The sequence below is a fragment of the Pogoniulus pusillus genome, chromosome 1 (genome assembly GCF_015220805.1).
Source record: "Pogoniulus pusillus isolate bPogPus1 chromosome 1, bPogPus1.pri, whole genome shotgun sequence".
Lineage (NCBI taxonomy): Eukaryota > Metazoa > Chordata > Aves > Piciformes > Lybiidae > Pogoniulus > Pogoniulus pusillus.
The window spans coordinates 54,218,987-54,355,056 of NC_087264.1; the positions used below are offsets into that span (position 1 = coordinate 54,218,987).

Consider the following 136,070-nt stretch of genomic DNA (forward strand, 5'->3'; position numbering starts at 1 on the left):
TGCAGAACCACAGAACCTCAGAACTGCAGAATCACAGAACCTCAGAACTGCAGAACCACAGAACCTCAGAACTGCAGAATCACAGAACCTCAGAATTGTAGAATCGCAGAACCTCAGAATTATAGAATTGCAGAATCATGGAATCACAGAACCTCAGAATGGCGGAATCACAGAACCTCAGAATGGCAGAATCACAGGATCACAGAACCACAGAATCATAGAATGGTTTGGGTTGGAAGGAACGGTAAAGATCATGTAGTTCCAACCCCCTACCATAGGCAGGGATACCTCTTACTAGGTAAAGTTGCTCAAGGTCCTGTGCAGCCTGCCTGTGAACACTGCCAGTCTTAGAGCCTCCACAACTTCTCTGGACAACCTGTTGCAGTGCCTCACCACTCTCATGGGGAAGAATTTCTTCCTAATATCTGATCTAAATCCAGCTTCTTCCAGTCTGAAGCCCCCCCCCCCCCCCCCCCATCCTGTCACTCCATGCCTTTGTAAAAAGTCTTTCTCCAGCATTCCGGTAGCCCACTCCAAGGAAGAGGAAGGCTTCAGTAAGATGTTCCCTGAGGCTTCTTTTCTCTGGGCTGAACAACTCCAACTCTTTCAGCCTTTCTTCATAGGAGAGGTGCTCCAGCCCTTTGATTGTCTTCACAGCCATTCTCTGGATCTGCTCCAACAACTCCATGTCCTTCTTGTATTGGGGGTTCTAGAGCTAGCCACAGTACTCCAGGTGGGACCTCAAGAGAATAGAGCAGAGGAGGAGAATCCCCTCCCTTGACCTGCTGCCCACAGTTCTTTTGATGCATCCCAGAATTCACAGAAGACAAGCCCAAGGAGAAAAGAGGAACTTGGAGGTCATTAGTCCAGGGACACCAAGACCAGATCAACACCAGCTGCACAAAAGCCAGCCACAGCTGTAGTCCACCACAGAGGGCTTTGCCCAGTACAGTGTGGATTTCAGCGGGCCATCTGCACTGTCAGAACCAACATCTTGGGCCATTAGCCCCCTCCATTCCTTTAATCTGACACCCATAGCTACACAACCTACAGAAAGCTCGAGCTGCAAGTGGCACACAGAGACCATAGTCTTCCTCAAGCCACTCTGGCGTCACTCCTTAGCATGACAATGAGTCATGATAGAATGCAGGCTCAGCAAAATCTGCCTTGGCAGAAGGATGCCAGGAAAACACCTCTGTGCCTTCAGAAAGCTGAGTAAGATCCCAACCTTCACTGCAGCAGCATTTCCTCTGCCCTTGTTGTACTCTTAGATGTGGTCTGCTTGACTTTCCTTTTTTATGAAGTAGGGTTTGATCATGCTTGATCTAGAGTGAGTCCTGCCTTCTTGTCTCTGCCCCCAAACTGCAATACCAGGTGAAATTTGATAGCAAATATGCTTTAAAATGAGAAATGTAGTTCCCTTTCTTACTGCAACTGGTCTTACCTCATCCAAAGTGTTCAAATGAAAGCTCAAAGAGAGGCCTTGTCCTCATAGAACTGATCACTGAGGCAAAATCTGTTCCCACGTGGCTTTGAAACTCTGCAGATAGGAAAGGAACTTCCTAGGGAGCTTGGTGATCTCAATATTGATGGACAGGGCTGTGGAAATCTTCCTGCAGGGTTCACTTTTTTCCAGACTTCTCCTGCAAGAGTGTTTCTGGCACAGTGTTGGAGCCTGCCCAGCCTCAGTTTTGGGATACTGGGTGATGCTTTGGGGACAAGAGCACCTGAGGGGTCTCAATATCTTCTCGAAGGGGATGTGGAAGCACAGGGTGCCTCAGTGGGAAGACAAGAATTGTTGGTTCCTTAAGGCAGAACAGTGAGGTCCCATCACCATGACAGTGCAGGGCCACAAAATGTGAATTAGGGCTGTGGCAAGACTGCTTCATGGTACATCTCCCACTGGAGAGAGATCCTCACACAGATCCCATCTATGTAGTCATGGCCTTAGGTAGGGAGAAATACAGACCCATCTCTATTCCATTTATCTCTGCACCCACACTGCCCAGGGAGGTGTTTGAATCGCCAAAGACACAGAGATGTGGTGCTGAGGGATGTGGTTTAGCACTAGGCTTGGCAGAGGGTGGTTGGATTTGATGATCTTTAAGGTCTTTTTCAACCAACACAATTCTATGATTCTATGCTTAGGGTGAGCATTAGGAAAGTAACTACCAGCAGAAATGGGCACAGCATCAAACTCATGGATAGGTAGATCTTGACCTCCTGTAGCCTAAAAAGGAGTGTAAGCTAGCAGAAAAGGAACTCAGTGGGAAAAGAAACAGGGGAACTCCTCTCTTCCTCCCTCCAGAAAAGAAACAGCTCCTTACCTGTCATGGAAGGTAGCAGAGGCCTTTTGCAGGCCCCATTTGTGCACAGGGTCGTGGCTCACGTGAAGGCCAGCCAACGAAAAAAAAAACCAAACCAATATTTCTATCTGCCTGCACGGTGACAGCCGTTATTTCAACAGACATAGAGCCTCTGAGAAGATTTCTCCCCCAGGGGGGTAAAAGGCTTTGGTTCCCATCACCTGATGAACATCTGTTGGGGGCTGACCCCTGGGTGGTTCTATAAGGTTGTTTTGGTAAGAATTATCCAGTTGTATGAATTGATTATAACTTTGTACCAATCTGTAAAATTAATGTAAGTCCGCCTGAACACACCTCTTTTGAACACTATAAAAATGCTGCATTTGCCTTAATTGAGCACTTCCCTGCTCTCCTCCTGAATGACACCCTGCCTGCACACGCATCGCTCGGCATTCGCACTGCAGCATTAAAACTGCGGCCAGCTCGGGACGGCACAGCAGCGCCCGACCCTCGCCAGCCTCGAAAGCCAGCGATCAGCTCGGCCCGGACCTGCAGGAGGCTCGGACAACGCGCCCTAAATTCACAAATACTTTAAGACTCTTCTCTGAACTGCATTTGGACAGTGAGTAACTTATAAACTTTATTTAGAGACTGAATAATTTCTCAAGACTCCAATGAACTTCTCTTAAAATCACAGACTCTCTTTATTTTAGCCATTCTGTATTTTAATTTGCAACCGCGAACCAAGAACTTACGTGGGATAGCTATAAATAAGTTTGGGGAAGGGATTTCTAGTGTTTAGTAATAAATCATTTAAACTTTTTTATAAATTGGCCTCGCATGTTACTCCCCAAAATTCCCCTAAACTCCGTTCCTCAACATTACCAAACAATTAAACATTTCAACAGCCAGGACAAGGCATCAGGCTTTGAGTTTTGCTAGGAGGAACCTCCAGAGACCTGTGCTGAGAAATACCTGTGCTCAGACATGGAAAACTGGAGACAAGAGTCTTCTGGAAGCTCCTTGTCATAGATCTTAGAGCTAGTGTCCCTGACTTGTATCCAATGCAAGAGATCTAATCACAGCAACAAGCACTTGTCCTGGCCATAAGGGCAAACACAATGTCAGTGATATGTCCAGAAGGATGGAGATGTGGAATCACAGAACCATAGGATCACAGAATGGTTTGGCTTGGAAAGGACCTTAAAGGTCATCTAGCTCCAATCTCCATGTCATGGGCAGGGACACCTTCCTTTAGACCAGGTTGCTTAAGGCCCTGTCCAATCTAGCTTTGGACCCTTCCAAGGAGGGGACAAGAGATGAGGGTCACTAGAAGGCAAAAAGAGCTTGCCAATATGAGATGAATTTGCTGGGAATGCCCACTCAGGAGGCATCACCATAGCTTATAGAGTCATAGACTCATAGAATGGTCTGGGTTGGGAGTGACCTCCAAAGGGCATCTAGTCCAGTCTCCCCCTGCAGTCAGCAGGGACAGCCACCACTACAGCAGGTTGCCAAGAGCCCTGTTGAGCCTCACATTGAGCTTCTCTGGAGACAGCCAGAACTACAATGTTCTGAGCATCCACCTTGGCACCATCATCCTGCAGATGCCTCTATGGTCCTTCCAGCAGTCTGCAAGCCCTAGGTACTGTTGACAAACTTCCCTCCTGGCCTCTCACTGGCTCCCTTCCCACCTTCCCATCCCAGCTCCATGCGATGTGAGGAGCTAGTCTGTTTTCTCAAGACTGGTTTCCCATTTTCTTCCGTGGTGCTGTCTTCTGTCACATGCCCAGATACATGCCAGGACTGCAGGGAAAGGTGAAGTCAGGTTTTGTAGAGGGGGCTCCGTTCCTTTCTTGCTAGCAGTGAAACACATAGTGTCTCCATGCCTGGACTTCCTCCACTGCTGCAGCTGGAGCCATCTGGGTGAGTGTGGATGCAGTGCCCAGGTAAAACAACCCTGGATGGGGATGAAGAGGCCCTAGAAGCCTGCAGGAACAGGCTCAAAACCCCCAGTGCACCTCTGAGGTGCCGGATGACAGATACATTGAAGAAATCTATGTCAGCTCCTTGGGGCCAGAAGCCTCCTCCTTCCTCCACTGGGCAGCCAGCCGGCTCAGCATGGAGTTTTCTCTCCCACTTCCTAGGGATGTCAGTCAAAGGCAAGCTCTTGGAAGTTCAAGCGTGGCCAAAAGGAAGCAGATTTCAAAACACATCCCTCCTTCCATCCCCGTCCCCCTCCCCCCCACACCTCTTAGGCCTTTTGTTTCCCGTTCCCCCTCCTCCCATCAAAGAAAGCAACAAGAAAAGCCTCTGGAGTCACCAAGCCATGAGCTCTCATTCTTTCAGGAGACTCTCTTCTCTATTAAACAACACAAGGCTCCTTCCTTGCCTCCCCCACCCCAGGGGAGCAGTGGTCTTGGAAAGCTCCAGCCGGTTTCAGATGGTCTTGAGGCAAAATTCCTTAGCTCACAGTTGGAGTGAGATGGTGTTGGGGCAGCTGCCAGGCTCTCCGAGGCTCTTGGAAGAGAAAGGAGATCTGCTGCCTATTGCCCAGGCACAGGACGCCCAGGAGCTTTGCTGTCTTCCTGGGAATGAGGGCCAGGGCACCCTGCTTCACTGCAAGCATCCCCAGGGAAAGAAGGGGCAGGGTCCAGCCAGGAGCTGATGACACCTTCTGTAGTTTGATTTTTTTTTTTTTTTGGACCCTGGATGGGATCACAGAAGCAGGAAGCTTACCCTAAATATGTCAGCTGCCGACAGACCTCTGGGGATGGCCTCCCAGTGACATGGAACAATTTCTCAGGCCACATTTTCCCCTCCATGCCTGTATCTCTGTTCCCCATGGTGACAGCTTTGTGCTGCACTATGAGGCACGTTTTGGACTGTTTGGAGGCTGAAGGGACTGAAGCGAGGCAGAGGAGCTCCTTCGTCCTGCATCCTTTCCCTTGATACATCATGAATGCCTCTGGTGTTGAGCTCTGCAGATGAGCCAAAGAATGTCCTCTGTGGCTGCCAAGTGGGACATTCCTGTCCACACAGCTCAAGATGCTGGCTGGCCTCCCCTCAGCCTGGGGCTGCAGGCTCTAGGTGGCAAGGGGCACACAAGAAACTGCCAGCTTCTCCTTACCCAGAGAAACTCACAGGTTTCCAGTGAGTGTTTAACCTCCTGGGAAAGAGAGAAGGACACTTTCAGGTTTCCAAGGGAAGTTACAAGAGGCTTCTCTGCCCTTCTCCATACCTGGCTCTCGGCCTGGGATGAATTCATGTTCTGCTCTGCCTATCACTGGATGGGCATCGTCTTGCTTGCTGTGCAGCATGGACAGCATCTGCAAAACCTCACAGCCATGCTGCTGAGATAATTGAGCCACTGGATTTTCTGCAGTCACTCTGCAGTGAAGGTCCTCAGCCCTTTTCACGAATCCTTGCAGGCTGAAATCTTTGCAGGAAAGTGCTGGAATTCTGTTGACTTGGGGGAAAATTCCCACAGAAAAGTACTCCAAATCAGATACTACTTTTTCCAGCTATATAGAAACTCTGCTGGAGTTTCAAACATTACTCTTTGGTTTGGTTTATCTTATCTCTATTTGTTCATTTCTATGGTCTTCTCTCTTCCACTTCTTTGTCCATTGCCACAAGCACATGCTGGAGGTACACTTGGAAGTGGCGTGAAAAGGTGGCATGGGTGGCTCTCTGTGAACCTCTTTGCCTTCCCAAAGGGAAGAGATAGGAAAGAAGGGAAAGAGGCTGATGGGCTGGGAAAGGAATTGAACCAGCTGGGATGGAAGGAAAAATGATCCAATGAAATACAGCCACAGAGACACAAACCAATATGTAACCCAACTCCTGGTGGCAATGATGGCACCATAGGCATCATTGATGCTGGAAGCAGGCACTGGGGAAGTCCCAGACTAGAATCAGTGACAAATATGAGCTGGATTCTGGAGCTGGATTTTGAAAGTTATGGATTGGGATCAAAGGTATAAAGGACAGAGTCCTCCAGGGAATGGCCTGCCCAGGGAGGTGGTGGAGTCAGCATCCCTGGGGGTGTTCAAGAAAAGCCTGGATGAGGCACTTAGTGCCATGGTCTGGTTGATTGGCCAGGGCTGAGTGCTAGTTTGGAGTGGATGATCTTGGAGGTCTCTTCCAACCTGGCTGATTCTATGACACTAGCCAGTGAAGAAGAGCCGTGACTCTGGTGATTCCTCATCTTTCTCCTGAAGATGCCATCCATGGATGCAATCCCTTCTTGGCCAGTTGAGGGTCACCTGTCCTGTCTGCTCCTCCCCACAGCTGCCACCTCTGCCTTCCTGTGGCCCATGGTGGGGCGCAAGCTGTGGCAGTGCCCTCGGTCTGCAGAGGAGCAAGCCTAAGGCAGAGCCTTTCTGCAGCCCAGCCCTTGGCAGGAACTCTTCCTATCAGCTTCTCCCTGCTAGAAGCAGCCTCTGGCTGTGCAAACTGACCTGAGCTTCAGAAAGTGCCCTCAGAGCAGAGCCTGAGCTGGGAAGTGACAGCAGCGAGCAGGATTAGTGCTGGTCTATCTCAAAGCAGGACCAAAGGAGCAAACAAACCCAGAAAGGAAGGGAGGCAAACTGGTTTTTTGATATGTGACACATTACCCAGACTGGAAATGGGTGTTTCGCTGAGGCAAAAGCTTTTTGAACTGCCTGAAACAATATCAAAACTCTGAAAAATGACAACCATGTTGGTTCTCAGTTTTAGTTTAGGTCGAAAGGATCCTCGTGGGTGACAACGCCTCCTGCGCAAGCAGCTTTGGGGAGCCGGAGCTCTGCCTCTTTAAGGGGAGGGATGACAAGAGGCTGGCGTGTGGTGGCTGTTGAACATTTCCAAGATGCTTCATATTATGGCAGGGCAGAAGAGTTGACAGTCCCTGCTCAGCTCTGTGGTTAGCTGGCTACAGGCACGCAGTCATTACTTTATATTAATGGGAGATGTGAACAGCATTTCCCTGGTTGTAATTATCCCCCAAGTGGTAGAAACTTCAAAATTACAGCTTTGGAGGCTTCTCTTTCTCTGTAGTTCTTCCTGGGAGTCCCTGCCTGGGTTGGTTCTCAATAAGGAGGTTTTCTAAGGAGTTGGGAGTGTGTGTGCTGGGAATGTATTGATTGATTTATTTGCTTTTGGATGCTTAATGAACTTTGATGTTGCGCAGCCACACTCCTGGCTGCCATGCTGCACGCAGGGCAACAGTGGGGTTGGGCCACCACCTCAGAGAGGGACCACAGTGGGGGTCAGATGGGAGTGAGTGTTGCTGGTTTGTGTTGTAAACCAGAAGTAGAAAGCCCTCTGAAGAGCCCTTCTTTTCACTAGTCAGGAGTAGGGATGTCCTGTGCACCAGTATGGCCAAAGCAGATGGAGACACCTCAGCGTGGAGCTGCCCATGAGCGAACCAGGGCTGGGAACCAACCCACAGCCCCACAGTGAGATCTACCTTCTGGCAAAGGTTGTTCTGAAGCCACCAAAGCCTCCAGTGTCCACTCTAACCAGAACAAAAAGCCAGACAAAGACATCTGATGCAGTGATGAGAGGAATCAGCCCTCCTTTATCTCCACAAAAGACTCTGTGTCATCAGGCTTCACACCATATTTCAGCACTAGCCTCTCCACCGAGCCTGCCAGCAAGGGGCTCTGTGGCTCTACAAGCAGATGTGCTGATGTGTTCAATGCTGCTGAGCCTAAGGCTTGGATGAAAGCCAAGCTGCTCCTCTCGACAGACCAGAGCCAGCAGTGGTGATGACCTCTGGTAACACACAGCTTTCAGCAGCATCTTCACCAGAGCCTTCTCCTCTCTCATCAGAGCCCCTCAGCACACACTGAAATGAGGTGCTGGAAAGCCTAGAAGGCCACCCAAGCTCTGCCAGGCCTTGGGTTCAGGTTGCTGTGGCACACCAATCCTCAGATCAGCAGGAGGTTTCCAAAGGCCTATAGTGATAGTACAAAGAGCAATGGTTTCAAATTAGAAAAGAGAAGATTTAGATTGGATGTTAGGAATAAGTTGTGCACCATGAAGGTGGTGGAACATTGGAATGGGTTGCCAAGCAAAGTTGTTGAGGCCCCATCCCTGGAGATATTCAAGGTGAGACAACCTCATCTTGCTGAGGATGTCCCTGCTGACTGCAGGGGGGTTTGGACTAGACGACCTTTGGAGGTCCCCTCCAACACAAACCTTTCTATGATTCTAGGAAGGAATGATGTTCCCTCTTTAGCCCAACAGACCAATAGCTATTTGCAAGCATACTAAAAGTGAGTGGCCTTCAGCTGGAATCCAGGGTGTGCTTCCATATCCCAGTGAGGCTGCAGTGTCCAAACTTTTTGGATTCTGGAAGTTCAAACCCATATTTTTTTCTTCTTTTACTACCTCCCTTTTTGTTTTGTCTTAGTGCACAGCAGTGGAATTAAGAGTGGAGGGATGGACTTGTTGCTCCTGGTGATGCAGACAAGAGCTGGCCTCTTCTGCAGGAGAAAGAGCCCTCTGCTGGCTGCATTCCATTTGAGGAGTGCTAATGTTTACATGCTGCTGCATCTACTGAAGCAACACATGTGATACCCACATGGATGGCAGCAGCCTCCTCAGCCATCACTGTGGCACACATGTTGTAAGTCAGCAAGACCTCTTGCCTGCTCTCCATGGAGGCTTTCTGCCTCTTCTCCAGCAGTTTGTGCCATACCCTGGGTACTTAGCAGTTTGCCACAGGGCAGAGCCAAGCCAGAAATCCCCCCTGGGGAGCTGTGCTATAAATGTCAACTTAGACCTCTTACACTGCCAAGAGGTCTCCTCAGGCTATCAGAGAGCAATTGCTTCCCTGCTCTGGATTCACAGATTGAATTGGGTTGGAAGGGACCCTCAAAGATCTTGTCCAACTCCCCTGCACTCAGCAGGGACACCTCAGGCTGCCCAGGGTCACATAGAGTCTGATCTTGAATGTATCCAGGGATGACGCCTCAGCTACATCCCTGAGCAGCCTGTTCCAGTGGTTCCCCACTCATTGTGAAGAACTTCCTCCTGATGTCCAACTTAAATCTCCCTTGCTCCAGTTTCAAACCCTTGCCCTCATCCTATCACCCCAAGTCCTTCTAAACAGTCCCCTCCCAAGCCTTCAGATATTGAAATGTAGTTATGAGGTCTCCCTGGAATCCTCTCTTCTCCAGGCTGAACAACACCAACTGTCTCAACCTCTTCTCATCATCTTTGTTGCCTCCTCTGGACCTGCTCCAGGAGGTCCATGTCTCGCTTGTGTTGGGGATCAGAGTGGGAGAGCACTTTGCTGCTGCTGCTTAGAAAGGACTCGGTGTGCCTTGAGCATGATGCTGTGTTCAAGCAAGGACACAACATGCTGCTTTTCCTTGTGGCTATGTCCAGCACCCTGGGTTGGTTACTCAGAGGTGATATTAAAGGTTTGAGTTCTGACACAGCTTAGTAGCTGCTGTTTGATCTTACATTTGCAAAAGGCAGTCTATAAATGATCACAGTATCACAGTATCACAGTATCATTAGGGTTGGAAGAGACCTCACAGATCATCAAGTCCAACCCTTTACCACAGAGCTCAAGGCTAGACCATGGCACCAAGTGCCACGTCCAACCTTGCCTTGAAGTGCCCCAGAGACGGCGACTCCACCACCTCCTCGGGCAGCCCATTCCAGTGTCCAATGACTCTCTCAGTAAAGAACTTTCTCCTCACCTCAAGCCTAAATCTCCCCTGGCACAGCCTGAGGCTGTGTCCTCTTGTTCTGGTACTGGCCACCTGAGAGAAGAGAGCAACCTCCTCCTGGCCACAACCACCCCTCAGGTAGTTGTAGACAGCAATAAGGTCACCCCTGAGCCTCCTCTTCTCCAGGCTAAACAATCCCAGCTCCCTCAGCCTCTCCTCATAGGGCTGTGCTCAAGGCCTCTCACCAGCCTCGTCGCCCTTCTCTGGACACGCTCCAGCATCTCAGCGTCCCTTTTAAACTGGGGAGCCCATAAGAGCGCACCTAAGGGATGGCAAAGGGCTCAGGTCCAGCCAGCATGGGTTTAGGAAGGGCAGATCCTGCCTTTCTAACCTGATCTCCTTCTATGATCAGGTGACTGCTTGGTGGATGTGGGGAGGCCTGTGGATGTGGTCTGTCTGGACTGCAGCAAGGCCTTTGACACTGTCCCCCACAGCAAACTGCTGGCTAAGCTGTCAGCCCATGGCTTGGATGGCAACACTCTGTGCTGGGTTAGGAACTGGCTGGAGGGCCGGACCCAGAGAGTGGTGGTGAATGGTGCCACATCCAGCTGGCAGCTGTCACTAGTGGTGTCCCTCAGGGATCAGTGCTGGGCCCCATCCTCTTTAACATCTTCATAGATGATCTGGATGAGGGCATGGAGTCAGTCATCAGCAAGTTTGCAGATGACACCAAGCTGGGGGCAGATGTGACTGAGTTGGAAGGCAGAAGGGCTCTGCAGCAGGACCTTGACTGCCTGCACAGATGGGCAGAGTCCAATGGGATGGGGTTCAACAGCTCCAAGTGCAGGGTGCTGCACTTTGGCTACAACAACCCCATGCAGAGATACAGGCTGGGGTCGGAGTGGCTGGAGAGCAGCCAGACAGAGAGGGATCTGGGGGTGCTGATTGATACCCGCCTGAACATGAGCCAGCAGTGTGCCCATGTGGCCAAGAGAGCCAGTGGCATCCTGGCCTGCATCAGGAATGGTGTGGTCAGCAGGAGCAGGGAGGTCATTCTGCCCCTGTACTCTGCACTGGTTAGGAGAGCCTCAAGTCAACCTGGATAATTCATTAAGTCCATTTTCATTCCAAGAGGTCTCCTCTCCTTTCACTGCTTGAAAGAGTCCAGTGCAGAGCCACAAAGATGATTGAGTGCAACATCTCTGTTACGAGGAGAGACTGAGAGAGCTGAGGCCCTTGAGCTTGGAGAAGAGGAGCCTAAAAGGTGACCTCACTCATGGTTATAAAGATGTAAAGAGTGAGTGCCAGGATGATGGAGCCAGGCTCTGCTTGGTAGTGCCCAACAACAGGACAAGGGGCAATGGGTGGGAATTGAGGCATTGGAAGTTCTGTGGAAACATGAGAAGGATTTTTTTTTCCCTGTGAGGGTGACAGAACCCTGGAACAGGCTGCCATGGGGGGTTGTGGAGTCTCCCTCTCTGGAGATATTCAAGACCCACCTGGATGTGTTCCTGTGTGATCTGGTATAGGAGATCCTGCTCTGGCAGGGGAGTTGGACTGGGTAAGCTTTCCAGAACCCTTCCAGTCCCTAACATTCTGTGATTCTGTGGTCTCTCCTCTCTACTGGGCTGGGGCCATGAGGTGATGGAGCAACTACTGTAGCTTAGCCCCAGATAAAGGCAGAATGTAGAGAGGTGGAAAAATGAGGAAAGACAAGAAAAGCCATGGAGCAGCTGTTCCTGCTCATGACAGGAAAGCAGCAGAAAGCTGGTGGTGCTCATCAGCAAGGTGGATGCAAGCATCCTTCTAGAGTAGGCAAGAAATACAGTGTCCTCATTCCTTTGTAGTAAACTGAACCCTGGCTTCCTCCCTCTCTCTAATCCAAGCCATGATCCTTCAGGATTATCCTGATATCCACCTCCTCCTTAGCTGCCACGAACTGCACTGGAAATGGAGCTACTAGAAGAATCATAGAATCATTTTGGTTGGAAAAGATTGAGTCCAACCATTCTCTAACTGCTAAGTCTGTCCCTAAACCCTTTGCCTCGGCACCACATCTACACAGCTTTTAAACCTCACCAGGGAGGGTGAGGGTAGCCTGACAACTGTTTGTCCTCATATCCAACCTACACCTCACTTGCTGCAACTTGAGGCTGTTTCCTCTCATCCCACCACTTGTTAGCTGGCAGAAGAGGCTGAGCCCCACCTTGCTCCAACTTCCTTTCAGGGAATTAGAGAGAGTGAAAAGGTCTTCTCTCAGCCTCCTCTTCTCTAGGCTGAACAACCCCAGTCCCCTCAACTGCTCCTCACCAGATCTGTTCTCCAGAGCCTTCACCAGCTCCACTGCCCTTCTGGACGTGCTCCAGGACATCCCTTAGCCAATAGTCTGATCTGTCAGGGGAAGACTGGGTGGTGTAGGGGCAGACTGGGTGCTGTGGGCTCCTTCTCCCAGCACTTGGGCTTTTTTCCACAGCCCTCCTCCCTGACTGGCACATTTAATGAAGATCCATACTGGGACAGTCAGCACTTTAGGTGGTGAAGCCATCAGTTGTCTTCAGCAACGAAAGGGACTCTTTTTTCACCCTTCTACTTGCTGAAGCTTATTGAGCAAGACAGCAAGAGATGAATTATCCCAGCTGGAAAGGTCTGGGCCTGCTCAGTCTTGTAGGGTGGGCAGCACCATTACACCACAAAGATGACTCAGCCATGCAGCATCTTCACTGGCATCCCCCTGATGAGCTGCTGCACAGACTATTATTGCTTCACTGCTAAACAGAGCCTGTCAGTGGCTTGGGGCACTCCACTGAAAAATGGAACGGAGGCAGGAGACAAATAATTCAAACTCTACAGTCTAGAAAGCCAGGGCTCATCCCATCAGCCTCTTTCTATCTGAAAATCAACCAGGTCACCATGGGCAGGGTGGGTGAATCAGTGTCAACAGACTACAGAATCACAGAACCTTAGAGCTTGGAAGTGACCTCCAGAGATCATCCAGTCCAACCCCTCTGCCAAAGCAGGATCCCCTTAGGGTAGTTTACACAGGAATGCATCCAGGCTGGCTTTGAAAGTCTCCAGAGAAGGAGACTCCACAGCTCCCTGGGCAGCCTGCTCCAGGGCTCTGTCACCCTCACTGTAAAGAAATTTTTCCTCATGTTGAAGTGAAACCTTCTCCGTTCCAGTTTGTAGCTGTTGCTCCTTGTCTTATTGCTGTGCACCCCCAAAAAGAGCTTGGCCCCTTCCAGTTGACACCCACCCCTTAGATATTTGTATACATTGATCAGATCTCCTCTCAGCCTTCTCTTCTCCAGACTAAACAGTCCCAGGGCTCTCAGTCTCTCTCCATGGGGGAGATGCTCAAGTTCTCCAGTCATCCTTGTGGCTCTCTGATGGACTCTCTCCAGCAGGTCCCTGTCTCTCTTGAACTGGGGAGCCCAAAATTGGACCCAGGTGGGGTCTCACTAGGGCAGAGTAGAGGGGGAGAAGAACCGCCCTAGCCCTACTGAACGCACTGTGGCTTCTCCAGAAGCAGTGAATCCTCCTAGGAATTGTAGAATGACAGAATGGTTTGGCTTGGAGGGGACCTTAAAGATCATCCAGTTCCAACCCCCCTGCCATGCGCAGGGACACATTCCACCAGCACAGGTTGCTCAAGGTCCTCTCCCACTTGGCCTTGAACACCTCCAAGGAGGGGACATCTACAACCTCCCTGGGCAGCCTATTCCAGTGTCTCAACACCCTCACCATACAGAATTCCTTCCTAATCTCCAGTCTAAACCTCCCTTCTTCCAGCTCAAAGCCAGTCCAGAAAAGCAAGATCCCCTTCTCCAGTACAGAAGGGAGCAGAGAAGTTTTCTGAGTGGAAGCTACATCAGCAGAAGTGACTCAGAAGAGGAATTTGCTCCTCAGGGTTTTCCATGAGGCGTCAGCTGCTCCTGGGTGAAGTGGTGCTTAGCAGGCAGTGTCCCAGTGACTTTTCCCACTGTGGGAACCAAACCCTTTTTAAAACTGTTTTGACTGTAACCAAGGAATTAGGAGAGATGGATGAAGCCAGCCGAAAGTGTGACAATCTCCTAGAGGCACACAGATGGTGAGCAGACCCTGCAAAACTGATTCACTTCTGAGCCATCACTTTCCTATGAAGCACATTTTGGACAGTTTTCAACCTCTCCGAGGACCTGAGGAAACCTGCAGCTTCTCCAAGACAGAGATGAGGGGCAGGAGGTGATGGTGGGGAGCATGATTTTCCCCTTGAAACGCACATCTATGTGGAGTTACTTATTGATTTGCCCTCTGACACCGAGAGGAGCTCATCTCTTGGAGAATGGGGCTCAGCCCCTCAGGAGGTGGGCTCCAAATTCCATCACCAGCCTTAACCAAGAAAAGATTTTGTTGTTGTTGTTACCAGAAACCATAATCTCCCATAGTTCCCAGACTGCTCCAGTGATGTATAGCTTGGTAATTGTCCTGAAAGATAAGGCAAAGCCTCCTCTGTGGCTGCATTTGATATTGGCCTGATGTATGGGATCGCTCAGTGGAGGCTTGTCTAAGAGACAGCCTGGAGTATGCCTCACTGCCTCCTGGCTGGGGAAGCTCTGCTGGTGGCAAGCAGGATCCTGAGGGTTGCAAATTGCTTTCCCACATCTAAAGTCCCTTTCATAGCAGCCTTAGTTGGGTTTTGGCATGAGGAGGAGAACTGAGAAGTTGTTTATAGCTGTTCCAGCATCCCTGAGCCGGGGATGGGAAGGAGCTGCTGAGCGTGGCTCAAAGGGTAGGAGGGAAAAGGGGCATGGAGCAGGGAAAGCCTGCAAGGAAAGGGGGAGAAAAGCTTCTGTGGAGGGAAACCTTTACCTGCAACAATGACAGAAGCCTCTTTTCCTGAGGCAATGACAATGAACAAACCCTCCATGAACTGACTATTGGAACCTGGTTGTGGCAAATCCTACTTAACAGATGGAACCTGATACGGAGACCTTTGGAGATCCCTTCCAACTCAACCCATTCTATGATTCCATGGAGAGCTTCCAGCCTGTGCTGTACAGAAAAGGCGGGGCAGCTTTTCAGATAAGCCTCTGTGAGGCTTCATCGTCCACTCCCCAGAGAGAAATGAGCATCTTGTTGAGAATTTGGGATGAGATAGTCTAAGAGACCAAGATGAGCAGCTACTAGGTGGCACAGCCCTGATGTCCTTCCACTCATCCCACCCAGGCACAGCAAAAGGATGAAACATCTCAATGCCTGGCACACTTTGCAGTTGTTTTGTGCTGAGGAGCTGCAAGCTGATGAATGTTCCTCTGATCATTATTATTTTTACTTGTCTTTCTTTTTTGTTTTTTTTTGGGAAGGCTTTAGAAATGAGCTGGGCTCAGAGTCTGCAAACTTGCTCTTGCTGGTTTCAGTGGAGATGGAGGAGGACTGCAAAGAGCATTGATGTACAAAACAGCTCGTAAAAGGAAATATACAGCTCTTTGTTCTCCCACAGGAGGGCCAGGGAGTTATATGGGTAGAACCCACATGAAGTAAGAAGTTATTGGTAGATACTCTTTTCCAGATACTCAGCTGCTTGTTATGTGGTCAACTTCCCCCTGTTCAGGCTAGCTGAGAGTCTAGTCTCTAGGTCTCCAGATCAGAATGAAGTAAGACATGGACAGAGGTCTGTGGAGAAAGGAGTTTTTATTTGAGGGGACTGCCAAATGCTCCATTTGGACCACTTCTGCTCTGAGATTTTAATCTCAGAGGAACTGGCAAAACAGAAAAGGGCACAGAATCGAGCACATGAATGCGGGTGTGCCCCAAGCCACAGTGTTTGCCATGTGTAGCAGGGAATGTCTAAAGTCTTTCACAGCAGTGGTTTTTGGCACTGAAAAAATGCCTGGCACTACACAGAAAGCAAAATAAAAAGAAGCCAAACTGATGGATTTCCCTATCAGTCTGGGACTAGTCTTGGCCATCAGAAGGAAGTTGGGTTCTGCCGCAGAAAAAGCTTAAATCGTTTCTTCCCCCATGAATTTTTGCCACTACGATATGAGGAGGGATTAGAATGGGACTAGAATGAGGATTGGACAGGGTTGGTGAAATCCTCCTCCACCTTCTGGGGGGTTAGAGCACCTCTGCTAGGAGGACAGGCTCAGGGAGCTGAGGGAGTTGAGTCTGGAAGAGCAGGCTCCAGGGAGATCTAAAAGCAGCCTGCCAGTACCTTCAGGGGGATGCAAGAAAGCTGCAGAGGGACTGTTTGCAAAGGCCTGCAGGGACAGGATGAGAGCAATGGCTTGCAATGAGAGAAGAGCAGACTGAGATTGAATGTCAGGAACAAGTTTTTCTTCACTATGAGGATGGTGGAACACCACCACAGGTTGCCCAGGAGGTGGTTGAGGCCCCATCCCTGGAGATATTCAAGATGAGGCTCAGCAGAGCTCTGGGCAACCTGCTCTGGTGGAGGATGTCCCTGCTGACTGCAGGGGGAGTTGGACTAGATGAGCTTTGAAGGTCCCTTCCAACCATTCTGTGACATTCTGTTCCATTGCCCAGTGTGATTTTTGAGATCATTCTGTTGAGTTCACAAAAGAGCTTTTTAATTTTCTTTTTTAGTGAAACAAAACTTTGTGCTTCACTTCTAGCACTTGTTGGAAGATGAATCAAACCAGCCCTGGCTTTCTGTACTGAGACTTAGGTCAAGCTGGACAACAAAGATGTTACTTTCATAGAATCACAGAATGGTTTGGCTTGGAAATGACCTTAAAGATCATCTTGTTCCAACTCTCCCACTATGGGCATGGACACCTTCTACTAGACCAGGTTGCTCTAGGTCCTCTACAACCTGGCCTTGAACACCTCCAGGGAGGGGGCAGTAATAATAAAAATACAAATTTGAATTTCCTAAGCCAAACCCAAAACTGCTGGGGAGCACACATCAAAGCTGCATGCAGGAAGGAGGGGAAGGAAAGGAGTCTCACACCGAGTTCTCCACGTTGCTAATCACCATGGAGTTGTGGTGCCCCAAAGAAACTTTGGAGTACTTCTATGATGGCACTAAGCAAGTCTGCCTCCCCAGGAGAGCGCTACTGGAGATCCAGCCCCAGATTCGGGACTAAAGAGAGACACCAAGTGGAAGAAAGGCACAGGACCTATTGCAAAAAAGCGTCACTTTGGGGATGGCAAAGCTCTGAAGCAGGCTGCCCGGAGAGGTTGTGGAGTCTCCAGCTCTGGAGTCATTCAAAACCCACCTGGATGCATTCCTGTGTGATTTACTCCAGGTGATCCTGCTCTGGCAGGGAGGTTGGACTGGATGATCTTCAGGCGTCCCTTCCAATGCCTACCATGCTATGACTCTGTAGCCTCAAAGGTTTCATTCCAACATGCTGTTGTTCATTGCAGGTTTAGGTGCAAGAATAGGTGATGCAGGGGTGCATTTGGGCCCCTCACTACGCATGTGGACACTGACATCTGCACCTGGGGAAGAAAGGAAGAAAGAGCAGGGAGGCAAAAGTGGAACAGAGCCTTCTTTCAATGCAAGCTTTAAAAATGGTTCTGTGTAGCAAGGATGCACTTGGACACCTTCAGAATGAAATGGAAGGAAGTAAGGCTCCAAATACTTCTGAGCTCAGGCAAGAATTATTAGTGGCATAGGATCATTGGTTCCACTTGGCTTGCTCCTCTGGGTAACTTAAGCCAGTGTGTCCCCAAGGATCCCTGCACATTAAGGGTTGGAAGTGACCTCTGGAGATCACCCAGTCCAACCCCTGCTAAAGCAGGGGCACCTGCAGCAGCTTGCCCAGGAGCACAATGCCCAGATGGGTTTGGAATCTCTTCAGACTCCATAACGTCTCTGGGCAGCCTGCTCCAGGGCTCCAGCACCCTCACAACAAAGAACTTTCTCTTGATCTTCAGATGGAACCTCCTGGGTTCCAATTTGTGCCCATTGGCCCTTGTCCTGTTGCTGGGCACCAATGACAAGAGCCTGGTCCCATCCTTCTGCCCCCCATTCTTTAGCTCTTGCTGAGCATTGCTCAGATCCCCTCTCAGGCTGCTCTTCTCAAGGCTAGTTCCTTGTTGCCAAAGATGCCTGATACAGGCACAAAGACAGATGTAACAGTGAGTTGAGTCCTGGCTCCACCAAGCCAGTCTTGCTAAGGATGTTTTCAGCCCAGGTACTGAAAACAGCTCAGCAGCACAAGCCAGATCTCCTCATCAGCCTCAGACAAGCTAGCCCATGGCAACATGCATGGTCTCTTCTCAATCCAGAGATGTCTGTAGCCTGCCCGTGCTCTGTGTAAGGCCTTTTGTGATTTGTTTTCATAATGATTTCAAATCAGGGAGAAATTCTGGGAAGCACAGGGTGGTGGCTCTTGATTTCCCATCCAGAAGCTCAGCCAGCCAGCTCTCTGCCAGAGGCATGTGCTCCCATAATTGCAAATGCTCAATGGGTCACAAAACTTTAGTGCCCAGAAGTCCCAAAGGTGGTACCTAAGAAAAATACAGCTCACAGGATGTTAGGGGTTGGAAGAGATCTCTGGACATCTTTCAGTCCCATTCCCCTGCCAGAGCAGGACCATAGATTCTAGCACAGGTCGCACAGGAACACATCCAGACGGCTGGAAAGTCTCCAGAGGAGACTCCACAGCCTCTATTGAAAGCCTGTTCCAGTGCTCTGTGACCCTTACAGCAGGGAAGTTCTTCCTCATGTTGAGGTGGAATTTACTGTGCTGTAGTTTCCATCCCTTGCCTCTTGTCCAATCCCAGGGCACAAGTGAGCAGAGGCAGTCCCTGTCCCTTCCTTCCTGACCCCCAGCCCTCTACTCTTTTATGGCCATTTATTAGATCTCCTCTCAGCCTTCTCCTTTCCAAACTAACCAGCCCCAGGGCTCTCAGCCTTTCCTCACCAGGCAGTGTTCCATTCCCTTCAGCATCCTTGTAGCTCTCTGTTGTACTCTCTAAAGAAGATCCCTGTCCCTCTTGAGCTGGGGTGCCCAGCACAAAGACACATCCCTGTGTGCTGCATTTTCTGGTGTTCACTGAGGAGGGGAATAAACTTTTCTTGTACGAGTTTGTGAGTGCACTCACCTCTAATAGCCAGTATGAGGGACCTCTGCTAGGTTCCAAATTAACCAAGGCTCAGCGGAATTCCTTCGGTTTGTGCAAGTCCAAGTCCTGCTGGAGAATTCAGCACCGCCTGCATTTCCCACTTTCACCAGGAGAGGGCAGCAGGTCACCGGGAAAAGGACTTCAGCTTCTGAACGCTGAGTCGGGCACCGCAAGTTCGCGAACCTGGAGTCAGCAACAGTCCTTAGCCCTGCGCAGAAATCCTTCCCCTTCTGCAGTCGCAGTAGCCTGTGGGCAACACAAAGGCTCTTTAGGAGAAAGAAATCTGCAGACAGCGTAAATCCACTCATCTCTTCCACGTCACACCACAAAGCAACCCTATGCCAGATGAATCTCAGACCCCTTCTTGAAGTTCTTGAAGCTCCTCCGAGATGCTGCCATTGCTGCAATACAATGCTGAGACCCTTCCATCCCTGCTCTGCCTGTATATGAAATGGTAGGAACTTGCTTGCTTGCATCCCATGGTCCCAGGGTGGCTCCTACCCAGCCAGACATGGCTTTACCAGCAGAAGATGAGGGAGCTGGAGCTCCCTCCATCATGAGGAACTACTTACCATGAGTAAGCCACCCATGCAAGCACCTGTTTTTCATTGCAAAGCAGCAGGGCTCTGGGGACAGAGCAGCTTCTTGCAACTGTGAGTAAGACTGTGAACGCTTTTAAATGCTCAGCACAATCAGCTACAGGGCATTAGGATATCCTGTGCCTGAAGGAGACAGGTCTGGTGTAGAAGTGAATCAGGACCCATGGGAGAGTGCTGCAGCCCAGGGAGGATGTGTACAAGCAGGCTGGAGCTCAAGGACTTGAACTCACTTGCAGCTTTGCCTTGTTTATCCACAGAACAGGCCATGACTTGATTGAGTAAAGAGATTAATTCCTCCTAAAAAGAAAGTATTCACTTGACTGGGAGTCTCAAATGAAGATGGCTGAATGAGGAGTCTCTTGGCTGAATAAGGAGTCTCTGACTGCCTTCGACCTCACATGCCAGGTCAAGGTGGGTTTCTCCAGCCTGCTTTGTTTCCTGGGGGTCCTGGTGGATAGAAGGATGACCATGAGCCAGCAATGTGCTCTTGGGGCCAAGAAGGCCAATAGCATCCTAGGGTGTATTAGGAAGGGAGTGGTTAGATTGAGAGAGGTTCTCCTCCCCCTCTACTCTGCCCTTGTGAGGCCACATTTGGAATATTGTGTCCAATAGGAGAACCTCTGGGAACCGCTTGAGAGAGTCCAGCACAGAGCCACAAAGATGCTGCAGACAGTGGAACATCTCCCTGATGAGGCCAGGCTGAGGGAACTGGGGCTTGGAACTTGGAGCAGAGGAGCCTGACGGATGCCCTCATTGCTGCTGCTAAAGATGTTCAGGGCAATGTCAGAGGGACAGGCCTTGCTCAGGGATGTCCAGGACAAGGGGCACTGGGTGCAGGCTGGAGCAGAGGAGATGTCTCTTGAACATAAGGAAGAAGTTCTTTACTATGAGTGTGAGAGACCCCTGGAGCAGCCTGTCCAGACAGGCTGTTGAGTGTCCTTCTCTGGAGACATTCAAAACCTGCTTGGCTGTGTTCCCGTGGACCTACTCTAGATGATCCTGCTCTGGCAGGAGAGGATGATCTTTTGAGGTTCTTTCCAACTGCTAATGTCCTGTGATTCTTAGAAGACTTAGAAGTCCAAACACTTGCTAAGGACCCAGCCCATTGTGTATGCTGTAGATGCTGTTACTTGGCCTTTTTAATTGTGATGGTTTGGGAGTTACCTGCCACTCCACCTCATATGAATTTACCCAGGCTAGACTCAGATGGCTGGAAATTAAGGAATGAAGCTTTCTATTCACAGCTGTGCTAGTTTGAAGCAGGGTAGAATGTTTTAGTGAGAAAAAGTAGATCATAGGCTTTGAAAAGGAAAACAATGGTTATGTCTACTCCCCTCACAGTCTCGCTGAGATGTTTGAGAACAAGAAGGGTAAACATTAGATAACACTTTCGCCATTTTTGTCTGCACTTTCTGGCTGGGCTTGGACTGAGCTGCATCTTCCTAACCTCACCTGCCACTCACCTTTGCTTCTTAACCTCTTGGCTGAACCTCTTTTCTTCCATAGGACTGCGGTAAGGTTGAGAGGGGCAGGGGAAGGTGCAGGGGTGGTTGAGAGCCCCTCCTGGGGACTCAGGCTTCTGGGAGGGGCGTTGTGTTTCTGTGTTACTTTTCCTTGTATATTTCTGTATATAATTGTACATACTGTAAATAGCTGCTTGTATATTGTGCTAGCTGTAAATAAATAGCTTTATTTATATTCCCAGAGTCCGTCTGAGTCTAGTGGGGTGCTTCTAAAGTGTGTGGGGGGCAGGGTACACCCAAACCACCTCAACAGCTTAGCACAATTATACAAGCAGATGTTTACAATACATTACAACTATTTACAGCTATATACAGGAATACACAAGATAAAACTAATACAGAAACACAGCAGCCCTCCCAGAAATCAGAGTGCCCAGCAGGGGCTCCCAACCACCCTTCCACCTTCTTTCCACCCCTCTGCCTTATCCCAGAGTCTGCCTTATGTGCAAGGTGAGCTGGGAGGATCGGCAAGGGGAGTTAGAAGCAGAAAGATTAGTTACACAGATCCAAGCAGAAGAGAAAACAGACACTGACAAAACTGGTGAGAGGCCTGGAGCACAGCCCTGTGAGAAGAGGATGAGGGAGCTGGGGTTGTTTAGACTGGAGGAGGCTCAGGGGGGACCTCTTGCTGTCTACAACCACCAGAAGAGAGGTTGTAGCCAAATGGGGCTTGATCTCTTCTCCCAGGCAACCAGCAACAGAACAAGAGGTCACAGTCTCAAGCTGTGCCAGGGGAAGTTTAGGCTGGATGTTAGGAGGAAGTTGTTGGCAGAGAGAGTGATCGGCATTGGAATGGGCTGCCCAGGGAGGTGGTGGAGTTGCCATCTGTTCCAGTGAGTTCTTCGGGACTAGGGAATGCTCTCAGATATGGGTACCTCTCTCTCTGGGTACAGTTTCAATACTTTTATTATAGCCTAAACACTAAAGCCATCACGATTCCTCTGCCTCACCTGCTACAGACATAGAGAGAAACTATAGTGCTGAATAAGACATGAGGAACAATCCTAAGCAGGTCTTTTGATCAAAGGGCAGGCTATACTCACCCTATCCCCCTGGCCAGCAGAGCTCCTGAGATACATAGACAGCAGAGATGGTTGGCCGCTGGCTCAGGAGGTAGGCATCCCCAGCGGGAGCCACACCAGCATGGTGGTCAGACTGGTGCTGCTCCAACTCGCCTACCCAAGCCTCTGATGTGTTCAGAGTTCTGTGATGTGTCCAGTGCATCCCAGAATTCTCAACTGAGGAGAACCAAACTCCTCCTTTATTTTGGAATCCCATCTTTCCCTCCTGCTCATGCACACACCTGCAAACCCTGCTTCCCCTGGATCTTATCTTTAGTAACCTAGTGACTGTTGGCTTGGTGTAACTTCTGGTCACACACGAACCAACTCCTCCCTCTTACACCATCCCTGGAGGTGTTCGAGAGAAGACTGGATGAGGCACTTACTGCCATGGTCCACTTGATTGGATAGGGCTGGGTAATAGGTTGGACTGGTCTCTTCCAACCCAGCTGATTCTATGTCTTATCGGTGTTTGTGTTCTTGTTTTTATACATCTCAGCGAACCTATGAGTGAAGCAGACATCACCACTGTTTTCACAGCCTATAATCTATTTTCCCCCTTAAAACACTCCAGTTAGCCTCAAACCAGCACATCAGTTCAATGTCTGAGCAGAGCTCAGTTGCAACATCTCTGCAGGTCTGCTCCTCCCCTGTCCCAGTCGCTAGCCCTCAGAAGGGCGCTGGTTCACTTACAAGGCTCTCTGGAAGCTCTCTGCTAAAGCTCCTGCTCTGGGCAAATGCAGTGGCACAGACTTAATGCTTTTCAGCAGGCTCACTGGTTCATGTCAGAGTGGCACCGAGGTGCAGCCCATTAGACACGCAGCCAGTGGTGCAAAGACACCTCTGTGCTGCCCTTGCTAACATCCATCCCATTCTCAAAGCCACTGACACAAATTCATCCAGGCACCAGTGCTGCCGGCCTGACAGGCACGATCCATTTGCGCCCCACCTTGAAATCCCTTCTTGCTTTCAAACCCATTTCCTTTCAGAAGCAGCTTTTGCACTAATCCTCGGGGGGTGTGTGTGTGTGTGTGAATGTGCTCGGAGCCCAGGCTGCCTCCCTTAAAGTAGGACACTTTCTGGAAGAGCCAGAAGCTACACTCTCACTAGAAAAGCAGACTGAGGGGGGGAGCTCATCAATGCTATCAATATTTAAAGGGTGGGTGTCAGGAGGATGGCACCAGGCTTTGTTCAGTGGTGCCCAGAGACAGGGCAAGGGGTAACAGGCACAAAATCGAACATCGCAAGTTCCATCTAAACATGAGGAGGAACTTCTTCAAGGGCGATGGAGCACTGGAGCAGGCTGCCCAAAGTGGCGATGGAATCTCCATCTCTGCAGACATTCAAATCCAACCTAGATGTGTTCCTGTGTGGCCTTCTCTAGGTGGGCGTGCCTTGGCATGGGGCTTGGACTCCATCTCCAGAGGTCCCTTCCAACCCCTGCATTTCTATGATCATGAAAATGCTAAATTCTCTCTGTTGTACCATGCCTCCCTGCCTGTAGGCTGGGGCACCCTGCCAGTGCGCAGAGGAGGGAAACTGAATATGAGAAGAAGAAGACACTATTTCTTCTGCCCCACAGAGCTTCCTGTCTTCATAGGCAACCATTCTGGCTTACAGAATAAGGCTGTGAGCCTGACCTGTGCTAGTTTGAAGCAAGCTGGAATGTTTTGGTAGAAGAACTAGATAACGGGCAGTGAAATGAAAAACAATTGTGTCTACTTCTCTCACAGTCATGCTGAGAACTCTGGGAAGAAGAAAGACTTTTTCTCCATTTTGTTTCTCACTCTTGCTTTTGCCTTAGACCTGGTCACATCTCATTAACCCTGCTCCTACTAACCCTGCTCCTTAACCTCTTGGCTGCACCTCTATTCTTCCTGAGAACTGGGGTAAGGTTGAGAGGGGCCGGGGGAGGTGTTGGGGTGGTTTGAGAGCCCCTCCTGGGGACTCAGGTTTCTGGGAGGGGAGTTGTGCTTTTGTATTGTTTATCCTTTGTATATTTCTGTATATAATTGTATATAACTGTATATATTGTAAATAGCTGCTTGTAAATTCTGCTAGCTGTAAATAAATTGCTTCATCTATATTCCCAGGGTCCGTCTGAGTTAGCTGGGGCAAATACAAAAGTGTGGGGGGGCGGGGTAACCCCCAAACCATCACATTTTTTAATTGGCTTTCCCAACGTGGGGCTAGATATTTCAGTGAGTGGAAATTAGCTCTGGGAATTAAGATGAAGCTAATCAAGCAGCTATTGTACTTGGTGGGGATTGCTGTGTGGCCTGTTTTCTGGTTTTTTGTGTACAATTGGATCAAAGATCAAATTGGTTATTTCTTGCTTCATGTAGTTTTTAAGAAGGCTAAAGTTAAGCTTTCAAACATGTTCTGGAGCTGGGGTGATTTTATTCTTGGTTATGCTGGTTTTAGTGTCACTGAGAATATTACTAGTGATATTACAAGAGTTTTTGTCAATAATGTTACAATCAATCGAGAGTCTGCTTTATCTACTGCTCTCATGAGGGTCATCCAGCCCCAAACTGAAATGCCAAATCCCTGCAAGGATTTCTACTCGAAACAGAGCATGGCAGGGATGCTGGGCATTATACTGGCTCTTGTAGTTTTAAATTTCATATTAATTTTGGCATTATTGGTGAAAAATTCAAAACCAGTTTCTGTAAGAGCTAGGAAAAATTCTGTGTCTCAGAAGCAGTCTCTTTCACAGCAAAACAAGGGAACACAGTTATCAGCTTCCCCCTTGCCAGCCTCTGCCCCTCCTTCTCCGAGTGCTGGGAAGACAGCCAGTGTTCCCGCCAATAACGTAAACAATGATAAGGATAACCAAAACAAGCCGCAGAGTTTAGCAGGAGCCCCAGGAGCACAGGCAAATACCCAAAATCAGAATGTTCCTAGCAACAATCAAAACACCTCAGGGTTGGCAGGCATCCCAGGAGGACAGGCAAATAATCCCACTAATGCTAATGCTAATGCTGGTAACGCTAGCCCAGTCAGTCCAAATCCTAATGACACCAGCTCAGCCAATTTGAACCCCCAGCCAGCAGACCAGAACCAAAATCCTCCTGTTAAAAGCAAGGCAGATTTGAACTCACAAGCTCCAGGTCAGACCCCTAAGGATACAAATGCTCCAGGTCAGACCCCCAGTAATACAAATGCTCCAAGTCAGACCCCTAAGGATTCAAACCCTCCAAGTCAGACTCCTAAAGATTCAAATCCTCCAGCAGACACATCCAAGTCTGTTGCTGCTCAGGCTTTTCTGGCACCTGCTAAGGCAAAAGCTAAGACCAAGAGTGGTTCGCAGGAGGATGTAAGACAGGGGACCTCTGGTGATCAGCAGCAAGAGGAGGAAGAGGAGGCAGTTAGTCTGCGAGACCTTGTAGATGTGCTGAGACAACAATACTCAAGTGAGAGGAGTGCTGTGAGGTTAGCTGCCAGGAGAGAGGATGGTTCCAATGAGTTTAGGAATGCTATGAGGAAGATTGTGTTAGGCCTGGCACCACCAGAACAACAGGAGGAAGAGGAGGAAGATGACATCCAAGGCTCAAAGGATCCACTCAGAGAGGTCAGGGAAGTTAGGAAGGAATACACAAGGGAATCAGGTGAGCCAATCCTAAGCTGGCTAGTGAGATGCCGTGGCATTGGTGCTAATGCTCTGCAGGTAGGAGACAAGTCTGCCAAGCAGCTGGGACCACTCACTAAGGAGAGTGGAGTGGACAAACACCTAGCAAGTCCTCTTGGTAGGGTTAGCTTGTGGACACGCCTTTTGTTGGCTGTGGCTATGAGATATCCTTCCCGGGATGATTTGCCATGGGCTGCCAAGAAGTGGAACACCGTTGAGCAGGGAATTAAGCTTCTGAAGGAGTTTGCTGTGAAGGAAGTGCTTTATGGAGATCATGGCACTCATGAGCCTGACGATATTCCTTTGGGAACAGGTCTCATGAAGAAGCTTATTAAGCTTGCTCCTTCATCCTATGCTAACATCTTGGCCAGTAAGTTCCTAGCAAGGAGTGATAATGGAAGATCTTTCACTGTTGGTGAATTCACTGACCAGCTCAGGCAGATAGAGGATAGCTTGTCACATTCTGGTATAATCTGTGCCATAAAGACTATGACTACAGAGCTTAAAGATGGTTTTCAGGAGAGCATGAAAGAACTGAAGGAGGACCTTAAAACCTCAATTTCCAATCTGGTAAAGGATACCATTCCTGCATCATCTGAATGGGTGCATGTTTCTGCCATCAGGAACAGATGCCCACCTCCTGCAAGGCAATTCCAGCCCAGGAGGAGACAAATTCCACCCAGACAGCAGCAATCACGTGCGTCACTGTGGATACTTCTGCGTGACACATACGGGGAGAACATGAACAAATGGGATGGTAAACCTACTTCAGCTCTTTCAAAGAGGGTCAGGGATCTGCAGAGTGGCAGAAACAGAGGCAATAATGCCAGGAAAGTAGCTGTCACTTCTTCAACTCCTGAGAGCAACTGCAATCATTCCAACAGTTGCAATTCCTCTCACAACAACACCAATCACTGTGTACACCCTACATGCCATGTTCAGCATTAGGGGTGCCCTGCCTCCAGCCAGGAGGAGGAAAGGGATAGTGGAGAGAACCGAATCTATTGGAATGTATTCATTAGGTGGCCTGGCAGTTCAAGAGTTCGGAAATACAGGGCTTTAGTTGACACAGGTGCTCAGTGTACTTTATTGCCATCAAATTGCAAAGGGACAGAGTCCATTTCTATCTTTGGAATCACTGGTGGATCTCAAGAGTTAACTAAGGTACAGGCTGAGATCAGTTTAACTGGTAAAGAGTGGAAGATACATACTATTGTAACTGGTCCTGCTGCGCCTTGCATTTTGGGAATTGACTTTTTGAGACAAGGTTGTTTCAAAGATCCTAAGGGTCACAAATGGGCTTTTGGAATAGCATCTGTAGAGATTGAGGATGATAAATTGAAATTGTCTGTTAGACCTGAACTTTCTGATGAATCTGCAGTTGTGGGACATCATGACATAGAGGACCTGGAAGTGCCAATTGCAACTCAAACTGTTCATCATAGGCAGTACAGAACTAACCGTGACTCTTTGTTGCCCATTCATCAGCTGATTCGTCAACTGGAGAGTCAGGCTGTCATCGAGAAAGCTCATTCACCTTTCAACAGTCCCATCTGGCCTGTGCGCAAACCTACAGGCGACTGGAGACTCACAGTTGACTTTCGTGCCCTCAACGAGGTGACGCCACCCATGAGTGCAGCTGTGCCGGACATGCTGGAACTCCAGTACGAGCTGGAATCGAAGGAGGCTAAATGGTATGCAACCATAGACATTGCTAATGCTTTCTTCTCTATTCCCATAGCAAAGGAGTGCAGGCCTCAGTTTGCATTCACCTGGAGAGGAATCCAGTACCAGTTCAATCGTTTGCCTCAGGGGTGGAAACACAGCTCAAGCATCTGTCACTCAGTCATCCACAATGCACTGGAGAAAGGTAAAGCTCCAGAGCACATCCAGTACATCGACGACATCATTGTGTGGGGCCAAACTGCTAAGGAAGTCTTCGAGAAAGGTAACAAAATCATTGACATTCTGTTACAAGCAGGTTTTGCCATTAAGAGAGACAAGGTCAAAGGACCTGCCAGAGAAATTCAGTTTCTGGGAGTGCGGTGGCAAGATGGTCGCCGTTACATTCCTCAGGATGTGATCAACAAAGTCTCTACCATGGCAGTTCCCACCAGTAAGAAGGACACACTTTCTTTCCTTGGTGTGGTGGGATTTTGGAGACTACACATTCCTGGTTTCAGTCAGATTGTCAAACCTCTGCATGATGTGACTCGTAAGAGAAACAATTTTGAGTGGGGACCTGAACAACAAGCAGCCTTTGATCAAATCAAACGAGAAGTAGTCCATGCAGTGGGCTTAGGACCTGTGAGATCTGGTCCGGACATTAAAAACATTCTGTACACAGCTGCCAGTGACAATGGTCCAACTTGGAGTCTTTGGCAGAGAGCTCCAAATGAGACACGTGGTCGTCCTCTTGGTTTCTGGGGACGTTGTTACAGAGGTTCAGAGACAAATTACACTGCAACTGAGAAAGAGATTCTAGCAGCCTATGAGGGAGTGAAAGCAGCTTCTGAAGTGATTGGAACTGAGTCACAATTGCTTTTAGCTCCTAGACTGCCAGTTCTTAACTGGATGTTCAAAGGCAAAGGTTCATCACCACATCATGCCACAGATGCAACCTGGTCTAAATGGATGGCTTTGATAACCCAACGAGCACGAATGGGTAATCTTGACCGACCTGGTCTAGTGGAGGTGATCACCAACTGGCCGGAAGGCACAGACTGTTCCAAACCTCCAGAGGAGAAAATAACTCGTGCTGAGGAAGCTCCTCCCTATGATGATCTCTCTGATGAGGAAAAGAACTATGCTTTGTTCACAGATGGTTCCTGTCGTCTTGTTGGGAACAAGCGACTATGGAAGTCAGCAGTTTGGAGTCCAACCAGGAGAGTTACCGAAACGAAAGATGGAGAAGGAGAATCCAGTCAGTTCGCTGAGGTAAAAGCTGTTCAACTTGCTCTTGATGTGGCTGAACGTGAAAATTGGCCTATCCTTTACCTCTACACCGACTCGTGGATGGTAGCCAATGCTCTATGGGGTTGGCTGAAGGACTGGAAGAAGAATGGTTGGCAGAGGAAAGGAAAGCCTATTTGGTGTGCTGATCTATGGCAGGACATTGAAGCACGGCTGGAGAGAACTCCAGTGAAGGTGCGGCACGTAGATGCACACATGCCCAAGAGCAGAACCACTGAGGAACATCAACATAACCAGAAGGCAGACCAAGCTGCTAAGATTGCTCAAGTTGACACCAACTCTGAACTTGACATTGACCTTGATTGGAAACACCGAGGTGAGCTGTTCTTAGCTCGGTGGGCCCATGACTCATCTGGACATCAAGGCAGAGATGGAACATACCGATGGGCTCGCGATAGGTCAATTGACTTGTCCATGGACGCTATCACCCAAGTCATCTATGACTGTGACATTTGTGCTGCTATTAAGCAGGCTAAGCGAATCAAGCCCTTATGGTATGGTGAGAGATGGTCAAAGTACAAGTATGGAGAAGCCTGGCAGATTGACTACATCACTTTACCTCGATCTCGTTCTGGCAAGCAGTATGTGTTGACGATGGTAGAAGCCAGCACTGGATGGCTGGAAACCTATCCAGTTCCACATGCTACTGCACGTAACACTATTGTTGGTTTGGAGAGACAAATCTTGTGGAGACATGGAACTCCAGAGAGAATTGAGTCAGACAATGGTACTCATTTCAAGAATAATCTTGTGAAAAACTGGGCCAAAGAGCATGGTATTGAATGGATCTATCACATACCCTACTATGCACCAGCTTCAGGGAAGATTGAACGCTACAATGGTTTGCTGAAAACCACCCTAAAGGCCATGGGGGGTGGAACTCTGAAAAACTGGGACAAACATTTAGCACAAGCTACCTGGTTGGTAAATAGTAGAGGTTCAGTAAACAGAGCAGGACCTGCACAATCAGATTTGGTCCAAACAGTAGACGGTGATAAAGTTCCTGTTGTACGTGAGAAGAATCTGTTAGGGAAAACTGTTTGGGTATTTTCTCCTTCGGGCGAAGGGAAACCTGTCCGAGGGGTGGTTTCTGCTGAAGGTCCTGGTCATACATACTGGGTAATGCAGGAGAATGGTGAAATCCAGTGTATTCCACAGAGAAATTTAACCTTAGCTGAGAGAGTTTAAATTCAAGTTGTTAGGAGTTTTCTGTTCTAGGTAACATCGGCGCCCAACACTGAGAGAATCTACGATAGAATCTACAGTACGTGAGCACGAAACCCAACATCACCTGGGAGTCCCTGTTCTGAGCTTTTGAATCACCTACATCTGATTGAAGTGTGAACTGAACTTGTATATATTATTTTAGTGTAAATATTGGTTTAGGTTAGATTGGATAATTCTCAGCGATACTCTGAGCGAAGTAGACAAGGGGTGGATTGTGCTAGTTTGAAGCAAGCTGGAATGTTTTGGTAGAAGAACTAGATAACGGGCAGTGAAATGAAAAACAATTGTGTCTACTTCTCTCACAGTCATGCTGAGAACTCTGGGAAGAAGAAAGACTTTTTCTCCATTTTGTTTCTCACTCTTGCTTTTGCCTTAGACCTGGTCACATCTCATTAACCCTGCTCCTACTAACCCTGCTCCTTAACCTCTTGGCTGCACCTCTATTCTTCCTGAGAACTGGGGTAAGGTTGAGAGGGGCCGGGGGAGGTGTTGGGGTGGTTTGAGAGCCCCTCCTGGGGACTCAGGTTTCTGGGAGGGGAGTTGTGCTTTTGTATTGTTTATCCTTTGTATATTTCTGTATATAATTGTATATAACTGTATATATTGTAAATAGCTGCTTGTAAATTCTGCTAGCTGTAAATAAATTGCTTCATCTATATTCCCAGGGTCCGTCTGAGTTAGCTGGGGCAAATACAAAAGTGTGGGGGGGCGGGGTAACCCCCAAACCATCACATGACCAGAGGTTTAAATAAAAGACAAAGCCTATCAAAAGTGAGAGAAAGGGAAAGAAAAAGGGCTTTCACAATCCCCTTTGGGAATAGGAGTGGTTTTATTGCCTGAAAAGAGATCATAGAATCATCAAAGTTGGAAAAGACCCCTGGGATCATTAAGCCTAACCATTTACCTCACTCTACAAAGTTCATCCCTAAACCATGTCCCCAAGCACCACATCTAAATGACCTCTAAATGTATCCAGGGGGTGTGTTGCCAACTTCCAGATGTAATCCCCAAGGCAGGTATTCAAGAAATGTGTGGACATGGCACTTTGGGCCATGGTAGTCTTAGGTTGAAGGCTGGACTCAACAATATTAAAGCTGTTTTTCAACTAAAACCATGACTTTAAGCCTGGCTGTAAGTGAGTGTTCAGACACTGCCCATCCCAGTCCTGGTTTGACTGGGATGAAGCCAGGGCCAGCAACGGTGCAGAGGCTGTTAGCAGTTTGAAGTTGAAGCTGAGAAGGGCTCAAGCCAGGGCAGTGGCCCTGAGCTGGCTCAGGTGTATCCCATCCCAGAAACATCATGCTCAGTATAAAAGGGGAAATTGAGAGAGGAGTGCTTCTTCTTTATCCTCCTGCTTCTGCCCATCTCTGGAGGGTTCTGCTCACCATGCTACTCCTGTTTGTTGTGACTGCCACATGTTTCCTGGGTATGGTTTTGTACTGGCGTGACTTTTGCTGTTTCATGAAACACCTGTTTTCATTTCAGCCCATGAGGTCTCCTCTCCTTTTCCTGATCCTCTTTCTCTGCTGCAGAGGGGTTGTGGGGTGATAGAGCGACTGCTGTAGCTTAGCCCTCAGTAATTCTGATGCAAAACTTGTCCTCAGTTTAGACACTAATAACTGCCCCTACAGCTTTTCTGGTATGAGTGGGGAGCTTGAGCAATGTTAGGTCCCTTTGCAAACCGTGAGTAGCCTGGTCTTGCTTTGGCCAGCTGCAGAAACAGGTGGTGAAACCACACCTAGAAAAGCCCCTGTGCAAAAGCAGTTATTTCACTTCCACCTTATCATTCTTGTTCTGCTTCAGTGCTGATCTTTCAACCACCTCTTCCTGGGTGAGCCTATGGGCCAGCTGCAGCTGATGGGCCTGCAGTGACCTACTGGGGGCACTGAGGAAGCTACACAGCCTGCAGCCCCCTCCTGCAGATGACCATGTTGTCCCAGGTGCATGAATTGTAGTATTGTAGAATGGTTTGGGGTTGGAAAGGACCTTAAAGATCACAGACTAGAATCATAGACTGGTCTGGGTAGGAAGTGACCTCTGAAGCTTGACTAATCCAACACCCTCTGCAGTCGGCAGGCACAGTCTCAGCTAGATCAGGTTGCCCAAACTCTTCTTGAGCCTCACCTTGAGTATCTTCAGGGATGAGGCTTCAACCACCTCCATGGGACACCTTCCATCAGACCAGACTACTCAAGGTCCTATCCAACCAGGCTCTGGACACTGCCAGCATTGGATCCTCCACAAGAAGGACTTATGTGACCTGTGCTTACCCATTACAGATGTTCTAAAACTACCTGAAAGGAGGTTGCAGTGAGGTGGGGGTTGGTCTCTTCTCCCTAGTATCAAGTGATAGGACAAGAGGACATGGCTTGAAATTGTCCCAGGGGAGGTTTAGGTTGGAGATGTGGAAAAGTGTCTTTGCTGTAAGAGCAGTCAGGGATTGGAATAGGCTGCCCAGGGAGGTGGTGGAGTCACCATCCCTGGGGGTGTTCAAGAAACCTGTGGTTGTTGCACTTTGGGACATGGTTTAATGACCATGGTGGTGATGGTTGGACTTGATGATCTTAGAGGCCTTTTCCAACCAAAACAGTTCTATGATTCCATAAATAATCCTGCCAACATTGTCTGCTGGATGATGTACAGGTTTGGTGGGAAGGCTGCTGAACAGCACTGCTGCAAGAGAGAATGAAATATGTGTTTAGTCCTGGTGCCAGAAAACAAGAACAGGAGCTGAAGGGAGAAGCTTGAGCTGGATGGGGCTCTGAGCACAAGAACTAAACCCAACTGAATGCAGTGAATAAAAGGTAGCATAGGAAAAGGCATTAGGAAAGTTTACATCAAAGTCTGGTGGCACAGTGAGGAACCACCCTGCAGGCACAGAAAGGTGACTGAGAGGCATCTTGTAAGGAAAGGTCAGATGGCCACTGTACAGCTGTCTCAGTTACAAAGGCCAAATGGGGTTTTGCAGTCCCCAGCAGGGAGGATCAGGGCCTTGAGCTGCATGAACTTGCTGTTCCATCTCCTGGCAGGACAGTGGGAAACACAAAAGGGAAATAAACACAAGAAATAGGTAGAAGGAAGAAATTGTTCATGCTGAGTATAGTGAGAGCCTGATCCAAGTTGCTCAGAGAGGCAGTAGAAGACTCATCCCTGGAACCATTCCAGGTCTGGTTGTTTGAGGCTCTGAGTAGCCTGCTTTAGTTGCAGATGAGGTTGAACTAAAGGATCTTTAAAGGTCCCTTGTGACCCAAACCATTCTATGGCTTGGTTTTAGTGTCTCTGAAATGAGGTTTTCAAGACGACCATGTTATTGCTACCAGAGCCTTGTTGCTATGATTTTTACTCCTGCTCTGCCAGGAGATTAGAGGCAGGGTCTCATCGGGCTCATTATGCCACAAGCCAGGAAGAAAACGCTGGTGCTGTGAGCTTGCTGCCTGCCGCACAAAGCAGGGAAAAGCCAGAGGAAACAATGCAATGACAGTGCTCAGCAGGGCAAACAGCAGCCACAGCACATCAGCACTTGGCCGTCACGGTGCTGTAATCACTGGGGCAAGCCAGAGCTTCACGGGGCTCGGGTGAGGAACAATGCAGCAACCGTGATGATATTTACAGGGTTTACCAGGGCAGCAAAATTGCCCATTGGAAAAAGTCTGAGTAGGTCATCAGGCTTGCTTTCACCTGGCACAGAGCCACAGATGATGGCATGGAGGTGCTGGGTAGGTGATTGAACTTGATGATCTTAGAAGTCTTTTCCAACCTTAATAATTCTGTGATGTTGCAGGAACAGACAAGCTGTCTGCAGCTGTACCTACCTGCTTGATAGGTCACAAAGGGAGATCATCATGTGAGGCAGGTGACCAGCAAACACAGCCGGGCATGGACAAAGACCCTGCAGCAGGACCTGCGGGAGAGGAGTAATGAGAACTGGTTCCAGCTGGAGAGGGCAAGCAGGTGAGAAGGGTGACAGGAGTTTCGCTCTGGTGGGGAGTGGAAAATCATAGCACCATGGAGTGGTTTGGGTTGGAAGAGACCTTTCAAGGCTAGCTAGTCCAATCCCCCTGCAGTCAGGAAGGACATCTGCAACTAGAGCAGGTTGCTCAGAGCCCTGAACAACCTCACCTGAAACCGTGCCCACCTCTATGGGCAACCTGGGACAGGGACTCGCCACCGTCGGTGTAAAACAGGTCATTTGTCTACTCTGCATCTCCCTCTTTTAGTTCAAATCATCACCGCATGTCTTGTCACAACAGGCCCTGCTCTAAAGTCTGATCCCGGCTTTCTTCTTGGCTCCTCGAAGCACTGAAAGGCCACCAGCAGGGCACCCTGCAGCGTCTCCAGGCTGCACAACTCCACCTCTCTCAGCCCGGCCTCACACAGAGGTGTGATTTGCTTCGAGCGGAGCCTAGAACCGGCCCGGGCTGTGAAACGCTCCGGAACACAACACACAGGCCCCATCAAGCCCGGGCGGAGGCGCCGGCTCTCGGCAGCCTCCCACGCCGGGGCCGGGGAAGGAGGGGGGGGGGGAGGTGGTCCGCGGTCCGCCCGCCCCGGGGCCGGCCCAGCGCAGCCGCCGGCTCCGCCCCGCCAGAGCAAGGGCCACAGCGGCGGAGGAAGGAGGGGAGAGGAGCCGAGAGCCGAGCCGAGCAGGTAGGTGCGCTGCAGGGTGGCCCAGGGGCGGCGGTGGGGGCCAGGGCAGGAGCAGCTCCCCCAGGACCCCCCGGTGGCGGCGGTGGGGGCCGGGGCAGGAGCAGCTCCCCCAGGACCCCCCGGTGGCGGCGGTGGGGGCCGGGGCAGGAGCAGCTCCCTCATGGCCCTCCAGGGGCGGCGGTGGGGGCCGGGGCAGGAGCAGCTCCCTCATGGCCCTCCAGTGGCGGCGGTGGGAGCCGGGGCAGGAGCAGCTCCCCCAGGACCCCCCGGTGGCGGCGGTGGGGGCCGGGGCAGGAGCAGCTCCCTCATGGCCCTCCAGGGGCGGCGGTGGGGGCCGGGGCAGGAGCAGCTCCCCCAGGACCCCCCGGTGGCGGCGGTGGGGGCCGGGGCAGGAGCAGCTCCCTCATGGCCCTCCAGGGGCGGCGGTGGGGGCCGGGGCAGGAGCAGCTCCCCCAGGACCCCCTGGTGGCGGCGATGGGGGCCGGGGCAGGAGCAGCTCCCTCATGGCCCTCCAGTGGCGGCGGTGGGGGCCGGGGCAGGAGCAGCTCCTTCATGGCCCTCCAGGGGCGGCGGTGGGGGCCGGGGCAGGAGCAGCTCCTCCGGGAGTCGTCCGGGCTCGCAGTCTGGGATCACCCGGGGTGGGTAAGTGGCTGAAGCCAGCCTCACCCTGCTCGTAGTGTGTGCCCCTTGGGACCGCGTTGGATGAGTGAGGTAGGGCTCGAAGGACTCGTCTGCAGGTGCGGAGCAGCTGGTGTCGGGCAGGAGCGGTGCCCGCGGGCTGCGTGGGCTATTGCTGGAAGGTGCTTTTGGCAAGGCAAGGCCTCATCTGCAAGCTGGCAGAGCTGGGCAGTGCTGCTGTCTGGAGGGGTTGCTGAAGTGGAGATTGGATGCCCCTTCCTAGCATTTTTACCCCGGTTAGGACGGCAGAAATCTGGCGCTGGCCCAGCCTGCTGTGTCTCTTCTTGCTTTCCCCCACAGACACACTTTTTAGGATCCCGGTTCAGAGCCTTTCAGTAGCTGGGTAGGTGTTGGCTGTGAATGGCCTTGCAGAATCACTGAATGTCTGGTTGGTTGGAGCCTTTCAGCAGCTGGGTAGATGTTGGCTGTCTTGCAGTGTGGCTGCTAACAGAATATCTGCAGTTGAAAGAGACCTTCAAGATCAGCTTGTGGACGCAGGCATAAAGGTTTGTTACAGCCTACCTGGGACGCCTTTCTGCTCCAGAGCAGGAAAGCTTTGCTCTGTGAGTGCTTCAGCAGAAAGTGGAGCACTCTGTACAGAGGAGAAAATTGAAAAGGGGATGGAAAACTATACATCCTGGAATCTAAATTTGTTGGCTTCATAAACTGTAAAGCTAGTCCAGGATGAAGTGTTCCTATGTCTTGGGCCAGCTCTGGTGTTTCCATCTTGTGCATGAGATGAGAGCTTGCAACTTGACCGTGCAAGGGAGGGACCGAATGTCCTACTGCAGTGTTGTCAGGTGTGGTGGTGAGCAGAACAGCTCCTGGAGATGTTTAGTGCTGCTGCTGGCAGGAGGGATTTGCAGGGACCTAACCTGTCAGAGCCTCTTTGCTAATGTCCCTGTGCTTCTGTGCAAGGGTGCTGTCTTGGAATCTGCCATCACTGACACATCCTCACCATGGGAGACTTTTCTTTGACCTTGAGCAGCTTGGGCTTGAGAAAAATCCCTGTCAAAGCCTGAGGCTTGAGCCTGCTGCTGTGAAGCTTGCTTGTGGGATGTGGGTAGATTCAGACTGGATGTTAAGAAGTTCTTCACCATGAGGGTGCTGAAACACTGGAACAGGTTGCCAAGGAGGTGGTGAAAGCTTCATCCTTTGAAGTTTTTAGGACCAGTCTGGATGTGGCTCTGAGCAACCTGTTCTAGTGTGAGGTATCCCTGCCAGTGTCAGGGGGATTGGATCTGGATGATCCCCAAGGTCCCTTCCAGCCCTGACAGTTCTATGATTCTGTTCCATGAAACTCATTGAGCAGAGCTTGTGGGTAGGATCCTTCTGGTGGACCACAAGGTTTAACTTGTAGAACCATGGCTCTGAAAATCTGGAGGGAGGAAGTGTCTTGATGGAGTGCTGCTCTGTGCTGATGTCATAGAGGTTCATCTTGACAAACAAGCTATAAAAGTGACAAATTGCTCTGATCTTAGGAAACTTGAGTCACGAACACTGAGTGTCAAGGTATTAATGGGGGAGGAGGGCACTGGCAGTGACCTGTTCTGTGATGTCATTGGGGTGGAGACAGTCATGCTGCTGTCTTGTCACAGGATCTCTTTGCAGTTGCTACTGGTGGTTCTTAATGTTTGTGCTTGTTTTCTGGTCCTTTGGCTGGAGCAAGAACTTCTGTGCCGACAGCTGTGCTTCTGAAGTAATCCACAGGTGCTTGGTCATGTCAGGCTGGCATATGGGTGGAAAGGACCTTTGCCAGCTACTCTGCAAGCCAATGTGTGGGTTTGGAGTGGCCCAGGGAAGTAGACAATTTCTTACTCTTCATGTCTTTCTTTTAACACCTCTCTTCTAGAAGTATCTTGCTTCTCTGGGCCCAAGTTCCTCTTGTCTTGGGCTTCTCTGTCCTTGCCTAGAGCTCCAGAGATGACATCCTTGTCCCTTTTGCTGCAGGGCAGGGGTGGTTGTGTGTAATCTTGCAGCAATCACTCAGTTCCTTACCTGTATGTGACAGAAATAGAGCAAGATGCAAGCTGGGTGCCTAGAGAAAGCTCTCCCTGTGGGAGATCTCTACCCTGCTGCATGGAAGCTCCTCCCTTAAGAGGATTTAGCAGCTTTAATGATGCAGCTCATCTGGACACTCTTCATTCCTGTTATTGTCTCTATTTTAGCTCTTGGGGGACAGGCAGGTGTGACATGACCTACAGCTGTGAGTTGGTGCTGGAGATGCTCTACCAGGGCCTTCCCACAGCTCCATGGAGGCTTCCTACCCTGCTTTATGGAGATTTCCCATTCGTGCTGCCCAAACTTGTCTCTGCCTCAAGTTCCAGGAGGTGCAGGGAGAGGAGTTTTGTGAAATCCTTCACCTGACTAGCTGAGGAAAGGTTTTATTCCTTTCCTTCATCTCTTGGTCCTCATGTCACAGCTGTGAGGCAGCAAGGGACCACTCAGGACTGCACACATTCGCCCAGTAGGTGTTTTAATCGGTGAGGGGCAGGGGCCCTTCCACAGACCTCTGCTAAGTACCAGCCCCAAGGTGTTTTCCCACTCAAACCATGGCTGTGGTTCATGGTGCCTGCCGGCACTGTGCAGCAGAGGCAAAGGTGCTGCCCCAAGGACCTCAGGCTCTGTTACAGGAAAGCCAAGGTGATGCTGGGAGGTGGACCATGCCCCATGCTGTCTGAGGTGCTAAATACTGCTCCACTTTCATATTGCTTCTGGCTTGGCATCCACTTTGCTCCTGGTCTCCTCTTTATTTCTATTCACTGGTGAATGGGAGGTGCCAGCACAGGTCTAGCAGGGCTTGAGGTCTGTCTGGAGGAGCTGGCAACACTTGCCTGTGCCACCAAGGGATGATTGGAGTCTCAGTTCTTGCACTTCTTCCTCAGTTTCCTCTTTGGGAAGACTTATGTGCATCAAAATGAACTTCTTTCTGCCAGGACCTCTGCCCCTTGCTCTATAGTGCCTTCACATCTCTGGAGGGGGAGCACCATATCTGTGTCTCCTCCTTGGAAGCATAGGGTGGATTTGGTTGGAAGAGACCTTTAAGTTCACTGAGTTCAACCATTAACCCAGCACTGCCAGCTCACCACTCAACCATGTCCCTCAGCACCACATCTACACAGATTTTAAATACCTCCAGGGTATACCGCTGCCCTGGACAGCCTGTTCCAGGCCTTGACAACTCTTTTGGGGAAGAAATTGTTCCTCACATCCAACCTAAATATCCCCTGGCACAACTTCAGGCCGTTTCCTTTTGTCCTATTGCTTCTTCCTTGGGAGGAGAAGCTAAGCCCTGCTTTGTCCTACCTTCCTTTCAGGATGTGGTAGGGAATGAGAAGGTCTCCCTTGTCCTTCCCTGACTTCATTTGTCTCTGAACATGCTTCCACGACATCCTGAGATGTGGAGTCCTGCCCTGTGGCTGTCACCTTTGGGCTAAGGAACAGACTCGTTCTTGCACTGCTGCTGGTGTCAGAGGAATGCGGAAGGAGAGCTTTCCCTGGGCAAATGATTAACCACACCTAGGTGAGGGGATGGCTGCCTGAGCCACCTTCTGTAGGAGCTGCAGTCCTCAACCAGACACTTCTGTCTCGTCTAGTGCCTCTGTGCTCTAAAAGAGGGAATGAAATGGAGGCAAGGCTCAAAATTGCACCCTCTGCCTGGCATGGCGAAAGGACTGGTGGGGGAGGCAGAGCCAGCACCGGCAGTTCCTTCAGCCTGTTTGCCAAAAGTTCCGGGAAGCACTGAGGCAGGTGGTGGCTGACTGGAACCCAGACTTGGTGAGGAGGGAAGCACCAGGAGCTGTGTGCTGGAGATGGCTTCGGGCACAGCTGGTGTGTGCTGATGGGTTGAGAGCGAGCTGGTTTGCTGCCTCTGTGGGCAATGCTGCGAAAGGGACTGCCTAGGAGGGGGCAGCCCCAAAAAGGGATAAGCCAGTGTGGCCTGCTGGGGTGGGGAAGGCTGCCAGCACAATACCTCTGTGTGTGTCGTCCTGGCCAGGCTCTTTTCAGTGCTGTTCGGTGGCAGGACACAGACAGCAGGCATAAACTGGAACCCAGGAGGTTCCACTTCAACATGGGAAGCTTCTTTGGTGCAAGCGTGCTGGATGGTGGTTTGAGGGTCACACAGTAAATAGAGAGGAGGGAGGGAAGGAGGCTGAGCTGAGGGCAGGTTTGGTCCTGTGGGAAGAGGCACATGCATGGGCTGTCTGGCTGACTGCTCCAGTTCTTTTTTCTCCTTGATGGAGCTTTGGAATTGGGACAACTCCATTTAAAGGCAAATCAAATCAAAGTGCAGTGCATCTCCTTCATTTCTACCACTTGCTACTGAGGAAAGTGGCCTGGCTGCCTAAGGAGCTCAGGAGCTGGGTAAGGCCAGCTCTCCTGTGCCACCAGGAGTGCTGATGGCATTGAAAGGTGCTGCTGAGCTGCGGCTGTAGCTTCTCTGCTGCAGCTCCTCTGCAGCCAACTGGTAGATGACAAAAGCACTCTTCTCCCCTCTGCTGCAAAATGGTTTCTGGCTTGTAAGCAGCTCGCTCATCGCTCCCAGGATGATGATGATAATCCCATAGCCTTTTGCACTGGAGAGATGCTGATCTGGGAGAAGCTGTGTACATTAGGAGATCCAGCAGCCTGGAGACTTAAAGTTATATAATGCACAGTTCCCCTCACAGGGGGAGTAATTCTGCTTCAGGCAGAGGGAGGTGTCTTGTGTGCAAGCAGAGAATGGCTGCTCACTTGCCCACATCTGGAGTCCAGCACTGCCCTTAGTCCCTTCTGCTGTTGCCAGGGGGGCAGCATGAAAAAGCAGGGAGAGGAGCTGGCTTACAGAGGTTGGGTGGTGGTGGCAAACTGGTAGGAGTAGCTAATGTGCTGTCAGTGCTGTGCTGCTGTTCAGACAGTCCTGGACAGGCTGCAGAGTTGGGGAGAGAGGAACCTTGTGAAGTTCAGTAAGGGCAAGTGTAGAGTTCTGCACCTGGGGAGGAATCACCTCCTGCACCAGCACAGGTGAGAGGTTAACCTGCTGGAAAGCAGCTCTGCAGAGAAGGATCTGGGAGTGCTGGTGGGCAACAAGTTCACCATGAACCAGCGATGTGCTGTTATGGACAAGAAGGCAAATGGGATCCTGGGGTACATGAAGATGAATGTGGCCAGCAAGTTAGAGAGAGATTTTTCTTCCCCTCTACCCTAGTGAAGTCACGTTTGGAGTACTGGATCCAGATCAGGGGAGGGAACTAGACAGAATCCAGTGCAGGAGGCTACAAAGATGCTGAGGGGCCTGGAGCATCTCTGTGAGGAGGAAAGACTGAGAGCCTTGGGGCTATTGAGCCTGGAGAAGAGCAGCCTGAGAGGGAATCTGAGTAATGCTCAGCAACAGCTACAGGGTGAGGGGCAAGAGGATGGAGCCAGACTCTTCTCAGTGGTGCCCAGCAACTGGACAAAGAGCAGCAGGCACAAGCTGGAACCCAGGAAGGTCCATGTGAACTTGAGGAGAAACTTCTTTGTTGTGAGGGTGCTGGAGCCCTGGAGCAGGCTCTCCAGAGAGGTTGTGGAGCTTCCTTGTCTGGAGAGATTCCAAAACCCCCTGGCCATTGTGCTCCTGGGCAAGCTGCTATGGGTGCCCCCGCTTTAGCTGGGGGGGGGTTGGACTGGGTAATCTCCAGCGGTTCCTTCAGTCCCCCACCATGCTGGGATTCTGTTTCTGGGCCCTGGTACCATGCTTCTGGTGTGGTGCAAAGTGAAGCTGGTCCTGTGCCTGCTGAGTGTCAGTGGGGACTGAAGCTGCTAGGGATGATTCAGCCTTGAGTGGCTTTGCTGGAAGGTCCTTAACTTTCTATTGTGCTCTACCCAGTAAACTCTGTCTGCTGTCCCCTTACTCCCATTCTTCTGTGTCTTGTGATCATGGAGCTAGGCTCCCTCTTCATACGGAAGCATGGGTTCAAAACATGAACCCATATATGCCCCATCCCTGGAGGTGTTTAAGGCCAGGCTGGATGTGGCTGTGGGCAGCCTGCTCTAGGGTAGGGTGTCCCTGCCCATGTCAAGTGGGTGGGAACTAGATGATCCTTGCAGTCCCTTCCAACCCTGACTGATTCTATTCTGTGATATTGTGCTGGACATGGACTCGGGAGTCTGCTGACCTGCAACCTCTGCCCAAGCAGGGCCAGGAAGTCTCTTGCAGCATCTGTTTTGGATGCTTGAAGAAGCTGAGTCTTCAAAAGGCAGGCATCAGAGTTCTAATTTTGCTCATCTTTGAAGCCTTCTCTGGGGAGGAAGGGGAAAAAACCCAAACCAGACAAAACACAGCTTCCTGGTTGTATTTTCCCAACAGCCTAAGAAGCTTCTGGGCTCTTCTTTGCATTCAGGTCCCTTTCTAATGCAGGTTTGTGGTGACACTGCCCATAGAATAGCTAAAGAGCCCTTTGAGTTGTGCAGTGGATCTGCTTGTTCCCCAAGGAAGCTCTTTTAATTAGAGGAGACTTCTGCTGGGCACAGCAGTGCCAAACCACTGTGCTGAGCCACATGAAGCAAAGTTCAGCCCCTCTGCTCCCCAGGGATCTGCTGTGCCTTGCTGCTGATAGTGCACGGGAGCCAGAGGGGAAGCTGTGGGGTGCAGTGGAGGTCCCCAGAGGCTGGGCATGAGGGGAAGTGGAGCCCTGTGGGGCAGATCAGCTTTGTAAGTGAGCCCTAATCTCTCCATGAGGCTTCTCCTAAGGGGTGGGAGGTGAAGCCTGATGTGAGGGGACCCAACAGCTCAAAGTTTCCTCTTGCTCCTGCTTCTGGGGGCAGATCTTGTGACTCATGGCTTCCTGGAACGAAACTGAGGTGAGCAAAATGCTGCTGCCGAAACTGTGGAAATTCCTTGCTGTCAAAAGTGGCATGGAAGTGGTTGCTGCTTCAGCAGAAGAGGCTGTCTGAAGGGAGGGCTGTTCTGAGGAGCAGCAAACTTCTTTAATGCCTGAGCCCAAGACCTCAAAGGCTCCTCTGAGCCGATGCTGGTGGGCTTGGAGCCTGGGCGCTTCTGCATTCATGCCCCATCTCTGCTGCAGCTCCCGAGTCTCTCAGAGTGGTTAAGACTTGATACTATAGTAAACCACTAAGTTCTTGCTTTGCAGAGCTGCAGGTAGATGGGAAACCTCTTCCTAGCCCAGCTGTCAGCTGAGACCAGGACCTACCAGCGTGTGTGCAAGTAGATGGCTGAGCACTCAGTGTTGTCCTGGAGAAACCTCAACAGTTGTTCCTTGTTTGCCCAGCAGAGAGACAGCTTCCTCCACAGGGTGGTTGCTGTCAGGAGGAGGAAGAGCAGTGTGTGGGCTGAGCCAGGACAGCAGTTGTGTTCCTGCTGTGATGGCTGATGGTAGCCCCCATGCCCACAGGCTTCATGGAGGGCTTTTGGCATTCTGTGGTGCGTGGCTCTCCTCCTGGCAGAGGAGCAGCTGGGCTGGGTGGCAAGCTGCTGCACTAAGGAGTGAATGCAGAAAGAGCCTTCTATCTCAGCCATGACCTGCTCAGTTAGCAAGGATGAGGCTCCTTGCTGTTATTGGGTGTCATTAGTGAGTTTGACTTGATTAAAAACGATAGAACTGATATGATGTAGGAACAGCCACAGAATTGTTTAGGCTTGAAGAGAACTTTTAAGGTCATTGAGACTGACTGCCAGGTCACCGCTAAACCGTGCCCCACAGCACCACATCTCCAAGGCTGTTAAACCCCTCCGGGGGTGAGGACTCCCCCACTGCCCTGGGCAGCCTCCTTCAGGCCCTGATAATCCTTTTGGGGAAGAATTTTTTTTCCTGATGTCCACCCTAAATGTCCTCCTGGGCAACTCAAAGCCATTTCCTCTCAAGAGCACCACATGGTGGAACAGATGGAAGTAAGAAATAAATATCTCCTGGATAAAAGCTCTTTCAAGAAGGAATGACCTCAAGTTGCCATTGGGTAGGTTTAGACTGGACATTAGGAAGAATTATTTCCCAGCAAGAGAGTGGTCAGGCATTGAAATGGGTTGTCCAGGGAGGTGGTGGAATCACCAACCCTGGATGTGTTGAAAAGTCATTTGGATGAGGTGCTCGGGGCTATGATTTAGGGTACAATTTGCAGAGTAGGGTTCTGGGTCGGGCTTGGTGATCCAGAGGGGCTTTTCCATCCTGAATGTTTGGGTTTTCTTAAATAGGTGTCTCTGGAGTTGTCTTTTCCCCACCATATTCACAGGCTCACAGGATATCAGGGGTTGGAAGGGACCTGAGGAGATCATCGAGTCCAACCCCCTGCCAGAGCAGGACAATGCTATCTAACACAGAGCACAGAGGAACACATCCAGACAGGCCTTGACAGCCTTCACAGAAGGAGACTCCACAACCTCCCTGGGGAGCCTGTTCCAGTGCTCTGAGACCCTTACAATAAAGAAGTTCCCCTTGTGTTGCAGCAGAACCTCCTTTGCTGCAACTTACACCCATTGCTCCTTGTCCTGTCCCAGGGAGCAGTGAGCAGAGCCTGTCCCCCCACTCCTGGCAGCCTTCAGATACTTATAAACATTGATCTAATCCCCTCTCAGCCTTCTCTTCTCCAGACTGAACAATCCCAGGTCCCTCAGCCTCTCCTCATAAGACATGCCTTCCTCCAGTTCCCTCATCATCCTCATAGCCCTCCACTGGGCTCTTCCCAGCAGATCGTTGTTCCTCTTCAACTGAAGAGCCCAAAACTGAACACAGTATCCAAGATGAGGTCTCAGCAGGGCAGAGTAGAGGGGGAGGAGAACCTTCCTTGACCTGCTGGACACACTCCTAATACACCCCAGGATCCCACTGGCCTTCTTGGCCCCGAGGGCACATTGCTGTGCCGTGGATAACTTGTTAGCCATATTCTTCTTGCATTGCTCCACCTAAGAGTCTCCTGAAATGCTTGCACTCTAAGTTTAGGAGACCCTTTCAAGAAGGTGGAAAAAGCCTCTCTTGGTTTGAGTTCAGCTGAACCCCTTTTCCAGACTGCTTCAGGCCCCAAGGAGGCCTCTCCTTTTCCCAAAGCTTTGCTGTCTCTGTTCCCTGCCAAATTCCTGGGGAACTTATCCCATATGTCTGTTCCTCTCGGCTGCCCTGCGTAACCTACGCACGTGGTGCTGGCTTGATGGCTTTCCTGGAGCTTGTTTTGGGTGGTGGTTGGTGGCAGGGAGATGATCCTAACTGCAGGTGGCAGGTCTATAATTGAGGCATGTTCTCACATTGCGCTAATTAAGTTGCTCCAATTAAATCTGCTGGGATTACCTGCCTGGCAATGTGGCAGTCAGCAGGGTGTTGCTGGTCATGGCCTCCAGGACCATCTTCAGCAGAAGGAAAACCAAAAGGTTCTGAGCATCTTTTCCAGCTGGCCAAGCACTTTCTAGAAGCTTCCTTTGTTTTCCAGCTTTGTCTGCTGAGATTGCAGAAGGAAGGAGGTTGGAAGGCACCTCTGGAGTTCATCTAATCCCAACCCCTTGCTAAAGCAGGGTGGCTTAAAGCAGGCTGCACAGGATGGTGATTTCTTGTTTAACCTCCTGAAATGCTGCAGCTGGGCAGGAGACAGCTCTGCTGCAGCTTCTCTGACAGCTTGTGCTGAGTCGCTCTTGCTCCTCACAGTGCTGCCCTTTGCACAGTTGCACAACGCAGCTCTCTCTCCTGCTTTCTTCCTGCTCTTGGAAGAGTTTGGAGTGAGGAGGCTGCAAGAGGAGTTTCCAGAGGAGACTGCTGTGCAGAGGTGGGAGGAAAAAGTGCCAGACAGTGCTGCCGTACATCTTGGAAATGGTACAACAGCCTCTGCCAGGACTTGGCTATTCCAGAGTGCAGGAGCACTGTGAGGAGGAAGGACTGAGAGCTGGGGCTGTTGAGTCTGGAGAAGAGCAGCCTGAGAGGAGATCTGGTCAGTGGTGGAGGTGGAGGGCAAGAGGATGGGGCCAGACTCTTCTCAGTGGTGCCCAGCGACCGGACAAAGAGCAGCAGACGCAAGCTGGAACCCAGGAAGGTCCATGTGAACATGAGGAGAAACTTCTTTGTTGTGAGGGTGCTGGAGCCCTGGAGCAGGCTGTCCAGAGAGGTTGTGGAGTTTCCTTGTCTGGAGACATTCCAGCACCCCCTGACCATTAGGCTCCTGGGCAAGCTGCTGTGGGTGCCCCTGCTTTAGCAGGAAGGTTGGACTTGGATGGTCTCTGGAGGTGCCTTCCAACCCCAACCATGCTGGAATTCTATAGAGCATGAAATTGCTGTTAAACTGCATCCTCAGAGTGACCAGACCAGAGTGTGCTTTGCTCACATTGATGATATTGGAGGGATGATGTGGATTGAGATGGAATTTTTGAGTAATAAAGGGATGGCTCCAAACATCTACACTTTGAACTCTTGTAATTCAGGGGTTTTCTTGCCCTTCTGACCTCTCAAAGTCACCGTTTTGCCTGAGACAGAGTCCCTTCCTCTAAAGCTTTTTATAGCTCTGACTCTTTTCATTGATGCCTCCTGCTATCTGTGGTGTGAAACTCACTCAGGATGTTGTGAAACGTCTGTCCTCAGAATGTCTGTGATGGTGCTCATCTTGCCAGCAGCCAGGCTGGGCTCTGGTGGGGTGTGGTTGTCTCATGTCACCCCAGGGTGGTCTGGTGGGACTTAGCTTCCCCTAGAGCCAGAAGGAGGTGAGCACAGAGGCTGGGTCCAGCCGTAGCCTCTAGTGGCTGTGTCATCACTGTTGTGAAATGGCTCCATGCCACTTAGTCCACTGAGTCTGGAGGCCCCTGTCTGCCTGTAGCAAATAGCTTTGGGTTCCTTCCACGTCCTCCCTCACCTTGTGTGTCTGGGAAGGACCACGAGGTACTTTGAGAACCTTGTGGCAATCCTATACTTGAAGCTGGCAAACCTGCAACAGGATCCTTCAGATTGTAGAGTGGAAGGCTCATGCTTATGAGCAGACCTTGCTGAAGAGGGGTGAGGGTTGCAGCTGCTGGCCTTGGGTCTTCTAGAATCACACCTGGCAATTCCCACATAGCAGGAGGGGCACAGGATCTGTTCAGCAGCCGCAGGCACACAGCTGGTAAGTGGTGAGAGTGCTGCGAGGAGCAGACAGTGCACCTAGCAAACCCAAGGGTCCTGATACCACAAACAGAAGGGGAAAGGTTTCTGTGAAGAGGCCAAGAAACACTTTTCCATACCAGTAGGATGTTGACTTTCTGGTTGTAGTGGGTCTGCAGTGGCCTTCCAGCTCTGCATGATCTGTGGGGCTGAAGGGTTAAAACCTTTGCTTCCTAAGATGAATGCCTTTCTATCAGCAAAGTGTGTGGTGGTAGGATTAAAGTACACCCTGCTGTATGCTTAAACTGGACTGTGCAAAGTCTACTCTGTCTCCTCTATTGTTCCAGAAAGCTGACTTAGTGCTGAAGCTTCACAGTCACAGCACCAAGCCAGAGGTCTCTTCTCTGCTTGCTTTGTAGTGGGATTTGTTTTTTCCCTGTTAATTCCTTTCTGCCACTTAAGATCATGTGGGTGGGACCCTAAGAGAAGAGCTCTTAAGGAGGAGTCTGGTGCCAGGAGATATTTCCATTCTCCAGTGGGCTGGTGTCCCAGCAGCATGGGATTGAAGTGCTGTGGTGAGCTTGGTAGAGTGTTTGAGCTCCTCCAGGGGCTTCTCCTAAGAAGCAGGAGGGAGTTCTTGTCCTCCTACACGCTCCTGGGTATGCTGCCTCCAGCATGTGGCTTCCACAACATCTGGCTTCAGCTGTGGACTGAGCTAGTGGAAAGCCTGCTGTTGCTGGGAATGCTGATAGATAAGCTGGGCTCAGCTTCTTTCCCAAGCTGAGTGCTGGGCTTGTCACTCAGCCCCTTCCATGCATCTGTGGATGAGGAGGGTCTCAAGGCTCTGCAGCCAGAAAGAAAGTGGAGAGAGACAGAGAGAGGGTGTTTTCAAGTCGCTAAGCTGGGGAAGAACTTCCCCCACCTTGAAGTAAAACTCTTCCCTCTGCACCTTGATGATGTCCTTGCTGATTCCTGGAAAGAGCCTATAAGAATAGGAAACCTCATTTCCTACTTGGGGCAGATGCTGTAACTTCTCAGAACCGTGCTGGGCATGGGTGTGCTGGATCTAAACACTTCCTGGGTGTCTGCCCTGGCAGCTGAGAGGATGGAAGGAACTGCAGATGACTTTTGCTTTGAAAGGGAACTTGACAGCAGAATGTCCTCAGCCTTGACCTCTTACATCGGAGGGGAGGAGGAAGAGATGACAATCTGTGGCACTACCTAGCTCCTACCTCAGTCTGGCCATCTCTGGTGCTGCCTCAGAAGACAGAGGAGAGAAAATGATGTTAGGGCTTTCTTCCTGCAGGGACTTTGTTAGATTTTGGGTGCTTTAGCAGGGAGAGAAGGCTGCTGGATCTCAGAAAGGTATCTCCAAACCAAGTGACGTTGGGAGTTTTATTGTGCAACTCTGCAGAGGGGATTTGTTGACCTCCAAGGCGTTGCTTGCACAAGAAAGGAGGCTGTGGAGCTCATCCTGTGTGCTGGGGATTTCCAGGCTGATGAGTTTGAGGGCTTGGTGACATCCTCTGCCTGCTGCAAAAGCTTGCCTAAGAAGCATACTGCTCATTTGTGCTCCTCCAATTTGAGGTGGAGGAGCTTCTTAGGGGCTTTGCTCTGCCGTGTAGGTGGGAGTAGGGCAAGCCAGCGTGGGGACTGCTAGTGGTGGGGTGGGGTGTCCATTGCAGAGGTTCAGATTTCAGCCTGAGGGTTCCCAGAAGAGAAAACAAAGCTGAGCTGCTCTGGGTTGTAGTCAAGTGACAGAGTTGCCCAACCAGTTTTGTGAAACCTTTTGGGTTTTTGGTTTGTCAGTGGTTTGTGTTATTTCTTTTGTTTTCTGCTCTGCATGCTGCTTTTAGTCAGAGTGGAGACCTCTTTCTGGAGCCTACCTGCAGTCTTCATTGCCCAAATAACATTCTAGTAGGTGGAGAAGAGAACCAGGTCCTCTAAACTGTACTTTTTGGCTCTTTCTTCCGTCTGCTATTTCTGGTAAGTTGTGGTTTGGGGTGTTTTTTGTTTGGCTTGGGTTGAGTTTTCTTTTCTAGGGTAAGAGGAAAACCAAAAGACTTCTGGGACAAGTTGTGGGGTTTTTTTTGGGGGGGTTGTGTTTTCTTGGTTTTTCCTTTTTTTTTTGGCAGGGCTCTGTCTTTGCCCTTACAGAATGGAAAGATTTGCTTCAGTCGGAGAAACGGTGTCCTGCAAGCCTTTGCCTGCTGTGCAGCAATGGGGATAGAGACTGAAAATAGCAAAGGGCTCTCTCACTTTGCTCTTTAGAGGGGCTGAAGACCTACTTAAATGTTGGCTTTCAAACCAAAGTGTGAAGTCCAGATGCTCTTAAAAGTCTGCTTGTACCCTTTGCAAATAGGGAGAGAAACAAAACCAGGCACTTGTAAAACCTGGGCTGGACTTTGATGCCAAGCTGGGAGATGGTTTCTTCTCAACAGTCTGATAGTGCTTTTATAGAGATCTTCTGACTTCCCCTCCCAGCATGCTTCTAACATGGGCATTTCCCTTGTGCACTGTATGCAACATGCAATGAAAGGTGCTCTCCATCCTAGGCACTCCTGTAGCTGCTGTCTAGTCTAGGGGCTGCTGCTTGCTCTGTGGTGGTGCTGAGCCCACAAGCCATCTTGGCTAGCTTGAAGGCTGTTGCTGCTACTGAAGATCAGCAATTGTCTCTAGATGGAATAAGCGATAGTCTGTTCCACAGACCTTCTTTCCTTCCCTTCTGTTTCCAACATGTGCTCTAACTTCCCCTGATACCTTCACAGCATCCCATGGTGGGATTAGAAAGGGAATTCTGGATATCATCCAGTCCAACCCCCTGCTAAAGCAGGGACACCCACAGCAGCTTGCCCAGGATCACAATGCCCAGCTGGGTTCTAATAACAAAGAAATTTCTCCTCAATGTTCAGTTTGTGCCTATTGCCCCTTGTCCTGTCACTGGGCACCACTAGAAGGAGCCTGGCCCTGTCCTCTTGCCCCCCACCCTGTAGCTGTTGCTGAGCATTGCTCAGATCCCCTCTCTGGCTGCTCTTCTCCGATCTTAATAGCCACAGAGCTCTCAGCCTTTTCTCCTCACAGAGATGTTTCAGGCCCCTCGGCATCTTTGTAGCCTCCAGCCCTGTCTTTCTTAAACTGGAGACCTCAAAACTGTGCTCCCAAGTGTGCTCTCAGGACAGAGTAGAGTGAGCTGAGAACCTCCCTTGACCTGCTGATGACCATCTTAAAGCACTCTAGGAGACCAATGGCCTTCTTGGCCATGAGGGTACATTGCTGGCTCATGGTAGACTTTCCTTCATAAAGAATCTAGCTGAATTAGTGAGACACATGTAGTGGTGAAGGGCATGGGTTAGCACCAGACATAGTAGAGTTAGATACTGGTTGGACTTGAGGATCTTCAAGGTCTTTTCCAAGAGTAAATCATTCTCTCTCTTAAGTCTGTGCATCCACAAGCTTGTGGCCTGTTCAAAAAGGGTAACCCCAAACTAGGAGCCTGACTCTTTAGGATCCCTCCTCCTCAGTCCCTTTGTTGTAACTTCTGCAGAGGTGCTTTTTGGAAGATCTCCAGGACAAACATCTTGCTGCTGCTTTCGGGGCCAGTACACAGGTGATAGTAGCTCAGTGGAGCTTCAAGACAAGTTCAGTGAATTCATCCCTGAGTCTTTCACTGCTCTGCAGTTATTTGCTTGCTGGAGCCAAGATGCCCTTCCCACTTGTACCAAAAGTCCCAGGCCTTTGACTCTTTAAGGTCAACAAGATGACTTCCTCAAGGTAGTTGTCTTAAGGATGTGTGGCTGGAACTTGCAGCCTCTGCCCTGAGGGCAGTGCTGTACCTGATGAGGAGGAGACTTAGTAACCTTGTCATTGTTCATTAACCTGTGGTGGTGTGTGAAGCTGTCATGTCTCCTCACTGATGATCAGGAGACCTCCCGATTGCCAAGGGTTTGTTCTTCATGTGCATGGATGGAGAAGCATTCGTGGCAGCTGGGTGTTGTGTGGTACAAGGTCTCAGTCCTGCAGAAGAGGCTGTGTTTCCTCAGATTGTGGCTTCCTGGGGTGCCCCTTCCCTGTCTCTCCTGAATGTGGGTGTTCAGCTTGGAGCTGGAAGGAGAAGTGACCATCCAATGTGCAACTTCTGATCCCCAGCTGGTTTCTGTGGGTCCCTCCCTTGGTGTGCAGCTGATCAGCTTCTGGTTTGTGAATTGGGATAACACTGAAAAAAAACCTGCAGTAGCTTTCAGAATGGCCTTGACCTTAAGTAGTGTGCAAATAAATATCTTCATGGGTTCAACATCTTAAAGGGACCACCAGCCTGCTGATCTCCTCCTAGAGGCAGGTGGCAGTTGCTTTGGTCCAAGGGAGCCAGTTGTGTGGCCAGAGCAGGTCAGTGCAGGCTCCTTTCTCCAGGGCTTCTTGGTCAGTCTGTCTACAGATGAGCCTGGCCAACCTTGGGCACTGCTCTGGTGTGAAAAGAAGGCAGGGAAGTGACACCAGAGAGCTTTAGAGACATCCAAAAGTCCAGCTTGGTAGTGAGGTAGGTATGGAGATGCTGGTGCTTGCCTGTTGTATTTAAGGGGACAGAGGACTAGGCACTGGAAAACCAGTTCTGGTGCTGGTCTGACCTGGTAAAAGCCAACAGCAGCACCACTTCTGTAGGTTCTGCCTTTGTTTTGCCTCCCTGAGGGTTGCTAGTAGAGAGCAACTGGTCAAAGTACCTAGAAAGAACCTGCAGCAGCTTCTTTGTCAGCTATCTTTCCCTTTCCTCAGGGAAGCGAGAGCCTTGTGGGGAGATGGCATCTTCCAGGCCACATAGATAACCCCAAGTCATGTTTGAATGTGTTAGGGCTGACTTTCAGGGCTATGGGAGCATGTGTGCTCTCCTCAGGGCACTGCAGGAGCTTTGCACTTGCCTGTAAAGGTCCTGAGACAGTGCTATCACAAGTCATCTCCTCCAGGTTCTTCCTCCTGGTCTGCTTCTCTTCTTCCCTGGAGCAGGCTGCCCAGGGAGATTGTGGAGTTTCCCTCTCTGGGGATAGTCACAACCCACCTGGATGCGTTCCTGTGTGATCTGTTCTTGGCGATCCTGCTCTGGCAGGGGGGGTGGGCTGGATGAGCTTTCAAAGTCCCTTTCAGCCGCTGACATGCTGTGATTCTTTCACCACACTCACAACTGAGCCCCTTCTTTGTGTTGTTGAGTAATTTGGCTGCTGAGGTGCTTCAGCTGCCAAAGCTCACCGGGAAAAAACTCCTAGCAGGAGGGGAGGGCTGAGCTCTTACGGGCAGAGCTGCGTGGTGTGGGCACGTAGAGCAGCAGCCTGAGCCAAGAATCATCAGCTCCATTGAGCACCAGACATGCAGCACTTGCCAGGAGGGGAGGATCCAGCTGGAGAGAGCAGAATGGCAATTAAAAATTAACTGTGTCTTGCTGGCCACTGATGTGGTTAGAATGTTCATGCACCTTGGTGGTAGGGCTGGGAGGCAGAGGTGTTTGTCTGTCCCTGTATCTTTTGTCCTTTGCCACAGTCACCTTTTGGAGGGAGCAGGGCTGGGTACAGGCTGCCCAGGGGAATTGTGGAGTCTTCCTCTCTGGAGATACTCAAAACCTGCCTGGATGTGTTCCTGTGTGGTCTGGTATAGGTGATCCTGCCCTGGTAGGGCTTTTGGACTGGATGAGCTTTGGAGGTCCCTTCCAGCCTCTAACCTTCTGTGGTTCCATGTGAGTATTGCAAGCTCCTGTGAGAAAAATAACCTCAGAGCAGTGACAGGATGTCTCCTGCTGGCTGTGACAAAGCAGGCCTCTGCCTGCCTCTCCTTGGGCACAAGTGGCCTGGATTTTGTGCTCCACATGCCCCTCTTGCTGTCATCACTGCTGCTGCAAGAACAACAGGGCTGAGAGCTGAAGGTGGTGGAAGGGGCAAGAGGCCATCCCATAGGCAAGGGCTAACAAGCACAAACTTGAACATCAGAAGTTCCATCTAAACATGAGGAGGAACTTCTTCAAGGGTGATGGAGCACTGGAGCAGGCTGCCCAGAGAGATTGTGGAGTTTCTATCTCTGTAGACATTCAAAACCCACCTGGGAATGTTCCTGTGTGACCTTCTGTAGATCTGCCTTGGCGTGGGGTTTGGACTTCATCTCCAGAGATGCCTTCCAAACCTTACCATTCTGTGCTGGTGTAGGACATATCCCATTCCTCCTCCATGGGAAACACTGGGGTCTTGGATTCATTGATGCCTTCCTGGAGTTAGTTCTCCAGGTGCTGAGGCTGAAGGTGATCTGAGAAAGACCCAGGACCAATTAACCATGTTGGGATCCAAGTTTTCATGGCAGCAATACCTCCAAGCAGCGAGCTGATGGATGTGCAGAAATCTTTCTGTGTGTCTTTATGGGATGGGAATTGAAAAGCTTCCAGCAGCTGCACAGATGTGCTGGGTAAACAATTCAGATCATGCCATGCTCTGGGATTCCTGCTGTCTCTGAAGAACTTTCGTGCATCCAGCCTCAAACTCTGAGCAGGGCACCTCCACACTATGGGGACAGGCTGCAAGAGCTGGAGCTGTTCAGGCTGGAGAGGAGAAGGCTCTGGGGAGACTTTCTTAGGACTTTTCAGTACCTGAAGGGGGCTACAAGAAAGCTGGGAAGGGACTTTAGGCAAGGGCTTGTAGTGACAGGACAGGAGGGACTGAATTGAAGCTTGAGGAGGGCAGATTTAGACTGCAGATCAGGAAGAAATTCTTTCCAGTGAGGGTTGGGAGGCACTGGCACAGATTGCCCAGGGAGGTTGTGGATGCTCCCTCCCTGGAGGTGTTCAAGGCCAGGTTGGATGAGGCCTCAAGCAAGCTGGGCTAGTGGGATGTGTCCCTGTCAACAGTGGGGGGGTCTTTGGAACCAGATCTTTAAGGCCCCTTCCAACTCAACCCATTCTGTGAATCTGTGAGGTGGAAAATCAGTATTTTTTCAGGTATGTGAAGCCCTGAAGTGTCTTAAAAGCTTAAAGCAAAGCCCTAAATACCTGCTTCACTTGTGGCTTAGAACTGCACTTTCAATTGTTCCATGGCCAGGAGCTACAGAGGAGGTTTGTCTCCCTATGGCAAGAGGAGAGCAGTGCCACAGTTGTATTCAAAGTTGAAGATGGTGTGTTGTTAACAGAGAGCTAGGAGAGCCCTGAAAGCAATCTGCCATCACCTTAGGCATGTCTTTTTCCACACCAGCTCTTCTCAACTTGATTGACTACTTAGCTGTTTTAGATAACGTGTAGAGATCCAAACAGCCTGGAGAATCTCTTCTTTCCTGACTAATCAAAGGAGTGTGGATGGAGTTGGAACCAGATTGCTTGAAGCAAACCAGCAAGTACTGGAGTGACGGAACACTGGAGCAGGTTGTCCAGGGGATTGTGGAGTCTCCCTCTCTGGAGACATTCAAAATCCACATGGATGTGTTCCTGTGTGATCTCTTCTAGGTGATCCTGCTCTGGCAGGGCTTTTGGACTGGATGAGGTTTGGAGGTCCCTTCTAGCCCCTGATGTTCTGTGATACTGGGAGGTGCTCCTCCAGCTTGAAAAGAAGGAGGTTCAGTAAGGTGTATTATTTAAGTCCTGCACTTAGGTCAGGGCAATCCTAGATATCATTCCAGGCTGGGGGATGATGAAATTGAGAGCAGCCTTGCAGAAAAGTCGACCTGGGGGTGCTGGTGGATGAGGAGCAGGACATGAGCCAACGATGGGCACTTGCAGCCCAGAAGGCCAATGGCAGCATCGGCAGAGGTGATTCTCCCAGTCTGCTCTGGTGTACACCTCACCTAGAGTGCTGTGGCCAGCTCTGGAGCCCTGAACACAGAAAGGATGTGGACCTGATCGAGTGGGTCCAGAGGAGGCCACTGAGATGATCAGGGGGCTGGAGCAGCTCTGCTGTGAGGACAGATTGAGGGAGCTGAGGATGCTCAGCCTGCAGAAGAGAAGGCTCTGAGGAGACCTGACAGCAGCCTGCCAGTACCTGAAGAGACTACAAAAAGGCTGCAGAGGGACTGTTTGCTCTTGTCCTATCCCTGCAGGCCTTTGTAATGGTTTGAAATGAGAGCAGAGCAGATTTAGTTCAGATATTAGGAACAAGTTCTGCACCATGGAGGTGGTGGAACACTGCAACGGCTTACCCAGGAAGGTGGTTGAGGCCCCATCCCTGGAGATACTCATGGTCAGGGTCAACAGGTTCCAAGCAACCTGATCTAGTTGAGGATGTCCCTGCTGACTGCAGGGAGTTTAGACTAGTTGAGCTTTGGAGGTCCCTCCCAACCCATACTGTGATCTGAAGGTAAGTGCCTTGTGCAGGAGGCTGTCTAGCTTAGTCCTTGGCTAGGTTGAAGAGCGGAAAAACACTTGTGTCTCCCCCCACTAGACATTCCTCATTGCATAAGGACCTGGCTGCCTCAGTGTCCTGGTTGGACTGCCAGGCTCCACTTTGTGATGCTATTAATGGGAGATGTGTCTGTGGTGAAGCCAGCAGGCAGCTGGTTGGGAAAGCTCATGTCTTAGTTATCCTCTCTGAGTGCAGCCTTAGGTGTGGGTGCCTGCCAGGGCTAGCAGCCCCGGAGAATGTTCCTCCTGTAGAGGAAAGGAGAGGAGTAGGTGGTTTGAAGGGAGCAGCTTTTGTGCTCTCCTTGCTCACATAGCCCTGTTCTAAGATCCCAACCAAGGGCATGGTACCTTTTGGGTTACAGCTGCTGTGTGGCAGCAAGCTGGTGTAGGGCTGTAGTAGAGCTGCTCTAGTATGAGTAAGACTGTTTGGGTGGAGTTGCTGTTGTTAACCATGGGGAGAAATGCTGTTTGTTATTTAGGTTAAGCATGGACCAGGAGCTCTCAGAGGAGCTTTTCCCTGCAAATTTGAGGGACCTGCTTTGAGCTACTGCTGGATTTGAGGGCTGTGGCCATGCAAACCTGGCTGTGCAGTGAGAGCTCCATAGCTGCAAGGACTGCTAGATGGCTGATAGAAAGCCAGCATGGTGTGGCTTGGAAGGGACCTCTGAGGAGCATCTAGTCTTTTTAAAGCAGCCTCACCCACAGCAGCTTGCCCAGGATTGCAATGTGCAGCAACTGTGGTATCTCTCCAGAGAAGGAGGCTCCACACCTCTCTGGGCAGCTCCAGGGCTTCAGCACTCTCATAGAGGGGATTTTTGTGGTCATAGAATCATAGAATGGCTCTGGTTGGAAGGGACTGTAGAAATCTTCTGCTCCAACCTCCCTACCATGGGCAGGGACAACTGCCACTAGCCCAGGCTGCTCAAGGCCTTGTCCAACCTGTCCTTGGAACACCTTCAGGGAGGAGGCATCCACAATGTCTCTGGGCAGTACATTCCCTGAGTCTCGCAACCTTCAACCTGTAGCACAGCTGCCTGAGTGAGGTTGGCTTCCTGTGCTGCTTTCTCACCTCAGCAGCATCTTGAGCCATCAGCCATGGGCTTAGCACAGGCTCTAGCTATGCTATCCCTCGAAGTTAGAGCAGAAGCAAGTTCTTTACTGTGAGGGTGTGGGAAGCTTTCTCCTGCAGCGAAGTATGAAATGTAAACATCAGACCCTGTGATGAGAAGTGTCCTTGGAGCTTTGAGGCTCCCAGGGGCCTAAGCTGGGAACCATGAGCAACCCACGCACAGCTGTCAGGGGGTGGAATCTGCCAGCCCCTGGGGTGGGCACAGCCCAGGGGGCTGACCCTGGCCAGCCCCCCTGGGTGGGACCCTCAAGGTGTTTACTGTAAGCTAACCTATCTCTGCCTTACACTTAACTTGGAGCCAATCTGTACCTTCCACTTGTACCAATCTCAAGCTAAGTTAGTTGTCTACACCCCCTTTGGGGGCTACAAAGGTCGTTGCATCGCCCTAATAGATCGCACTGCTGCGCAGAAGCCACAGAGTTGACTCTCAGTGCCCCGATCTCTTGCCGCACCAGTCTCCGTCCTCCTACATGAGGGTACTGGGACAGGTTGATGCCCCATCCCTGGAGATATTCAAGGTGAGGCTCAACAGGGCTCTGAGCAAGATGACCTATTGGAGGATGTTCTTGCTGACTGCAGAGGGGATTGAACTCAATGACCTTTGGAGATCCCTTCCAACCCAGACCATTCTATGGTTCATTGCCTTAAGCCCTGAAGTCCAGACTGGTAGCTGGAGGATGCCCACTGCTTGGTGGGAAGACCAGCCAGTTATACCAAGGCCCACGTAGCAGTTCAGCTCTCAAGTTAACCTAAATCTTTAATAGGATTAAGCAAAAGCCTTTGATGGAAACAAAAGCTTGTGCTGGGCTCCAGTGACCCCCAGTACACCCAGATTGGCAGCAGGAGCCCTGCTGGCCTCACTGCTGGGGCTTGCTCTTCTCAAGCCAGACTGGTGATGCCAGCCTAGTGTTGTTCTTCCCCTGGCAGCTTGTTCAGTTTTGAGAGAGAAGCTTGGCAGAGCAGGTTTTAAGGATCTTAGAAGTACTCTGGTGCCTATGCAGGAAACAACTGAGCATGGGGGAAGAAGGCCGAGCCCTGAGATGTTGCCTCACTGGTCCTCCTGCTTTACTCAGCTGTGCTGCTTCTCCAGGAGGAGACTTACTCCTGGTCTGTAGGACTTTCTGTGTTGTCAGATGAGTGGGAATTGAAGTAGCTTGCAGTGACAGAACTATTTGCTGCCTGGGTCCTCTGCTGTAAAGAGCTGATGAGGATCCACTGCTGGTAAGATGCCCCATTTGCAGTGCTGAGAGCAATCTTAGTATCACAGAATGATTCTATTCTATGATCTCTTCTGCTTTACACAGGCTTCAGCCATGGTGATTGAGCAGAGTTAACTTGGACTCAGTTCTGGGCTCCCCAGGTTAAGAGAGACAGGCAACTACAGAGTCCAGCAAAGGTTACAAAGATGCTGAGGGGCCTGGAGCAACTCTGTGAGGAGGAAAGGCTGAGAGCCCTGGGGCTGTCAAGCCTGAAAAAGAGCAGCCTGAGAGAGCTGCAATGCTCATCAAGAGCTAGAGGACCTATAAGGAGCAAGAGGATGGGACCAGGCTCTTGTTAGTCTTGCCCAGTGACAGCACAAGGGGCAATGTACACAAACTGGAGCCCAGGAGGTTCCATATGAACATGAGGAGAAAACCGCTTTGTTGTGAGGGTGTTGGAGCCCTGAAGCAAGCTGCCCAGAGAGGTTGTGGAGTCTCTTTCTCTGGAGAGATTCCAAACCCCCCTGGCCATTGTGATCGTGGGCAAGCTGCTGTGGGTGACCCTGCTTTAGCAGCGGGGTTGGACTGAATGATCTTCAGAGGTCACTTCCAACTCTGACCACACTGTGATTCTGTGGAGTACTTTTTGTGGTGAAGATGCCTTTGCTGGATCTCATCTTGTCCCCTCTCTTGTTTTGTAGCCTCTCCATAGATGTATATTTTTGTGACTGGAACCAGCAAGCTAAGCCCAGTCTTACCAGTGCTCCCAGGCTGCCTTGAATTTGCAAGGCGGGCTATGGGGACCAGAACTTGCGAAGATCTTGCCTGTCCTGGTCTCGCAGCAGGATTGATTCTGTTGTGGAGCAGTCTCGTTGCATACAGCCCAAGACACAGGATCACAGGATGTTAGGGTTTGGAAGGCACCTCTGGAGATCTTAGAGTCCAACCCCTTCCAGAGCGGGACCAGAGAATCTAGCACAGGTCACCCAGGAACACATCCAGATAGGGCTGGAAAGGCTCTAGAGAAGAAGACTCCATAACCTCTCTGGGGAGCCTGTTCCAGTGCTCTGTGACCCTTACAGTAAAGAAGTTCTTCCTCATGCCTTCTGCACTCTGTCTCAGGTGCAGAGTCATGTACATGGGAAGCCTGTTCTAGCGCTGCCTTTTCAACCGAGATTGTGGCCTTGCTCTTCAGGGTTCCTTCAGCTGCTTAGGGGCCATGAGGAGAGTGAGATCTGCTGGAAAGCAGCCCAGTGGAGGCGGACCTGGGAGTGCTGGTGGGCACCAAGTTCTGCATGGGACACCAGTGTGCCCTGCTGGCCAAGAAGGCTAATGGCGTCCTGGGGGTCATTAAGAGGAGTGTGGCCAGCAGTCTGGAAAGAAGGCTGAGAGGGGATCTAATCAATGTCTCTAAATACCTGAGGGCTGGGGATCAAGAGTGAGGAGACAGGAACAGCCTCTGCTCACTTGTGCCCTGAGATAGGACAAGGGGCAAAGGATGTAAACTACAGCACAGGAAGTTCCACCTCAACATGAGGAAGAACTTCGCTGTAAGGGTCCCTTCCAACCCCTGACGTCCTGTGTTCCTGTGAGGTATTTCCAGGGGAGGCAGCTGACCTTGGGAGCTCCTCCTTCAGCTAAGTGCCTGCCTTTGCTGGCAGTGGTAGGTGGAGTTGGTGTTTTGGTTGCTGTAGATCCAGAGTCCATATAAACAGTGATGGGCTTAGCCCTGTACTTGTGATTAAATTCCTTCCGTAGCTGCTGGTAGCCCTCTGTCACTCTCCAGGAGATACTGGCAGCAGTGGCTCTTTGTAGTGGTGGTGTTGTCTTGTTCTGCTGCTCTGACAAGGTGTCTTGAGTGGTCTTTGGAGTACCTGCTTGCTTTGTCTCTGATCTGAGACTCTCCAGATGATACAGGGTGAGGATGGTTGCTTTGAAACTGCCTGGAGGACCTGCCGCTAACGTAACTGATTGTCTGCTCTCTCTTTAGGTCCTGAAGGTGAAAGAAGATGGGGTCTGGCTGCCTAAAAGTCACCAAGTATTTCCTCTTCCTCTTAAATCTCCTATTCCTTGTAAGTATCTGCAAAGGGAGGCCTGGACTAAGCTCACCTATGAGAGTGGGGATCCTCTGGATGTCAACCCACTATGTTCATTAAGTAAAGTGGCCAGCGTTTGGGAAGGAAGGGATCCCACGAGCTGAGGGACAAACAGGGCTTCCCAGGTATGTTGAGCAGCTTCACTCCTGCAGTGGAAAGGGAAGCCAAGAGTTATGGGTTCTGGAAGTCCCTTTCTGGAAGGAGAATAATTGTCACTTACTTTCTCTGCCCCATTTGGAGCAGCTGCTGAACTACTCCTGTGCAGCAAAGCTCCAGACTCGCCAAGTAGTGTCAGCGCCCCTTCTAAATAGGCCAGGCAGGCTTCAACGAACAGCTGTGATTGTGTTCAGGTCTCAGCGGCGGCTTTTGGTTTTGAACAAGAGGAATTAGTCTGAGTGCCCTGTTTGGGATGGAGGTGGGAGCTGGGAGCTGGGGGAGGCTGGGGTAGGCAGGCAGTTTGGAGGAGAGGAATGAGGCAGCCCACTGGATGTGGTTTGGTTTCAAGGGTGAGGCTCAGCAACAGCCTTTTGGATCAGAGGTGCATGCATCCAGCAGGCAAACAGTTTGCCTGATGCTGTTACCCTTTGTGCAGCCTCTGAGGGGAAGGAAGGGCCAGGCAGGGAGGAAAGTGCACCATGATAAGGTCTTTCTGGTCCCCGTCCCTGCACACAGCTTTGCTTTTGCTTCCTGCTGCAGCCACACAGGCTTGAACTCGTGGCATGTCTGGGTCTGGTTTCCCTTAGCTTGCTCTGATGCCTCTTTCCTCTCTGCAGTTTGCTTCCACCCTAGGAGCCAAAAGTGCTGGAAGCATCTCTGGGTAAGACTCGCAGGAGGTTTTTTAAGTGTCACAAGGTCTCTCAGAGTATGGTTTGGTCCACTTTAAGGACAGGAAAAATCCAGCTGAACTATAAAATCATTTTGGTTGAAAAAGACCTTTCAGATCATCAAATCCAACCATTCCCTAACTCTTCCAGATCGGGTGCTAACCCATGTCCCTTTGCACCACATCTATGTGCCTTTTAAACGTTCAAGAAATGGGGTCCAGACCTGTGCTACTACTTGTGCAGGACTCCTCTGAAGATGTTAGTACCCAGGCCATCTCCTCTCTGGAAGAGGTGATGCTTTCTGAGTAGTAAGTACATGTCTTAAGTGGGAAGTGAACTGCATTTAAGGCAACAGTTAGTCTTGCTGAAGCCCAGTACCTGGGCACTGTCTGATGCTCCTTCATTCCCCTGAACCCAAGTCCAAATCCAGTAGCTAATGCCTGCAGAGGGGAAGTTCTCTTTGAGATAGGTAGCCTAGAATGGGAGGGAAAGGGGAAGATCACAGCCTGAAATAGTACAGCAGCTTGCTGCACTCTGGCTGTCATTGTGGGATGCCCTCAGTGGTCATTCTGGCATCTCTGTCACACCAACTCCTTTGGTGCAGCAACCAGAACCTCTACCTCTTGGAGAAAGCTGATCCAATGCCCTGAGCTGGGCCTGGAGAGCAGTTTGAAGGTGGGACATGAGGAGGTCTGTGCTGACTGAGCTGTTATAAAGAGCCCTTTGGGTTCTGTAGTCTTGTTGTGCTGCGTTGTGGAGGTGAAGTCTCTGAAGCAGGTATCTTCTGGTGGGGTGCTTGATCCTCTCTAGAGTGAAGCTCTGGAGCAACAGCAGGCTGCTTACATGTGCCAGATGCAGAGGAAGGAGGCGTCTGTTGCTCTCTGTTGTCTCAGGAAGTAGTTGACATGAGAAGCTTTTTCCTTTACGGTTGTTCAAAGGTCTGAATGGGGTGTGGGGGTGTGGAGTGGATTACTGTGCTTATGCTGTGTGGCAGATCAATACTAATCTAGCAGAGAAACTGCTTCTGGTGAGTTGCTGTTGGCTTCCAGCATCCTCCTGTTGAGTCCTGCCAGCAGAGTGCCTGGATAAGTATGATGGAGCTCTGTTTGCTCTGGAGCTTGAGCTCAGCCTCTGTGCTTGCACCCTGTGCAGGCCAGCTCTGGCTGTCCAAAGTGAGCTCTCCAGCCTTGCCTGGAGCTGGTGGATGAGGAGACACTTTAGAGACATGCTAGAAGTTAGTCATTGAGGTAACAATTCTCTACAGCTCAAGGTCCCTGAGAAGGTCCCTTGCTCTAATGGGACCTTGCTGGTGCTTTGTAGTCTTGGAAGTTTACTTTAGGGAAGAGTTTGATCTGCTTTTGATTCAGTGGAACGAGGTTGTTTGGACTTCTTGCCTGCTTGCTGCAAAGATTCCAAAAACCATAAGCTTGGACTATAAGCTTTGTTTCTCTACATGGAGCTTAACAGGTCTCTTCCTTCCTGGGAAGCAGGCATGGGCCACAGCAGGTGGTTCTCACACAGTCACAGAATTGTTTTAGGCTGGAAAAGACCTTTGTTTGGTCCAAACCCAACACTACCAAATCTGCTGCTAAACCATGTCCCTCAGCACCACATCTCCATGGCTTTGAAATCCCTGCAGGGATGGGGACTCCACCACTGCCCTGGGCAGCCTGTTCCAGGACTTGACAGTCCTTCCTTGGAAGAAATTGTTCCTCATTCCCAATGTAAGCCTCCCCTGGCACAACTTGAGGCTATTTCCTCTCATCTTGTCACTTTGGTCTTGGGAGAAGAGACCAACCTTCACCTGCCTCCAACCTGTTTTCAGGAGATTGTAGAGAGCAAGGAGGTCTTCCCTCAGTCTCCTTTTCCTTGGAGAATGGAACTGGACTAAACACTCCCAGCTCCCTCAGCTGCTCCTCACCAGCTCTGTTCTCCAGACCCTTCACAGCTTCATTGCTTTTCTCTGGACACACTGCATCACCTCAGTGTCCTTTTTGGATTGAGGGTTCCAAAACTGAGCTCAGTATTCAAGGTGTGGCCCCATCGGTGCTGAGTGCAGGGGAATGATCCCTGCCCTGGTCCTTTTGGCCACTGTTGTGCTGATCCAGGCCTGGATGCTGGTGCCCTTCCAAGAAGCAACTTTTCCCCAAGCCTGGCACAGTGATAGGGTTGTTGTGACTCAAGTGCAGTGCCCAACACTTGGCCTTGTTGAACCTCTTCCTACTGGCCTTGGCCCATGGATCTGACCTGGTCAGATCTCTTTGTAGAGCCTGTCTGTGCTCAAGCAGATCAGCACTCCCTCCCAGCATGGTGTCATGCAGACATACTGAGGGGGCCTCAATCCCTTTGTCCAGCTCATTAGCAAAGACATTAAAGAGAACTGGGCCCTGGGAAGCACCACTGGTCACCAACTGGATTGAACTCCGTTCCCCACCACTCTGTGAGCCTGGCCAGCCAACCAGCTTCTCACTCAGCAAAGCTTAAAGAGTTAAGAGCCTGCCCTTAAGGGCAGAACAGGTCTGTGAGACAAGTTCTGCAGTCTCTGGAAACTGTTTGGAGTGTGGAACCATCTGTCCTGCTACAGGTCCAGCCAGCATGGGTTTAGGAAGGGCAGATCCTGCCTCTCCAACCTGATCTCCTTCTATGATCAGGTGACTGCTTGGTGGCTGTGGGGAGGCCTGTGGATGTGGTCTATCTGGACTTCAGCAAGGCCTTTGACACTGTCCCCCACAGCAAACTGCTGTCTAAGCTGTCAGCCCGTGGCTTTGATGGCAACACTCTGTGCTGGGTTAGGAACTGGCTGGAGGGACAAGCCCAGAGAGTGGTGGTGAATGGTGCCACATCCAACTGGCAGCTGTCACTAGTGGTGTCCCTCAAGGATCAGTGCTGGGCCCCATCCTCTTTAACATCTTCATAGATGATCTGGATGAGGGCATGGAGTCAGTCATCAGCAAGTTTGCAGATGACACCAAGCTGGGGGCAGATGTGACTGGGTTGGAGGGCAGAAGGGCTCTGCAGCGGGACCTTGACTGCCTGCACAGATGGGCAGAGTCCAATGGGATGGCTTCAGTAGCTCCAAGTGCAGGGTGCAGCACTTTGGCCACAACAACCCCATGCAGAGATACAGGCTGGGGTCAGAGTGGCTGAGAGCAGCCAGACAGAGAGGGATCTGGGGGTGCTGATTGATACCCACCTGAACATGAGCCAGCAGTGTGCCCAGGTGGCCAAGACAGCCAGTGGCATCCTGGCCTGCATCAGCAATGGTGTGGTCAGCAGGAGCAGGGAGGTCATTCTGCCCCTGTACTCTGCACTGGTTAGACCACACCTTGAGTGCTGTGTTCAGTTCTGGGCCCCCCAGTTTAGGAGGGACATTGAGATGCTTGAGCGTGTCCAGAGAAGGGCGACGAGGCTGGTGAGAGGCCTTGAGCACAGCCCTACAAGGAGAGGCTGAGGGAGCTGGGATTGGTTAGCCTGGAGAAGAGGAGGCTCAGGGCAGACCTTATTGCTGTCTACAACTACCTGAGGGGTGGTTGTGGCCAGGAGGAGGTTGCTCTCTTCTGGCCAGCACCAGAACAAGAGGACACAGCCTCAGGCTGCGCCAGGGGAGATTTAGACTCGAGGTGAGGAGAAAGTTCTTCACTGAGAGAGTCATTGGACACTGGAATGGGCTGCCTGGGGAGGTGGTGGAGTCGCCGTCCCTGGAGCTGTTCAAGGCAGGATTGGACGTGGCACTTGGTGCCATGGTCTGGCCTTGAGCTCTGTGGTAAAAGGTTGGACTTGATGATCTGTGAGGTCTCTTCCAACCCTGATGATACTGTGATACTGTAATGCTGCTGTACATGAAGCAGGAGGCTACTGCCCAAAACAAAGTTTAAGAGAAACCTTCCTGCTGGTTCCTCAGCCAGGCTCAGTGTTAACCTCCTGCAGTCTGAGTGCTGAGGCAGGATAGGGTGACTCAAGGAGGTGGTGGAGTCATCATTCCTGGAGGTGTTCAAGAAATGAGTGGACATGGCACTTGGGGACATGGTTTGATGGCCATAGTGGTGTTGGGTTGATGGTTGGACTCGAGTTTTTCGAGGTCTTTTTCCAACCAAAGCAATTCTGAGTCAGCTCCATCACAGCTTAGTTCTTCCACAGCCATCTTCAGCAGGCTCTGTTGTGGGAAACTGCTGGTCCTGCCATGAGGGAGCTGCATCCTTCTGGCTTGGGCGTGGAAAGGGATCTTGTTGAAATCAGGAGTGAAGTCTCCACTCCTGAGGTGGACTAGAAATGTCTCGCCCCCATTTCAGGAGTTTAAAGAGTGGAGCAGAGGAATTCAGCTCAGTGGAAGGCAGATGGGTTTTCTTCTGTGGAGGGTGTGAGTCAAAGCAGTGGCAGAGGCAGCCTGGCTGTGCCTTGTAAGCTACAGAAGATGTGGAGCAGAGATCCAATCTTACTAGGAGCTAAATGTGCTGTTGTTAGGGCACTGGTTTTGCCTTCTGGACGATTTTCTTCCTCTTAGTGTTTTCCACAGCAGCTCCTGGCAAGCACAGGAGCTGTGGAGTAGAGCAAAGATCAGAGTGAGAAGAGGAGAGCTGGAGCACCTCACAAACAGCTTCCCAGGAACTCAGCCCTGGGTTTTGTCAGGCATAGCCAAACTGAGGTGACGCTGCAGGGTCAACGAGCCAAGAGATGTCACATACAGCCTGCTTTGCATCTTTTAAGGCAAAGCTTTTATTAAGCCCCTATTTTACATGCAAAAAGCTGTGCACTCAGCAATTCTGGGCAAGACCAAGCTGCTTTTGTAGGCTCCACAGCTGTTGGGTGTTCCAAGAGGTTGTGTGGACAACAGAGTGCAGTGTGTTGGGACATAAGACAAGGGGGAGTTCTTCTGACTGCCATAGAGTCATAGAAGGATTTGGGTTGGAAGGGACCTTAACAGATCATCTAGTACTAACCCCCTTGCCATGGACAGCTCCCACTAGCCCAAGTTTCTCAAGGCCTCATCTTGAGCACCTCCAGGGAGGAGGCATCCATGACCTCCCTGAGCAACCTGTTCCAGTGTCTCACCATCCTCACTGAAAAGAATTTCTTCCTTATCTCCAGTCTACATCTGCCCTCCTCAAGCTTCAGTCCCTTCTCTCTCATCCTATCACTACAAGCCCTTGTCAGAAGTTCCTCCCGAGCTTCCTTGTAACCCCTTTCAGGTACTGGAAGGCTGCTCTAAGGTTGTCCTGAAGCTACCTTTTCTCCAGGCTGAACAGCCCCATCTCTCTCAGTCTGTCCAGCCCTCTGATCATCTTTGTGGCCTCCTCTGGGACCTGCTGCAGCAGCTCCATGTCCCTCCTATGCTGGGGACACAGTGCTCTGGGTGGGGTGTCACCAGGGCAGCGTGGTGGGGCAGAATGCCCTCCCTTGTCCTGCTGATCACCCTGCTTTTGGTGCAGCCATCTTCACTTTTCTCCCTGCTTTCTACAGCTGAGTCAGTCTTCTTCACAGATGAGACTTTGCTTGGTGACTTTCTAATCCTGTTTCTCACAGCTAACTCTGTGTTGCACCACCTCTGCCAAGCCAGGAAAGCTTGCAAGCAGCTTATTCCAGGCTGTTACTTTATCTTTGCTCAGAAAAGCTTCTTTGTGAATAGCTGCAACACAGAGTAAACTTTGAAAGCATGGATGGAGCCAGTGCCTGTCTGTACAACCCTCTCTGCCAGCTTGCTTCAGGTGGTGCTCTGGAATTTCCCTTCTCTCCCAAATATTCTCCAAGGAGAGCACAGAATCCCAGCCTCTGGTTTGCTTAACATTTCCCTTCATTCTGGCTTGAAATCCTGCTGGCGTAAGACCTCCTGCCTGCAGCTCCTATCTCCTGAAAGCATCTCCTTGTTTCTTTTCAAATCTCACTTAGATCTTTGCACAGCCAGTGGTTTCCAGCCTTTGTCACTTCTAGTTGGCATGAGATTCAGCTTCTTATCAGCCTCTGCAGATTAAGAGGTTCTCAGCACAGTCGCTCTGTTAGGAGTCTAATGGTGCTGCCATGCTCATTGTGAGACCTGGGCTTGACTTACATGAAACACCTCATGGGCTGCTATAAACATGCTGATACCTGGAAGCTAAAAAAAAACCCAGCATGATATTTTTCTTTTGCCTTCTTTTGTTTGTTTCCCTTCAAAATGAGATGGGGAAAAAACAACAACTTGTTTCTTGCCCTCTCACTTGAGTGTCTGGATTCAGCCAGGTCTTCACAGGACCACATTGCTCCGCTAATCCTCGCCCTAGATAAGAGTGTGGTGAGTGAGGCAGAGACTGTGGCTGATGTTTCATAACACTTGGCTTTCTCTTGGTGCTGAGATGTGTTGGTTTGGGGTGTTCCAGCATAAAGTAGTGGGCAGGCCAAAATGCCGAAAGTTTGGCTTTGGAAGGAGCAAAAAGCCTCTTTTTCTCAGGGGAGCCTGTACTGAAAGCGAGCGCTGCTGGGTTTTGGCCTTTGTGGATTGAAGCTATAAGAGAGCCTGAAAAGCTGAAGATTTCCTTCCTGGGAAGGTTCCAGCTGCCAGATATCTAATCCTTTGGCAGCTGGCTCCCAGCCTGGTCCCACAGGGTCAGGGATTTTTGTACACAAAACAAAAAAGCCTTTTAAAATCACATGCTTGGATGTGTTTGTCCTTCCTTAGCTCTTCACAGAAGCAGTGCCCTTACCTTTTGCTTCTGACAACAAGCTTCTAGCAGCAGGGCATCCCTTCCTCAGGCTGTTTTGACCTGTACAACACCATGTCATGCTCCTAAAATCCTGTCTGAAGGGCTGCCAAGCAGAACGTGGGGCTCCTGTGCAGTTGTCTGAGGCACTTTTCCTGGAGTCAGACTAATCCTGTTTACTCTGGGAGAAGTAGCGTGGGGGAGGTGGATGGGAACAGCGGAAGAATGGTTGTGTTTAAGCTGAGGGAATGGTGAGTGCCACCTCTGTTTGTCTGAAAATCAGCTCTCTGTGTTTTGTTCTTGTTCTTTCAGATCCTGGGTGCTGTGATCCTGGGCTTTGGAGTATGGATCCTGGCTGACAAGACCAGTTTCATTGCAGTCCTACGTAAGGCCACCTCCCTCTGTCTTTCTCTCTGCTCAACTGTTTGTGTGGTCCATAGCAATACCTCTGTGTATTCAGGCATGACCTGTGACCCAAGAAGTAAGATGGTGTGTAGCAAGATGAGACCTTAGGGACAGGGTGAAAAGGATCAGCCCTAGAGGCAGGGCATTTCTTCCCGACTTGGGGATTGCATCACTGGAGTCAGACGAGACCAATCCAAATATTTCATCTCAAACGTGGGGCCTAGCATTTCATCCTGTTTCCACTGCATGCTGTGTTTCCACAGCAGCTTCTTTCTCACCATCATGTCTGAAAAGCCCCCAGTGCCTTCATACAGTTCTGCTGTGCAAGTCCTCGGTGCTGCTTCTGCTTTATTCGTGGTGATCTGTTTCAATCTGACTCTTTCAAACACCAAAGTTAGGTTTCTGATTTTATTGCCTCTGCTTGCCTGTTGAAAGCAGCCAGTGTTTGTTCTTCAGCAGCAGAGGATGCATTGCTGAAAGGATGGACAGTGAAAGTTTGTGAAGCCTTTAGTGCTCTGACTTCTAAACCATACTTTATGACATGCTTTAGGAGATTAAATGTGTGGCCATCAGAGGTATTTTGTCAGCACACATGTGAGGGGCCAGCTCCCTCCCCCTTTAAGTCAGCCAAGAGCATCAACAAGAGTTTTAAACTAAAAGAGGGAGATTCAGACTGGATAGATGGAAGAAACCTTTCACAATGAGGATGATGAGACACTAGCCCAGGTTACCCAGAGAGGCTGTAGAAGCCCTGTTGCTGGAACCATTTCAGGTCAGATTGTCTGGGGCTCTGAGCAACCTGCTCAGTTGCAGGTGACTAGATGACCTTGAAAGGTCCATTCCAACAGAAACCATTTGATGATTCTATGACTTGAGCACTACCTTCTGCAACAGCTCCAGAACTGAGCTGGCTTATCAGAGCCAATCCAGCCACAGTGATCCTGCAAGGAGCTTTATCATGATTGGCCTGGGTGAAGGTGGCATCTTCACAAACACCATCCAGACAGACAACTGCTGCCTGATTTGTTTGGTGTGCCACAGCATCTGCCCTGCTGTGCACTGGAAGGACAGAAACACTGTGAGAGAGATTAGATATGAAAGTGAGGACTGGAGCAGAAACAGTTTGAATATGGGTGGCTGAAGAGAAGCTTAGCAGGGCCTGGCTCTTCGCAGCACCCTTCCTGGGTGCCAGCAGCTGTGGAGGAGCAAAGTCCCTGAGCTTGGCTCTGCTGCTTCCTGCTTTACCCAGAAATCACTGCTACCAGAGCATTTAAGGATTTAGCTTCCTTCCTGGAGATTTCCAGCATCAGCTCTTTCTCTGTGGCTTCCTTTCCCATGCCTTGCCCTTCTTTCCCTCTGCTTTAGGTAACCCAGGCTCCGGGGAGGGAGCTCGGCACAGCAGGGCATGGCCACTGCCAAAGGAGCCTCTTGTACTTGCTTGGCCTCCTGCCCAGCCCAGAGGAAAACAGGGAGCTACAGCACTTGCCAGCAGAGCCTCCTCCTGCAAGGCAGTTGCAGATGAGAAGTGCAAGCATGGCTCTGTCCCACTGGCACTTCTCTGAAGGCCTTTTGAGTTGGAAGGAGCTTTCTCCTTCTAATGAGAAGCTGATGAGGCAGCTGCAGAGGTTCTGCAATCTGGGCACTGTAAGATTTTGTATGATGGCGAAGGAGATTCTGGGGAAGGGAGAAGTGTACTCTTGTGAAGGCCACTCGTGTAAGTTTGCTGCTTCAGTAGGTGGTTTGACATAGCAGCACCTAAGCTCACAGTGAGAGACCCAGGGCTGGGGAGGAAGAGGGAGCAGGATTCTGCACAGTGAGAGACCCAGGGCTGGGGAGGAAGAGGGAGCAGGATTCTGCACAGTGAGAGACCCAGGGCTGGGGAGGAAGAGGGACCAGGATTCTGCACAGTAAGAGACCCAGGGCTGGGGAGGAAGAGGGAGCAGGACTCTCCTCACTAGTCTTGGGACTGTGGCTGTGCAAAGAGAAGCAGGATCCTGCACAGTGAATGTGGTAGAGGTGGTGAGGAAGGAGGATCAGGGTTCTCCATGGTCAGTGCTCCAGTGGTGGTGAGGAAGGAGGAGCTTGATCCTGCAAAGCCAGAGTCCCAGGGCTGGGGAGGAGGAAGGAGGAGCAGCCAGGGAGAGGCTGGCCTGCAAATGAATCAAGACTAAAGTACCTTGTGGCAGACAGCTCTGGTTCATGCTTTAATAAGTGATCTTTTCCCTCTGTCCAGCATGTTTTAGGGAGTCTTCTGGTACCTGCTATAAGGCACCAGATTCCAAAAGTGAATGAGGAGAATATCAGTGTGGATTTGGTTACTCCCTCTTAACCTATTTCAGAAGGAGCTCAAGAGGATGCTTTCCTCCTGGGACTTCTGCCCAGGGAACTGGATGGAGCTCCAGGAAGATGACTGTCATTAATTCTGGACATCCAGAATTCTCTTGCACTCTGCAGCCTGCAGGCTTAAGAATCTCTCTTGGAGATAAATGACATTTCTGGCTGCTATTTCTAGACAGAGTATCTCTACACCTTTTGTGCTGTAATACTTGCCCCCTTCCAGTCCTCTAATGCAAGAAACAGGCCTGTGCCTAACCCAAAACTAAGAGCTTCTTTCTTCTATTGCTTGCAGCCCTCAGTGTTGAGGAAAGAGGACTGAGAGCCACCAGCATGGCTGAAATAGTGCTACCAAAACTTGGTTGAACGTAGAAGAGCAGAGCTATTCCAGACACAACAGCAGGGAACAGCTAGGAGGATATGGAAAAAGAGCTAACTGGGGCATGGTCTCTGTTTTGATCCTGGAGCAGTATCTCTTTGCAGGGGCTTTTACAGAGGTGCTGCAAGCCATTCCCTGCTGACTTGTTGAGTAACCTGTCTCATCGTCTCTGCTCAGCTCTTATATCGTGTTTCACTCCATGGAATGTGTGTGTCCTGCTGCTGACTGCAAGTGGATGAGTGGAAACAGAATGTCTGGGACCAGGAATGGTGTGTTAAAACAAGAAGTCAAACCGATAGGCTCGACTGGTGTCTGGGCAACCTGATCCAGCAGAGGATGCACCTGCTTACTGCAGAGGGTATTGGACTAGGTGACCTTTAGAGGGTTCTTCTGATCCAGACCATTCTATGAAAAAGGGGTTTAGGACATGAAAAAGTTTCTCTGAAGATAAGGGAATCAAAGCAGATAAGCAGTAGCTGTGGAGCAGAGCTTACTTTACCTTGCTCTTACTCAGTGCGCATTCAGGAGAGAGTTAAAAATCCAGTAAGCAAAGCTTCATTTCATCTAAACAAAGTTTGTTTGTTCAGAGTAGCCTTGATTGTCCCAGACTTGGAATTAACTCAGACCTGCAGGTTGATTTTGAAAGCCTTCCTTCCTCAGCAGACCCTGCAGAAGCTGCCCCTGGTGCCTCCCTGTTCTGCCTGCTCTCTGTTCAGTCCCTTTGTAGAAGACAGCAAACGGTTGCGAGCAGGTCTGGTGGCAGCCCTCTGAGTGGTGATGGCAGATGCAGTTTTGGTCAGTAGCTGATTTTGTTTCCTCTCCTGGCCCCTGCAGAGATGTCCTCTCCTTCCCTGAAGACTGGTGCCTACATTCTGATCGGTGTTGGGGCTCTTACCATGCTGATGGGGTTCCTGGGCTGTCTTGGAGCCGTCAATGAAATCCGATGTCTCCTGGGTCTGGTGAGACATTTCATGTTGTGCTTTAGACCCAACCTTTAATGCTTCTCCTGCAGAATAGCTGAGGCTCAGGTCTCCTGGGGACAAGACTGCTGCTAGAGCAGCTTAGATCCAGTCCTTAATGTGTACACGTTACATTCTCCAACAGGCTGTGGTAGAGGTTGCTCAGATGTTACTAATGGTGAGCTAATAACTGTGAAATAAGAAAGGATGCCACCAATGCTGTCTGCAAATGGTGGGTTGAGGACTACCAGCAGAGTGAAGATATCCCAGGTCCAGCATCCTAGTTGTCCTTTCACCACCATGAGGATAGTGTCAAGCATTAATGGCACAGGGAGAGAAGAGTCACAGTGTCCTGCTGTGCTACAAAGTTCATCCTCTGCGACAAACGTAAGAGCAGAAAGAGACTCCACTAGGAAAGTCCTCTATGTCAGGACCTCTTCCAAAGCTCCAGGTGTAGGAGATTTCCTGTCTGAGATGAATTAGGTGACACAAGGTCAGCCAGCTGCTTGGCTCTTCCACAGCACATCTGTGCAGGCAGCCAAGTATGGCCACAGTGTGTCCTGGAATGAGGAATGTTTCCTGATCTCGTGGTTAAAAGTAACTTCAGGTGTGCTATGTCCAGCTCTGGACTTCTCAGCACAGCAGAGTCATGGGACCTGTTGGAGCAGTGCCAGAGGAGACCAGAACAATGATCCAAGGGCTGGAAGCTGTGAGACCAGGCTGAGAGAGTTGGGGTTGTTCAGCCTGCAGAAGAGAAGGCTGCTGAAGACCTTCTGGTGTCCTTGGAGTGCTCAAAGGAGCTGATCAGAAAGCTGGAGACTGGCTTTAGATCAGGGCCTCTTGTGACAGGACCAGGGTTGATGGCTTGGACTCAAAAAGGGAGATTCAAACTGGAGAGGAGGGAGGAGTTCACACTGTGGGTGGTGAGACCCTGGCCCAGCTTGCCCAGAGAGGTGGTAGAAACCCCCTCCCTAAAACCATTTTGGGTCAGGTTGGTCGTGGCTCTGAGCAGCCTGCTCTAGTTGCAGATGTCCCTGTTGACTGTAAGGGATTGGACTAGGTGACCTTTGAAGGTCCTTTCCAACCCAAACCACTTGATGATTCTGTCTCGGATTCCTTTACAAGTGGTTTATTGGTGAATCTTAAGTTGGGACTCTGAAAGAAATGAAGTAGCATTCATTGAAATGGAACTGAGCAAAAAGTAACAACAAACCCCAAACTCTGGGTTGTAAAATGGACTTTTCTTGCTGTGGAGGTGTGGAGTAGGCAGAGTCCGATTGATTGAAGCCCAAATGGACTGGGAATTGGGCCTGGAGGTGAGAGAGAGAGTCCCAGTTGGAATGACTTGTGGAAAGGGTGCTTGTAAACCACCTCCCTCTTAAGGTTTTCCTGTTGGCCTGATGGGGGAAGCATTGAACCTCCCTTGTCTGATGTAGACGCTTGTTCTGGAGCCTTTTACTGACAACAAAGCTTGTCTGCAGGACAAGACATTGTGACCTCTCCTGTGCAGAAAATGTTACTCCAACTTGCGCTGTCCAAGGCTGAGAGTGCTCATCTCTTGTTTTTTTTTTCCTTTCCAGTACTTCACCTGCCTGATGATAATACTCATAACTCAGGTTGCTGCTGGACTGGTCATCTACTTCCAGAAAAAAATGGTGAGCGTGTTCTCTGTGACCTTGGTTTGAGGAAACAGGAGAGAGATGGGAATTCTCTCTTCCAGACTCCACTCCACCATTAGCAGGCACAACTAATTGGCTTCTCCTTTGCTCTCTGCCCCAACTGCTGGGCAGTTTGTGGCTGTGTTGCCCACCTCAGCATTGCTGCTGCTTTCTGAAGGGTTCTGAAGCTCTTTGAGATGCAGAGCAAAAAGAAATTCCTGAGAAGCCTGATCCTGCTTGCCTTAGTTCTAGTTTAAATTCCTCAGAGACTCAAATAGAATCATAGAATCAACCAGGTTGGAAGAGACCTCCAAGATTATCCAGTCCAACCTATAATCCAGCCCTAGCCAGTCAACCAGACCATGGCACTAAGTGCCTCATCCAAGCTTTTCTTGAACACCTCCAGGGACGGTGACTCCACCACCTCCCTGGGCAGCCCATTCCAATGCCAATCACTCTCTCTGCCAAAAACTTCCTACTGACATCCAGCCTGTACTTCCCCTGGCACAACATGAGACTGTGTCCCCTTGTTCTGTTGCTGGTTGTCTGGGAGAAGAGACCAACCCCACCTGGCTACAGCCTCCCTTCAGGTAGTTGTAGACAGCAATGAGGTCTACCCTGAGCCTCCTCTTCTGCAGGCTACACACCCTCATCTCCCTCAGCCTCTCCTCATAGGGTTTGTGTTCCAGGCTTAGTAGACCCAATAACAATTTATAGGATGCCTTTCTCTCTTTCCCCCCTGTGGTGGTTTGGCTGTTACCTGCCCCCCCACACTTTAGAAGGTACCTCAGCTAACTCAGATGGACTCTGGGAATGTAAATGAAGCTATTTATTTACAGCTAGCACAATATACAAGCAGCTATTTACAGTATATACAGTTATAGACAGAAATATACAAAGTAAGAATAATACAGAAACACAACTCCCCTCCCAGAAACCTGAGTCCCCAGGAGGGGCTCTCAATCACCCCTGCACCTTCCCCCTGCCCTCTCAACCTTACCCCAGTCCTAAGAAAGAATAGAGGTTCAGCCAAGAGGTTAAGAAGCAAGGTTACCGGCAGTGAGGTTAGGGAGATGCAGCTCAGTCTGAAGCCAAAAGCAGAGTGAAGATGGTGAAAAGTGTTATCTAATGTTTACTTTCTTGTTCCCATACCTCTCAGTGAGACTGTGAGGGAAGGAGACATAACCATTGTTTTCCTTTCATAGCCAGTTATCTACTTTCTCTCACCAAAACATTCTACCCTGCTTCAAACTAGCACAATCCACCCCTGTCTACTTCGCTCAGAGTATCGCTGAGAAGTATCTGATCTAATCTAAACCAATATTTACACTAATGAATATTACAAATTCAGTTCACATTTCATTCCAGCTGTCTCAGCTGTAGGTGATTCAAAAGCTCAGAACAGTTTGTCTCCTCACAGATGAGACGAGAACAGGGACTCCCAGGTGACGTTGGGTTTGTGCTTATGTACTGTAGATTCTCTCGTAGATTCTTTCAGTGTTGGATGCCGATGGTACCTAGAACAGAAAACTCCTAACAACTTGTATTAGACACTCTGAATTTAAACTCTCTCAGCTAAGGTTAGATTTCTCTGTGGCACACACTGGATTTCACCATTCTCCTGCATTACCCAGTATGTATGACTAGGACCTTCAGCAGACACCACCCCTCGGACAGGTTTCCCCTTGCCCAAAGGAGAAAATACCCAAACAGTTTTCCCTAACAGATTCTTTTCACCTACAACAGGAACTTTATCACCATCTACTCTTTGGACCAAGTCTGATTGTGCAGGTCCTGCTCTGTTTACTGAACCTCTACTATTTACCAACCAGGTAGCTTGTGCTAAATGTTTGTCCCAGTTTTTCAGAGTTCCACCCCCCATGGCTTTTAGGGTGGTTTTCAGCAAACCATTGTAGCGCTCAATCTTCCCTGAAGCTGGAGCACAGTAGGGTATGTGGTAGATCCACTCAATGCCGTGCTCTTTGGCCCAGTCTTTCACAAAGTTGTTCTTGAAATGAGTGCCATTGTCTGAATCGATTCTCTCTGGAGTTCCATGTCTCCACAAGATTTGTCTCTCCAAACCAACAATGGTGTTAGGTGCAGTAGCGTGTGGAACTGGATAGGTTTCCAGCCATCCGGTGCTGGCCTCTACCATCGTCAGCACATACTGCTTGCCAGAACGAGATCGAGGTAAAGTGATGTAGTCAATCTGCCAGGCTTCACCGTACTTGTACTTTGACCATCTCTCACCATACCATAAGGGCTTGATTCGCTTAGCCTGCTTAATAGCAGCACAAATGTCACAGTCATGACTTGGGTGATAGTGTCCATGGACAAGTCAATTGACCTATCGCGAGCCCATCGGTATGTTCCATCTCTGCCTTGATGTCCAGATGAGTCATGGGCCCACCGAGCTAAGAACAGCTCACCTCGGTGTTTCCAATCAAGGTCAAGATCAGAGTTGGTATCAACTTGAGAAATCTTAGCAGCTTGGTCTGCCTTCTGGTTATGTCGATGTTCCTCAGTAGCTCTGCTCTTAGGCATGTGTGCGTCTACGTGCCGCGCCTTCACTGGAGTTCTCTCTAGCCGTGCATCAATGTCCTGCCATAGATCAGCACACCAAATAGGCTTTCCTTTCCTCTGCCAACCACGCTTCTTCCAGTCCTTTAGCCAACCCCATAGAGCATTGGCTACCATCCATGAGTAGGTGTAGAGGTAAAGGATAGGCCAATTTTCACGTTCAGCCACATCAAGAGCAAGTTGAACAGCTTTTACCTCAGCGAACTGACTGGATTCTCCTTCTCCATCTCTCGCTTCAGTAACTCTCCTGGTAGGACTCCAGACTGCTGACTTCCATATTCGCTTGTTCCCAACAAGACGACAGGAACCATCTGTGAACAAAGCATAGTTCTTTTCCTCATCAGAGAGATCACCATAGGGAGGAGCTTCCTCAGCATGAGTTATTTTCTCCTCTGGAGGTTTGGTACAGTCTGTGCCTTCCGGCCAGTTGGTGATCACCTTCACCAGGTTGGTCAAGATTACCCATTCGTGCTCGTTAGGTTATCAAAGCCATCCATTTAGACCAGGTTGCACCTGTGGCATGATGCAGTGATGAACCTTTGCCTTTGAACATCCAGTTTAGAACTGGCAGTCTAGGAGCTAAAAGCAATTGTGACTCAGTTCCAATCACTTCAGAAGCTGTTTTCACTCCTTCATAGGCTGCTAGTATCTCTTTCTCTGTTGCGGTGTAAGTTGCCTCTGAACCTCTGTAGCTACGACCCCAGAAACCAAGTGGACGACCACGTGTCTCATTTGGAGCTCTCTGCCAAAGGCTCCAAGTTGGACATTGTCACTGGCAGCCGTGTACAGAATGTTCTTAATGTCCGGACCAGATCGCACAGGTCCCAAGCCCAGTGCATGGACTACTTCTCGTTTGATCTAATCAAAGGCTGCTTGTTGTTCAAGTCCCCACTCAAAATTGTTTCTATTATGAGTCACATCATGCAGAGGTTTGACAATCTGAAACCAGGAATGTGTAGTCTCCAAAATCCCACCACACCAAGAAAAGAAAGGGTGTCCTTCTTACTAGTGGGAACTGCCATGGCAGAGACTTTGTTGATCACATCCTGAGGAATGTAACGGCGACCATCCTGCCACCGCACTCCCAGAAACTGAATTTCTTTGGCAGGTCCTTTGACCTTGTCTCTCTTAATGGCAAAACCTGCTTGCTACAGAATGTCAATGATTTTGTTACCTTTCTCAAAGACTTCCTCAGCAGTTTGGCCCCACACAATGATGTTGTCGATGTACTGGATGTGCTCTGGAGCTTTACCTTTCTCCAGTGCATTGTGGATGACTGAGTGACAGATGGTTGAGCTGTGTTTCCACCCCCGAGGCAAACAGTTGAACTGGTACTGGATTCCTCTCCAGGTGAATGCAAATTGAGGCCTGCACTCCTTTGCTATGGGAATAGAGAAGAAAGCATTGGCAATGTCTATGGTTGCATACCATTTAGCCTCCTTCGATTCCAGCTCGTACTGGAGCTCCAGCATGTCTGGCACAGCTGCACTCATGGGTGGCGTCACCTCGTTCAGGGCACGAAAATCAACTGTGAGTCTCCAGTCGCCTGTAGGTTTGCGCACAGGCCAGATGGGACTGTTGAAAGGTGAATGAGCTTTCTCGATGACAGCCTGAACCTCCAGTTGACGAATCAGCTGATGAATGGGCAACAAAGAGTCACGGTTAGTTCTGTACTGCCTGTGGTGAACAGTTTGAGTAGCAATTGGCACTTCCAGGTCCTCTATGTCATGATGTCCCACAACTGCAGATTCATCTGAAAGTTCAGGTCTAATGGACAATTTCAATTTACCATCCTCAATCTCTACAGATGCTATTCCAAAAGCCCATTTGTGACCCTTAGGATCTTTGAAACAACCTTGTCTCAAAAAGTCAATTCCCAAAATGCAAGGCGCATCAGGACCAGTTACAATAGTATGTGCCTTCCACACTTTACCAGTTAAACTGATCTCAGCCTGCAACTTAGTTAACTCTTGAGATCCACCAGTGATTCCAAAAATAGATATGGACTCTGTCCCTTTGCAATTAGATGGCAACAAAGTACACTGAGCACCTGTGTCAACTAAAGCCCTGTATTTCCGAACTTTTGAACTGCCAGGCCACCTAATGAATACATTCCAATAGATTCGGTTCTCTCCACTATCCCTTTCCTCCTCCTGGCTGGAGGCAGAGCACCCCTAATGCTGAACATGGCATGTAGGGTGTACACAGTGATTGGTGTTGTTGTGAGAGGAATTGCAACTGTTGGAATGATTGCAGTTGCTCTCAGGAGTTGAAGAAGTGACAGCTACTTTCCTGGCATTATTGCCTCTGTTTCTGCCACTCTGCAGATCCCTGACTCTCTTTGAAAGAGCTGAAGTAGGTTTACCATCCCACTTGTTCATGTTCTCACCGTATGTGTCACGCAGAAGTATCCACAGTGACGCACGTGATTGGTGACGTCTGGGTGGAATTTGTCTCCTCCTGGGCTGGAATTGCCTTGCAGGAGATGGGCGTCTGTTCCTGATGGCAGAAACATGCACCCATTCAGATGATGCAGGAATGGTATCTTTTACCAGATTGGAAATTGGGTTTTAAGGTCCTCCTTCAGTTCTTTCATACTCTCTTTCATCTCTGTGGTCATAGTTTGTATGGCAGAGACTAGGGCAGAATGTGACAAGCTGTCCTCTATCTGCCTGAGCTGGTCAGTGAATTCACCAACAGTGATAGACCTTCCATTACCTCCCCTGGATAGAAACTTGCTGGCCAAGATGTTAGCATAGGATGAAGGAGCAAGCTTAATCAGCTTCTTCATGAGACCTGTTCCAAGAGGAATGTCATCAGGCTCATGTGTGCCATGATCTCCACAAAGCACTTCCTTCGCAGCAAACTCCTTCAGAAGCTTAATTCCCTGCTCAACGGTGTTTCACTTCTTGGCAGCCCATAGCAGATCATCTCGGGAAGGATATCTCATAGCCACAGCCAACAGAAGGCATGTCCACAAGCTAACCTTACCAAGAGGACTTGCTAGGTATTTGTCCACTCCACTCTCCTTGGTGAGTGGTCCCAGCTGCTTGGCAGACTTGTCTCCTACCTGCAGGGCTTCAGCACCAATACTACGGCATCTCACTAGCCAGCTTAGGATTGGCTCTCCTGATTCCCTTGAGTATTCCTTTCTAACTTCCCTGACCTTTCTGAGTAGATCCTTGGAGTCCTGGATATCATCGTCCTCCTCTTCCTCTTGTTGATCTGGTTGTCCCTGGCCTAGAAACAGAACCTTCCTCATAGCACTCTTAAACTCATTGGAACCATCCTCTTTCTTGGCAGCCAACCTCACAGTGCTCTTCTCATTTGAGTACTGGGATCTCAGCATGTTTGCGAGGTCTCGCAGACTATATGCCTCCTCTTCCTCCTCTTGCTCACCAGAGGTCCCCTCTCTTATATCCTCCTTTGAGTCACACTTTGTCAGAAGCTGTGTCTTGGCTTTTGCCTTAGCATGTGCCAAAAAGGCCTGCACAGCAACAGACATTGACGTGTCTTCTGGAGGGTTTGAATCATTGGGGGTCTGACCTGGGGTCTGTGAGTTCAGATCTGCCTTAGAGCTAACAGGGTTCTGGTCTGCTGGCTGGGGATTCGAACCGGCTGAGCTGGTGTTACCAGTGTTAGTGGGTATATTCTGACTCTGAGTGCTTGTCTGTACTCCTGGGATGCCTGCCAATCCTGACGTGTTTTTATCTTTGTTATCATTCCTGCCAGGAACATTGGCAGTCTTCCCAGAATCTGGAGAGAGGGGTATAGTCGCTCACTGTTGTGAAGGAGGTGGTGCTCCTTGTTGTGACCCTGGCTGGGAAGAAGCAGATAATTGTGTTCCCTTGTTTTGGTTTGGTTTTGAGACAGAAACTTTTCTAGTTCTTGCAGGCACTGCATTTGAATTTTTCACAGGTAATGCCAGAATTAATATGAAAATTAAACCCATAAGACATACATTAACACATGAGAGTAGCAACACAGTTTTACATCAGCATCCACCTAAACACATGTCTGGCATCCCAGTTCTGGGGTTAATTACCCTCATGAGGGCTGTAGTTAAAGCAGTATTTTGATTGCTTGTAGTATTACTGACAAAATACCCCTGTAATGTTACTGGTAAGATTTTCAGTGACATTAAAACCAGCATACCCAAGAATGAAATCACCCCAGGACCAGAAAACATCTGTAACTTTAGCTTTAGCCTTCGTATAAGCTAGATTAAGAAAGTAAGCAACAATTTGAGTTTTTATCCAATTAAATGCCAAAAAACATAACCCAGACCAGATTAGAGCCCTCACCAAGTACAATAGCTGCTTAATTAACAGTCACTCAAATGAATCTTGCCCCACGTTGGGGAAGCCAAATAAAAGATGTGGTGGTTTGGCTGTTACCCGCCCCCCCCACCACCACTTTAGAAGGTACCTCAGCTAACTCAGATGGACTCTGGGAATATAAATGAAGCTATTTATTTACAGCTAGCACAATATACAAGCAGCTATTTACAGTATATACAGTTATAGACAGAAATATACAAAGTAAGAATAATACAAAAACACAACTCCCCTCCCAGAAACCTGAGTCCCCAGGAGGAGCTCTCAACCGCCCCTGCACCTTCCCCCTGCCCCTCTCAACCTTACCCCAGTCCTGAGAAAGAATAGAGGTTCAGCCAAGAGGTTAAGAAGCAAGGTTACCGGCAGTGAGGTTAGGGAGATGCAGCTCAGTCTGAAGCCAAAAGCAGAGTGAAGATGGTGAAAAGTGTTATCTAATGTTTACTTTCTTGTTCCCATACCTCTCAGTGAGACTGTGAGGGAAGGAGATATAACCATTGTTTTCCTTTCATAGCCAATTATCTACTTTCTCTCACCAAAACATTCTACCCTGCTTCAAACTAGCACACCCCCTCTTTTTCTTTTCAAAGAAAGGGAATTAGATGTAGAGAGGTGAACCACACCCAAATAGTCTCACTTTGATTTCAGAGTTAAAAGGGAAAAGTGTAACAATAAATAAAAGGTATTTGAGGTAGGGGAGTTACAAAAAGGTACAGGGAAGGGAAAAGAAGATGCAAAACCTGTAAATACAACCAGATGGATGGCAATGGTTTTGTCTGCCTCGTGGTAAAACAGAGTGGCTGTAAACAGGATGGTGATGCTGGCGAGCAGGGAGGCAGGGCCAGAGAGCGAGAGAAAGAGCAAATTCCTCTGTTTTTACAGGGGGGATAGACAGAAAGTGGGAGTGGGCTAAACACCATGCCTGGAGAAAGGGTCTGACCCACCCCTGGGGAGGGTTCAGGAGGACCTGGGGTCAGGGTCAAGACCACTCCCCCAATAGGGTTAACCCTTTACACTGCTGCAGACTATTGCTTCAGCATGGAGCTGCCATCAGCGGTAGCAGCCTGAGCGGTTGCTTTTCTGGTTGGCCACCACCTTCCTTGTGTTGTCTTCTTTCAGTCCCACATCTGTGTATAAAGCTCTCTCCTCTTTGCCTGAGAGCAAACTCAAATGTCTGACAGATCCTGTTTGAACAAAAAGCCAAGTGGTTTAAGGTTTTTGGTCAGGAATGTAGCTTCCCAGGGTAAGGTTCTGGAGCTCCAAAGCACTTGGTCGTGTAAAGGGAATAACTTAGGAGCTAGTGGAGTGCTTTGCAACCTGGCTGTAGGTTCTCTGGTTGTGGCAGTGCCAGATCAGTTCTCCAGCTGTTTGACAGCTAAACTGTGAGTGGAAAATATTATAACCATGGAGTCCCTGCTGGTTTCTCTCAGTCTTCAGGTATAAGTTCTAGGTAACCTTCCCCTTTGCTACCAAGAGAGACATGAAAGGAGGCTGCAGTGAGGTGAGGGTTGTTCTCTTCTCCCTAGTATCAGGGGATAGAATAAGAGGAAATGGCCTGCAATTGTGTTGGGGAGAGTTAGGTTGGAGATGAGGAACAATTTCTTTGCTGCAGGAGGGGTCAGGAATTGGAACAGGCTGCCCAGGGAGGTGGTGGAGTCACATGAAAAAAGAAACATGGCACTTCAGGACAATGTTTGATGGCCATGGTGGTGTTGGGTCGATGGCTGGACTTGATCACCTTGGAGACCTTTTCCAATCAAAATAATTCTATAGTAACTGTGTACCTATCCTACTGCATGGCTGTGCCAGGCTTCCTGATAGGTGGTTTTGGCAAGCAGGTGGTTGAGGAGGTGATGGATGGGGTCTGGTAGTGAAGTTTGGAGGCAGGTGCCTGCCCCCAACATAGCTGTTAGGAACTTTGGAGAAGTGGTTGTGGTGACTGTGAGCAGCTGTTGGTTGGGTTCCTTGCCAAATGTGTGAACACAGCTTGCTCTCAGAGCTTGCTGAAGCTGAAGGGGAAACCAGAACGTGGGTAGCTGCTGTGTAAAGTTACAGCTTGGAACAAGCTGCTGATTCTGAAGCAGCTTTGACTAATGCAGAGGAGGAGATGTTGGAGTGGGCATTCCCCTGCAGTGGGGAAACAGGACTTTTCAGGCTATGAAATTCCATACCTCCCTTGGCATTTCCCCACCAGCTGGCACTCTGCTCTAGAAAGTCCACATTTTGAGCTGTAGCTCTTCAGCTGAACCTCAGTCAGACTAGGAAGAGAATGCAAGTGCTGGGGGTTGTTCTGGAGAGCCCCAGGGAGAGAAGAGAGGCGCTGGGGGTGGTTCTGCAGAGCCCTAGGAGCTGGTGTGGCTGAGGTCATCACTTGTGGAGATCTGGCAGAAGGGTGGAAGAAGCTGGGTTTTGGTCAGATGCTCCTGTTCAGTTCTCAGTGAACAAAACTTATGGAAAAGCTCTTCCAGAGCCCTTCTGTTTCACAGACCCTCCAGAATACCTGCCTGGAGCATTGAGATACAGTTTGGGGAAGGCCTTGGCTGAAAGTTCCCCCGGGCTGGTTTGTGGCCATGCTTCAGCGGTGCTACGTAGGCCGCTCTGCTTCTCTTGCTGCATGTCATCCTGGGGCAGCTCTGAGCACAGCAGAGCACCCTGAATGCTGCCCAGGGGCCAGCTCCAGCTGTCTGTTGAGTTCTCTTTGGGCTTGCTCCCTTCCGGCTTCAGGAACTTCGTTAGAAAGAAAACAAGGAGTAACAAGAGTGGAGGAAAGGGGAGCTCAGATCCAGTAGCAAGGTGATAATCACAGAAACATGGAATGTTAGGGTTGGAAAGGACCTCAAAAGTTCATTCAGTCTAACCCTCCTGCCAGAGCAGGATCAGCTAGAGCAAGTTTGGAATGTGTCCAGACAATGAGACTTCACAGCCTCTCTGGACAGCCTGCTCCAAGGTTCCAGCATGCTCACAGTGAAAAAGTGTTTCCACCTGTTCAGGTGGAACCTCCTCTGCTCCAGCCTGCATCCAGTGCTTCTTGTCCTATTATTGGACATCCCTGACCAGAGCCTGTCTGCATCCTCCTGACTCTGCCCTGCACATCTTTATCAGCAGCAATGAGGGCAGCCCTAAGGCTCTTCTCTGCCTTTCATAAGTCTCATTCTCCCTGCCCTTCCCCAGCAGCATTACCCTTCTCTGCACTCTCTCCAGCACCTCCACATCCCTCTTGTAACGAGGTGCCCAAAACTGAACACCATGCTCAAGGTGTGACCTCACCAGAGCCGAGTACAAAGGCACAATCACCTCCCTGCTCCTGCTGGACACAGCCTTTCTAATCCCAGCCAAGATGCCATTCGCTTTCTTTGCCACCTGGGCACGCTGCTGGCTCATTCAGTTGCAGTTACAACTCCCAAGTCCCTTTTAGCCAGTCAGCTCTCCAGCCACACTGCCCCAAGCCTGTAGCAGCATTAAGTGGGGTTGTGGTCCAGGTGCAGGAGCTGGCACTTCCCTACAATCTGTCAGTGACTGATCCTGTGTGGTGTGATGGTTTTGCTGTTCATTTTTAGAGCTGACAAATTAATAACCACCAACATTGCCCTCCTTTGTGAGCCAAAGGTTGCTGCTCACCTACATCTGGTGGGTCACAAGCACCTGAACATGGGCTCTGGGGACAGGGACTAGCGAACCAGGGAGTCCTGGTGGACCACAGGATGACTATGAGCCAGTGATGTGCTTTTGTGGCCAATGACATCCTGGGATGTATGAAGAAGAATGTGGCCAGCAGGCTGAGGGAGGTTCTCCTCCTCTACTGAGATCTGGTGAGGCCTCATCTGGAGTACTATGTCCAGTTCTGGGCTCCCCATTTCAAGAGGGACAGGCATTTGCTGGAAAGAGTACAGCAAAGGGCTAACCAAGCTGATAAGAGGACTGGAACATCTCTGATGGGGAAAGACTGAGAGAATTGGCTTTTCAGTCTGGAGAAGAGCAGACAGAGGCAGGGATCTCATCAATGCTGATCAGTCCTGGAAGGGTGGGTGGCAGAAGGCTGTCTTTCTTGGTGCTCAGTGACAGGACAAGGGCTAATAGGCACAAACTTGAATATAGGAAGTTCCATCTAAACATGAGGAGGAACTTCAAGGGTGGTGGAGCACTGAAACCATTTGCCCAGAGTGGTGGTGGAGTCTCTGCATCTGGAGACATTCAACTGCCCCTGGATGTGTTCCTGCATGAACTTGCCTTGGTAGGGAGGTTGGACTCCATGATCTCCAGAGGTCCCCTCTAACCCTGACTGTTCTGTGATTCCATGAAGGAAAAAGGTCTGTCTGGTCCTAGCCCACAGTTCTCTGCAGCTTGTCTGTAAATGCCTTGAGCAAGGAGAGTTGTTCTGGGGGATTGTCCTGCTTGCTTGCTGCTGTTTGCAGCAAACAGACCTGCAGGAGGCCTGCAGCCACTTGCCTGAAGCCAGGGACTGTGGGTTAGTTCCAGGATCTGACCCAGTGCCTGGGGTGATGAGAGCCTCCTTGTGTGTATTTTAGATGCTAATAAACACTGGGGGAAGCACCTAGCTGGAGGCTCAGGCAGAGGGACAGAATGGATGACTGACAGAAGCCTCCAGTGATCAAGACTGGAATCAAAGAGCTGTACTCTTGTGTGTGGTGTTCAGCTGTCCCCAGCTCATGTGAAGGGGAGACAGAGTTCTGCTGCTTTTTCTGGCAGTGCTCCCTGGCTTTGGTATGCTTCGAATGTGTCTTCTGCTTCTGGGCTAGCTCAGGCTGGCAAGCAGCAGGAGCCCAGAAAGCAAGGATTACCATTTCTGGGAGCAGTTGGGCTCCACACAGCACCAAGTCCTGAGCTTAAATGTGTGTGAGGGTGATGAGGATGGTGAAAGCCTGCTGAAGCATTTGTTGTGCCACTCTGGCTGGTTTTCCTCTGCTGAGCAGAGAGCTGCTCAGCTGCAGGTGCCTGTTTGTCCTTTGGGCTGGCCTGCTGGCTAAGGCCATCAACAAGCTGCTTGTGTGTGCTCTCCTGCTGCTGCTGATCACAGGTTGTCAGAGGTTGGAAAGGACCCAAGGAGATCGAGTCCAACCTCCCTGCAGAGCAGGACCACACATTCTAGCACAGATCACAGAGGAACACATCCAGACAGGCCTTGAAAGCCTCCAGAGGAGGAGACTCTGCAGCCTCTCTGGGCAGCCTGTGCCAGTGCTCTGGGACCCTTCCAGTAAAGAAGTTCCCCCTTGTGTTGAGCTGGAACCTCCTGTGCTGCAGCTTACACCCATTGCTCCTTGTCATATTGCAGGGAGCAGTGAGCAGAGCCTGTCCCCTGCTCCTGACCCCCAGCCCTCAGGTGTTTATAAACATTGATTAAATCCCCTCTCAGTCTTCTCTTCTCCAGACTGCACAGCCCCAGGTCCCTCAGCCTCTCCTCATCAGGCAGTGCTCCAGTCCCCTAATCATCCTTGTAGCCCTCCACTGGACCTTCTCCAGCAGATCCCTGTCCTTCTTAAACTGGGGAGCCCAAAACTGTTGGTGTGGTATTCCTCCTTTCTCCATCTGTTTTCTGGAACACCTAAGAATGCCTCAAGTTTTATTTACCTTTTAGAAAGCAGAGCTGTTTGAAGGACTTCTTGTCTGTACTTGTGTAGGAGGAGAGGAAGAGCAGAGATACAGCTTCCCTCTGCAGCTGTGTTTGGGGACATCAGAATCACAGGAAGGGACATTTCAAGATGATCTAATCCAACCCCTGTGCAGCCAGCAGAAACATCTGCAACTAGAGCAGGTCGCTCAGAGCCACAATCAACCTGACCTGGAATGGTTCCAGTGATGGGACTTCTGCTGTCTCTCTGTGCAAGCTGGGCCAGGGTCTCACCACCCTCATTGTGAAAGTTTTCTTCTCTCCAGTCTGGATCCTCCTCTTTATAGTTCAAACCATCACTCCTTGTGCCGTCTCAACAGGTCCTGCTCGAAAGTCTGTCCCCAGCGTTCTGATAAGCCCCTTCAAGTGCTACAAGGCCACCAGAATGTCTCCCTGGAGCTTTCTCTCCTCCAGGCTGAACAACCCAAACTCTCAGCCTGGCTTCCCAGCATTGCTGTGACCTCCTCTGGCCTCACTCCAACAGGTCCCTGTGCTGAGAACTCCAGAGCTGGCTGGCCCCAGCACTACAGGTGGGGTCTTAGCAGAGCAGAGGGACAGAATCCCCTTCCTCGACCTGCTGGCCACAAGGGGCATCTAGTTTGGGTCCTGTCTCTCCTTGTGGTCACAGGTGGGGTCCTTGCAGAAGTGACACCAGTATTCACCTGGCTAAGTAGCCAAGAGTCACGTGGGCCCGAGGTAGGACAACAAACCCATGTTTCTCCCTGCCTCTCTCTGCATGTGGAGCAGCAGTGTGTGGGAGGGGTGAGGGTGGGAACACAGAGGTTCAGTAACTGATAAGGCTTATGGCAGCAGCTGAGGCCAATCTCATTAGTGAGAACCAGGTCATGTTGCCTCGGTTTGCAGGGAAGGAAAAGGGGAAGCACAGTAATTGAAAGGGGAAGAGCTAGGCAGCGTGAGAGGAAAGATCATGGAGCTCCCATCTGTCTGGCCTGGCATTGCTGATCCCAGTGGGCTGTGCTGCAGTTCTCCTTGGAAGAAGAGCTACTGCTGAGGAGAAGCTTCTCTAACAGTGGACACTGCTTCCTCTTGCTGGGTGTCCCTGGGTTTGTAGAAGGAAAAGGAGCAAACTGCTTCCACCACAGATGTGGGCTGGGAGCATCCTGTTACTGAGGCAGCTGAAACTCTATTCCATCCCTCAAGCACTCCAGTGACACTTCCATCTAACCTCTTGTGATCTGGGGCTGTCCTTAGCAGGAACAGCTCTCTTCAGGTCTTCTCAGGGCTGAGAAGGGCTTCGGAAGAGGAGGGCAAAAGGAAGATGGTGAGGGAGTCTGCTGGGTTGCAACTTGCACTTGTCATCAAACCAAAAGGTGATGTGAATATCTCTGGCTAGGGACTGGGAGAGAAGAGACCCCTGACGAGGCTGCTAATGAGCAGGTTAGAGAAGACATGAGTTTGGGGAGAGGCAAATAAGTGAGATAGGAAAGTTTTCCTTGACTCTGTCAGAAGACCCAACTGGGTACAGGAACAGAGTGGCTCTTACCTTCCCACAGGCTGGAGATGAGCTGCAGCAGCTGAGGTCCTGGACCAGTCTCACCTCCAGTGCCAGGCTGCAAGTAGTGGTGAGGCTTTGAGTCAGTCCTGTCCTTCAGCTCACACCTCTGTCTCTTCTGAGGCAGGCAGCAGTTGTCCAGCCTGTGTCTTGCCAGGATAACCATACCCAGTTCTATTTCTTTATTGCTCAGCAGGTTTGTAGCCCTTCCCTGTGCCTGGACAAGGATGTCCTGGGACAGGCTGGTGCTTTGGCTGTGGCATTGCAGAGCACAGATGCTGTCTTGCCTTCCCTTCTAGACAGACTGTTGATATCACCTGAACTTGCTACTTTTTGCCTTTAGATTTGGTTATGTGACCAAAGCTGAGTAGCTGTACCCTAAACCTCAAAGCAAATCACAGAATGGTTTGTGTGGGAAGAGACCTTAAAGGTCACCTGGTTCCAAACCCTCACTGTGGGCAGGGACACCTTCCACTAGCTCAGATCCTCATCCAGCCAGATAGTTTCCAGGTGAGGACACTTCTTCTCACAGCAAAATATCTTCTTCATCCAAATTACTGTCTTCTCCTTGAGTTGGGGACCAATCAGTTCACCTCTGTGGTGCTGTATCATGGAATGGTTTAGGTTGGAAGGGACCTTGAAGATCATCCAGTTCCAACCCCCCTGCCATAGGCAGGGACACCTCTCACTAGCCCAGGTTGCTCAATGCCTCATCCAACATGGCCTTGAAGACCTCCAGGGATGGAGCATCCACAGCCTCCCTGGGCAACCTGTTCCAGTGTCTCACCACCCTCCCTGTGAAGCACCTCAAAGAAACTGACTGACCTAAGTCTGCCTTTCTCTCCCTTGTCAGCTGAAAGAGGAGTTGTCCCGCATAGTTGAACGCCTGATTAAAGATTATGACCCCATGGATGATGAGCAGAGGAACCTACAAGATGCGTGGGACTATGTGCAGAGACAGGTGAGTCCCAGTGTAGACAGCAAGAGGCAGGTGATGGTGTTTGTCAGCCCACCCAGGGGCCTTTGGAAGTCTGCTGAGGGCAAGGAAACTCCTTGTTGCTAGACACTTGGTGACCTGGTGGGTCTGCAGAGTCAGGTTTGGTGCCTGCAGGCTAGGGAAGTGTCTTGCCTTGCTCTTGCTAGGTAGGCCCCTGAGCCAGTCCTGCACAGGGGCTGTTAGCGCTGCCTGCTATCATAGAATGGCTTCAGCTGGAAGGGACCTCGGGGCTCATTGGCTCCAGCCTGGCAGGACACCTCTCAATGAGGCTTGGTTGGTCAAGGCCTCATCCAGTCTGATCTTCAACGGCTCCAGGGAGGAGGCGTCCACAGCCTCTCTGGGCAACCCCTTCCAAAGTCTCAGCACCCTTGTACTGGAGAACTTCTTCTTCAGCTCCAATCTAGCCCTGCTCTCCCTCAGCTTCAAACCATTCCCTCTTATGCTGTTTCTATACACCATTATATAAAGTCCCTCTCTAGCCTTCCTTCAGGTACTGGAAGGTAGCTCTAAGGTCCCCCTGGCATCTTCTCCAGGCTGAGCACCCCCAGCTGCCTCAGCCTGTCCTGATAGCAGAGGTGCTTCAGCCCTTGCATCATCTTTATGACCTCCTCTGGACTCACTTCAGCAGCTCTGTGTCCTACTTATGCTGGGGACACCAGAACTGGAGGCAGTGTTGGAGGGGAAGTCTCAGCAGAGCAGGGTAAGGGGGCAGAATCCTCTCTCTTGCCCTGCTGGCTGCACTCTTTTTGATGCTGTCCCACACACATCTGCCTTCTGGGCACTACTGCCTAATCAATCAACACCTCCCCTGTTGTTACCCTGGCTGTGTAACCTGTCAGCTGGCACCCAACACTTATCTGTGTCTGCAGGGCATCCAAAGCAGGGTCCTGCTTACTGCCAGGCAGGGTCAGTGATGCTGACTCCTTGGTGTATGTGGCTGCCTTCTTGTGATGGCTCTTCTGCAAGTGTCAGCAGTGTTGGGAGCCATCCAGCTGCTCATGGTTGCTGCTTTTAGCATCAGGGTCAGCACTTGAGCAACTAGGGCAGTGCTTAGATGTGCTGGAGTCATGCTAGCTGTTGGCTGCCAAGCCACAAGCTGGAGAGCTGGCTGGTGTGGATAAGTGCATGCCCAGCTGCTGTGTTGTAAGTACCAGGGAGGGCCTTTTTCTTCTGGTGGTTCTTCAGTCCTCCAAACACTGACCTGCAGGAGTTCTCCTCCTCAGAGGGAGAATGATTGATCACTGTAGCTGCATCTGTTTGTTGGTGGACTCAAGAGAATCCTCAGTCTGCTGTGGAGAAAAGATCCTCCTTGAGCCTTTTCTTTAGGAAGAGAAGGTGGTTTAGTAGAGGTGATGCCAAGTATTAGGTGAAGTGCAGTTACAAGTCAAGCCTTAGGTGTCCAATTCCTCTCCCGTGCCAAAGTTAACATGTAAAAGGAGGTCAGTATGGTGTGAGACCTGCCTTGGAGTTAGAGCCCAAATCCCTATGAAGCAGAGGTACTTCCTTCCAGGAGCTGCATCTTCAATGCTTGCTTGGAAACCAGCTGCTCGTCCTGGTATGAGTGCTCAGCTGTTTGCAGCTCCACCTTCATGCCTGTTAGGTTGAAGCAGAGTGTTCCATTTGCTTTCAAGCAGAGGGTGAATTTTCCTTAGAACACCTGAAGTTTGATAGCCTTCCTTGTTTGGTACCACCATGTGAGCACAGGGGTCCCTGCGGGGGAGATCTCAGCCTTTCCTGGGCTTCCCCAGGTGCTTTCCCCTCCAGCAGCCACAGGTTTCTCACGTGGCAGTGCAGGGCTGCCAGCCTTCCTCGGGAGGAAAAGTGTTCCTCATCCCATCTTACAGCCAGCTGCAGCAGGGGTGGGTGGGAAGTGGCTGAGGCTTGGTGGCCTGGCAACGCCATCGTGTGGTGGCTGGCAGTGTCCCCAGGGGCCACCAGCTCAGAGCTGTGGTGCCTTGCCCTTTGAGAACCAGAAAAGGAGAAGCTCCTGCTTCGTGCCAGTTGTGGTTTGGATTTGCATCCCAGCAGCTTGGAAACTTCCCACGCTGCTCAGAATTTTGGTAGCTAAATGAAATTATGTTTGCAAAAAGCAGACAGGATATTAGAGAAGCAACCAGGTTGGAAGAGACCTCCAAGATCACCCACTCCAACCTAGCACCCAGCCCTGTCCAATCAACTAGACTGTGGCACTAAGTGCCTAAGCCAGGCTTTTCTTGAACATCTCCAGGGACAGCAACTCCACCACCTCCCTGGGCAGTCCATTCCAATGCCAATCACTCTCTCTGTGAAGAACTTCCTCCTAACATCCAGCCTAGACCTCCCCTGGCACAACTTGAGACTGTGTCCCCTTGATCCCCCTGATCACAACCTGTGGGTCCTACTTGAAGGAAAATTAAGTTTTTAGGGTTTCAGTGAAATGGAAATGGCATCAGGAGTGAAAGAGGAGCTCAGAATGCTGTTATGCTGTTGAGATGCCTTTACCTACCCTTGATGTCTTGTCAACACCCTCCTCTCTTGCCTGCCTTGCCCCTCTCTCACCTGCTCTGCTGCCAGTGAACTGGAGTGACTAAGAAAGAAATCTCTCTCTTAAGGATTGCCACTCAAAATCACAGTGTTAGAGGTTGGAAGTGACCTCCTGAGATCATCCAGTCCAACCTGCCTGCTAAAGTGGGATCACCAAGGGTAGTCTGCATAGGAATGCATCCAGGCTGGGTTTGGAAAGTCTCCAGAGAAGGAGACTCCACAACCCCCCTGGGCAGCCTGCTCCAGTGCTCTTTCACCCTCACTGTAAACAAGTTTCTACTGGTGTAGAGGTGAAACCTGTGCTCAACTTTGTATCCATTGCTCCTTGTCTTATTACTGTGCAGCCCCAAAAAGAGGTTGTCCCTCTCCACTTGACACCCACCCCTCAGATATTTGTACACACTAATCAGATCTCCTCTCAGTCTTCTCCAGACTAAACAGTCCCAGGGTTCTCAGTTTCTCTTTGTAGGGGAGATGGTCAAGTCCCCCAGTCATTCTCGTGGTGCTGTGCTGGACTCTCCTCAGCAGGTCTCTGTCTCTCTTGAACTGAGGAGCCCAAAACTGGACACAATAGTCCAGGTGTAGTCTCACTAGGGCAGAGTAGAGAGGGAGAAGAACCTCCCTAGCTCTTTGTGTGATGCACCCCAGGATGCTATTAGCTGTCTTGGCCACAAGGGCACATTGCTGGCCCATGCAAAACTTGTTGTCCACCAGCACTCCAAGGTCTTTCTCTGTGAAGATGCTCTCCAGTAGAGCAATACACGGGACAACTGTCCTCCAGCTGGCCTACCACGAACTGCTAGCTTGCACCTTTACCTCTCCTCAGCATTGTCACCTGGAGGAAAGCTGAGGTTTGTTAGCCTTCAGTCAGCAAGAGCAAATCCAGATTATGCTCTAGAGGAATGAGGTCAGGCTGTTTGGCCTGGGAGTATCCAGGCTTCATGGGGTGAGGCTTGTGAAGAAGGACCCATGGTGGGCTAGGACTTCATGGATGAGCTGTGCCTTCTAGAAGTGGCCCTTTAGCTCTTGTGTTGATAGCAGAGTCCTCCTTTGCTGGGAGGTAATGCTTCTGTCTCCTAGCTGACCCTCTCAGTTATCACCTGGTGACTGGGGGGGTGTTCTAACATAGAGCAACCTGTCTGGCCTGAGTGGTGGAATTGGGTGAAGAGTTTCTGTGAGTTTCCACCTCCACATCCTGTTTGTTTTCACATGCAGCAGGTCACCAGCATGAAGCCCAAGCCCATGACCATCTCTTTCTCTGCTTCATTAGATCGCCTGCTGCGGCTGGACTGGAGCAAAGGACTGGGAAAGTAACAAGATTCTTGCCAACCAAAGCATGTCTAAGTATCCTTGCTCCTGCTCCAACAGCTCCAAGGATGCCCAGGCAGAGAGTGGCTTCTGTGACCTGACTGACCCAGTCAATGGCACCGCAGCCAACTGGCCTGTGCATGAGCAGGTGAGTGGCTGCCTCTGGGCCCCAAGGAGCCTCCACTGATATTGTGCAATTGTTTAGGCTGGAAAAGACCTTCCAAGAGGATTGAGTCCAACTGCCAACCCAGCACCACCAAGTCCACCACTAAAGAGTGTCCCTCAGCACCACATCTCCATGGCTTTTAAATATCTCCAGGGCTGGGGACTCCACCACTGCCCTGGGCAGCCTCTTCCGGGGCTTAACCCTCAGTTCAAGAAGTTGTTCTTCACATTCAACGTAAACCTGCCCTGGCACAACTTGAAGCCATTTTCTATCACCCTGTCAGTTGCCTCTTGGGAGAAGACACCAACCCCTACCTTGTTCCAGCCTCCTTTCATTTTGTTGTAAAGAGCAGTGAGGTCTTCCCTCAGCCTCCTTTTCTCCAGGCTGTACAACCTCAGTTCCCTCAGCTGCTTACCAGCCCTGTTCTCCAGACCTTTCACCAGCTTTGTTGCTGGTGACCTCCTTGGCCACCTGAGCACACTCTAACTCATCTTCAGCCAGTTGTTGACTGACACCCTCAGGTCCTTTTCTGGTGGGCAGTTTCCAGCCACTCTGCCCTAAGCCTGGAGTGTTTGTGGGCTGTTTGTGACCCAAGTGCAGGACCTAGTACTTGGAGTTCTTAAACCTCAACCTAGCCTGACCAGACCCCTCTGTAAATCCTCCCTACCCTCCAGCAGATCAATACTGCTACCCAGCTTAGTGTCACCTGCAAACTGACTGAGAGTGCATCCATCCCCTCGTCCAGATTATTGACAAAGACATCAAAGAGAACTGGCTCCAGGGAACACCACTGAGGACTGGTCACCAGCTGGGTTTAATTTCCATTCCTCATCACCCCTTGGCCCCAGCCAGCCAGTGAAGAGTCCACCTATTCAAGCTGTAAGCAGCCAGTTTCTTCAGGAGGATGCTGTGGGACACAGCTTCAAAGGCTTTTCTCTTCTGAGGATTGCTTAGAGGGATCTTTCATATCAGTATTGCTGTGGAAATTGAGGCAGAGAAAGGCAGGGATCATCCTCCCCTGTTCTGCTGAAGCCTCTGGGAAACTTAGAGTGGCATGTCCCTGGGGTAATCCCTGCATGCACAATCCCTGCATCCACAGTCCATCGATTGTGGATTTTCACTCCTGAGATACTTAGGTTTGTGCTGTTTTCCCCTGTGACCATTGCTTCTCCCTAGGGATGCATGGATGGTGTGGAAATGTGGTTGAAGGACAACCTTGGTGTCATTCTGGGGGTCTGCACAGGTGTGGCTGTTATAGAGGTGAGTCACTCCCTGGTGTGAATCCATAGTGGCTGTTTGAGAGGCAAAACTGCTTTGTCCAGTGGTAGACACCTTGATTTAATGGCAGCACAGTTCTGGCTCATGATGGTGTCCACCTGGAGCTTTGAACTGCTGTTGCCATCCATTAGATTAAAAATGGAACCCTTCATGGTTCCTGCTGCTGTTGCCTGATGCTTGGCAGTTCCCCAAGCAGCACTCCACTTCTCAGCTCCCACTTGTTGCCTTTTAACGCCTAGATAGATGGATTCCAGGTCAGAGCACATCTTCTCCCAGCAAAACATATTTTTCATCCCAATTATTGTCTTCTCCTTAAGTTGGGGACCAATCTGTTCACTTCTATGGTGTCATTATAGAATGGTTTGGGTTGGAAGGACCCTGAAGATCATCCAGTTCCAACTCCCCTGCCATAGGCAGGGATACTTTCCACTAGGCCAGGTTGTTCAAGGCCTCATCCAACCTGGCCTTGAACATCCCCAGGAAAGGGGCATCCACAACCTCTCTGGGCAATCTGTGCCAGTGTCTCCTCACTCCCACTGTAAAGAATTGCTTCCTAATCTCTAGTCTTGGTCTCCCCTCTTCCAGCTCAAAGCCATTTCCCCCGCCCTTCCACCACAAGCCCCTGTCAAAAGTACGCCCCCAGTTTTCTTATAATCCCCTTCAGGTACTGGATGGCCTCTAGAAGGTCTCTTCAGAGTCTTCATTTAAGAGGAGACCACTGTGGTGTTCTCCTCTCTACCACCCTTCCTTTCCACTTTATCTGCCTGGTGGCTGATTCTTTTCCCCTTCTTCCCTGCAGCTGCTGGGGATGATTCTGTCCATTTCCCTCTGCAAGAACATCCACAGTGAAGACTACACCAAAGTGCCCAAGTCTTGAGTTGGTCGACTCCAGAACTACAGCACCAGGCAGAAAGGAGCAAACAGAACATTCCTGCCTCATACCCAGACTGTCCAAACGTTGACCGTGATTCCTGTGACGTCCCATTTCTGATACCACTCTGCTAAGAACTCCCTAGAGCTGCAATACAGCCTGATCTGCTGGCAATAGGGTCCTCAGGCCACCTGCATCCAGCCTCTGGATTATTTCTACTTCAAGAGGCAGAACCTCACTGTCTTGTGTCACATGAGACACCATCTAACTTAAGGGGACAAAGCTTTTGCTGCCTGCTCCGTGTTAGTGCTATGTCATATCTCCATTCTGCAGCCCACTGGACCTAACACACGATAACTCCTCTCCCACCACATTCTGTCCCCACACATCTCTTCCCCTACCTCTCCAAGAAGTCCTCTTTGTCATGTGAGCCAGGATTGCTGTTGAGATCCCAGTGCTTTGGTAGCTTCACCTGCTTCCCTGACTTGTGGTGGTAACTAGTTGTGCTTTCTAGGCCTTCTGCTCCCTTGCAGTGAACCTACTTTGGCTGCTGCTGTGCACCTTCATCTGAGGTAGTGAGAGCTGCCCTCCTGCTCACGTCACCTGCTTCTGGAGACAGCCTTCAATCGCGCTCCTCCCTTTTGAGCACGATGAGAAGCCATCAGGAGGGAGCTAAGCCTGCCTGATCTTGGCATGGCCTGGCAAGTGGCGGTGGTGATGCTCTGATGAGAAGCCACTAGGAGGGAGCCAGTCCTGCCTAGTCCCAGCATGACTTGGGAGACAGTGGTGATGGTGCTCAGCTGCCTCTGAAATGGGTTCCTTCTGGGTTAGACACTTCAATGTTTCTCCTATTTGACATTTTCCTCTCCTAGAACTGCTCTGCTGGCTCCTCTCAGCTTGGAGGCACTTCAGAGGCTGCTACATAGCGTGAACTCAGCCCCAGGCTGGTTCTGCTGGGTGCATGCTTGGGTTGCCAACTTTTCTAGAGGTTGCAGTTTGCTTGATTCTTCTCCTGCCCCCTAGATGAAGGTGACATTGGTTAGATGTGGGCTTTGATCATGAACATGGAGGTATCTGACTGGATTGCTGAGCTGGATATTGGAGGTATCACTGCTGCTGCCACTGCCCAGTTGAGGTTCTGTGGTTCAGAGACAAGGATAAGTTCTTTTTATTTCACTTCCCCAGTCTCCTGACTCCACTGTGGTCTGGAGCCATGGCTGTGTCTTCAGCTCTGTCCCCAGTGGAAGCAGCTATGTGGCTGGTCTCGCAGGCTGAGTGGATTCTGTACCCAGTGGCTGGGCTGCCTGTGCTCCAACCAGCGGGCAGCAGCAAGGAGTAGTGTAGGTAGGACATGAATGTGGAAGAACACCCCTAGATAAGGAAGCTGGGTGCAAAACCTCCCTCTTGGAGGTGACTTGGCCATCACAGACTTTCTGCAGTTGCACATGGGTACAAGCACCCTAACAGCAGGAAGCCATATGAGAGAGTAGTGGTGGTCCTTGCCTGAGACCTGATCCAAGGTACTTGGTGAAGGAGCCTTTGCCTTACAGAGGTGGTCCCAGGACTCTCTTGTCAGGGGTGGGGTTGTAGAAGTAAATAGTTCCAGGGCATGGCTTCACTGCTTGGTTTTGCTTCTGGGAAGAGAGTCTCATGCAGGACATCAGAGTCCCCGTCTCTAGCTTGGTGAGAGTGGCTACAAACTCTGCCCCTGCTGCAGATCCCCTTCCAGCTGACCTGTGTTATGGCAGAAGGCACCTCCCTAGCAGCAAAGCTCGCTCGCTCCTGTAGCATGGAGCCTCTTCTCGCACCTGCTCTTGTCAGGTTCTGCTTGGGTTACAGATGCCAACTCCCAGCAGCAAGCAAAGAGGAACCCAGGCTGGGTTTCCTCTCTGTTCTCATCTGGTTTTAGCAACACCTTCCTGCTGGAAGAGGCACATGTACAGATACAGAAGTCTCTAGAGGGTGAATATTTCTGTAATAAAGACTTTGCTAAGAAACAAAAAAGAAATGGAGCTTGTGCCTTGCAGAGGTTTCCTCTCCACCCTCTTCTGCTCTGCCTGTGAGTAATGGACACCTTCCTTGTTCAAGGGAGCAAAAAGCTACCAAAAGCTTGAGGGCTGTGAAGATGCCGCCCAGCAAAGACAGGTGATCACCACCTTCCTGTCTTCTAGAGTAAGCTTTGCCTTGCTTTGTGATATCTGTCTGTTCTAGGGTGAGGTGAGTGGTGGCCCTGCTGCCTCCTAAGCTAAGGAGTCTTCTCTCTGAAGACGTCACTTCAGATCTCTCCAGGTATGAAGTCACATCTGTGAGCTTGCAGCCCAGAAGGCAGCTGTCTCCTGGGCTGATCCCCGGCAGTGTGGGCAGTAGGGGCAGGGAGGGGATTCTGCCTCTCTGCTCTGCTGAGCCCCCACCTGCAGTGCTGGGGCCAGCTCTGGAGTCCACAGCACAGACAGGGACCTGTTGGGTCAGGGCCAGAGGAGACTACAGCAGTGCTGGGAGGGCTGGAAGCCCTCTGCTGTGAGGCCAGGCTGAGAGAGTTGGGGTTGTTCAGCCTGCAGAAGAGAGGACTCTAGGAGCATCTGGTGGCTCTGTAGTGCTTAAAGGAGTGAATCAGAAAGCTAGGGACAGGCTTATCAGGTCCTCTTTTGACAGGACAGGGGTGATGGTTTAAGCTAGAGGAGGAGAGATTCAGACTGCAGAGGAGGAAATTGTTTACAATGAGGGCAGTGAGACCTTGGCCCATGTTGCCCAGTGTGGTGGTAGAAGCCCCATCTCTGGAAACATTCCAGGTCAAGTTGTTGGTGGCTCTGAGCAACCTGCTCTAGTTGCAGGTGTCCCTGCTCCTGCAGAGGTGTGGAACTAGATGGCCTTCAAGGTCGTTTTCCACCCAAACCATTTGATGATACTATAAGCCTCAGGGACTCAGTGACCAGATCTAAGCTTGCCACTATGCCTGTGGTACATACAGGTCTTGATAGCTAAGCTTCATCAAGTTTTGTTCCTTCTTTTTTCTTCCTACTGGCCCTCAGGCTGCTCTTTTGAAATACTGAGTTCTCAAGCTGAGGGATCCATTTCTGTGGCTTAGGCCACCACACACTGGGCTTTACTGCTTGAAATGCTCTTAGAAGCAGACAGAGCAATTGCATGAATCTTCTGATTGCTTGAGGGAAGCAAGATCAGAAGTGGTTTTGGAGGGTATCACAAGTATCACCAAGGTTGGAAGAGACCTCACAGATCATCAAGTCCAACCCTTTACCACAGTGCCCAAGGCTAGACCATGGCACCAAGTGCCACATCCAACCTTGCCTTGAACTGCCCCAGGGACGACGACTCCACCACCTCCCCAGGCAGCCCATTCCAGTGCCCAATGGCTCTCTCAGTGAAGAACTTTCTCCTCACCTCGAGCCGAAATTTCCCCTGGCGCAGCCTGAGGCTGTGTCCTCTTGTTCTGGAGCTGGCCACCTGAGAGAAGAGAGCAACCTCCTCCTGGCCACAACCACCCCTCAGGTAGTTGTAGACAGCAATAAGGTCACCCCTGAGCCTCCTCTTCTCCAGGCTAAACAACCCCAGCTCCCTCAGCCTCTCCTCGTAGGGCTTGTGCTCGAGGTCTCTCACCAGCCCCGTCGCCCTTCTCTGGACACGCTCAAGCATTTCGATGTCCCTCCTAAACTGGGGGGCCCAGAACTGAACGCAGTACTCGAGGTGTGGTCTGACCAGTGCAGAGTACAGGGGCAGAATGACCTCCCTGCTCCTGCTGACCACACCATTCCTGATGCAGGCCAGGATGCCACTGGCTGTCTTGGCCACCTGGGCACACTGCTGGCTCATGTTCAGGCGGGTATCAATCAGTACCCCCAGATCCCTCTCTGTCTGGCTGCTCTCCAGCCACTCCGACCCCAGCCTGTATCTCTGCATGGGGTTGTTGTGGCCAAAGTGCAGCACCCTGCACTTTGAGCTATTGAACCCCATCCCATTGGCCTCTGCCCATCTGTCCAGGCGGTCAAGGTCCCGCTGCAGAGCCCTTCTGCCCTCCAGCTCAGTCACTTCTGCCCCCAGCTTAGTGTCATCTGCAAACTTGCTGATGACTGACTCGATGCCCTCATCCAGATCATCTCTGAAGATGTTAAAGAGGATGGGGCCCAGCACTGATCCCTGAGGGACACCACTAGTGACTGGCCGCCAGCTGGATGTGGCACCATTCACCACCACTCTCTGGGTCCGGCCCTCCAGCCAGTTCCTAACCCAGCACAGAGTGTTACCATCCAAGCCGCGGGCTGACAGCTTAGCCAGCAGTTTGCTGTGGGGGACAGTGTCAAAGGCCTTGCTGAAGTCCAGACAGACCACATCCACAGGCCTCCCCACATCCACCAAGCGGGTCACCTGATCATAGAAGGAGATCAGGTTAGAAAGGCAGGATCTGCCCTTCCTAAACCCATGCTGGCTGGACCTGAGATCTTTGCCATCCCTCAGGTGCGCAGTTATTGGCCCCAAGAGAACCTGCTCCATCAGTTTCCCTGGCACTGAGGTCAGGCTGACAGGTCTGTAGTTCCCAGGTTCCTCCATCCGACCCTTCTTGTGGATGGGGACCACGTTGGCCATTTTCCAGTCTCCTGGGACCTCTCCGGTGAGCCAGGACTGCTGGAAAATGATGGAGAGTGGTTTGGCCAGCTCAGCTGCCAGCTCTCTCAGCACCCTGGGATGGATCCCATCTGGTCCCATGGACTTGTGGGTGTCCAGATGGCTCAGCAGGTCCTGAACTAATTCCTCATGAATTTCCAGGGGAACACACCGCTCCCCGACCCCATCCCCCAGTTTAAGAGGCCATTTGCCTCCTCCTCCTCTCTCCTTACTGTTGAAAACTGAGGCAAAGAAGGCATTCAGGACCTCTGCCTTTGCTTCATCATCAGTTATAGTGTTCCCCTCCTGGTCCAGTAAGCAGTGGAGGCTCTTCTTGCCCTTCCTTTTAGCATTGATAAATTTATAAAAGTGTTTTTTGTTAACTTTCACGGAAGTGGCCAGCCTAAGCTCTAGCTGAGCCTTAGCCTCTCTAATTTTTCTCCTACATAGTCTGGCTACCTCCTTAAACACATCAGGAGAAGCCTTCCCCTCCTTCCAGAGGTGATACACCCTCTTTTTCTCCCCCACTTCCTTCAGGAGCTCTTTGCTCATCCAGGCTGGTCGTCTCCCCCTGCGGCTCATCTTTCGGCACGTGGGAACTGCCAGTTCCTGTGCCTTCAAGAGCTCCTGTTTAAAGTAAGTCCAACCATCCTGGACCCCTTTGTTCTCAAGAACTGCTGCCCAGGGGACATTGGAAATAAGTTCCTTGAGCAAATTGAAGTTTGCCCTCCTAAAGTCCAAGGTGTAGGTTTTGTTGAAGTGCCTCCCTACCTCCCTGTATATTGAAAACTCCACTAACTCGTGATCGCTACACCCCAGGCAGCCTCCCACTATCACATCTCCTACCAGCCCTTCTCTGTTGGAGAGCAGCAGGTCAAGCTGAGCTTGACCCCTAGTAGGCTCGTTTAACAGTTGGGTCATGAAGCTGTCCTCCATGCACTCCAGAAATCTCCTGGACTGCCTCCTCTCTGCTGAATTAAGTTCCCAGCAGATATCTGGCAGGTTAAAGTCACCCACAAGGACAAGATCTGAAGATCTTGAGACAGCCTCCAACTGTTTGTAAAATATCTCATCTGTTCCCTCATCCTGGTTGGGTGGTCTGTAACAGACTCCAACCAGGATGTCAGATTTATTAGTCTTCCCTCTGATTTTAATCCACAAGGTCTCTACCCCTTCATCCCTCACTTCTAGCTCAATGGCATGGAGTGACTCTCTAATATACAGGGCCACCCCTCCTCCTCTTCTCCCTTGCCTATCTCTCCTGAAAAGGTTATATCCCTCCAGTATAACAGCCCAGTCATGCCTGTCGTCCCACCAAGTTTCTGAAATGGCAACTACATCGTAGTCCCCCTGGTGGACCAGGACTTCCAATTCCTCCTGTTTGTTACCCAAGCTGCGTGCATTGGTGTAGATACACTTCAGCTGGGCTCTCGATTTAATTGTCCTTAGTTTCCTTCCATCTCTCTCCTTCTCAGAGAGAGTAATTTCCTCACCCACCCCCTTCAGACCTAGTTTAAAGCCCGCCTAATGAGCCCTGCCAACTCCATTGCCAGGACTCTCCTGCCCTTCCTAGATAACTGCACCCCATCACAAGCCAGCAGGTCCGGCGCAGTAAAAGTTCCCCCATGGTCAAAGAAGCCAAAACGCCGCCGCTCGCACCATCCCTTCAGCCATTTGTTGATATCGTAGGTTCTGCTATTCCTCTCTGTGAACTCCCTTGCCACAGAGGGAACTGAGCAGAACACCACCTGCGCTCCCGCCCCATCTATCAATTTCCCCAGGGCTTTAAATTCCTTTTTAATTGCCCTGGTCCCCTTCTTTTCAATTTCGTCGCTGCCAGCCTGTATTACCAACAAGGGGTAATAATCAGAGGGCTGGATTAGGTTTGGGAGTCTCCTGGTGATGTCCCTAACCCGGGCACCAGGAAGGGAGCAGACCTCCCTGTGAGACGGGTCGGGACGACAAATGGGTCCCTCTGTCCCCCTCAAGATGGAGTCCCCGACAACTACAACTCTTCTCTTTTTTTTGTTTTTTGTGGAGCTGGTCACCACAGTTGGTGGTGACTGCTCCACCCTAGGCAATGTCTCAGTGGGGTGATCCTCATTGCTCTCACCCTCTGTACCCTCTGCATGCAGCGCCTCATACTTGTTGCGCAAGGGCAGAGGAGGAGAAGGAGAGGGCCGGGTAGGATTTCCCTTACTTCCCCTGACAGGGATCTGCACCCATCCCTCACTGTTTCCAGGGGCAGATTCCTTAGCAGGGGGGATCTGCAGAGCCTGCACCCACAGATCCAGCTCCCTTTCATTCTCCCTTATTGACCTGAGCCTGGACACTTCGTCCTTCAGCTCGGCCACTTCATCTTTCAATTCCGCCACCAAGGTGAGAAGGAAGTTCACCTGCTCACACCTGGTGCAGTTGTTCTCCCCCTCCCCTTCAGCAGCAAGTGTATCAGCCTCTCCCAGATCCTGCTCTAAGGTGGTGTTTCTGGCCATGTGAAATGGCTGTCCTTAGAAGGACTTGTATCAGTGGAGTCTGGAACTGTTCCCTCAAGAAATCCTCACACATCCCCGGAAGTGTTCGAAAACTTGAGTATCACACAATTGTCAGGGCTGGAAGGGACCTCAAGGATTAGCCAGCTCCACCACCCCTGCCATGGGCAGGGACACCTCACACTAGATCAGGCTGCTTATGGCCACATCCAGCCTGGCCTTACAGACTTCTAGGGATGAAGCTTTCACCACCTCCCCGGGCAGCCTGTTCCAGTGTCTCAGCACCCTCATGCTGAAGAACTTCTTCCTAACGTCCCGTCTGAATCTCCCCACTTCTAGTTTTGCTCTGTTCTCCCCAGTCCTATCACTACCTGACACCCTAAAAAGTCCCTCTCCAGCGTTCCTGTAGCCCCCTTCAGATACTGGAAGGCCACAAAAAGGTCTCCTAGGAGCCTTCTCTCCAGACTGAACAGCCCCAACTCTCTGCCTGTCTCTGTAGGGAGTGCAGCTCCAGCAATCTGATCATCCTCATGGCCCTTCACTGGACAGGCCTGATAGGGATGGGGTTTAGTGGTCATGGAGGTGTTGGGTAGAAGGTTGGCCTTGATGATCTTAGAGGTCTTCTTCCAACCTTAATGATTGTGTGACGTGAAGAAGCAGTGAAGTTTGCAGAGAAGGTGCTGGGATGCTGCCAGCAAACAGTGGTGGCAGCTGCTCTTAAGTCAAAACTTCAGTGTTCTTGACAAGCCAAGCATGGGGTGAGAGATCACAGGATATAGGAGTTAGAAGGGACCTCTGGAGATCTTCAAGCCCAACCCCCTGCCAGAGCAGGACTATAGAATCAGACAGGAACACATTCAGACAGGGCTGAAAAGTCTCCAGAGAAAGGAGACTCCACAACCTCTCTGGGCAGCCTGTGCCACTGCTCTGTCACCCTTAGAGTGAAGAAGTTCTTCCTCATGTTGAGGTGGAGCTTGCTGTGCTGTAGTTGACATCCCTTACCCCATGTCCGATGACAAGGCACAAATGAGCAGAATTTGTTCCCTCTCTCCTGGCCTCCAGCCCTTGGATATTTCTAAACATTTATTAGATCCCCTGTAAGTCTTCACCAGACCAAACAGCCCCAGGTCCCTCAGCCTTTCCTGGTCCGTCAGTGCTCCAGCCTCTTCAGCATCTTTGTAGCCTATTGTTAGACTCTCTCCGGTAGATCCCTGTCCCTCATGTGGATCCTAGATCCACAGCAGGCTGCAGTCACTTGTCTGATCTGCAAGCACAACATGTTCCTTCAGGCTGTCTTAGCCTGTGCAGGAGAGCTGCATTCTTGGTCCTATGGCATCTCCCCTCTTTCTGGTTGAGTCCCCAGAGCAACCTATTCTAATCAGGTAGCAACACATCACAAAATCAGAGAAATATTCCTGTTGGAAAGGACCTCCAAGATCATCCACTCCAACCATCAACCCAACACTGCCATGGCCATTAAACCATGTCCCATAGTTCCATATCATAGAATGATTTGGGTCAGAAGGGGCCTCCAAAGGTCATCTACTTCAACCTCCTCTGCAGTTACCAGGGACGTCCTCTGCTAGGTCAGGTTGCCCAGAGCCCTGGTTGAGCCTCACTTTGAGTATCTCCAGAGATGGGGCCTCAGCTGTCTCTCTGGGCAACCTGTTGCAGTGTTCCACCACCCTCATGGTGCAGAACTTGTTCCTAACAGCCAATCTAAATCTGCTTCTTTCTCATTTCAAACCATTGTGTCTTGTCCTATCCCTATAGTCCATTGGGAGCAGTCTCTCTGCAGCCTTCTTATAGCCCACTTCAGCTACTGGCAGCCTGCTATTAGGTCTCCCTGGAGCCTTCTCTTCTACAGGCTGAACACCCCCAGCTCCCTCAGCCTGTGTCTATAGCAGAGGTCCTCTGACCACCTGATAATTTTTGTGGTCTCCTCTGGATCTGCTCCACAGCTTTCTTGAACACCTTCAGGGATGGTGACTTCACCAGGAACAGGCAGCCTGTTCCCATCCCTGACCACCCTTGCATCAAAGAATATGTTCCTTATCTCCAGCATAACCCTCCTTTGGTGCCACCTCAGGCCGTTTGCTCTTATCCTGTCACCTGATACTAATGAGAAGAGAGCAGCTCTCCCAGGACCTCGCTGTTTAGAGGGCTACACTTGGTGGCAAAGCTGCCAAACGTGGCCAAGTGGCTGCTGGGTATAGAGGCTTCTGCTGGTCCTTCACCAGCTTGAGATGGAGCAAGAAGGGCAGATGAAGGAGTGATGTTTGTGCCTAAGTTAGGTTTCCAGCTCGGCACTGTGCGGCAGCCTCTTGCCTGTGGCCACTGGAGGGCGCTCTTCCCTCAAGGAAACTCAGCCCTGCCGCAGCGCTTGGCTGGTCCCTGGGGACAAGATGATGACACTGATGGCTTCCTTCTGCTCCTCGTTACTCCTGGCAGCAGGGTAGCTACAATCACTTTGTAATTACAAATGTGTTATCCTCGTAAACGAGCTGTGCTGCATGCCTGGCATTTTTCAGGGGTAATTTTCCCTTCCCTTTCTTGGAGCAGCACACAGTTGGAGATCTTGTTGCATGTCTTCCCCTGCTGTGGATGGGTTGGGCTTGCTTCTCCAGTTTCTACCCAGAGCAGTTCTGGAAGATGAAGATAACACAAGGAGCTTTCCCTGCTGCTGCTTCCCTCGTGCCCATCTTTCTCCTGTTGTCTCTAATCTCACTACCTGTGTGTGGTTGATCTAGGGAGGAAGGAACAGGATGTCTGATGCTGATAAACCTGATCCAGGAAAGGATTCCAGGCAGAAAGTCCTTTAGAAGGCCAGAAACCTGCTGCTGCTCCTTGGGCCAAGCTCATCACCAGGAGTAAAGGGACTGTAAACCAGGACAGCACTCAGGGCACTAAGGAAAGTGTAGCCATCAGGGCTAAGGAGGTTCTTCTCCCCCTCTACTCTGCCCTAGTGAGACCACATCTGGAATGCTGTGTCCAGTTTTGGGCTCCCCATTTCAAGAGAGACAGGGATCTGCTGGAGAGAGTCCAATGGAGGACATAAGTATGACTGGGGGACTTGAACATCTCTCTTATGAAGAAGAGGTTGATTTATTACTCTTTAAGCAACTGGAGGCTGCCTCAAGATCACCTGCCCTTGTTCTGGTGGGCGACTTTAACCTACCAGACATCTGCTGGGACTTAAACACTGCAGAGAAGAAGCAGTCTAGAAGGTTTCTGCAATGTGTGGAAGACAACTTCCTATCCCAGCTGTTACGTGAGCCTACCAGGGGGGCAGCTCTGCTTGACCTGCTGCTCACAAATAGAGAGGGGCTGGTAGGGGATGTGGTGGTTAGAGGCTCCAGTGACCATGAAATTATAGAGTTTTCGATACATGGAGAAACCAGGAGGGGATCAACAGAACCTCCACACTGGACTGCCCAAGGGCAGACTTCAGCCTATTTAAGGAACTAATTCAGAAAGTTCCTTGGGAAATAGCCCTTAGAAACAAAGGGGTCCAGGAAGGTTGGACCTGCTTCAAGAAAGAACTCCTGAAGGCACAGGAGCAGGCAGTGCCACTGAGCCGGAAGATGAGCCGACGAGGGAGGCAGCCAGGCTGGATGGGCAGGGAGCTGCTGGAGGAATTAAAGATAAAAGAGAGTGTATCACCTTTGGAGAAGAGGGGAGGTGTCCCAGGAGAAGTTCAAGGAAGTTGCTAGGTCTTGTAGAGGAAAAATTAGAGAGGCAAAAGCCCACTTGGAGCTCAGGCTGGCCACGGCTGTCAAGGAAAATAAAAAGTGTTTCTTTAAATATATGAATGGCAAGAGAAGGGCCAAGGACAACCTCCAGTCCTTACTAGATAGAGAGGGGAACATAGTGACAAAGGATGAGGAAAAGGCAGAGGTGCTTAACATCTTCTTTGCCTCAATCTTCACTAGTGGGACAGGTTGTCTCCAGGACAGCTGGACTCCTGAAGTGGTGGATGGAGTCAGGGACCAGTACAGTCCCCCTCTAATCCATGAGGAAGCAGTAAGGGACCTGCTGCGTCATTTGGATCCTCACAAGTCCATGGGACCGGATGGGATCCACCCTAGGGTGCTGAGAGAGCTGGCAGCTGAGCTGGCCAAGCCACTCTCCATCATTTATCAGCAGTCCTGGCTCACTGCAGAGGTCCCTGAAGACTGGAAGCTGGCCAATGTGATTCCCATACACAAGAAGGGTTGTAAGGAGGAGCCAGAAAACTACAGACCTGTGAGCCTGACCTCAGTGCCAGGCAAGGGCATGGAACAGGTCATCTTGGGTGCCATCACAAAGCACCTCCAGGATGGCCAAGGGATCAGGCCCAGCCAGCATGAGTTTAGGAAGGGCAGGTCCTGCCTCACCAACCTGATCTCCTTTTATGATCAGGTTCCTGCCTGGTGAATGTGGGGAAGGCTGTGGATGTAGTCTACTTGGACTTCAGCAAAGCCTTTGACACTGTCTGCCACAAGAAGCTCCTAGCCAAGCTGGCAGCTCATGGTTTGGACAGATTCACTCTGTGCTGGATCAAGAACTGGCTGGATGGCAGAGCTCAGAGAGTGGTGGTGAATGGTGCCACATGCAGTTGGCAGCTGTCACTAGTGGTGTGCCCCAAGGATCAGTACTGGGCCCAGTCCTGTTCAATATCTTTATTGCTGATCTGGATGAGGGCATTGAGTCCAGCATCAGTAAGTTTGCAGATGACACCAAGCTAGGAGCAGGTGTTGATCTGTTGGAAGGTAGGAGAGCCCTGCAGAGGGACGTTGCCAGGCTGGATGGGTGGGCAGAGGCCAATGGGATGAGATTTAACAAGGCCAAGTGCAGGGTTCTGCACTTTGGCCACAACAACCTCAAGCAGCGCTATAGGCTGGGGACTGAGTGGCTGGAGAGCAGCCAGGAGGAAAGGGAGCTGGGGGTACTGATAGATAGTAAGCTGAAGATGAGGCAGCAGTGTGCCCAGGTGGCCAAGAGAGCCAATGGCATCCTGGCCTGCATCAGGAGCAGTGTGGCCAGTAGGACAAGGGAGGTTATTCTGCCCCTGTACTCAGCACTGGTCAGGCCACACCTTGAGTACTGTGTCCAGTTCTGGGCCCCTCAATTCAAGAAAGATGTTGAGGTGCTGGAAAGTGTCCAGAGAAGGGCAACAAAGCTGGTGAGGGGCCTGGAGCACAAATCCTATGAGGAGAGGTTGAGGGAGCTGGGCCTGTTTAGCCTGGAGAAGAGGAGGCTCAGGGGTGATCTTATTACTGTCTACAACTACCTGAAGGGAGGCTGTAGCCAGGTGGGGGTTGGTCTCTTCTCCCAGGCAACCAGCAATAGAACAAGGGGACACAGTCTCAAGTTGTGCCAGGGTAGGTATAGGCTGGATGTTAGGAAGAAGTTCTTCACAGAGAGAGTGATTGGCATTGGAATGGGCTGCCCAGGGAGGTGGTGGAGGCACCGTCCCCGGGGGTCTTCAAGAAAAGACTGGATGAGGCACTTAGTGCCATGGTCTGGTTGACTGGCTAGGGCTGGGTGATAGGTTGGACTGGATGATCTTGGAGGTCTCTTCCAACCTGGTTGATTCTATGATTCTATGATTCTATAATTCTTACGTTGAGAGGCTGAGAGGCCTGGGGCTATTTAGCCTTGAGAAGAGAAGGCTGAGAGGGGATCCGATTGATGTCTGCAAGTATCATCTGTCAAGATGAAGGTGCCAGGCTTCTTTCAGTGGTGCCCAGTGATGGGACAAGGAACAGTGGGTACAAGCTGGAACACAGGAGGTTCCACCTCAACATGAGAAGAGACTTCTTTACTGTGAGGGTGCTGGAACTCTGGATTAGGCTGCCCAGAGTGGTTGTGGAGTCTCCTTCTCTGGAGACTTTCAAAGGCCACCCAGATGTGTTCCTGTGGGAGCTGCCTTAGGTATCCTGCTCTGGCTGGGGGATCGGACTGAATGATCTCTGGAGGTCCCTTCCAACCCCTAATATTCTGTGATTCTTGGGAGCTGCTTTCTTTGTAGCCCATGAGCTGCTATCTGCCTCTCCCAGGTGCTGATGATTAATATTGCATGAGTAGAGTTGAGTTGTGACCTCAAGCAAGACCCCTAGGAATGAGCTGGTGATAATCCTCATTCTGTGCTACCATGAGGAACTTGGAAGCGGCTGGAATCCTTCTCATCATGTGTTTCTTCCTTCTGGAAAAGGGTTGCTTCCTGGCACACGGTGGTGTTTTCTGTATGGCACATACTCAAACAGAGCATTTTCTCTTTGCTGTAGCTTTCCCAGGTGTAGTGGTGCAGCTGGTCCCTGCTAGTGTTGCTCAGGAGTTGAGTTTGGTGGCCTTCGTCAAATCCTGGAATGGCTTAGGTTGGAAGGGACCTCAAAGCTCATCCAGTTCCACCACTCCTGCCATAGGCAGGGACACCTCCTACTAGAACAGGTTACTCAAGACCTCATCCAACCTGGCCTTGAAGACCTCCAGGGAGGGAGCATCCACAGCCTTCCTGGGCAACCTGTGCCAGTGTCTCACCACCCTCACTGGAAAGGACTTCCTCCTAACATCCAGTTTCAATCTCCCCTCTGCCAGTTTAAACCCATTACTCCTCATCCTGTCATTACAAGACCTTGTAAATAGTCCCTCAGTGTTCTTGTAGGCTTCTTTCAGATACTGGAAGGCCACTACAAGGTCTCCTCAAAGCCTTCTCTTCTCCAGGCTGCAGAGCCTCAACTCTAGTACCTGTCCTCATAGAGCTGCTTCAGCCTTCTAGCATCTTTGTGGCCTCCTCTGGACTGGCTCCAGCAGTTCCATGTCCTGCTTGTGCTGGGGGCTGCAGAACTGCACCCAGGACTGAGGACAGCAGAGCCAAGGGGCAGAATCCCCTCCATTGCCCTGCTGCCCACACTGCTCTTCCTGCAGCCCAGCACAGGGTTGTGTCTGGGCTGCACTCACACTGCAGGCTCCTGTGGAGCTTTTCATCAGCCCAGACCCCCAGGTCCTGTTCCTCAGAGCTGCTCTCAGCCATTCCCCACCCAGCCTGTGTCTGTGCTTGGGCTTGCACCCACCCAGGTGCAGGACCTTACACTTGGCCTTGTTGAATGTCATGAGGTTGGTCTGGGCACACCTTTCCAGCCTGGCCAGGTCCTTCTGGATGGATCCCTGCCACCTAGCAAATCAACTGTGCCACACAACTTGGTGCCATCTGCACACTTGCTGAGGGTGCACTTGATTCCTCTGTCCATGTCACTGACAGCACTGGTGCCAGCACTGACCCCTGAGGGAGCCACTTGGCACTGGTCTCCAGGGGGACATTGTGCCCTCGATCATCACTCTGCATGTGACCATCCAGCCCATTCCTTATCCAGCAGTGCTCCACCCATCTGGTCTGTGGTTTTTCCACTTTGGTGACCAAGGTGTCATGTGGGACAAACATCACTCAGGTGCAGGTAGATGACCTCAGTTGCCCTTCTCTTGTGCGCTATTGCTGTGATTTCATCATAAGAAGCCATCAGGTTCATGAGACATGATCTGCCCTTGGTGAAGCCATTGCTGCTTAGTACCAATCGCCTCTGCATTGTTTTCCACTTTCCATTCAGGAAGGGTCTCATCTCTGGCTACTGAAGGACAGACTGCAGGCTCTGTGACTCAGGTGGGGAAGGTGTGGAACAGCAGCCAAGGGGCTGAGCAGCATGCTCTGTTTGAAGAGGTCCCTGATTGCTGCAGGGAGGTTGGCCTAGGTGAGCTTTAAGTGCTCCTCCCAACCTAAGCCACTCTGTGCCTGAGGAGCCTGGAAAAGGCCATTTCACAGCCAGCTGCTGCCACTCAGTGCCATAAGTGGAGAATGTGCCCTCAGTTTTTCATGGGCTGGCTCCAACCCATCAGCCTCAGACTCTTGGCTTGAGACTTGGCCTTTTACTACACAGGCTAAACCTCAGCCAGGATTTCTGGGTGACACCTTAAGCCTGGTTGACACCACAAACTTGTCAGTCTTATATCTGCCAACATGGAGGTCTTCAAAGCCTGGCAAGAGGTCCTGAGCTGTAACTATGTTGTGAGCAGAACACTGGTAAAGTGTGTTTTGGGCAATGCAAACAGCTTCTAGCAGGTGCCTGCTGGTAGAGCTCATGCAGTTCCTTGCCTGTTGGCAAGAATCTCTTCTGCCAGAGACAGGAAATTACATTCTCTGAGGTTGGTTGTATGTAACCATCACTGTAAGTTCTTCTGTTAGGTGTGAATTCTTTGCTTCCTCCTTTCATCATATCATATCATAGTATCATCAGGGTTGGAAGAGACCTCACAGATCATCGAGTCCAACCCTTTACCACAGAGCTCAAGGCCAGACCATGGCACCAAGTGCCACGTCCAATCCTGCCTTGAACAGCTCCAGGGACAGCGACTCCACCACCTCCCCGGGCAGCCCATTCCAGTGTCCAATGACTCTCTCAGTGAAGAACTTTCTCCTCACCTCCAGCCTAAATCTCCCCTGGCGCAGCCTAAGGCTGTGTCCTCTTGTTCTGGCACTGGCCACCTGAGAGAAGAGAGCAACCTCCTCCTGGCCACAACCTCCCCTCAGGTAGTTGTAGACAACAATAAGGTCACCCCTGAGCCTCCTCTTCTCCAGGCTAAACAATCCCAGCTCCCTCAGCCTCTCCTCTTTCATCACACAGTTGGCTGTTGAGCTTTTGTGGGCAGGGATGAGAGGAATGCTGGATGCTCTGTACCTGGAGGAGAGGAAAAAAACCCACTCCAGGAGAAAAACACTCCATATAAAAGACAGGTTTGAGAGAAGGATGAGGCTCAGAGTAGCTTGTGAATGTGCCAAGAGGTGTGGAAGCTGAGAGGGGGAAATCCTGCTTTGGCTCCTCCAGGGCTGGTACCTGCAGACACTTGAATTAAATCTCTCCCTGGTGTATCTCTCTCTGTTCCTTTCTTACTAATGAGCTACTTGTCTGTCCACAGCAAGCCAGGGTTAAGCAGAAAATACAGAAGCCTTCCTCTGTAACCACAACAAGCTCCATCTCTAGGGAACCAGAGAGCATTTCCCTCCTTTCCTGAAGGCTCCAGATGACAGTAACTCACATTTTTTCACCACCTTGCTCTGAGGAGCAGCTCAGGGATTATCCTAGTGGTGCTCTTAGCTCTGTCAGTGTTTACTTCACTTGGCTTACCATCATGCTGCTCTATCGATGCAGACCCACCCCAGGGCCCCAGATCATAGGATGGTTTGGTTTAGAAGGGAACTTGGAGATTGTCTAGTTACAACCTCTCCACCATGGACAGGGACACCTCCCACCAGCCCAGTTTGCTTAAGGCCTCATCCAACCTTGGCCTTGAACACTTTCAGAGAGGGGCATTCAGCCTCCCTGGGCAACCTGTGCCAGTGTCTCCCCACCCTCACTGGAAAGAATTTCTTCCTGATCTGCAGTCTCAATTTTCCCTCCTCAAGCTTCAATCCAGCCCCTCCTGTCCTGTCACTACAAGCCCTTGTGAAAAATCCTTCCCAGCCTTCTTGTAGCCTACTTCAGGTACTGAAAAGTCCTAAGAAGGTCTCCCCAGAGCCTTCTTCTCTCCAGCCTGAACAGCTCCAGCTCTTGCAGCCTGTCCCCATAGTGGAGGTGCCCTGCTAGAAGTTTGAGGCTGGATGCATGGAAGTTCTTCAGAGATGGCAAGAATCCCAGAGCATGGCATGATCTGAATTGTTTACCCAGCACATCTGTGCAGCTGCTGGAAGCTCTTTTGGTATTTACTAGAGTGGAAATGTGAGGTCCTTTCAAGCCCATGTTCTATTACAGGCATGTGTTTTGGGCACTGAAGGTGCCAAGTGATGTCAGAGGGATGGTATAACCCAGACAGGGCTGTCTGCAGCCAGCCTGGAACAATAACCCAGCAGAGAGCAGAACTTTCCTTTTGGCAAAAGGGTTGGTTCACCACACTCTGAAGTGTTTGGGAGGAATATGTCCTTTCAGTGCTGTGCTGTTTAACTCCACTTGCATCTGGTTGGGAATTCTCCTGGCAAACCACTTCTTTTTTGCTCCCTAACAGATGAAATGTCCCTATAAAATCAAATCTGCTTGGTTTATGGGCTTGGGTTTTGGTTTTTTTTTCTTCTGCTTAAATAGGGCTGAAAATAATCAGGTAGAATCATTATGCTAGTTTGAAGCAGGCTAGAATGTTTTGGTGCAAAGAACTACATCATAGGCTGTCAAAGGAAAACAATGGTGATGTCTACTTCCCTCAGAGTCTTGCTGAAGAAGAAACGAAAACATTAGATAACACTCTTCCCATTTTGACTCACTTTCTGGCTGGGCTGCTGACTGAGCAACATCTCTCTAACACACCTGCCACTCACCTTTGCTTCTTAACCTCTTGGCTGAACCTCTATTCTTCCTTAGGACTGGGGTAAGGTTGAGAGGGGCAGGGGGAAGGTGCAGGGGTGGTTGAGAGCCCCTCCTGGGGACTCAGGTTTCTGGGAGGGGAGTTGTGTTTCTGTATTGCTTTTACCTTGTCTATTTCTAACTGCATATGCTGTAACTATCTGCTTGTATACTGTGCTAGCTGTAAATAAAAGCTTCATTTATATTCCCAGAGCTAGCTGAGTCTAGTTGGGTATTTCTAAAGTGGGGGGGGGGGGGGGGGGGGGGGGCGGGGAACATCCAAACCATCACAATCATAAAATCAACCAGGTTGGAAGAGACCTCCAAGATCATCCAGGCTTTGCTTGAACACCTCCAGGGACAGTGACTCCACCACCTCCCTGGGCAGCCCATTCCAATGCCAATCACTCTCTCTGCCAACAACTTCCTCCTAACATCCAGCCTAGACCTCCCCTGGCACAACTTGAGGCTGTGTCCCCTTATTCTGTTGCTGGTTGCCTGGCAGAAGAGACCAACCCCCACCTGGCTACAACCTAGCTTCTCATAGAGAGGTTTCTCCTGCTTGCTTGGTGGTTGCCTTAGAGGAAAAATGGTGTAAAAGACCTAGACTTGGACAAAATAGGAAGATTAAATCAGAATCTAAACATGGGGCCTAACAATAGGGTGTTTTGGTCTTCTGACATGGGATAGACTGTGGAGATCTACGTGAAAGGAGGTTGCAGTGAGGTGGGACTTGGTCTCTTATCCCTCCTATCAGATGATAGAATGCTCAGCAAGACCTAAAGGGGGGGAGGGGGGGAAGTGCATGGGGCCAGACTGTTTTCAGTGGTACCCAGCAACAGGCCAAGGGGCAACAGACACAAACTGGAACCCAGCAGGTTCCAGATGAATGTCAGAAAAAACTTCTTTGTTGTGAGGGTGCTGGAGCCCTGGAGCAGGCTGCCCAGAGGTGTTGTGGAGTCTCTTTGGGGAGATTCTAACCCCAGATGGACATTGTGCTCCTGGGCAAGCTGCTGTGGATGTCCCTGCTTTAGCAGAGGGGTTAGAGTGGATGATCTCCAAGGGTCCCTTCCAACCCCCACCATGCTGGGATTGTGTGAGGTGCTCCCAGAGCAGCCTAAGACCCCCTGGAGTCAGGCCCTGCCCTGAGGAGCCAGCTGGCTTCAGCAGATAAGTCGGTGTGCTGAGGAGGGAGATTTAGATTAGACATTCCTAAGAAGTTCTTCACCATGAGGGTGCTGAGACACTGGCACAGGTTGCCCAGGGAAGTGGTGGAAGCCTCTTCCCTGGAGGTTTTTAAGGCCTCTGGGCAACCTGATCTAGTGTGAGGTATCCCTGCCCGCAGCAGGGCAGTTGGAGCTGGATGATCCTTGGGGTCCCTTCCAGTCCTGACAATTCTGTGAATGCTGCAAGTTGCAGGGTCTTAGTTGCAAAGAATCTCCTCACCCTAGTGAGCTGTGAGCAGATGTCTTAAGAAGGATGAGAGCAGAGGTTTGGCTGGGATTTGGGAACCTTCTCCAAGGCTTCCCCCAGTATTCCAATGAGTCACAGAATCATAGAATGGTTTGGGTTGGAAGGGACCTCTAAATGCCATCCAGTCCAACTCCCTCTGCAGTAAGCAGGAGCAGCCTCAACTAGATCATGTTGCCCAGTGGTCCTTTGTGAGTAGCTTGCACTGTGGTAGAGTGTTGGAGATGCAGGCTAGAGCAGCTTTAGGTGATGAGGAGGTGCAGAGAGCACATTGCTGCTCAGATGGCTACCACAAGGTTGGCAATTTCACACCTGGCTTCAGGAAAGGTAATTATCTCACAGCTGTGTCTCCTCTGAGCAATGCAACAGCAGGATTCCACCATCTTCCTCTGAGGCAACAGCCCTCCTTACACGAAGTGAGATGTCTGGTGGTTTTCCTAATTGCACACAGCTATCGAATTTCTACCACAGATAGATTGTCTCACTCTAATAGGCAGCAAAATGGTAATGAGATCTTCTCTTCTGCTCTTCAGCTTCTTGCAAGCCACACCGAGGACTCCTGTGCTCCAATAGCCACAGGGAGGGTAAAGCAGAAGTGGAGGATTAAGCAAAGTAGTGGAAGCAGAAGCCAACTCTTTGTGTCTCCTATCATGCTGATTTCAGAGCCAAGGTTAACTGCTACCCTTGAGATACAACCATTAAGCTAGAAGATGACCACTTCTGAAAAAGATGTGATGGTTTGGGTGTTCCCTGCCCCCCCACACTTTAGAAATCACCCTAATCCTCACCCCTAACCATGGGCTCTCCAGTGCAAAAGAGGCTGAAGTCTGCTGGAGAGAGCCCAGTGAAGAGCTGTGGGGATAGTTAAGGGGCTTAGACATCTCTCCTTTGAGGGAAGACTTAGAGTCCTGGGGCTCTTTAGTCTTGAGAAGAGAAGGCTGAGAGCGGATCTGCCCAATGTCTGCAAATATCTGAGGGGTGGGTGTCAAGATGAAGGTGCCAGTCTCTTTCTGGTGGTGCCCAATGATAAGACAAAGAACAATGGGTACAAGGTGGAACACAGGTGGTTCCACCTCTACATGAGGAGAGATGTGTTCCTGTGTGACCTGCCCTAGGTGATCCTGCTTTGGCAGGGGGGTTGGACTTGATGTCTGGAGGTCCCTTCCAACCTCCAGTGTTCTGTGCTGCTACAGTTTGCATGGAGAGGACTACAGCTGAAGAGGTTTGTAGCATGCAGAGATGTTTTACACTAAGGGTAAGAGCCAGGAGCAGGAGAGCTGAGAGCATGACTGGGGTGGAGATTGTGGAAGGTAGGTAGTGCATATGGCTGCTGTTGTCAGATGCTGGCAGGAAAGTAAAGCAAAGAAGATAAAAAGGCATGCAAGGAAAAAGGAAAGCCTGTTAGAAGTGTAATGTTCAACTGCCCATGCTGGGCTAAGTGGTGAAATAAGCAGAAAAGGCCTTGATAGTCCATTTAGGAGCTGAAGGACATCATGTTTTTTTGAAGCCATCAGAGAATGGTTTGGGTGGACCTTGAAAGGTCCCTTCCCATGTGCTCTGCAATGAGCAGGGTCACCTTCTACTGGAGCAGGTTGCTCACAGCCCCAAACAACCTAACCTGGAATGGTTTCAGGGATGGGACACCTACCACCTCTCTGGACAAGCTGGGCTAAAGTCTCACCACCCTCACTGTACAAAATTTCTTCTCTCCAGTCTAAGTCTACCCTCTTTTAGTTCAAACCATCAGCCCTTGTCCTACCACAACAAGTCCTGCTCAAAACTCTGTCCCTATCTTCCTTTAGGCCTTTTAATTTGTGTCATGATGTCTAAGCTGCTCAGTTAACTGTGAGGTGTGCTGAGTGGAGCAGCCTGATTGGCTGTCTCAGGTTTGGAGTTGTCCAAACTTCCTCAGGAATAGTTTGAAGAGCACAATGTGCAGTAAATGAATGAAGAATGAGGATGGAAAGATCTAACAGCCAAGGTTTTGTGGGATTTTATTTACAAAGACAGAGTTGGGTCAAGAAATGCTGAAGGTGGAGTTTTGCTGATCCTCAAGAAGGGCTGAAGGTGTTGATAAGATTGGTTGGCTTCAGGACCACCTTGTTTATGGGACTGAAGTGAGACATGAGTTGAGAATGAAGGATGACTGCCTGTGCAAAGAGCTTCTTGGAGATTAAATGTGGGGTTAGATGGGAGAAGTTTAGGGACATCTGCACTTAAAAAGCCCCACCAGCAAAAGCCAAGCCAGCTCCACCACCCCCAACTAATAATGGGTAAACTGTTTTCTAAACTGGGGTGGAATGGGTTAAAGAGGTCAAACTATTTGTTGGCTCAGGTTTAGAGAGTAAATATCAACCATTCTGGTGCCAGTTGGATATCAGGTTTTAGGACAGTCTTTGGCTAGCATCTCAGCACCCATGGTGCCCAGAATAAGCAGCTCTGGTCAGCTTGCTATCATAATATCATAGTATCATAGTATCATCAGGGTTGGAAGAGACTTCACAGATCATCGAGTCCAACCCTTTACCACAGAGCTCAAGGTTAGACCATGGCACCAAGTGCCACGTCCAACCTTGCCTTAAAGTGCCCCAGGGACGGCGACTCCACCACCTCCCCGGGCAGCCCATTCCAGTGTCCAATGACTCTCTCAGTGAAGAACTTTCTCCTCACCTCGAGCTTTGTCAGGGCTGATAAATGTGCAGTCTCATTCCTTCCCATGTGGCATGGGAAGTTTCATGTAAACATGAGGAGGATTTTTTTTCACTGTAACAGAGCACTGGAGCAGGCTGCCCAGGGGGGTTGTGGAGTCTCCCTATTTGGAGATAGTCAAAACTCACCTGGACGAGTTCCCATGTGAGCTGTTCTAGATCATCCTGCTTTGGCAGAGGGGAGTTGGACTACATCCTAGCCCCTGACACTCTGTGATTCTCTGAAGCTGTAGGACCCTATTGAATGAAGCTCTTTACCTGTGGAAGTCTTTCATAGAAGGGTTTGGATTGGAAGTGACCTTAAAGACCATCTAGTTTCAACCCCCTCCACGATGGGCAGGGACACCTCCCACTAGACTAGGTCCTCATCCAACCTGGTCTTGAACACCTGCAGGGAAGGGGTAGCCACAGCCTCCCTGGGCAACGTGTTCCAGTGTTTCACCACTCCTCCTGGAAAGAACTGGCAATCAAGTCTAGCTGAGAGACTTCCCTGCACATGACAGAGGGATTGAAGCAGGTGATCTCTGAGGTCTCTTCCAACCTAAACCTTTCTATAAAAGCAAAGAATGGCAGGAGGTGGAACGGACCTCTGGAGATCACCTACATCAACCCAAATCAAGAGCTGTGTTAGGTAATAGCTCACAGATGTCTTTGATCCTATCTCATTCCAGTGCTGTTCGGGGATAAGTTGGTCCTCTGATGTTCAAAATGTCATTTCATTGGTTTTTTAGAAGGGTTTTTTCTCCCTCACCTCCCTCTCTTCAAGCTAGGGTCTGGAAAGAAGAGGATTGTGAAGGCAGTGTTGTTATTTGGGATAAATTATCCTATTTCCTCCCGTATTTAGTTGCAGAGCCAGCAGCTTGAGATGTCCTGATCCCTTCAAAATCCAGAGTGTGGAGTGCTTTGGCAGGGATCTCTCCTTTCTCCTCCTTTGAAGGTCTCCAATTACATCAAGTCTTGGAAAGGAGAATGAATTATGAAGGCCTTTGAGGAAGTTGTTTTGCTATTAAAGGAGCTCAAGTTCTTGTGATCTGTGGGCACAAGGATTCCTGTCCTGGAATGGCTTCCTCAGACCTATGTGGCAGGCAGCCCTGTCATCTTAGTGCTCTTACACTCCTCTCCAAGATGCTCCAGTTGGGGGGGGGGGGGGGTTGTTTTGGTTAAAGGAAAAGAGGAGGAGGTAGGAGTTTCCTTTCTGCTTGCCAAGGCAGGAGGCAAGACTCTTCTGAAGCTACTGCCAAGTTCTATTACCCTCAAGTGCTTCTTGTCGTAACCTGCTATTACCAGAGTTTAAGAAATTCCCCAGTGGCTCGTGTCAGACTGAAGTGTCCATGCTCCTCACAGGCTGCATCCCAAAAGTTGAGGGCATGAGAAACATGCTCAGATCACCTCAGGCTCAAGCTGTAAACTCTTGGACTACAGTCCTCACTATCGATACAGGCTGGGGGACGAGGTGGCAGAAAGAAGCCCTGAGGAAAAGGACGTGGGACTGCTGATGGACAAGAGCAGGCAATTTATTTTGCTAATGTCTGAGGCTCCTGGAAAGCTGCATGATGGTGCATGTGATTCCAGGCTGGGCCAATCCTGACTGGGTCTGTAAGCAGACTGAGGGCCTTTTCTAAAGCGCCTTTGTATGGGTTCGCAATGGAGCTGGGATCAAAATGTGTTTCTCATTCAAAGGAAAGATGCTTGGAGAAAGTTTCTTTTGCCAGTGTGTGAGGCTGCTGGAAAGCTGCAGGATGGTGCATGTGATTCGGGGTTAGGCGATTCCTGGCTGCCTCTGTAAGCAGAACGAGTGCCTTTTCTAAAGCACCTTTGTATGGGTCCGCAATGCAGCTATGCTCAAAACATGTTTCCGCTTCAAAGGAAAGGAGCTAGGAGAAAGTCGCTTTGGCCAATGTGTGAGGCTGCTGGAAAGCTGAAGGATGGTGCATGTGATTCCAGGCTAGGCCATTCCTGTCTGGCTCTGAAAGCAGAATGAGTGCCTTTTCTAAATCGCCTTTGTATGGGTCCGCAATGGAGCTATGCTCAAAACTTGTTTCTGCTTCATAGTAAAGGATCTAGGTGATAGTTGCTTTGACCTGAAGTGGCTTTCCTTGTTTATCGTATTTAGAGTGACACTGAGTTGCATAATGTCGACCTTTCTGTCGCCGGGGGCATATTGATATAGGCTTATTCACTTGCCCCTTTTGAGCGTTACAATTCTTCCTAATATGACCTGGCTTCCCGCAGCCGAAGCAAACAGTCACCCTCCCCGCTGTGTTTACAGTGGCAAAAGCAGCCGCCATGATCTCGCATGTGATTCCAAGCTTCCATCAGCTCAACCAGGGAGGCTTTCAGATTCGGTAACGGCTTCAGTAACTTCTTACAGTCCATGCTGGCATTTTCAATTGCTAATTGTTGAAGTAAAATCTCCCTAGCTTCCTCGTTTTCAACCTGCTTTCCAAGAGCTTCCTGCAATCTTGCTACATAATCCATAAATGACTCCTTTGGTCCTTGCATAATAGTCGTAAAAGCCTTTTGGGGTTTATGGGTGTCTGGAATCTTAAGGAGCGCTCACTTAGCAGTGTCCTTAGTGGCGTCCAAAGCTTCTCTCGGACAATCTCTCGCCTGGGCGACAGGATCGGCTAACGGCCCCGTGCCCATCAGATGATCCATAGTTAAGGCTTGCAGGGCTGGATTATTCCCCGCTGCAAACCTTTGTAAAACAGTTTCTAAACTCTGACGCCATCCCGACTCCCAAAGCATGTATTGAGAAGAATTTAAAAGCAACTTAGCTATTGTTTTCAAATCACAGGGTATTAAAATGTGACTTCCACAAATGGACTCAAGCAATCCCACGAAATAATGTGAACCCAGTCCTTTGTCAGCAGCAACATGGCGCAATTCTTTGGTAACTGAAAAGCTGAGACCTTCCCACTGGGGGTTGCCACCACGCCCTGGATAGATCACCGGCACTGCAACAATGCAGGCTGATGCTGTGGCAGGTCAGGGCGGAATCATGATACGCCCTGCCATGTCGGCATCCCCTTTGTCTAAAGCTCATTGTTTAATAGCTGCCCACACCACCCGGGGATCATGACCATCCAGTGGGTATAGGTCCGGTTCCTCTTTGGGATCAAAGGGATCTAACTCAAAAGGATCTTCACTAAATGATGTTGACTGCAAAGTTCCCACAGTGGGCTTAAATCACACTCTCAGCTTAGGCGCCGGTAGGGTAGGAGAGACAGCATCAAAAGGCAGGGGAGGGGCAAAGGGTTGAATTGAAGCGTTCATCTGCATTCCCGTATTTGTCTGCATTCCCTCCTTCTTTAGGTCTAAGGAATTAAATGCTCTCCCCGACTTACCCTCTTGTTCTTTAACAGCTTCAAGCACTCTTTGCCATGGTGCAAGCAAGCACTGTACTTCCAAATCACCATTTGTAGAAAGATCCCACAAACAGACCCCTGCTTTGTCCCATAGCTCCGACTCAAAAACAGTCATTTCCATAGTGTCAGGGAATTTGTCCCTGACCCATCTCACAAGTAATTCCAGCTCATAACTGGGTATCTCTTTCTTATGTTCATATCCAAATTCTTTCATGAGCTTATAGACGTCCCTTTCTTCATGTGAACTTTGATTCCCCATGTTTAAGTTTCTCTGAGCTCACCTACCAATCTCGAGGAGGTGATGGAGTGTGGGCCTGCAATCTGCTTCCTTTCAGCAACTGTTCCCAGAGGCTCGCAGCCGTCGTCCTCATATCCCAGACAATAAACACTGATATCACATCGGGGGGTCACCATTTGCTGCAGTGAAGGGACAGGGCAACGACTTCATGCAAGCCAAAATTCCACTTGATTAGAAAATCAGGCAGGTATATATTCTCTCAGAAGGGCTGGCCTGTGAATCACTGATTGGTTAAAATCACTGTAAGAAAGTTAGTAACTGCTACATGATTGGCTAACATACTCTGCTCAGGCGAAAGACGCTGTTCCTACTTTCTTTGTTACTTTCCCTGCTCCTTGATATATGTTGCTATGCAACTATCTGAGCAGTCCTGGCCACAGGATCCTATTTATCTTTTTTTCTGAGGTCTGTCTGACCCACACATTCCATGCCCAAGGTCTATGCTCTATTTGTTTTGTTTTGGGCAACTGTTTCTTACTAACAGGCTTTTCCCCTATTCCTGCACTGGCCCAGTCGGTGCCAGATGCTGGATAGGCACACCAGCAGCCATGCCACCTGGAGCAGCCCTTCCCATGGGTTTGAAGCCATCCCTCAGGCTTTGCTCTTGGCCACAAGCCTGAGAGGTGAGGCCCTCAGGGAGAGCTTGGTGTTGGGAGGGATGCCAGAGAAGGCATATGCAGAGCAGCCACTCGACTCTCTCTGCACCAGCAGGGCAGGTGCGAACGCATCAGGACACCCATTGCTGGGGGGCTACCGAGCTGGGGCCTGGCATGAGACATCCAAACCAGCAAGGAAGGGTGAGCAAGAGGCTGGCAAGTCTTGGGAGCAAGAGGGATGCTGGGACAGCCTCCAGTCTGGGACGCAGTATCTGAAGGGGGGCCTACAAAAAAGCTGGGGAGGGACTTTTTAGGCTATCAGGTAGTGACAGGACTGGGGGGAATGGAGCAAAGCTGGAGGTGGGGAGATTCAGACTGGATGTGAGGAGGAAGTTCTTCACCATGAGAGTGGTGAGAGCCTGGATTGCCCAGGCAGGTGATGGAGGGGTTTCAGGCCAGGCTAGCTGAGGCTGTGGGCAGCCTGGTCTAGGGTAGGGTGTCCCTGCCCACGGCAAGGGTGTTGGAACTAGATGATCCTTGTGGTCCCTTCCAACCCTGACTGATTCTGTGAGTCTGTGGTGATCTTCTGGCAGTTGCTAGGCTGGAGCAGAGCCAGTCAGACAATGGCACTCAGTTCAAGAACAATCTCATGAAAAACTGGGCCAAAGAGCATGGTATTGAGTGGATCTACCACATACCCTACTGTGCTCCAGCTGCAGGGAAGATTGAGCGCTACAGCGGTTTGCTGAAAACCACCCTAAAAGCCATGGGGGGTGGAACTCTGAAAAACTGGGACAAACGACCTGGTTGGTGAATAGTAGGGGTTCTGTAAACAGAGCAGGACTGGCACAATCAGACTTGGTACCAACAGTGATGGTGATAAAGCTCCTGATGTAGGTAAGGAACAGTTTTCTGTTGGGGAAAACTGTTTAGGTATTTTCTCCCTCAGACGAAAGGAAACCTGTCTGAGGGGTAGTGTCTGCTGAAGGTCCTGGTCACACCTACTGGGTAATGCAGGAAAGTGGTGAAATCCAGTGTGTGCCACAGAGAAATCTAACTCTAGCCCAGAGGGTTTAAATTCAGAGTGTATAATACGAGCTGTTAGGAGTTTTCTGCTCTAGGCACCATCGGCATCCAATGAGACACAATCTACGAGAGAATCTACAGTACGTGAACACGAACCCAGCGTCACCTGGGAGTCCCTGTTCTCATCTCACCTAGAAGGAGACAAACTGTTTGCTGAGCTTGTGAATCACCTACATCTGAGAGAGACAGAATGAAGTGTGAGCTGAGCTTGTGATATTCATTAGTGTAAATATTGTTTTAGATTAGACAGTTCTCAGCAGAACACTGAGTGATGTACAAAGGTGGATTGTGCTGGTGTGAGACTAACTGAAATATTTTACTGAGAGAAATTAAATCCTTAGCTGTGAAAAGAAAGAAGAAAACAACAACCTGTGCCTTGTATCACCATTCTTCTGCTGAGAAATGCAACTGATCAAAATATAAATAAGACAGGCACTTCACACCCCCACACTGCTCAGCTCTCTCTTTGAGCTGTGCCTTCTTTCTGGTGGCCTGGTCTGGTCTCTAGCTGACTTTGCCTTTACCTCTCTAATCCACCTAACCTCTTTTTCCTCTAACCTGCTTGTCATCTCTTTTTGACATCTCAACTCAGATCTCCAGATTTATCACCCGAGATCTACGTGGGTTGATCTGGTTATTTCTGAAGGGAGGGAAAGAGGGGCAGGGAAGGGGGTTTGGGTTGGGAGCCCTCCTGGGGACTCTGATTATTTCTGGGAGGTGTTTCTGTGTTACTTTTAATTTGTATATAACTGTATATATCTCTGTCTATCTGCCTGTATGTTGTGCTAAGCTGTAAATACAGCTTCATTCCTTAATTTTCAGTTGCTGAGTCTAGTCTGGGTGATTTTCTGAAGTGGGAGGAGCAGGTAGCACCCAAACCATCACATTAAGGAGAGAGACAACATCACTAGAAATACTACAAGCTGGAGCAATGCCACCCAGGACATCACAAGCTGGAGCAATGTCAGCTGGAGCAACAGCAGAACACTCTTCAGCAGTGTGCCCAGGAACATCTCTCCCCTTGTCCCCACCAAAGAAAGAACCCTGGGGTGGTAATTATCTCTCTCCATCTCTCCTGCTCTATATCTTGCTCCATTCTCTCCCTCCCTCACTCTCCCTTTTATTTTCCTTCTTTCTCTGTTTTGTCTGCAAGAAATGGTTAGCCTCACTTTGGTGTATGACCTCGTCAGTCTTACTTTAACTCACTGGAACATTCCAAAGAACTGTGTCTCCCTCCCAGCTGCTGGGCTGAGACCCCATGGCACCCAGCCAAGAGCTAACGCAGGCCATACCTTGAGAATTCTTTGCAGAAAGAATAAATCAGAAACAGAGTTAAGTCTTCTGGTGTGGAACAAGTGCAAAAAGAAGTCTGGAGGCAGAAGTGCCCCAGAGGTAGGGGCATCTCGGGTGGCCAGAGCACCCCGGGAGGCAGAGGCATCCCACGAGGCAGGGGTGTCCCTGGAGGCAGTCTTCTCGGGAGGCAGGGGCATCACAGGAGACAGGGGTGTCACTGGAGGTGGGGGCCACCCTGTCACTGGAGGCAGGGGTGTCGCTGGTGGCAGAGGAATCGCTAGAGGCAGGGGCGTCCCAGGAGGCAGAGGTGTCACAGGATGCAGGGGCGAGCCAGGAAGCAGAGACGTCGCTGGAGGCAGAGGTGGCCCGGGAAGCAGAGGCATCCCAGGAAGCTGAGGTGTCCTCGGAGGCAGAGGCTTCCTGGCAAACAGAGCCATGCCAGGAGGCTGGAGCATCCCCGGGGGCAGAGGTGTCCCGGGAGGCAGATTCATTGAACTACACAACAGAAAGAAGGAAAACCACTGTGAGAAACTGGCCAGGTTGAATGCCTGCCCTGCTGGACGGAGAAGCTAAGCAAGCAAGAGGCATGTGCCTCAGCCGTCTGCATTCTCCCCAGCAGCCTGGCCCTGCTATTCCATGTCTCCAGAAAAAGTGACCTTCCTTGGTTAATGTCACTGTCTGACTGTAAACTGATTTCTGATTGGGGGTGCTGGACTTGCTCCATCTTTCCTCTTCAGGAAGAGGAGACCAGGAGGTGGCAGCAGACACAAGGCACAGAATCAGCCTGTGGACAACCAGCCGAGGAGTCAACAGCTCCTGCTCCAGGCCTTCACTGGGCTCTTTGTCTGCCACTTCTCTTGGAGCGTTCTTTAGGATCACAGAACGCTTTTGGTTGAGAGAGACCTCTCAGATCATCGGGTCTGACCGGTAACCCCACACTGCCAGGTCACCACTGAACCATGGCCCTCGGCACCACATCTACAGAACTTTTCAACCCCCTCCAAGGATGGGGACTCCACCACTGCCCTGGGCAGCCTGCTCCAGGCCTGACAACCCTTTTGGGGAATAAATTGTTCCTCATGTCCAACCTAAACCAGCAGAGGAAATACTTCTTTGTGGAACTCCTATCAAATCCCTTCTGCTGGTCCCTGCTTGTGTAGTTCATCCAGAGAGTGCCCCTGGGAGTACTGCAGACCTGCCTCTTCAGCTTCAAAATGACTGACCTCAGATGCCGAGATTCTGGCTGAGTCATCACTCTCCCCAGAGCTTCCCCTAGGCCTGAAGTCAGGATGTTCTTTGGCAGCCTGTTGGGGAGTGGAATTTGTTTGGGTTTCAGGGAATGAAATGCGAGGCCGAATTTGAAAGAATTTAAATTATTTATTACTATAAATCCTAGGAATCCCCTTCCCCAAACTTATTTATAACTACCCCATGTAAGTTCTTTGTAAGCAGCTGTGAATTAAATCACAGAATGACTATGTTGAAAGGTTTTAAGAAGAGAGTCTGTAACTTGAGAGAGTTCCACTGGAAGGCTTTGAGAGATTATTCTGTCTTTAGATTAAGTTTCAGTTACTCACAGTCTGTATTAAGTTCTGTAAAGTTCTAAATATCGTGGATTGAGGCGCGCTGCTTGAGCCTCTGCAGGTCCAGGCCAAGCTGGGCTTTGGCTTCCGAAGGCTGGCGAGGATCGGAGTGCTGACTGTAACCGTGCTGTCCTGAGCTGTGCTCTGTGTGTGTGTGTATGTGTGTGAGCGAGAGAGGTATGAGCAAGTGAGCAAGGGCTACTGTATTGGGACAATGCAGTCATTTTATAGTGTCCAGAAGAGGTGTATCTAGCCAAACTCGGGCGAACATACGTGAACAATAGATTGGTTCAAAGTTACGAGTAAAGCATACATAGGCTGCTTTTTACCCAAAACAACCGGTGGTACCACTCCAGGAGTCAGCCCCCAGCAGGTGTGTGTAGGGTGCTCACAATGTCTGAAACCCAAGGCCCCTTTTCCAAAACAATGTTTACAGTTTTGCCCCCCTGGGGGAGAAATCTTCCCAGAGGCTGTAACGGCTGCTGGGACAGCGGCTGTCGTCATACAGGCAGATGAAAGCAATGTTTTGACTCCTCGATTGATGGTCTTTTTGAGCCAAAATTTTGTATAAATGAGGGTTTTGCAAGAGGGCTCTGCAACCCTCCACCACACAGCCATGCTGTGGGTGAGTGCCTCAGAGCCCATCAGGAGCCTGGTGCAGAAAAGAAAGCATAAAAGCCACTCAATGAAACCAGAGCAGAACTGGGCTCAGAAAAACTGCCAGGTGCTTCAAACATCTTACCTATTGCTTTGTTTTCCTCTCTCAAGTAGCCTGCTTTCATTTCCTCTGTGCTGTTTGGAGGGGTTGTTACACACTATGGGGGACAATACCTTCCTGACCCAGCACAGCCACCAGCTGCAAGGCCACAATCCCAGCTCCTGCCCCACTACCAATCCTCGCTGCTCTGTGTAAGGTTGAGAGGGACGGGGGAGGTGTTGGGGTGGTTTGAGAGCCCCTCCTGGGGACTAAGGTTTCTGGGAGGGGAGTTGTGCTTTTGTATTGTTTATCCTTTGTATATTTCTGTATATAACTGTATATATTGTAAATAGCTGCCTGTATATTTGCTGCTGTAAAATAAATAGCTTCATTTATATTCCCAGAGGCTGTCTGAGTTAGCTGGGGCAATTCCAAAAGTGTGGGGGGGCGGGTAAAAGCCCAAACCATCACATTTTTAATTGGCGCCCAACGTGGGGCTAAATCTACTTGAGTGACTGTTCATTGGCTCTGGGAGTTAAAATGGAGCTAATAAGGCAGCTATTGTACTTGTGTGGGGCATTACTCTGGTCTGGTTTTGTTTTCTTGGCATTTAGTTGGATAAAGGCTCAAATTGTTGCTTATTTCATTGATTTAGCTTATAAGAAGGCTAAAGCCTAAGTTTCAAGCATGTTCTGGAGCTGGGGTGATTTTATTCTTGGTTATGCTGGTTTTAATGTCTCTGAAAACCTTACCAGTAATATTACAGGAGCTCTTGTCAATAATGTTACCATCAATCGAGGTTCTGCTTTATCTACTGCTCTCATGAGGGTCATCCAGCCCCAAACTGAAATGCCAAGTCCATGCAAGGATTTTTACAGAAAAGAGACCGTGGCGGGGTTGCTGTGCATTATCATGGCTCTTATGATTTTAATTTTCATATTAATTTTGGTATTATGTGTGAAAAATTCAAAACCAGCTTCTGTAAGAACTAGGAAAAATTCTGTGTCTCAAATGCAGTCTCTTTCACAGCAAAACAAGGGAACACAGTTATCTGCTTCCCCCCTGCCAGACTCTGCCCCTCCTTCTCCACTTTCTGGGAACATGGCCAATGTTCCCACCGGTAACATAAACAATAATGATAACAACAACAATCTGCAGAGATTGGCAGGAGTCCCAGGAGCACAGGCAGGTACCCAAAATCACAATGTTCCTAGCAACAATAATAACACGTCAGGATTGGCAGGCATCCCAGGAGGACAGGCAAATAATCCCACAAATGCTGGTAACACTAGCCCAGTTAGTCCAAATCCTAATAACACCAGCTCAGCCAATTCGAATCCCCAGCCAGCAGACCAGAATCAGAGCCCTGTTAAATCTCAGGCAGATTTGAACTCACAAGCTCCAGGTCAGACCCCTAATAATTCAAACCCTCCAGCAGACACGTCCAAGTCTGTTGCTGCTCAGGCCCTTCTGGCACCTGCTAAGGCAAAAGCTAAGACAAAGTGTGGTTCACAGGAGGATGTAAGAGAGGGGACCTCTGTTGATCAGCAAGAGGAAGAAGAGGAGGTAGTTAGTCTGTGAGACCTCGCAAACGTGCTGAGACATCAATACTCAAATGAGAGGAGCGTTGTGAGGTTGGCTGCCAAGAGAGAGGATGGTTCCAATGAGTTTAAGAGTGCTATGAGGAAGGTTCTGTTAGGCCAGGGACAACCAGATCAACAGGAGGAAGAGGAGGAAGATGATATCCAGGACTCCAATGATCCTCTCAGAGAGGTCAGAGAAGTTAGAAAGGAATACTCAAGGGAATCAGGAGAGCCAATCCTAAGCTGGCTAGTGAGATGCCGTGGCATTGGTGCTAATGCTCTGCAAGTAAGAGACAAGTCTGCCAAGCAGCTGGGACCACTCACCAAGGAGAGTGGAGTGGACAAATACCTAGCAAGTCCTCTTGGTAGGGTTAGCTTGTGGACACGCCTTCTGTTGGCTGTGGCTATGAGATATCCTTCCCAAGATGATTTGCCATGGGCTGCCAAGAAGTGGAACACCGTTGAGCAGGGAATTAAGCTTCTGAAGGAGTTTGCTGTGAAGGAAGTGCTTTGTGGAGATCATGGTACTCATGAGCCTGACGATATTCCTTTGGGAACAGGTCTCATGAAGAAGCTGATTAAGCTTGCTCCTTCATCCTATGCTAACATCTTGGCCAGTAAGTTTCTAGCAAGGAGTGATAATGGAAGGTCTATCACTGTTGGTGAATTCACTGATCAGCTCAGGCAAATTGAGGACAGCTTGTCACATTCTGGTATAATCTGTGCCATACAGACTATGACTACAGAGCTTAAAGATGGCATTAAGGAGAGCATGAAAGAACTAAAGGAGGATCTTACAACCTCAGTTTCCAATCTGGTAAAAGATACCATTCCTGCATCATCTAAATGGGTGCATGTTTCTGCCATCAGGAACAGACGCCCATCTCCTGCAAGGCAATTCCAGCCCAGGAGGAAACAAATTCCACCTAGACAGCAGCAATCACGTGCGTCACTGTGGATACTTCTGCGTGACACATATGGTGAGAACATGAACAAATGGGATGGTAAACCTACTTCAGCTCTTTCAAAGAGAGTCAGGGAACTGCAGAGTGGCAGAAACAGAGGCAATAATGCCAGAAAAGTAGCTGTCATTTCTTCAGCTCCTGAGAGCAACTGCAATTGTTCCAACAGTTGCAATTCCTCTCACAACAACACCAATCACTGTGTACACCCTACAAGCCATGTTCAGCATTAGGGGTGCCCTGCCTCCAGCCAGGAGGAGGAAAGGGATAGTGGAGAGAACCGAATCTATTGGAATGTATTCATTAGGTGGCCTGGCAGTTCAAGAGTTCGGAAAAGTTGACACAGGTGCTCAGTGTACTTTGTTGCCATCTAATTGCAAAGGGACAGAGTCCATATCTATTTTTGGAATCACTGGTGGATCTCAAGAGTTAACTAAGATACAGGCTGAGATCAGTTTAACTGGTAAAGAGTGGAAGACACATACTATTGTAACTGGTCCTGATGCGCCTTGCATTCTGGGAATTGACTTTTTGAGACAAGGTTGTTTCAAAGATCCTAAGGGTCACAAATGGGCTTTTGGAATAGCATCTGTAGAGATTGAGGATGGTAAATTGAAATTGTCCATTAGACCTGAACTTTCAGATGAATCTGCAGTTGTGGGACATCATGACATAGAGGATCTGGAAGTGCCAATTGCAACTCAAACTGTTCACCACAGGCAGTACAGAACTAACCGTGACTCTTTGTTGCCCATTCATCAGCTGATTTGTTAACTGGAGAGTCAGGCTGTCATCGAGAAAGCTCATTCACCTTTCAACAGTCCCATCTGTCCTGTGCGCAAGCCTAACGGTGACTGGAGACTCACAGTTGATTTTCATGCCCTCAACGAGGTGACGCCACCCATGAGTGCAGCTGTGCCAGACATGCTGGAGCTCCAGTACGAGCTGGAATCGAAGGAGGCTAAATGGTATGCAACCATAGACATTGCCAATGCTTTCTTCTCTATTCCCATAGCAAAGGAGTGCAGGCCTCAATTTGCATTCACCTGGAGAGGAATCCAGTACCAGTTCAACCGTTTGCCTCGGGGGTGGAAATACAGCTCAACCATCTGTCACTCAGTCATCCACAATGCACTGGAGAAAGGTAAAGCTCCAGAGCACATCCAGTACAACGACGACATCATTGTGTGGGGCCAAACTGCTGAGGAAGTCTTTGAGAAAGGTAACAAAATCATTGACATTCTGTTGCAAGCAGGTTTTGCCATTAAGAGAGACAAGGTCAAAGGACCTGCCAAAGAAATTCAGTTTCTGGGAGTGCGGTGGCAGGATGGTCGCCGTTACATTCCTCAGGATGTGATCAACAAAGTCTCTACCATGGCAGTTCCCACCAGTAAGAAGGACACACTTTCTTTTCTTGGTGTGGTGGGATTTTGGAGACTACACATTCCTGGTTTCAGTCAGATTGTCAAACCTCTGCATGATGTGACTCGTAATAGAAACAATTTTGAGTGGGGACTTGAACAGCAAGCAGCCTTTGATCAGATCAAGGGAGAAGTAGTCCATGCAGTGGGCTTGGGACCTGTGCGATCTGGTCCGGACATTAAGAACATTCTGTACACGGCTGCCAGTGACAATGTCCAACTAGGAGCCTTTGGCAGAGAGCTCCAAATGAGACACGTGGTCGTCCTCTTGGTTTCTGGGGACGTTGTTACAGAGGTTCAGAGGCAAATTACACTGCAACAGAGAAAGAGATACTAGCAGCCTATGAAGGAGTGAAAACAGCTTCTGAAGTGATTGGAACTGAGTCACAATTGCTTTTAGCTCCTAGACTGCCAGTTCTAAACTGGATGTTCAAAGGCAAAGGTTCATCACTGCATCATGCCACAGATGCAACCTGGTCTAAATGGATGGCTTTGATAACCCAATGAGCGCAAATGGGGAATCTTGACCGACCTGGTCTGGTGGAGGTGATCACCAACTGGCCAGAAGGTACAGACTGTTCTAAACCTCCAGAGGAGAAAATAACTCGTGCTGAGGAAGCTCCTCCCTATGGTGATCTCTCTGATGAGAAAAAGAACTATGCTTTGTTCACAGATGGTTCCTGTCGTCTTGTTGGGAACAAGCGAATATGGAAGTCAGCAGTCTGGAGTCCTACCAGGAGAGTTACTGAAGCGAGAGATGGAGAAGGAGAATCCAGTCAGTTCGCTGAGGTAAAAGCTGTTCAACTTGCTCTTGATGTGGCTGAACATGAGAATTGGCCTATCCTTTACACCGACTCGTGGATGGTAGCCAATGCTCTATGGGGTTGGCTAAAGGACTGGAAGAAGCATGGTTGGCAGAGGAAAGGAAAGCCTATTTGGTGTGCTGATCTATGGCAGGACATTGATGCATGGCTGGAGAGAACTCCAGTGAAGGTGCGGCACGTAGATGCACACATGCCTAAGAGCAGAGCCACTGAGGAACATCAACATAACCAGAAGGCAGATCAAGCTGCTAAGATTTCTCAAGTTGATACCAACTCTGAACTTGACCTTGACCTTGATTGGAAACACCGAGGTGAACTGTTTTTAGCTCGGTGGGCCCATGACTCATCTGGACATCAAGGCAGAGATGGAACTTGTCCATGATCGCTATCACCCAAGTCATCTATGACTGTGACATTTGTGCTGCTATTAAGCAGGCTAAGCGAATCAAGCCCTTATGGTATGGTGAGAGATGGTCAAAGTACAAGTATGGTGAAGCCTGGCAGATTGACTACATCACTTTACCTTGATCTTGTTCTGGCAAGCAGTATGTGCTAACGATGGTAGAGGCCAGCACCGGATGGCTGGAAACCTATCCAGTTCCACATGCAACTGCACATAACACCATTCTTGGCTTGGAGAGAAAAATCTTGTGGAGACATGGAACTCCAGAGAGAATCGATTCAGACAATGGTACTCATTTCAAAAACAATCTTGTGAAAAACTGGGCCAAAGAGCATGGTATTGAATGGATCTATCACATACCCTACTATGCACCAGCTTCAGGGAAGATAGAGTGCTACAACAGTTTGTTGAAAACCACCCTAAAGGCCATGGGGGGTGGAACTCTGAAAAACTGGGATAAACATTTAGCACAAGCTACCCGGTTGTAGAGGTTCAGTAAACAGAGCAGGACCTGCACAATCAAATTTGGTCCAAACAGCAGACGGTGATAAAGTTCCTGTTGTACATGAAAAGAATCTGTTAGGGAAAACTGTTTGGGTATTTTCACCTTCGGGCAAAGGGAAACCTGTCTGAGGGGTAGTGTCTGCTGAAGGTCCTGGTCATACATACTGGGTAATGCCGGAGAATGGTGAAATCCAGTGTGTGCCACAGAGAAATCTAACCTTAGCTGAGAGAGTTTAAATTCAGAGTGTCTAATACAAGTTGTTAGGAGTTTTCTCTTCTAGGTAACATTGGCGTCCAACACTGAGAGAAATCTACAGTACGTGAGCACGAACCCAATGTCACCTGGGAGTCCCTGTTCTGAGCTTTTGAATCACCTACATCTGATTGAAGTGTGAACTGAACTTGTATATATTGTTTTAGTGTAAATATTGATTTAGGTTACATCGGATAATTCTCAGCGATACTCTGAGCGAAGCAGACAAGGGGTGGATTGTGCTAGTTTGAAGCAAGCTAGAATGTTTTGGTAAAAGAACTAGATAACGGGCAGTGAAATGAAAAACAATTGATGTCAACTTCTCTCAACAGTCTCGCTGAGAACTCTGGGAAGAAGAAGTAAAACATTCTCCTTTTTGTTTTTCATTCTGCCTTTACCTTTAGACCTAGTCACATCTCATTAACCTTGCTCCCACTAACCTTGCTCCCTAACCTCTTGGCTGCACCTCTCTTCTTTCTGAGAACTGGGTTGAGAGGGCCGGGGGAGGTGTTGGGGTGGTTTGAGAGCCCCTCCTGGGGACTCAGATTTCTGGGAGGGGAGTTGTGCTTCTGTATTGTTTATCCTTTGTATATTTCTGTATATAACTGTATATATTGTAAATAGCTGCCTGTATATTTGCTGCTGTAAAATAAATAGCTTCATTTATATTCCCAGAGGCTGTCTGAGTTAGCTGGGGCAATTCCAAAAGTGGGGGGGGGGGGGGGGGCGGGTAAAAGCCCAAACCATCACAGCAATGTTCAGACCCAGCTGGAGGAAACGACTGAGCTGCTGTGTTTTCAGACACGAGAGGCAGCTCTGAGGGGTGGTGGCAGCTGAGTCCTCCTTAGGGACTCCCATATACTGCACTCATGTCCTGGTCCCTGTGACCAAGAGGCAGCTCAAGACCGACTTGGTCACCAGGAGTAAGTAAAACAGTGAGTGCAAGGCAGCAGATGGCCAAACACTACCACAGGTCTCCCCAAGGCAAATTCATTCCTTCACTCAGTGAAGGTACCACAGGTACCAGCCCCTCTCTAAGAGGCTGGATGGAGATGTGCATGACGAGGAGATCTCGGAAGGTGTCAATCACAGGCTTATCCTGCCCAAGATTCATTTCTAAGTGCAGGTCAAGCCAAGGTAAAGGAGAGGGCCATGTAGGACTATTCCCACTGTCTTTCTGGCTCAAACTGTATTATTTCCACGTGGGATATGTTGGTGGTTCATGTGGAGCTAGCATTTCACCGTGTGTGATTTTTATGTTATCTGGATTGTCCAAGCTGACGTGAGGTAAGGTGGAGCAGGGACATCCCTGGGGTTTTGTAGTATGGGCTGTGCTATATTTTCCTCTGTGTTTAGGCCAGGTTCCCAAAGTGAACACATCCTGCCTGATTGCAGCCCCTCCTTTCCCATAAACTGTCCTGTGGAATAAGCCCTGAATGAAGGGTTTCCTCTTTCCCTTTTAACCCTTTTCCTTTCATCTATGAGCTCTACAACCCAAGACCTGCTCCAGAAGGCATGGATTCAGTGCAATTCCCTCTTCCTGCCCACTCAGAGGCTGTCAAAAGCCCAAAATGACAGCACTGGTGTGCCAGAAACAAGTAAGTCACCTGCAATGTCACACTTGCAGCTGGCAAGGCGAGAAACTGAGGAAGGTGCCACTTGGCCCAGGCTGAAAGTCAAAGCAACTGAGCAACTGTTGGGCTTTTCAGGGAATGTCTTTCCATGAAGTAGGAATGCAGGCAGAAAACCTGCTGGCAGCTGCCTGGGGGCATCTGCTGCCTTGCCAAGGAGGCATTTGTGCTCTTTGCATGCTGTCCTGCTCTTGGCAGCAGCTTTCCTGAGCTGGGAAAAGCACTAGCCATCAGCAGCTGTGGAAACACTTTTTGGACTGTGGACTTCTTTCTCACCACTGGAGCCAGTGCTGAACTGTGTTGGCCAAGTCTGCCTCCCTTTGAGGTGAGACACTGTAGTACTGCTTTCTCCTCGAGGTGAGGAGAAAGTTCTTCACTGAGAGAGTGATTGGATACTGGAATGGGCTGCCCAGGGAGGTGGTGGAGTCGCCGTCCCTGGTGCTGTTCAAGGCAAGATTGGATGTGGCACTTGGTGCCATGGTCTAGCCTTGAGCTCTGTGGTAAAGGGTTGGACTTGATGATCTATGAGGTCTCTTCCAACCTTGGTGATACTGTGATACTGTGATACTGTGAGTAGCAGCAACCATCCCGCAGGTTCTGGCTCCACTGGTCAAATCCAGCCTGCAGTTCTGCTTGAGGGCTGCCATAGACCAGACCAGGGAGCTCCATAGTACAACTGTGCAAATGCCATGACAGGCTGGGCCCTGATGCCTGCTTTTCTGCCTTTAGCAAGCTTCTAGTGCCACTGCCCACAGAAGGATACCCTGCCAGTCCATGAGCTAACCTCTGCTGTATTTCTCATTGACGTGAGTTGTGGCTCCCAGGGAGTGGTGGTCTTGTGGAACCTTTCTGCTCACCACAGCAGTTTGCTCCTCTAGGTCTAAGGGCTGAAGACCATTTGTCAAATATCTGCCACCAGCCACACATTAGCAGCATGCTCCAGCAAAAAGGAGGGAGCCAGCCAGCTCTCTGCAACGAGCAGAGGAATCCAAACAGGAGCAAGGCTCAGGACAAAAAGCAGACTCACAGAGGCTTAAGTTGCACTGCACAGACATTGTATGTTGCAGTCTGGCCTCCTGGCCTTAATATCCTCTGACAGCTCCCAGAACAGGAGCTGAGCACATTAGTGATTTGATCACAACACCAACTCCTACAGGAGCTGTTGCTTCAGAGTCCCTGCTGCCAGCCCTCAGCAAAGCACACAAGGAGCTGCAAAGCTGTGCCGTCTCCAGAACCTGTAGCAGGGACTTATCTCTGCAAGTGAAGAACTGCTGGCCAAGTGCTGGATCTAGGCCAGCCTAGGAGCTCTGGAAGGCAACTTCAGCCAGGCCCTGGTAAGTGACTGCTTGTTTGATGGCTACTTATGAAAACAGAAGACACAAACTCAGTTTGGTCATGTCTTCTACTGTCCACATCACCAAGGGCCACAGGAGCACCCACCCCAACTCAAGCACTGCCCACCTGTTTGAGGTGCAAGCACAACTTTGTTTCTAAGCCTCCTCTTGTCAGTCTGCAGATGTAAAAAGCCAAAGCCACCTGAGCAGCTCGGTTCCCCAGGAAGGTGCTATGTTACATCACCAAACCCATCCCTTTGCCAAGCAGCAAGCACACAGAGCTGTGACAGGACATGCCTGCCTCCCAGCTAATGTCCCCTTCACAGCTTCCATAGGTCACAGCACAAGCAGACAGCCGTTCCAAAATAAGATGCCAGGCAAAACACAGATCCCCTTCCAAACAATGCCACAGGCCCAGGGAGAGCTGAGGAAGCAAGGGAAATTGAACAACAGGCAATAAGGAAAGTCCCTCCAGCAAAGCCCCTGTGGCCTTTGGGTTGCCACACAGTGCTGCACCAGGTAAGGGAGTGATGCAGTGGAGTTACTGAATGGCCTCCAAGCAGCAAGCATTCCCATAGCCATTCTCACCAGCACAGGAACTATGCAGGTAGTAAACAACAGCAGAGCTGTGCTGCAAGGGAAATAGCCTCCTGAAGAACCTCAAGGCCTGGGCACACCATGCCCTTGTTACTGGCAATTCATATCCTGAGGCAACAAGAAACAGTGCCAGGAGAGGACCAAGAATGGAGCAACCCAGAGGAGTACAGGCTGGGGTTTTGCCTGTGTCCTGGACTAGCATTAATTAGGAGGATAGGTAGAACCTCAAAGTCACTGCAAGGAAGAAGATCCTCTTCAAGAAGTCTTTGTCTGGTCTAGGCAATAGATGGGAGAGAGAGAGAGGACTAATCCTACTCAAATGTGGTCTTACTCCTGCTGCCTGTAGAAGTCACAAGGAAAGGAGGGTTGGAGAAAGAGAAGGGATAATGGTACAGCCTTTTTACTGGCAGCAAACCCCTACTAAGATCCCAGGGAAAGCTGCTAGAAGCACTAGCTCTGGTCAGGAAAGAAGCTGGGCTGCCCAGATTGCAGCAGAGCAGGAACCATGCTGCTCTGAGTTGCTCTCTCCAGAGGATGCTACAGTGACATATATGCAGAGGACAACAACATGGACAGGCTGAAGGAGCCATGTGGGAGTTTGGCTCTCAAAACAGCTCCTGCAGGCATTCAGAGCAGGGCCTTTAGGGCTAATCTCTGCGTCCCCTCAGGGAACCTGAAGGATTACTGCTCTGCATCTGCTCACATGGTTGGGCCCCACCTTGTCACAGCAGGGGAAGCACTGGCAGCCGCTCTCAGGTCTTTAACTGCTTCTGGATGAACAGCAATGGGCCCTGGCCACTGTGGCACAGCACCTCTTAGCTGACTGTCTTGCTCACAGGGAGTTGAGAGACCTGATGACTTCTCTCCATCCTTGCCCAGGCAGGAATGAACCTCATGGTTTAACATCAAGAGTTGACTCCTGGCAGAAGCTACAGAGAGCATCAGTGGAGCTTTCTGCGCTAGGCCAGGGGCTAGGGAAGCATGGCCACTGGAGTATGTGGCCATTTCTGGTACTTAGCCAGCACTACTCCATGCCAGAGTCTGTGGCTACAGCCCCAGCCAGAGTGGGTGTGGAGGTCCCTAGAGAGCAGTCACCACTACTCATGCAGCCCATGGTGTCCTGCACTCAGCTAACTTGCCTGAAGAAAGGGCTGCAGAAAGATTTGCATGGGCTGAGAGGTTTGTGCTGTTACCCATGCACCGAGCTCAACTACTTGCTTCCCTTTTTCTGCTCCTCTGCCTTCCGAGTGTGCCCTTTGCTAAGCTCATGGCTGGTGCAGGCACCTGCTCTGCAAGACACAGTCCTCCTTCCTCCCAGGACTGGCAGTGCTGGCTTGGGGTCCTGCTCTGGCTGTGCTAGCTGCCAGCTAGCTGCTCACAGGCACTCAGTGCCAGCTGCTGGCTTCTCTTTCCTCGACTGCTACAGAAACAAGGGCAGCTAAGCGAGGCTCTGCAGACATCCAACGGCTCTGGGCAGCCTGCAGTGCTGGATGAAGCTCACCACATGAAGTTAAGGACAAGTGCAGGATCCTGCATTTGCGGAGCAATAACAACAGGCACCAGTGCAGGCTGGAGGCTGCCCTGCTGGAAAGCACCTCCGTGGAGAAAGACTTTGGAGTGCTGGTGGACAGCAAATTCTGCATGGGACAGCAATGTGCCCTTGTGGCCAGGAGAGCCAACGGCAGCCTGGGGTGCCTTACGAAAGCGTGTCTAGCAGGGCGAGGGAGGTTCTTCTCCCCTTCGACTCTGCCCTGGTGAGACCACACCTGGAATACTGTGTCCAGTTTGGGGCTCCCCAGTTCAGAAGAGACAGGGAGCTGCTGGAAAGAGTCCAGTGGAGAGCCACGAGGATGACTGGGGGACTGAGCATCTCCCCTACGAAGAGACTGAGATGCCTGGGGCTGTTCAGTCTAGAGAAGAGAAGACCGAGAGGGGATCTGATTAATCTGTGCAAATATCTGAGGGGTGGGGGCCAAGTAGCTGGAGCCAATCTCTTTTCAGTGGTCCACAGCAAGGAGCAATAGCTACAAACTGGAACACAGAAGGTTTCACCTCAACATGAGGAGCAATTTCTTTACAATGGGGGTGACAGCACTGGAGCAGGCTGCCCAGAGAGGGTGTGGAATCTCCTTCTCTGGCGACTTTCAAAACCCACCTGGATGCATTCCTGTGCCAGTTCCCCTGGGTGATCCTGCTTTGGCACAGGGATTGGACTTGATGATCTCTAGAGGTCCCTTCCAACCTCAAATGTGCTGTGGTTCTGTAAATAAGGAACAGCTTTGCTATTTAGCCAACCTTTCCCCAGCCCCTCACAATCTGCTGCTGAAGCCACATTCACAGGACTGATCCAAACCATTTAAAGAGCCACACTT

At 50.3% G+C, this 136,070-nt stretch overlaps 1 protein-coding gene across 1 annotated transcript; it reads left to right on the forward strand.

The window, feature by feature from the left end:
- The first annotated feature begins 31,417 nt into the window (after positions 1 to 31,417).
- On the forward strand, positions 31,418 to 95,625 carry CD82 (CD82 molecule). The gene is made up of 11 exons (XM_064152556.1): positions 31,418 to 31,494; positions 33,850 to 34,019; positions 34,319 to 34,715; positions 59,086 to 59,167; positions 66,999 to 67,071; positions 70,639 to 70,763; positions 72,344 to 72,418; positions 87,328 to 87,435; positions 91,265 to 91,450; positions 92,645 to 92,728; positions 93,546 to 95,625. Exons 4-11 carry the CDS (start codon positions 59,105 to 59,107, stop codon positions 93,621 to 93,623), a joined length of 792 nt encoding a protein of 263 aa, XP_064008626.1. The 5' UTR covers positions 31,418 to 31,494; positions 33,850 to 34,019; positions 34,319 to 34,715; positions 59,086 to 59,104; the 3' UTR covers positions 93,624 to 95,625.
- Positions 95,626 to 136,070: the final 40,445 nt, after the last annotated feature.

What these genes read in the sequence shown, in the direction of transcription:
- CD82 (XM_064152556.1), top strand. Translation starts at nt 59,105, where the DNA reads ATGGGGTCTGGCTGCCTAAAAGTCACCAAGTATTTCCTCTTCCTCTTA. An exon ending in GGGACTATGTGCAGAGACAG is followed by an intron (nt 87,436 to 91,264) that starts GTGAGTCCCAGT and finishes CTGCTTCATTAG; the next exon opens with ATCGCCTGCTGCGGCTGGAC. An exon ending in ACTGGCCTGTGCATGAGCAG is followed by an intron (nt 91,451 to 92,644) that starts GTGAGTGGCTGC and finishes GCTTCTCCCTAG; the next exon opens with GGATGCATGGATGGTGTGGA.